At 34.8% G+C, this 142,974-nt stretch overlaps 14 protein-coding genes, 1 long non-coding RNA gene, 1 other non-coding gene and 2 pseudogenes across 17 annotated transcripts; 10 read left to right on the top strand and 8 right to left on the bottom strand.

Annotated features, from left to right (window-relative positions):
* The first annotated feature begins 413 nt into the window (after positions 1-413).
* On the top strand, positions 414-1,936 carry LOC147400910 (stemmadenine O-acetyltransferase pseudogene; annotated as a pseudogene).
* Positions 1,937-7,995: 6,059 nt separating this feature from the next.
* On the bottom strand, positions 7,996-9,177 carry LOC147400909 (stemmadenine O-acetyltransferase pseudogene; annotated as a pseudogene).
* Positions 9,178-14,478: 5,301 nt separating this feature from the next.
* On the top strand, positions 14,479-16,279 carry LOC147400908 (cysteine proteinase COT44-like). The gene is made up of 4 exons (XM_086441970.1): positions 14,479-15,007; positions 15,131-15,366; positions 15,662-15,802; positions 15,895-16,279. Exons 1-4 carry the CDS (start codon positions 14,512-14,514, stop codon positions 16,186-16,188), a joined length of 1,167 nt encoding a protein of 388 aa, XP_086298096.1. The 5' UTR covers positions 14,479-14,511; the 3' UTR covers positions 16,189-16,279.
* On the bottom strand, positions 16,221-27,779 carry LOC147400907 (serine/threonine protein phosphatase 2A 59 kDa regulatory subunit B' eta isoform-like). The gene is made up of 2 exons (XM_086441969.1): positions 25,527-27,779; positions 16,221-17,120 (listed from the first exon to the last, which is right to left on the bottom strand). The coding sequence occupies exons 1-2, from the start codon at positions 26,742-26,744 to the stop codon at positions 16,761-16,763; spliced, it is 1,578 nt and encodes a 525-aa protein (XP_086298095.1). The 5' UTR covers positions 26,745-27,779; the 3' UTR covers positions 16,221-16,760.
* Positions 27,780-32,317: 4,538 nt separating this feature from the next.
* LOC147400906 (uncharacterized) lies at positions 32,318-37,861 on the top strand. Its single transcript, XM_086441968.1, has 6 exons — positions 32,318-32,584; positions 32,698-32,834; positions 34,474-34,826; positions 35,819-35,915; positions 36,001-36,288; positions 36,596-37,861. The coding sequence occupies exons 1-6, from the start codon at positions 32,440-32,442 to the stop codon at positions 37,583-37,585; spliced, it is 2,010 nt and encodes a 669-aa protein (XP_086298094.1). The 5' UTR covers positions 32,318-32,439; the 3' UTR covers positions 37,586-37,861.
* A 1,106-nt stretch (positions 37,862-38,967) lies between these two features.
* Positions 38,968-43,800, top strand: PUX1 (plant UBX domain-containing protein 1). Of its 2 annotated transcripts, XM_086441966.1 has the most exons (8): positions 38,968-39,127; positions 40,380-40,476; positions 40,670-40,738; positions 41,120-41,187; positions 41,612-41,741; positions 41,876-41,980; positions 42,932-43,127; positions 43,568-43,800. In XM_086441966.1, the coding sequence occupies exons 1-8, from the start codon at positions 39,038-39,040 to the stop codon at positions 43,569-43,571; spliced, it is 759 nt and encodes a 252-aa protein (XP_086298092.1). In that variant the 5' UTR covers positions 38,968-39,037; the 3' UTR covers positions 43,572-43,800. The 2 variants fall into 2 exon arrangements, with proteins under 2 accessions (XP_086298092.1, XP_086298093.1); XM_086441967.1 differs by lacking the exon at positions 43,568-43,800 and having other exon boundaries at positions 42,932-43,131.
* Positions 43,801-44,922: 1,122 nt separating this feature from the next.
* LOC147400904 (uncharacterized) lies at positions 44,923-48,536 on the bottom strand. The gene is made up of 2 exons (XM_086441964.1): positions 48,278-48,536; positions 44,923-46,041 (listed from the first exon to the last, which is right to left on the bottom strand). The coding sequence occupies exons 1-2, from the start codon at positions 48,405-48,407 to the stop codon at positions 45,074-45,076; spliced, it is 1,098 nt and encodes a 365-aa protein (XP_086298090.1). The 5' UTR covers positions 48,408-48,536; the 3' UTR covers positions 44,923-45,073.
* Positions 48,537-56,481: 7,945 nt separating this feature from the next.
* Positions 56,482-63,964, top strand: LOC147400903 (putative ABC transporter C family member 15). The gene is given in 12 exon segments (XM_086441962.1): positions 56,482-57,603; positions 57,691-59,120; positions 59,253-59,339; positions 59,922-60,258; positions 60,261-60,431; positions 60,434-60,522; positions 60,656-60,820; positions 61,296-61,590; positions 61,685-62,205; positions 62,290-62,353; positions 62,426-62,665; positions 63,554-63,964. Coding segments are annotated over 12 exon segments (4,362 nt in total). The 5' UTR covers positions 56,482-56,768; the 3' UTR covers positions 63,682-63,964.
* A 122-nt stretch (positions 63,965-64,086) lies between these two features.
* LOC147400902 (uncharacterized) lies at positions 64,087-68,138 on the bottom strand. Its single transcript, XM_086441963.1, has 3 exons — positions 67,982-68,138; positions 65,238-65,326; positions 64,087-64,397 (listed from the first exon to the last, which is right to left on the bottom strand). The coding sequence occupies exons 1-3, from the start codon at positions 68,015-68,017 to the stop codon at positions 64,250-64,252; spliced, it is 273 nt and encodes a 90-aa protein (XP_086298089.1). The 5' UTR covers positions 68,018-68,138; the 3' UTR covers positions 64,087-64,249.
* Positions 68,139-68,431: 293 nt separating this feature from the next.
* Positions 68,432-68,505, top strand: TRNAV-AAC (transfer RNA valine (anticodon AAC)). The gene has a single exon. It is a non-coding gene; the product is annotated as a tRNA-Val (tRNA).
* Positions 68,506-74,545: 6,040 nt separating this feature from the next.
* LOC147400900 (glyceraldehyde-3-phosphate dehydrogenase, cytosolic-like) lies at positions 74,546-82,673 on the top strand. Its single transcript, XM_086441961.1, has 12 exons — positions 74,546-74,692; positions 74,816-74,848; positions 74,947-75,047; positions 75,179-75,294; positions 75,412-75,511; positions 79,259-79,405; positions 79,521-79,581; positions 79,666-79,763; positions 81,097-81,239; positions 81,442-81,525; positions 81,986-82,075; positions 82,361-82,673. The coding sequence occupies exons 1-12, from the start codon at positions 74,689-74,691 to the stop codon at positions 82,404-82,406; spliced, it is 1,023 nt and encodes a 340-aa protein (XP_086298087.1). The 5' UTR covers positions 74,546-74,688; the 3' UTR covers positions 82,407-82,673.
* Positions 82,674-89,615: 6,942 nt separating this feature from the next.
* Positions 89,616-95,326, top strand: LOC147400899 (lysine histidine transporter 1-like). The gene is made up of 8 exons (XM_086441959.1): positions 89,616-89,912; positions 92,579-92,736; positions 93,387-93,773; positions 93,876-94,269; positions 94,379-94,484; positions 94,572-94,663; positions 94,761-94,829; positions 94,930-95,326. The coding sequence occupies exons 1-8, from the start codon at positions 89,865-89,867 to the stop codon at positions 95,026-95,028; spliced, it is 1,353 nt and encodes a 450-aa protein (XP_086298085.1). The 5' UTR covers positions 89,616-89,864; the 3' UTR covers positions 95,029-95,326.
* A 2,274-nt stretch (positions 95,327-97,600) lies between these two features.
* Positions 97,601-99,015, bottom strand: LOC147400898 (TLC domain-containing protein At5g14285-like). Its single transcript, XM_086441960.1, has one exon. It carries the CDS (start codon positions 98,599-98,601, stop codon positions 97,858-97,860), a length of 744 nt encoding a protein of 247 aa, XP_086298086.1. The 5' UTR covers positions 98,602-99,015; the 3' UTR covers positions 97,601-97,857.
* A 3,743-nt stretch (positions 99,016-102,758) lies between these two features.
* On the top strand, positions 102,759-112,675 carry PDE312 (Nucleic acid-binding, OB-fold-like protein). The gene is made up of 12 exons (XM_086441958.1): positions 102,759-103,562; positions 104,147-104,206; positions 104,306-104,335; positions 105,578-105,651; positions 106,937-107,018; positions 108,499-108,572; positions 109,305-109,371; positions 110,387-110,479; positions 110,728-110,871; positions 110,910-111,008; positions 111,497-111,636; positions 112,067-112,675. The coding sequence occupies exons 1-12, from the start codon at positions 102,801-102,803 to the stop codon at positions 112,515-112,517; spliced, it is 2,076 nt and encodes a 691-aa protein (XP_086298084.1). The 5' UTR covers positions 102,759-102,800; the 3' UTR covers positions 112,518-112,675.
* A 943-nt stretch (positions 112,676-113,618) lies between these two features.
* LOC147400895 (transcription factor GTE9-like) lies at positions 113,619-120,289 on the bottom strand. Its single transcript, XM_086441957.1, has 11 exons — positions 120,165-120,289; positions 118,271-119,810; positions 118,114-118,162; positions 117,506-117,640; positions 115,483-115,550; positions 115,233-115,302; positions 114,984-115,067; positions 114,773-114,888; positions 114,612-114,678; positions 114,382-114,512; positions 113,619-114,273 (listed from the first exon to the last, which is right to left on the bottom strand). The coding sequence occupies exons 2-11, from the start codon at positions 119,555-119,557 to the stop codon at positions 113,986-113,988; spliced, it is 2,295 nt and encodes a 764-aa protein (XP_086298083.1). The 5' UTR covers positions 119,558-119,810; positions 120,165-120,289; the 3' UTR covers positions 113,619-113,985.
* LOC147400896 (uncharacterized) lies at positions 115,810-116,749 on the top strand. Its single transcript, XR_015178288.1, has 2 exons — positions 115,810-115,927; positions 115,988-116,749. It is a non-coding gene; the product is annotated as an uncharacterized LOC147400896 (long non-coding RNA).
* Positions 120,290-126,879: 6,590 nt separating the features above from the next.
* Positions 126,880-128,028, bottom strand: LOC147400894 (uncharacterized). The gene is made up of 2 exons (XM_086441660.1): positions 127,815-128,028; positions 126,880-127,704 (listed from the first exon to the last, which is right to left on the bottom strand). Exons 1-2 carry the CDS (start codon positions 127,944-127,946, stop codon positions 126,922-126,924), a joined length of 915 nt encoding a protein of 304 aa, XP_086297786.1. The 5' UTR covers positions 127,947-128,028; the 3' UTR covers positions 126,880-126,921.
* A 4,830-nt stretch (positions 128,029-132,858) lies between these two features.
* Positions 132,859-138,565, bottom strand: LOC147400893 (Lojap-related protein). The gene is made up of 4 exons (XM_086441956.1): positions 138,194-138,565; positions 137,731-137,818; positions 137,519-137,616; positions 132,859-133,070 (listed from the first exon to the last, which is right to left on the bottom strand). Exons 1-4 carry the CDS (start codon positions 138,488-138,490, stop codon positions 132,999-133,001), a joined length of 555 nt encoding a protein of 184 aa, XP_086298082.1. The 5' UTR covers positions 138,491-138,565; the 3' UTR covers positions 132,859-132,998.
* Positions 138,566-142,974: the final 4,409 nt, after the last annotated feature.

Genomic DNA, 142,974 nt, shown 5'->3' with positions numbered 1-142,974 from the left:
CGCTAGATTTTTAATATAAACATCATCATCATGAGTGGCATGGCCTCAAAAGATAGGGGTGATACATGAAATGTGACCTTCCAATCTATGAGTGAATTTGTAATTTCTTAACTTTATTTTAGGGTTTTAACTGTTGAGATTTCACATTCCAAACAGTAAAATTGGAGTTAAGAGTCACACGAATTACTATTCCAAACAAGCCCTAAAAGATGTTGAAAAAATTAGCACATTGGCTTTTTAAAAAATCATGGACTGAAAAAATAAAAATAAAAAATTAGCCCACATTGAATTTTAAAATAAAAAAATAATAATAATAAATTATTGTTGACGTGTATTAATTAGTGACAAAAAAGACCAATAGGGATGAAGTGAGGATGCCTCATTGGACATTAGTTATTATATAAGCTAAGGAACAGGCCTGGCAAATCCATTATATAGGAGCTAGAAACCATAAAAGATCAAACTCCTTTCCCCTTGAACACAAGATGATCATGATTGAGGTTAAAGTTGTCTCAAAAGAGATCATCGAACCATCTTCTCCAACTCCCCATCACCTTAAAACTTTCAACCTCTCCTTTCTTGATCAGATTGCTCCCCCAATCTATGTACCCATCATTCTCTTCTACGCTAACGATGGTCACGATGGCAAGATCGAAAGCCTCGAAAGATGTCTTCGTCTAAAAAAATCTCTTGCAGAGACCTTAACTAGGTTCTACCAGTTAGCAGGAAGAATCAAAGGAGATAAATTCATCGATTGTAACGATAAGGGTGTCGACTTTTTTGAAGCTAGAGTAAATGGTCTAGTACTATCGGATGTTATCAAACAACCAAATGCTGATCTTCTGAAACAATTTTTGCCTTTTGATCCATATCGTTCTGGACCCGGATTTGATTCAGAATCCGAGTCGAAGGTGCTATTATCAATCCAAGTTAACGTTTTCGACTGCGGTGGAATGGTTATTGGTGTATGCATTTCTCATAAGACTGCTGATGCTTCTTCCTTGTGCACATTTGTTAAGGCGTGGGCAGCTACAACACATGGATCTAGTAAACCGATCCATCCCCATTTCGAACTAGCCTCGCTCTTCCCGTATAGAGACTTATTGGGATTCAAGGCAAGCGGATCGGTCAGAAAAGAGAAGATTGTAACAAAGAGATTTGTGTTTGATGCATCCAGCATAGCCACCCTTAGAGCCAAAGCTACTAATGGCTCATGTGTGCACCCCACACGCGTCGAAGCCTTGTCGGCCTTCATATGGAAGCGTTTCATGGTTTTAACTCAAGAAAAACAGAAACCTGGTAAGTCATATGCAGTGATACATGCACTAAATTTGAGAGGGAGAATGGTTCCACCATTGCCAGATAACACTTTTGGAAATATGTACACTATTTCGATTGCACCCTTAGCGGTAGAGATGGAAAAAAATGAACATAACTTGGTGGGGGAAATTAGAAATGCTATAAGCGAAATCGATGGTGATTATGTGAGTATTCTACAGAAGTCTAGTGATAGGTACCAAAATGCAGTTAAAGAGAATGAAAAGAGAATTTGCAAAGGTGAATTTATGTTGTTGAATTTCAGTAGTTGGTGTAGGTTTCCTCTCTATGAAGCAGATTTTGGTTGGGGGAAGCCTACATGGGTGACCACCACTTCTATACCTTTCAAGAATGTTGTTGTCTTAATGGATACAAAATTAGGAGATGGAATTGAAGCATGGGTGAACATGGTGGAAGAAGACATGGCTGAATTCGAGCAAGATAAGGAGATCCTTAAATTTGTTTCCTCTACTCAGGATGCTTATTAAACCTCGGTGGTAGTTCCGAGAAAAAAAAAATTGTTGTTTCCAGATATTTAAAAATAAAATGGCATGACAATAATATGCCTTCCATGTATATCATAGCGACGTGTGAATCACTATAGATCATTCTTTACATATTCATTGTAGTAATGCGTATGAGATGCCCTTCATATATTATTGCTAGAGTTGTGATGAATGCATGTGGTTTTGGTACATGGCTGATGTGGCAAGGGCATAGAATCATAGATCTTTTTCATTGGGATACACAGGAAAAAGATGTGTGATTTTGTGTCTCTACCATGTCAATCGTATACTAAAATCACGTGCATTCATCATTATTCTTATTGGTATGGTGCATCTCATTACATGTATTAAAGAAGAATAATGATGAATTCACATGGTTGTGGTACACGGTTAGGTATGTGGCCGACGTGGCAAGGGCACAAAATCACACATCTTTTTCCTCTCTGTCCCAATGAAAAAGATCTAAGGAAAAAGATGTGCGATTTTGTGCCCTTGCCACACCAACGACGTACCTAACCGTGTGCATCACGACTCATTAAAGAATGGAATCCAATTACATCAGATTAGTTAGTGCTCTTTTAGTTGTACTCTTAATTTTCATCAGTCATCAACATCACGTCTCTTTTCGCTGTAATAATCACATTAGTTTTTGGTCAAGGTGCAATAATGAGTGTGATGCTACTTGCTATTACTATTGCTGCTCATTAGCCAAAATTGTTTGTCTTGGTGGCACTCAGATTTTTCAAAATTGTGGGTCGAGAGGTTGAAGATTACCTCTTTGGAATTAAAAGTCACACATTGGACCCATTCAAAGTCTAAGTTCAATGACAAATAAAATATATGAAAGCCAACAACCACCCTAACCATGTGAAACAATTTCCATTGTTAAAAGGGTTTGAATCTTTGACCTAATTTGTTCAAATTTTATAGGTTGATCCCATTTCAAAAAGAATATATAATCCTGAAGTGACATCAAAGACCTCAAACATTGAAAAGAATCTAAGGTCTATGCACACCTCCATCGGGAAAATGCGAAATGAGGTCAATCTTGAGTTGCTCTTTCGAAAAATAAATGAAAATGAGTCATTCTAAACCGAATTTGTTCAACACTACACTGCTGTGGATGTCGCAGTAGTGGATAGAGAATCATAGACTTTTCCTCAAGAAACAATGCAAAAATTATGGCTCTTTACCCACTACCACATCAGCACAGTGTGTAAACCCAAATTAATAGAGCTGTCAACGAGCCGGGTTTATCAAGTTTGGATAGTGCTGTAGTAGTACTAGGACCTTTCCGTTATCAAATCAGGCTTTGGACCTATTAGGGCATAAAGTGGGTTGGATTGTATCCGACTCTGTGTGTTCCAAAATCTGAATTTAGGTGGTTTGGGTCCTTGAAGTAGACCCGAACCCAAAAATGGGTTGAATATGGTTTGTTGTCCCATGATCTAAGTCGGATACAAATTCATCCATATATCCACCTAGATCCGGATTATATCTTGTTTTGAAAATTATATTTTTAGGTTTTTCAACATATCATTTTCTATTACTTTCATATAACATAAGTTCTTATAAAATAAATGATTATAATGGTAAACTAGAATAGTATAGCAATTATCGAACAAGTGTAGAAGAAAAATGTTGAACCATCTAGAATTATTCGACCTAGATCAAGCAATTTGATCAGGTTGTATACGGATCCAAATTAAGTGAAATAAAAATGATACATACATGATTTATCTAGTAGGATCCGAGTCTGGTTTAGATCCAAATAAAGAAATTCATATCTGAATATGGATATACTCAAATCCAAGCCGAATTCAATCCATTTTAAGCCCTAGGAGCCAGTCCCCCGAGGTAGCCTAGTCCGATAATTTATATTATAGTTTTATTTATAATATTATAGGTATATTTATAAATAAATAAATAATTGTGGGCCACACAGCCAATAAATTGGCCCACATATTTGTGGACCAGGGTATGAATGCTCGATTAGCATTAGGCCATTTACAGACTGGACAAAACCCAATCCATCCGACAAAATCAGAGGCCATCTTATCAAAAGAGTGTTGATATTCGAACTGGATAGTCTTAACTGGGTCAATACTCGACTGACGTGTTAAGGAAATGGAACCATAGATCTATTTTCTCGAGATACACAAATGCCCAAAAATTCAAGAGCAAATCCTTTGTATTAGTTATTTCCTGCAGTACCTTAACCACCACATCACTAAAACAGCAAAATCCAATCGTATAAATTTGGAACTTTAACAATCATCCATTTTCAAAGGCTTCAATCCAATTCCAAACATTTTTCTTTTCAAATCTGATATAAACCATGAATCTTAGATGCCTGATGTGTTTATTTTTCAATGTGGTGCTCTCTCAACCGCCTGAAAACATATACCATAGGGTATTACAAAGGATTCGTGCCCCACAGATTTGCCGACCAGCAATGGCTGTGCACATTAATATAGAAGTGTGTTCAGATATTCGGCTATTGGCACCTAAAATTAAAGAATTCTCAAACAAGGATTTATCCTTATTGTGTATATGAACACTCTTGTGAAGCTCACTTAGTAATTTGATCAAACACCTATTGGGTATTTAACCAAACTCTTTATATGCTACACCTTCTGAAACCTTATTTGATAATGGCAATGAAGGGTAACCCAACTAATAATAACAAATGTAAAGAAAATAAACAACCATACAAAGAAAAGAGTAAGAACATAATAACCACAACATGAAATTTTACGTGGTTCACCCAAAGGCTACGTCCATGGAGGTATGAGCGTTGGAACTTAATTTCACTATGAAAAAAATGGGTCAAATTGATACAAAGACTCCTTTTATCACTTAGATTCACTTTCTTCTAGATCTCAATTTTTCCAAATCTCTCAACTCTCCTCTCTTGGGTTTTTTTCTTTTTCTACTCTCTTCTTAGAAAAGACTTAGACTTCTTACAACATAAAAATAAATTTCTTTTTAAAAACACCACATAAGTGGACCACTTACATAAATTACAAACCCAACCCAAATTACCTTAAACCGACCCAATAATACACACACTTAAACCGGGCCTAATTGATTTTTAAACCATATTTCAATAATCCCACCTTGCCTGGTATGTGTGGTTGGTGGGGTATTACATGTAGTAGGGGATTTGGGCAAGATATTATGTTCTAAGAGACCAGTTGCCCTACCTCTGCTAGTCAAGCCTAAGTGTTCGAACCCTTCATCATAAAAATAAAATAAAAAATTCTTAAGACATTTCCTTTCCTCACTTATTATCATGTATGAGGAAATATACTCAACAAGTCACCTTAAAACACGGTCAATCGGCTTTACTCAATGAAATTTTGATGTGATTTTGTCGAGTGTATATTTTCCTATACTCTCGGGTATGTCATACCCCAATTAAACCATGTAATCCTCTTATATTCATAGTTCTCCCGGGCTCTTTCCAATTGATTGGCATTTTAATGTAGTTGGTTGGTTAACATGGTATCAGAGCATTAGATTCGTATAGGTCATAGGTTCAATTCTTTCTCCCTTTTGTTAAAATAAATGTTAATTAATATTTATTTATAATTGATTCAAATAAAATTAATTTAGTTTGTTTAAAATGATATTTGAAAGTTATTTTATGATTGGTGTCCTTTTTTATTAAAGTAAAAGTAAATGTTTTGTATTTAGAACATTTCTATTGGTTTATATCTTTTCACATGGATTGAAGATTGTAAAAATATTTTTTGACTTTTTTTTCAAATAATTTATAAATCCCACATTGTTTTCTAAATTTTTTGAAGGGATTTTTAAACCTATAAATAAGAACTTATTCTCAACTATTTCTTAATTCCAAATACTCTCTCCTTGAGAGTTCTTAATGGTTTTTACCTATGTGAAAATTTTGATAATTCTTTTTTATTTTATATATATAAGGAGTGGTTCAGCGGCTCTAAAAAGAACCTAGTTTCTTACCAAGTTTTCTTGGCCGTTAGATTTGACCAGATCCGACGAAGCGTAAGACATCTTCACTTTTAAAATAAAAATGTAGATATTACATAACGCCCCCTCTTCAATTTTTCTATTTAAAAAAAAAAACGCTCTCTTCTTATTACCTCTTCTTCTCTCTCTATAAACAGAGTTACAGAATCCAAATCCAAACGAAAACGCAAACGAAACCCTCTCCCTCCCATCTCTCTCTCTCTCTCTCTCTCTCTCTCTCTCTCTCTCTCTCTCTCTCTCTCTCTCTCTCAAGTTACAGCTCGAACGACTTAACGCAAGAATAACATTTGTTTTTATTTTATTTTTTTTATTCGATTTTGTTTTTAACTTTATGAGGATTATAGATTTGTTAAAGAATGGGTCTCCCCTGATCTTATTGTTTCTATGATGCAAAGTCAGAAACCAAGAGGATTGAAAGTTATGGGAAATATGGAAAGTTATTCTGTATGAGTAGAGAATAGAGACACAAAGGGGGCATTTATTTTAATGTTTTTTATTTTTTTATTTCAAAAGAGAGAAATTGTTAGATTACTGAAGAGGAGGAGAAGAAGAAGATAAAAAATGGAAAGAAGGGCTAGAAAAATTTAGTTTGCTTATGGACTTATCTTTCCTTGGATTTAAAGGAAATAAAATTCTCTTGTTTATGTCTTAAATTCAATTTTCTTTTGCCTCTCTTTGAAGTTGTCTTTATCATTCTAACGTGTACCAGATCACAAACTGGGGTTTGGAACTTTAGATCAATTTTGGGTTTATTATTATTTTTTTTTTAAACAATTTAGAAAATTTTAAAGATTTATGATCGATGTAAGGTGAGATTTTGTGATTATTAAGGCTATTAATCTAAGTTCATATGGAATTTGTTTCAACAGGAAAAGATCTATGGCTTGGTTGGTTAATTGTAATTCAAATTAGTCCAGTAATTCGATGTCTCATTCAATTTTAAGTTTTAACAATCAAACCAATGTTATTCTTTTCATATTAGTATTCATAACTTGAGAGAGAGAGAGAAGGTTTCGTTTGCGTTTTCGATTGGATTTGGATTCTAAAACTCTGTTTATAGATAGAGAATAAGAGGTAATAAGAAGAGGGAGTTTTTTAAAAAAATAAAAAAATTGAAGAGGGGGTGCTATGTAATATCCACGTTTTTACTTTAAAAGTGAAGACGTCTTGCGCTTCGTTGGATCTAGTCAAATCTAACGGCCAAGAAAACTTGGTAAGAAACTGCGTTTTTTTTAGGGCCGCACTGCTCCCATAAATATATATATATAAGAAAGAAAGAAAAGAGAGAGAGAGATTAAAAAGGGAGCCGTCCAAATTTGGATAGGCTCCAAAATCGACTTAGAAAGTGTCGAAGGGGCCCGCAGGGCGCCTAACGGACTCTCTGATTCGAATAGGTGCCTAGTGGTTCCAATGGGTTTCATACCTATTGAGTTTCTTAATCCATTTACGAATTGATGTGACTTTTGAAATTGTTTTCTATTTATAGAAATCAATTCTGTTAAAAAAATACAATAATAAAAATAATTTTAATTCTAACTTTCTACAAAAACGACATTCATGTATTCAAGATACTATGTGACAGATTTTCTTAAAATAGTGCAAATTTTGAAAAAATATACAATTGTGATAAAATTGGGCTCTGTTGTATCCTGAAGACAAATTCACCAGCAACCCATCTACATCTTTGCGTTCAATCGGAGTTGGGGCGTCTGTTGTCTATAAGACAACATAGATTACTACGTGCCTCAAGCAAGTAATTTTCTTCTTTATTTTCAAGTTATTTTTCTTGACACCTTTATGGGTGAAGTGGAGTGTTAAGTGTATATTTTTCTCAACTTTCGGGTGTATCATACCCCAATTAAGCCTCATGACCCTCTTATATTCATAATTCTCCCCCTCTCCAAAAGATAATTCTTATGGAGTAGTTTTTGGTTAACAAATTTGGTATACAAACTCCAAAGGCTTTAAACTTCAATTTGGGTTAACCCAAATTCATATTGTAAGCAATTCTTTTAGTAATTATAGCACAAATATCAATTAAAACCAGACTTGCCATGATTTCAAGTCGATTTCAAACGCCCAACACGCTCACAACACAGTGTACTGTGTCTTAAGATACAAAGCAAATTCGACTAGAAGAAGATCAAGCTACAACCGATGTTTAATTAATCACTTTGGTCTTCGGAGTCGTTGAAACAAATTCAACAAACTCAAGGCCACGTTCAAACTCAGCCATGTCTTCTTCCAACATGTTCACCCATGCTTCTATTCCATCTCCTGATTTTGTATCCATGAAGATAACCACATTCTTGAATGGCAGAGTAGTTGTAGCTACCCATGCAGGCTTCCCCCAACCAAAATCTGCCTCATACAAAGGAAACCTACACCAACTACTAAAGTTCAACACCAACATCTCACCTTTAGAAATTCTTACAAATTCCATTTTGAGGGAATTCAAGTACCCATCATCATCACATTGCAGTTTTTTCAGGTAATCATCGTCGATCTTCCTTATGGCATCTCTAAGTTGGCCCACCAAGTCATCTTCACTTCCTCGATGATTTTCAACCGTTGATCGTGGTGCGATTGCGGCTGTCGTACCATACATATTACCAAATGAGTGCTCTGGTAATGGTGGAACCATTCTCCCTCTCAAGTTTACTGCATGTCGTGCATATACCCTTATGGGTTTCTCTTTTGCTTGAGATACATCCATGAAACGTTTCCATATGAAGGCAGACACCACTTCCACACTTGTGGGGTTCTCCACACGTGAGACTTTAGCTGTTTTGGCTCTAAGAGAGGCAATGGTAGAGGCATCAAACATGAACCTCTTTGTTACAACCTTCTCTCTATAGAACTTAGCAGGTGACCCGAACCCGGATAGATTCTTCCTTGGGAAGAATGATGTAAATTGGAAATGGGGCCCCGTTTTTCCATTATACCCACGGGCCGTTTCGGCCCACCCGTTTACAAATGTGGCCAAAGAAGAAGCATCAGCCATCTTGTGTGAAATGCACACACCAATAGCCAGTCCTCCACAGTCAAACATGTTGACTTGGATAGCTAACAATGCTGACCCGGATCCGATTCCTGCACAATAAGGGTCACACTCACAAGGCAAGAACTGTTTCAGTACATCGACATTTGGTTGTGTAAGAACAACTGAGAGTTGACCATTGACTTGGGCTTCAATATAGTCAACACCCTTATCCTTACAGTCAACCAAAACATCATCTTTCATCCTTCCAACTAATGGGTAGAAGTTGATTAAGGTCTTAGATAGAGATTCCTTTAGTCGAATCACGTATTTCAATGCTTTCGATCTTACGATCATGACCATCGATCAAGTAGAAGAGAATGATGGGTACATAGACTTGTGGGGCAAGTTGATCAAGAAAGGAGAGGTTGAAGGTTCTAAGGTGGTGGGGAGTAGGAGAAGATGGTTTGATGGTCTCTCTTGAGATAACTTCAACCTTCATCATAATCATCTCATGATCTTAATTTGATCAAGATGAGAAACTCTACATGAAAAGCTTTTGATCCTATAATTCTTATGTTGAACTATCTTTTCCATGTTATATAGATTTAGTATCATAAAATGCATTATTTTTTTATATAATATAAATAAGATAAGAAGTCTGTATGGTTGAAAATCGTCTTAATGGGTCTGATAGGCTCAAAATCAAGAAGAACGGTGTCGTTCGGTGTCTACTTGGCACAATTTTATTGGAGTTCAAACAGATCGGGCTACGTGCACAGTTGATTTAAGAGTCTAGATGTTTTGAACTCCAATAAAAACGTGCCATGTGGACATCTTACCTTTATTCTAGAAACGGGACACCATTCTAGATCATAACTCGAAAAAAAAATTATCCAAAACGAGCCATGACCCATACCTACAATTAATACTGTCGTTTGCCAACTACAAATTAAATACAAATACAGGTATACAATTCATCTATACACGTATAGTTCATTTTGTGAGTTAAATTTTGCTATGTGATGTACTTTTCTAACCATTAAAAATAGTGGCTGATAGTTGACTCCTAGCCGTTGGATTTAGTTTTTTTATTATTATTGATAAGCAGTTGAGATTAAGGCCTATAACCTATCCATAATACCCTCTGAACCGACTTGTCCCATACTGAAAATGATTAGTTGCAACTTGTTAATTGCCAATTCTACGCTTAGAATGATTAATTATCCATAGTTACTGTTGATGATGAGCCTCGAGATTTGTCGATAACAGCATATATTCCTAACTTTTATTGGATAGAATCTCAATTCATTTAAAACATGAAGAGGACAGTTGAACCCCATTTCATAATATCAAGAATGACTTGTTAGGTTATCCCCCAACACCATAGACATCTATTTAATTCAATTATGGAATCATAAAGAGAGAGCTCTGCAGCTTACTTGGTGATTCCAATATTCCTATTTCATTAAATAAGCTGTCAATTGATCAGATGGGACCCAAAATGATAAATTCGAATCTTGATGAAGGATTTGGAATGAATTTATATCGACCATGTCTTAAGTTCTTAGATTTGAGATTAAGATCATTGTGAAATTTAGGAAGCATATTAATATAAACAATTGAGATTAAGGCATATAACCTATCCATCGATGACCTTTATATATATGACCTATAAAAAAAACCTTTGATTTGTCTTCTCAAAAGCAATCATCTACTTCAAGTTCTAAAACTTTTATATTATATTGTTTTAAGTCTACCCAACCCCTTTAATCTATTCTAGAAAACCATTTATTTATTATATCCAAAATTTCTTCAAAAATCATATCTTGTCAAAAATAGGTTTTTCTTCGTGGTAACACCAAAATTTTAACTAGAGTGGTGATAATCTGATGCCCCACTCTAACATAAGCCCCCATCACAGAACCATAGATCATTTGCCTTGGGATACACAAGAAAAAGATTTATGTTCTATGTATCCCAAGGTAAATGATCTATGATCTCTGTGATGGGGGACGTATGTTAGAGTGGGCATCAAAAAATCATTATTCTTTTAAATAAAACTACTAACAAGTTAGTTTAGCTGGTAAAGTCTATGGGTGAAGATACCATTGTCATGAGATCATTTCCTTCCGTCGTCGAGTCACTAGTTTCATTAAATCAGGCTTATTTATTTTTAATTTTTTTAAAACCACGATCCTACCATCAATAACGAAAATACAAATAAATATCGAAGAAATAAGTTGATTGCAACAGTTGCATTAAGTTCGTTCTATATAAACACGATTGTGAAATTTAGTGAGCATATAAATATAAACAATCGAGATTAAGATCATTCATTCAATTAGTGCATGATGATTTTTTAAGTAATTTCTCTCTTGGTATCCAATCATCATTGCCCTATGGCGCACAATTTTTTGGCTGACAGACCCATGAACATCTGGCCACCAAAAACCATCTAATTGCTAATTGCTAATTTCTAACCATTGGATTCAAGCATTTTCTTATCAAAAAAAAAAAGTATGGATTCAACTCTTAGTAATTAAAGCGCAGAGCGGGTGTGAGAGCATGTCTGCGAAAATGCCAAGTTCAAAAATATCTTAAGGTGTAGAAACACCTCCAAAACGTTATATATTGAGTTATATATAATGAGTCAGGATACCTCGACTCCCAAGAATGACTCATGAAAAAAACACATGAACCCAACCCTTTAAATGCAAAACCCAATGATTGAGATTTATCCTCGGATTAAGTATCTCTGAGATTTGTGTTATCAAGATATTCATAAATTTCCACCATTGGAATTTGTGTTAAAGGAGTGGGATCATGTGTTTTTTTCCACTGAGTCATTCTTAGGAGTCAACGGATCCCAGCTCATATATAATACATTCAAATATTAATTTTACTATTGTGTGCTTCATTAGCTTTAGTTAATCTATTAGTACATACTTTCTCTTGTAAAAAATATCTCTTTTACAGATTAAAATTAATAATTTTCAATAAAATAAACAAACTTTACTAATAAATTATATTCATGACTCCACCATGTCCCATACTTGTTATATTTTCACTCGCCCTACATCTATTGCTTAGTTGCAATTTTTAGTATATAACTTGACTATATCATTGTTGTTGCCATTATTACTCACCACCTCCAATTAATTACGATAAAACAATTCTTGATCAATATAATCATTAATAATTCAATAATCAATATATGTTTTAATGGCTGAAGGTTCTTCTATTTTCAAGGATTCAAATTAATTATATAATTACAGTAGCATTTCAAAAAAAAAAAATGAATCATTACAATGTTATTTTCTCTAATTATAATATCCGGGAAATAATCCATTATAATATTTATTTTTGAAGACATACATTACTAATAGATATTTAAGAAGAAAAAAATACTTAATAGGATATATGAAATGAGATTCTTTATTTGAACGGGTTCCCATATTTTGAAAACGGGGATTAGAGAAGAATTTGTCGCAAAAGCGCTAGAGCGAGAGAAACACTCCCTAACAGAAGGATAGGGTCACTAAGATTCGACTACAAGAATTCATCAATCAAACTGGTTTTTGGTGTAGAGCCCACCAAAGGATAGAAGAAACTTTCACGGGTCGGTGGGTCCAAAACTGTGGGCACAAGGAGATACTAAACTTGTAAATAAAGCTTAGTATCTTCTAAAATCTGAACCAAAACAAATGAAAATAAAATTTCTAAAATCTGAATTTAAAGATGGACCACCTTCATTCAGACTTCAGAAGTGTTACCAAACACACACTTAATCTATTAGTACATATTTGTTCTTGTAAAAAACATCTCTTTTACAATTTAAAATTAATAATTTTCAATAAAATAAACAAACTTTACTAATAAATTATATTCATGACTCCACCACGTCCCATAGTTGTTATATTTTCACTCACCCTACATCCATTGCTTAGTTGCAATTTTTTGTATATAACTTGACTATATCATTGTTGTTGTTATTGCTACTCACCACCTCCAATTAATTACGACAAAATAATTCTTGATCAATACAATTATTAATAATTCAACAATATATGCTTTAATGGCTGAAGTTTCTTCTATTTTCAAGGATTCAAATTAATTATATAATTACAGTAGCATTTCAAAAAAAAAAAAATGAATCATTACAATGTTATTATCATTAATTATAATATCCGGATAATAATCCATTATAATATTTATTTTTGAAGACATACATGACTAATAGATATTTAAGAAGAAAAAAATACTTAATAGGATATATGAAATGAGATTCTTTATTTGAACGGGTTCCCATATTTTGAAAACGGGGATTAGAGAAGAATTTGTCGCGAAAGCGCCAGAACGAGAGAGACACCCCCTAACAGAAGGATTAGGTCAATAAGATTCGACTACAAGAATTCATTGATCAGACTGGTTTTTAGTGTGGAACCCACCAAAGGATCGAAGAAACTTTCACGGGTCGGTGGGCCCAAAACTGTGGGGCTTAAGGAGATACTAAACTTGTCAATAAAGCTTAGTATCTCCTAAAATCTAAATCAAAACAAATGGAAATAAAGTTTCTAAAATCTGAATTTTAAAGATAGACCACCTCCATTCAGACTTCAAAGTGTTACCAAACACACACTTAATTTATTAGTACATATTTGTTCTTGTAAAAAACATCTCTTTTACAATTTAAAATTAATAATTTTCAATAAAATAAACAAACTTTACTAATAAATTATATTCATGACTCCACCATGTCCCATAGTTGTTATATTTTCACATCTGTTGCTTAGTTGCAATTTTTAGTATATAACTTGACTATATCATTGTTGTTGCCATTATTACTCACCACCTCCAATTAATTACGACAAAACAATTCTTGATCAATATAATCATTAATAATTCAATAATCAATATATGTTTTAATGGCTGAAGGTTCTTCTATTTTCAAGGATTCAAATTAATTATATAATTACAGTAGCATTTCAAAAAAAAAAAAATGAATCATTACAATGTTATTTTCTCTAATTATAATATCCGGGCAATAAACCATTATAATATTTATTTTTGAAGACATACATGACTAATAGATATTTAAGAAGAAAAAAATACTTAATAGGATATATGAAATGAGATTCTTTATTTGAACGGGTACCCATATTTTGGAAACGGGGATTAGAGAAGAATTTATTACGAAAACGCCAGAACGAGAGAGACACCCCCTAACAGAAGGATAGGGTCACTAAGATTCGACTATAAGAATTCATCAATCAGACTCATTTTTGGTGTGGAGCCCACCAAAGGATGGAAGAAACTTTCACGGGTCGGTGGGCCCAAAACTGTGGGGCACAAGGAGATATTAAGCTTGCGTGGCAACCCAATTCCCTGGAGTACACCCAAAAACAGTGCCAGATTGTGGCCCATCCTTTTCATACTTAGATCATAGTATGGCACACCATCAGATAAGAATCCTTTTAAAATGATGATATAAGCAAAACTGGGGGCATCTCAGATATTCACCAAAATCCAGAGGGGTATGTCTCAATTACCCACTACCCCCACCCAATCCCTTTCACGTGAACCATCCGCCAAGTGATTCTTTTTGCTTTCCCCTCACAAAACCTCCTAACTTAAGCAAAGTTGCCCCTATATCAATAAACATAATCAATCCCCACACACACACATACACATAACATGGCTTTGGTTCTGTTCATTTTCTTTGCTATCTCATGCCTCCTTCCACCTACATACACTGCACCCCACCCTGACATGGTCCTTGGGGTCACAGACGACGACATCAGGTCCGAGAAGGATCTCATCGCTCTATATTGGAGATGGCTCTCCATCCATCGACCCCATGAAACAGATTTTGGAAACAATGGTCATGGTAACGAACATGAGGATACATTGTCAAAGAGATACAATATATTTAAGAACAATGTTAGGTTCATCCACGAGAATAACAAAAGACCCAATGTGACTTACATTCTTGGACTCAACAAGTTTGCAGATATGAGTAACGATGAGTTTCGGGCAATTTACACAAGATCACCACGCAAGGTTCTTCAACGAAAAAGCAATCCAGAGATACAAAGCTTCTTGTATGAAAATGTTTCAGACCCATTGCCGAGCTCGGTGGATTGGAGAAAGGAAGGAGCTGTAACTGGCGTCAAAGATCAAGGACCATGTGGTATGTAGAAGAAAGGGAACTCTAATTTTCAGTTTGTAAGAAAAACTTGATTCGATAACTGATTCACGATTTGATCCATGTGTGTCAAAAGTGTTTTTGACTTGTTTTAGTTGGAAAATGTAGGAAGCTGTTGGGCTTTCTCAACGATTGCGGCAGTAGAAGGAATCAACCAGATAAGGTCAGGAGAGCTGATTTCCTTGTCTGAGCAAGAACTGGTCGACTGTGACAAGAAAGTAAACGAAGGGTGCAATGGTGGTCTTATGGACTACGCTTTCCAATTTATCACCGAAAATGGTGGAATCAGCAGCGAAGATGACTATCCTTACACTGCCAGTGACAACGAATGCAACCTCACAAAGGTATTTTACATATATATTTTTTATGGAAAAAATGTTAACTGAATAATGTGGAAAAAATGGGAAAATCCCCATTTAAAGAGAATTTCCACACACACACACGCGCGCGCACACACCCATTCACACACGTACGCGCACACAAACACACACAAGGAAAACAGAAACAAAAGAAATCTATCAGAAAAGGGTTTTCATGACAAGAATTTAATTTCCGGTAAAAAATTTCTAAGCAACCAAGCATTCAGAAAATACACAGATTAATTTCAAATGTATTTAAGCAACAAGACTATTTTTGCAGAAGAAATCACCCGTGGTGATTATAGATGGTTACGAAGATGTTCCAGTCAACAGTGATGATGCCTTGATGAAGGCCGTTTCTCATCAGCCTGTTTCAGTTGGAATAGAAGCTGGGAATCTTTACTTTCAGTTCTACTCAAAAGTACGCATTCCTCTACTCTTACAGCACCAACACTTACTGAAATATGCCAAGTTTATACTGACGGGTCAAAGGATTTGTGATTATTGATGCAGGGAGTGTTTGGTGGGACTTGCGGAACAGACCTGGACCATGGGGTTGCGATTGTTGGGTACGGAGAGACGAACGAGAGCGTCAAGTATTGGATAGTGAAGAATTCATGGGGATCAGATTGGGGGGAAGATGGGTACATCAAGATGGAGAGGAGTGATCAAATGGAGGGATTGTGTGGGATAAACAAGATGGCCTCCTATCCTGTTAAATACACACCCAAACCTTCCCCAAATATAAGTAACCAACAAATCCGACTCCCTCTTATAAGGAAGTTCGGACAACCTCTGCCATTATAAGAGCAAAAGAGATGCGGAGAGAGATTCCAATATTTTTCTGCTGTAATATTTGCCTAGCGCAGAAGTTAATATAATTTTCTTTTTTGGTTAACCCAACTTAGATTTATCAAATATATATATATATTACAGAAATTCATGCCAAGCAATTGTTTTGTTCATAAAAAAGTAACAAAAATACAGTGGAGACATACATATAAATAAATGAAAAGTGGGTACTTTAATTAATATCCAGCAAGACGGCAACCAATTGAAACTAAATTCAAGTGTGGTGATAAGGTCAATAGATACCTGTCTCTTGAAGCTCCTTTAGAATATCGACTACAACAACCAACCAAGTCTTCCTATATGAATGTGACGTACACTAGCTTGTAAACCACATTGGCTGTCCTGTCCCCCATATATACAGACTGTATAAAACCAGAAGCTGGGCCAATGTGTTCCCTATACAGTGTTCTTGGCCAATCAGAGTGATTGTGGTCGACCCATGATCATTCCACCTCCCAAAGCTTGCTACCCGTTTCACGTCTATCACACCTATTTGGAAAATTGAGACCATCGGAACTCTTTCTGTCCTAACCCGAAGATCTGTGAGGCGCTGTTATACGATGAACAAGCACTGCTTCATTACTCGTGGCTTTTGATGCAGCAATCTCTTCCAAGCGTTTCCATGTGGCTTCACGCTTCCCTTTAATCTCCTCTTCGTTTGCTTCATCTTCCTGAAACTTGAGCAAACACTCGTCAAATAGCTCGGGATCAAGATCGGAGAAGATTTTGCGGACATTGAGTGTCAGGCCTTGAACTGCCTGGTTCCAGTGATTTCTAGCGTTTCTTTCCAAGGCAGGGAAGATAATGGGTAGTATAACGTTGCAGTTTTGCTTGATCAAACTCTCTATATGATCATTGTTCCACAAGAACAAAGCCCTCTCTGCAACCTAAAAACAAGACAATATGATTTAGGAATCGAAATTTATGTGACGGCCATAACTTCTATAAGGTAAATTAAGAATGGATCATGTCGTTGGTTTGCTTGTCTAAAATTTCAAATGTGAAACTTCCATTCTTATTTTTGACATCATATTCACTGGTGGATGACATGTGGCTCACACATCACGCAAAAACGAGAAAATTTGAAAAGTGGGTAGAAAAATTCCTAAATCCTTGGAGACTAAATATATATTACAACATGAGAAGTCATTCCAATCAATGTACTAGAAGAGACTAAATATATATTACAACATGAGAAGTCATTCCAATCAATGTACTAGAAGAGACTAAATATATATTACAACATGAGAAGTCATTCCAATCAATGTACTAGAAGATGGCATGTGCATCATAGGTCATATAAAACAAATGAATCATCGCTATCATCATCAAAGGGTTATCCTGACTGACTGGGGCTGGCTGAATAAATCATGCACCATTCAATTCTATCTAAAGTAGTATCTTTTGATTCAAGTGTCTTCATGTTGGTTCAAAATTATTTTTTTAATATATTTGGGTTAGAGTTCAATGACTCTTGAAGAATGACTCATGTAAAAAACACATAATCCTGATTCCTGACCATGTAAACAGGAAATTCAATGGTCGGGATTTATTATCCTCGAGATGTGAGTTATCTAGATACTATAATCCTGACCATTGGATTTGTTTACATGGTTGGGGATAATGTGTTTTTTCATGAGTTTCTTCATGAATCACTAGAAACTGACCCTATATATTTATATTTATATTTAAATGTTTATATCTTTTCTTATTATAAAGTAGGTTAGTAAGGGGCTGTTCGTTTCAACTTAAAAAGCCAGCTCTTGCTGCTTTTTTGGCTTAAAAGCCAAATAAGTCATATAAAACACGTTCGTTGCGATTTTTTCGGCTCAAACGAAAATCAAAAAAAGCTCAAAACCAGCTCTTTTCAAGAGTCGTCTAAACGAGGCTTCGCTGTTTTGCTTCTGCGCGAAGTCGATCACCGAAAACGGTTTACATCGAATGACCGAAATACCCTAAACCCCTTTCGTTCTCAACCTTCAACGATGCATCTCGTCTCTGTCTAAACCTTTTCTGTTCTCTTCAACGAACTGTTGCAGCTCATCTGAGTCGAAACCCTCTTTCGTTCTCAACCTTCAACCTATTTCGTTCTCAACCTTCGACCTCTGTCATTTTCAACCTTCGACCTCTGTCATTCTCAACCTTCAACGCTTCCAGTCGAATCCCTTCCTCGCCTCTGTCCTCGCAGCAGATCTGTGATTTTTTTCCTTCCTATTTCTTTTCACCAACGCAAAGATCGATTAAGGAAAAACAAAAAGAAAAAGAGCAGCAGATCTAAGGTTTCTAGATCAATTTTTTCAAAACGATTCTCAGTCGCTACTGTCGCAGAAACCTGTTGAAGGTTGGGAAAGGTAATTGCTTTTGAAACCCTAGTTTATTTCTTCATTTTTTTGCTTGTAATTGCTTCGTTTTTTTTGCTTCTGTAATTGTTTGGATCTTATTATATATTTTTTTTTAAAATTTTGTGTACTAGTATCTTTGATTATTGGATCATGTAAAGTGTTCTTTTGAAATCAGAATTTGATTGTTAGGAAAGGTAGAAATATTTTTTACGTTATTTTTGTTCGAATTTTTTGGCTGAAGTTTTGAGTGAAATACATGTATAGGTAGGATTCTTGTGACATTGGTGTTATGAGATTCTCCAAAATAATTTTTCAATAAGAGAGAACAAGAACATACATGAAAAACACTAACACCAACATGGTTTTGGGTAAATGGGTATCATTGACACCCCTAATGAAGCTCAAAAGAAATTGGTGTTATTGAAATACAATCTTGAATATGAATTTTTCGGTGAAACTAAAGAGGGCTATGGTATTGGATTGCTGCTTAGATAATTCATTTGAGAAAATTGACCCATAGTAAGATAATTTGAGTTGTTTTTTTATTTATTATTTTAACTTGATTTTAATCGGGTTCCCTTGGAATGTTTTCTCCGCCTCTAATAATACCCCTGTACCGTACCGCGGGGGCGTTGCCCCCGCACTCCCAACCTATTAATTGTTCCTAGCAATAAAACCTCTCCAAGTATACATTGGTGGGCATTATCATCATATGAGCTAATGTTCTAGATTTTTTTAAATAAAAATAAGAAAAACACTCCGGCATCCGCTTGCTTTCTCTATATACGTGTTATATTCAATATAAGAACATACTACAACATATATAATTTTATCATCACTTGTAATATATATTTTTTCTTATTTTTATTTAAAAAAATCTAGAACATTAGCTCATATGATGATAATGCCCACCAATGTATACTTGGAGAGGTTTTATTGCCGCATCAACTTTCTTATGTAACAACCCAATCAACAGAAATGCATAGTGTTATGTGCAAATAGCAATTATACATCTCTAATCCCTACATAACCATGTGGTTTGTTGATAAGGATGAACTTTTATAGTAGTTATATGAACGATAATTTGGGTTCTTGGGCAATTAATTTTATAATTTTATAATATAAATTTTATATATATATATATAGTGTAATTATATATTTATTAACAGATTCTGGTCAATTTTTGTTATAATGTTAATAGTAACATTTCTTTTAAAACAATGATGAACTATAATGACTTAAAACATATTGATGTACATATTATGTATTTTTTTTAATGTTAATGTGTATTAGATATTGCGTGGATGATAGATTATGTATTATGCAGTGCATTATGCAGGTATTTTTTTTATCAGGAAAATTTCATATGTCCATTTTTAAGAGGAGATGCTGTCGAAATTTCGATAGAATTATAAACTTTATAAATATATTTAAATTAAAAATAATTATTTTTATAATTTTGTTAATATAAATTTATTATATTTATATATGTATTTAGTATAATTATATATTTATTAATGTATTCTGATAATTTTTTATGTATTCTGGGTGTATTATCAACATTAAGGGTATTTTTGTCATTTTATCAGAATCCAGTAATAAAAAGCTGTCAAACGAACATGATTTTCTGGCTTCTGTACTTATGTAACGAACAAGCTTCTGCCAGATATGGCTTTTCAGGCTCCAGGCTTCTGCTTCTTCTAGAAGCCAGCTTCTGGAGCTGAAGCTGGCTTCTGTAAAGAACAGACCCTAAATGTCCAATCACAAAATCTTATTTTTACATAGGAAAAAATATTTAAATAATTAAAAAATTATTCATTTTATTTATTTTTTTAAAAAAAACACAAAACCCAATTGTCTTGACTGAGTATTCATAATTTGGCCAATATTTTCAAAATATTGGACGACTCAATGTGAAGGACCATTCACTATAATGAGTATGAACGAGTGATTGGAATCATGGTTTTAAAAACTAGTACCATGTCTCATCTTGCCTACATCCAATCGATATTATAAGGTAGATTAATATGTGCTCAGTCACAAAATATTATTTTTCATAGATAAAACATCAAAACACTAAAAAAAAATTATTGCTGTACATCAAAAACACAAATCTGGTTTACTCAGCTGAGTCAATGTAATGGACAATTCACATTGACTATCTCACCTTGTTACCTCGGATATCAAGATGACTCACCCAAATCATCTTGGTCTTCCTCTATAGATTAATAAAAAGATGAACTCAATGCCCTCGTCTTCAAACCATAATTTAAAATATAAAAAAATAAAAAATAAAAAAACATCGATTTTTTCCAACCTATCATCTTCAAGCTCTTCAACCTTCATTGTAAATTATTTTTAATCTATTGAAGCTCATCTTCAATCCATCATTTTCAAGCTCATCTTAGTCCCTTATAGAAAACTATTGATTTTCTTACCCAAAATTCCATCAATAAATTTTTGCTTATAAAAAGGAAAAAACCTATCTCATTCTTGAGGTTTGGACGTTGAAGTGGATAGAATCCTGAGGTTGAAGAGTGGGGTAAATATTTTACCCAAGAGATTGAAGATGATTGGCATTGGGAAGAAAAATAAGTGTTTTTTATTACAAGCATAGTATTAAATTTTAACATATCTCCACGAAATATTTCCATTTCCACAAGTTCCGACACAAAATTTAACCGACAATTTCTTTTTTATATATTTCAGTAGAAATCACCATTCATTTCGCGAAATATTTCGACCAAAATTATCAAATTTTAATTATAAAAATGCAATATTTTGGTGAAAATATTTCGATGAATAGTAAACTTCAACCGAAACATTCTTTTTTAAAAGAAATTATAATTACTTTTAGAAATAACTTGTAAATTACACATAGCATTTACTAATAAAAAATTGTACATAGCATTCATCCATTAGTATAAATGAATTAAGATTAGTTAGCTAAGCAGATTAGTACGTTAATATAAGCATGCACACAATCGGCCATTTTTTAATTAGTTGGATACATTAACAGTTTCTTCATACTAATTCAAAAATAAAAGAAATATAATAACACATCAATGCAACATTTAATAGTTTCTTTATTTCAGTGATGTACATATTAAGTTGTGTGTAGTTAACGCAACATTATTATTCTTATTTCCACTGTTGGACTCTCAATACTTGCGTGTACGTGTAGCATATGTTGTAGATCTTCAAATTCACACTCCATAGGTAGTTTATTGTATTTTGATGACTTAATGAGTGTTTTTTAAAGCCTATTTTATCATTTCCTACAGGGTCAATGAAAATTTCTTCAATATTTGTCATTTCCAAAAATTATGTTAATTTCCACACTGATTGAAATATTTCTATTTCCAGACTGAGCGAAATAGACATGGAAATTTAATACTTTGATTACAGGTTGAAGATGAGGGCAGTTGGATCATTTTTTACTTGTCTATAAGAGAAGACAAAGGTCAAGGAGGAGGGCATATAATTGTATGAAAATACAAGTGTAATTCAAACATTCACCAAGTATACCTTTAAATTTAAAAAATGTGGATAAAGAAATGTTGTGTTGAAACAAATATTTACAAAGAAGTCAGCTATACTTGAGCCGTTTAAATAGGAGAAAATGAAAGTTGCTAATTGCTACGCCAACATGCATTCACACCGTTGATTTTTATTTTTTTTTAAATAGAAGGTTGGGACAGGTATGTGTAGAAATGGCCCATGGGCCTAACTCATCCTCACAAAACCAGCTTGTAACGTGAGGATTGCCTCAGGTTTATATACAACCCAAGGTCATGATACCCAGGCAATGTGGGAGTATCTCTTACACTCCCTCTCACGTGTAACATGTCTCCTACATCTCTGTGGTTACCTGCTCTAATACCATGTAAAAGCTCATGGGCCTAACTCATCCTCACAAAACCGGCTTGTAAGGTGAGGATTGACCCAAGTTTATATACAGCCCAAGGTCATGATACCCAGGCGATGTGGGACTATCTCTTACAATATGCCTTTAAATTTAAAATATGGAGAGGTATGCCTCTAAATTTAAAAAATATGGATAAAGAGATGTTGTGTTGAAACAAATATTTAAAAAGAATCTGGCTATACTTGAGCCATTTAAATAGGAGAAAATGAAAGTTGTTAATTGCTACGTCAACATGCATTCGAACCGTTGATTTTTTTTTTCAAATAAAAGGTCGGGATAGGTATGCATTCAAATTTAAAATATGGCGAGGTATACCTTTAAATTTAAAAAATATGGATAAAGAGATGTTGTGTTGAAACAATTATTTACAAAGAATTCAGCTGTACTTGAGCCGTTTAAATAGGAGAAAATGAAAGTTGCTAATTGCTCCGTCAACATGCATTCGAAATGTCGATATTTTTTTAAAATAAAAGGCTGGGATAGGGTGTAAAAAGAGGGAGGAGCCTACCTCTCCTATAATATATATACTAAGGTTTGCTTGTGCCTACAACACGGGCATCCCCATGTCCTCTTTGGGGTTAAGGGGTAAAAGGAGGAAAGACAATAAATTAGAGTGTATTATTGGAAAAGAGGAGAAGAGGAAATGCAATACATAAATTTAAAAGAGGTATTCTTGGAAATGGGGTAGAAGAGGAAAGACAATAAAGTTGGGAGTATTCTTGGAAAGAGAAGAGAAAAGACAATTAAAAGTTAGACTCAAAATACATTCTTTAAGGAGGGGGGGGATAAAGGTTGAGACAAAGGGTGGGGGAGAACCGTCTTGTTTTATTCTATATATAGCTCAAGTTTATCAAGGCTCTGAACAGAATTGAATGAAGGAACAGGATTCATTTAGCCAGCCCAAAATATATGGGATAAGGCTTCAACGATGATGATGAGCTTATCTAAATCCATTCTTTTTATGGTCTAGACCTAACATGAAACAAAGTATTCTAAGAACACCTCACAAAATATGAAATAAATTGTGTAAATGTTTAAATGCATTGGGAATATGGGGATCAGCAAGCCTGGCTCTTAGTACCTGTGCTGGAAGCCTACATGTGTCCTTGTCTTTGTTACAATAGCTCCTATGGAACTAGATCCATATTACCTCCAGGAAACACAGCTACTTGACAGATCCCTTATTTAAGTGCGAATTAATCAAAACATAGGTCAACAAAGGAATAGTGTGGTAGTGCTCATGGAAACACAACTGCCAATGCATCGGCTGGCAGCATAAAAAATAGGAGAAGCCTAAGAGCATTTAGGATATCCTTAGGTAATCAAGATGATTAATTTACTTTTTCCCTTTAGTTCAAAATTTTTATTTTTTTATGGATAAGTTGGACTTGAACCCACAACCTCAAAGTTGCTTAACGTGTCAAACCAACTGGGCAGAGAGAAATTGATATCCAAATAAAATGCCCAAAGGACCAACTGCACAATACAAGAATGTGGTAACTCCTCAGAAAGATAGGCCAGATTATACACTATTGATAGGATAAGTTAGGGTTTTCAGATTAATGGGAGTCTTGGACCCATAAAGTAAAAGTACGAAACTTATTCCCACTAGGAAAGAAATTTAAGTAGGTTTTCAGACCCATCATTGAACAAAGGGAGCATGTTTCCATTACATCATTTACTTTGGACATGGTCTCAATTTTAGCTTATAGTATCAAAATTCCTATGTAACTTACTTGTATCATGATGTATTGATGCATCATAATCAAGGTATTAAATTTCAATTTCGGTATCTATTTTCATCAGCTGGGAAATGGAAATATTTCGATCAATGTGGAAATTAATACATTTTTTGGAAATGATGTGGAAGTGATGAAAATATTGAGGAAATTTATATTTCAATAATGAAAAATGATAAAATAAGTATTAAAATACTCTCATTGAGTCATCAAAATATAATAAACAATGATATGGAGTGTGGAAATGAAGATCAACAACATTTTGTCATATCTAATGGGCAAGTATTTGAGAATACGAAGTTGAACAACAATCGTATTTTTTTATTTTTTATTTTGATAGATAAGATCAACAGTATTCTGGAATTGGAGATCAACAACATTTTGTCATATGTAATGGAAAGTATTTGAGAACACAACGTTGAAAAACAATAGTATTTTACATGTAAATGAAAATAATTATGTCACAAAAACTACATATTATGTAAAACACTTGCTTAAATGGAAAAAACTACTAAGTATTGCATTTACGTGTTATTATATTTTCTATTTTTTGGATATGTGTGAGTAAATTCATTGTGTATCTAATGTATTAAAGCATGAATGATAGTGTGGGTGCTTCTATGAACGCAATAAAACACTTAAAATAAATCAAAATTAGATGATATAGACATTTATATTAATAAATGTATATTATGTGCAATTATTTTATTAGCAAACATTTATGTGTAATTTACAAGTCCTTTCTATGAGAAATTTACAATTTTTCTTAAATTTATAAATTTTTATCTATATTTTTTAATATTTCTTTCAAATTAAGAATATTTCGGTCAAAATTTACTACTCATCGAAATATTTCCACCGAGATCATGCATTTTTATACCTAAAATTTAATTATTTCGGTCAGAATTACCATTCACTGAAATATTTTGCGAAATGAGTAGTGGTTTCCATCAAAATATTTACAAAACGAAACTGTCAGTTGAATTTCATGTTGGACCTTGAGGAAATGGAAATATTTTGGCATATTTCACATAAATATTCAATTTTAGTATGTTGTAGGGGGTTATAATTGCTCTAAACATCATATTTTGTTATGTTAACTTGGCATCAAACATGGTTTATTTTGATACATACATGCATATCAAATTATACTAAACATTTCTCCTGTTATTGGCAATGCATCAATAGGGTGCACTTCAAATGACTAATGTATCAAACATAGCTTTTGAGCCTAACGAAAGGCACTATGGTACCAATATGTTAAAATATTGAGAAGCTTAATACCTGAAAGTGTGAACTGCTCAAGCAACGAGCAATCTGGCGAAACAAAGGCACCATACAACGTTGGAACTCCGGGGGCTGAGTTGCCTCTAAAACTTCCTCCAACTCTCCCAAGAACATGACCTCCTTCGAACTATTCGTGATTGGCCAATACTTTAGTAAACCCCTTATAACAGTATCGGCAAGCTTGCAGTCTTTCTCTACAAATTGTGTAATGGAGTACGATAACTGTTGATGGTACATGGGTATGCATTTTGGTTTGTGGAGAGGAATCAAAGCCCGAACAAGAAACAATTTGTGTTCTTCTTTCAGTGGCAAAGCAAACCCATTGATTATACTGCCCAAAATCTCCAAAAGCTCAGCAATCCCATTGTGCTTCTCCATTTCGAAAATAAAACTGTAAAAGATGTTGTTGATAGCTTTCCTGATGAATGGACGGTGTACCATAAATTTTCCATAGACACGGTGAAGAATCGTTTTCAAGTACTCCCTCTCTCTGGGGTCCTCTGATTCAAAGAGATCTAGCAATCTAAGAACGAAAGAGTGATCAATGTATCTCTTAGCCAATTTCGCATCCGTCTCAGGGGACACAACAAACCTTAGAAGGAACTCATACACGATTTGCAAATGAGGCCACGTGGGATCCATGGAAGGCTCCTCTTCTTCCAAATCAAAAGCTTCCAAAACCTTATTTTCACGGGGTGGAGAAATGAGAGTCCTGAACAAATTCACGGATACCATTTTCGTGATTTCTTGCATAGCGGTTTCGGTGAATTTCCCATTCGCGGAAGTAACATAATCCACGAGCTCTAGCAATGTCTGTCGTTTTATATCTTTTTCTTTCAGGTTCTTTGTTGGATCAGTGAAGTCGAATACAACACAACACAAATTCAACTTTCGGATAAACAAGTTTTGCTTCTCGGGGTTGGGGACATCCCTAAAAGCAGGCAACGCTTCATAAGACAAAGTAACCGAACTCCCATTCAAATTCAAATTCGCTAATGGGGTAAGATTATTTCCATTATTTAATCCTGAATTTGACACATAATTAGGTCCGGGAAGCGTTGTGTTGCTTGTGATCCCTGACCTATTACTCGCTAGATCATTGTTACGTGAGCTGGCTGAAGCAATTGAAGAAGGGGCAGAGGTTCCCCCTGATTCTCGGTTTTCGTTAGACCTAGACGGCTTGCGAGGAAGCCTACCCAGTATTTGTCTGAACATAATTGCAAATATATATAAATAAATAAATAAAAGGATACCCCGAAAACCCAAACAGAGTTCCAAAGCCTCTTCAAAGCAAGAAACAACTCCTTCAACGGACACAAGATCCTTCAAACAAACAAAAAACCCAATTTCACAAACCCATTTCCAAGAATTAGCTTACAAAGCACTGAGGTTTTAATCCACCCCTGAAGGTTCTTCTCTGCTGTTACATCTGAAAACCATTTTCACTAATTCTTCATTTTTTTTCCAAAAAAAGGGGAAATTTTCTCCCCATATTAAGAGAAAAACTGAACCTGTTTCTACAAAAAGAAACTCCAGCCATGGAAACCCATTCCAAACCCCAGATCAGACAAACCCATAGGTTCCAATTAACCCCCCAAAACAAAAAATAGTTCCTTGCTTTCCCCCCTTTTCTCTATGAACCCCATGTGAAAAAAATCTCACCTTTTATCTGAAAAACAGAGAATCCAGAAACAAAGAACCTCTAAAAATCAAAGATCAACGATAACTTTCCACTTTTCAGATTTTGCTTCCACGCCTCACAAGACTCTATCTTCTCTGTTCTTCAACTACAACAAGAGCCCCAGATTAACAACTTTTCAGCTAGATCAAAAGTTCATAAGATCTGGGTATTTGATTCAGAAACAACCCAAAATTTAGGAGAAAAAAAAAAAAGCAAAAATACATAAATAGGAAGAGATGGGGAGAGAGATGAGACAAAATAGAGGATCCCAAATGAAAACAAGAGGAGATGACAGTGTTCTTGATACTTACAGACAGAGAGAAATGAACTAGTCCTGATTAATGAGAAATTAAGAATCTAAGAAAGAAAAAAAGAAAAAAAGGGGATTTTGGGGTTTTTGAGATAGTTATCTGTAACAAGGAAAACTCATCAAATTGAAAGGAGTTGGTACAGACAGCAACCCCTATGTTCTTGTTCAGTTTTGCTAGAACTATCCATCCTCTTTTGTTTCTTTGGTCTTCTCAAAGCTCACAGAGAGATTCCTTTTTTTTCTTTCTTTCTTTCTTTCTTTCTTTCCTTTTCATTTTTTTTTTTTTTTTAATATTATAATAAAAGTTAAAGGTTAAAAAATCTAATAATTAGTAACCATCATAAAATATGAGAGCTACTATTGACACCCCCAACTTTTACTCGTTACACTCCAATTAAAATTGAAAAAATCAACAATTGAAAACAAGCAAAAGTTGAGGTGTCAATAAAAACTCTCATTTTTCTTGTTGGGAAAATTACCATTTTGTGTGCTGAATATAATGAAATTTCAAGTCCAGTGCACTATTCGCTTTGATTCCCAAAACACGTTTGGAGCGAGTTCGTTGTTAAGTTTTTTTAGTTTAGATGAATTCATTGATACTTACCAATGATCTCGTTGTTAAAAAAAAAATAAGGAAATTTGTCAATAAATTTATTAGTGAGATTGTCATTTTTTATCAACAAAATCACCACTTTAAAACTAGTGAATTCGCTCAAAAATATGTTTTGAGAATTAAAATGAACAATGTACTAAATCGAAAATTTTGTAAAAATTGCACACTTCTTGAGAAAAATCTCTTTTTTGTTTAGGATTTTATATGAGCCTAATCCTAATTGTAAAGAAATTGTTGGAATGTATTATAATGCTTTATAATGTTGAGGTAATAAATTGAACCAAAGTTTTGTAATGTTTGACTTGTGTGTTTTAATCTTCAATCAGGGTCTAATAAATAATTTAACAAATTGGAGTGTCATAAGTAAAAGTTAGGCTGCCAATAGCAGCTCTCTAAATAAGTTCATCAGAAAGACAACTGTTTTAGGAGAATTTCTATTGCCACATCAATACTTCCAATAACATATTAATTATAGAAAAACCTAACTAACTTAATTGTATTGCCACCATAATCTTATAATTAGTAAACATAATCAAATATTAATGATTATCTATCACAGATAATTGTTTGAGAATAATTTTTATTGCCACACAGATACTTTCTTATCACACAACAATTATATTGCATCCCACATTAACCATTCCATTTCTCTCACTCCCTTTTTTTCACCATTCTTAAATCTTCATATCTACCCTGCGTTTCTCACATATCTCACCCAGTCTCTCTCTCTCTCTCTCTCTCACACACACACACAATCATAGATCAAAAGCATGGATGGAACCATAATCTCAGTAAAAAATTTAAAAATAACACCATGTCGCCCTCCGCAACTTTCTCTCTCTAATCATTTTCTCGATCTACACATATTTTCTTTATGAGTCTTGAGTTTTTGACACCTCCTCTGACGCACATCCCCTAACGTGGCATGGGTTAAATCCTAGATTTTTTCCCTCGAGATATCGGATTGTACATCCCCATAAATGTATGCACTTGTGCATCCCAAGGAAAAAGAAGCTATGATTCTAACACATGCCACATCAAGGGACGTATGGGGCGTGTGGCAGAGGGAAGTTTTAGAAAATCATTATTCTTTCTTTATTGCTTCTAGTTGTATACAATAGAGTGAGATGATGGGAAAAAAAAAAGTAATATCCACCATTTTGAAAATCATTTAATTTTGAAAGTGGTGTGTCAATCAAAGTTCTCTTGCTTAAGAAGTGGTCTTTGAGTAATTTGCCCCAAAGCCAAATTTTTGTTATCAAATTCATTCCTACAAGACCGAATTAGGAACTATTACAAAGCAAACCAATTCATAACACGGCTCTTAATAGGTTCGTGGAATATGGTGAGTTAGGTGCTAACTAATTTGCAAACCTAAAGGTTGGGAGTTTTGCTGAATTTTGTTGTTGAATTTGATAAGCAAACTAATGAAAATAGGATTTTTTTTTTTTTTTGAAAGATTCATATTACATGTATACTAATGTTTGTCTATGACTATCGGTACATATATCATTTTTGGGATTAAAGTAGAAGAGAAAATGCAATAAAGTTAGAGGAGTATTGTATAAAAGGTAATAGGTGAAAGACACTAAAGTTAAGAGGTATTCTCATAAATGGAGGTGAAAATGGAAAGACAATAAAGTTGGTAAGGTATTCTCAAAGGGTAATAGTAGAGAAAAGAAAATAAAGTCAAAAATTATCCTCAAGATTTGTGACGATATTAAACCCCAACTCCTCCTTTTTGTAAGGGATAGAGGGAGTGGAATCTAGGATTGGCAAAGGATTGGTTCAATACCGATTCAATAGCACTGCAATACCAATCCGAAATTTTTTCAACATGTACCTAATCCGATCCGAACACATGCCTTGTTTTCAAATGATTAATGTTCAAAAAAATTAAAAAAAATAAAATTATTTAAAAATTTTAAAAATCTTCTTTCCAACTACAAATATAGAGGGAAATCAAAAAAATTAAAACGTTTTTATCTATATGTATTTATATGAAATCGAGAATAATAAAATAATTATTAAAATATGTTCAAATCGGACTGGAGTAGTTCTAAATCCGATCCGAAATTATTTCGGATCTAAGATTCCAATCCCAATCCCAATCCAATCCAAAAATTTGATTTTTTCATGTTTTTTCAGATTGGATCAGTTCGAACATCTAGTATATTTCGGATCATTGCCAGTCCACCGTTATTTTTTTATCCTATATATATGCACAAATGAACCAAACTAAGAACAAAGAAGTGAATTATCCTTGCCAACCCTTATGGATAAGGTTCGCTCTAAAGTGTCATACAAACCTGAGTTCAGATTGAGCGAATTGACAAATTAGGTAAAAGAGCACCAAACTTGGTTTTCCGTTTGATTCAAATTTTCTATGGGTGATTTAGACATACCCCTACACGTTTTGATGAATATTTGATGTATCCCGATCATTTTGAATCGACGACATATATCTTGACTTGATTTTCTCTAATAGACTAATGAAAAATGACTTAAATACCTCATATTTAACGTCTAACCCCAAAACTTCATTTTTCTTCTAAAATCTCATGTTATTTAGGGTCTTCAAACTTTTGTGATAAATTATTTTTAACCCATCAGAGCTCATATTCAACTTTTGTCTTAAACACTTGCAAAAAACATTTGATTTTTATGATCAAATTTCACCATCTTTTACTTGTCCCAAAAATTAGATCTCATTCTCAAGGTTTGTACTTTAAAGTAAGTAGAATCTTAAGGTTGAAAATGAGGGTAAGAGATTTTTTCCTAGAGGTTAGAGATTAAATTTGAAGGCATTTAAGTTATTTTTCATTGGTTGATAAGGGAAGACCGAGGCCAAGGTTGAGTGTCATAAGTTAGAAGAAGTAAGGTATCTCTATCATTCATCACAACTTGGACTAACATGTCTTCTAGATTCCCCTCTTCTTCTTATTATTAATAATCAATTGTTTTCTTTTGGATGATGTGCAAGTTTATGTGCAATTGCCCACCAAAATTTCATTTCTAAATAATAATAAAAAGTTTTATTGTTGGAATAATATGATTTTTCAAGCAATTTGAAGTAATTTCACATTTATTTTTTGAGTAATGATTTTCTGACTCCCCCACGCGACATACTCAAAATACTCTCCTGACATCGCATGTGCTAGAACCATATATTTTATGCATCGGGATATACATTTGCACATCCCCATAAAATATATGTAGATATGTATCCCGAGGCATATAATCTATGATCCTAACCCATGCCACGTCAAGAGAGTATTTTGAGTATACCACATGGGGGAGTCATATTATCACGATTTTATTTTTCAGCGATGTGAAGAAGCATGACAAGTGATTTTTTATTGTAAAATCACACCATATAGTAAAATCACTTATACTATTTATTTATAACATAGTGAGGGGGATGCATCAATATTATTGATTTTTTATTTTTTTTAATCTGTCTTCGTTTATCATGTCAAGATATATTTCTTTATTTATTATTGTATTATTATATTCAAGTGAATCTCAAAAAAGTCAAACAAGGTGTACGTATCTCTGGGCTTTTTTGGGGACACAGGCTCAGGCCCAGTCCATCAAAAGCCCTGGAACGCACCCACCAATGCTTGGTGGACTGGGGGAATCATGATCGTCCATTTGACCCTCTAAGTCAACTATCAACACAAGTGCAATTATCGATGGATCATAATTGATAATAATGCTGACTAAGAATTTTTAACCAAGGAATACATTTGGGAAGCTTAAAATGGATGTACTTAATATTAGGAAAAAAAAAAAAAGTCCATAGATCGAATGGATAATATTGACCGATCGAAAGATTTTTGCAAGTCAGTGCATGGGCCTACCAATCAAAAGGTCTAAATCAAGCCATTGATCGGTCAAATGTTTCAAGCTAGATTCCCAAGATCACCAACACCATCTATGAATCAGGAGAAAATAATAAGAGTTGAATTCATAGATGGCAAAAATTCGAAATTTTCGCCAAAAAACTGTTGATAAAGATATTTTGATTCTTTAGTCTTTCATGAATGACCAAGGTCAAGGGATAAGACATCAAGTTCAAAATGTGGGGTATCTCTTATATTCACAAAAATCCGGAGGGGCAAATTAAATTAGGAAAGAGACTATCGTACGCAGCTGTACGAAGCTGCGCAAAACTCTGCATTCCGCGCACGTTAGAAACCACCCTAATTTTGTGCGAGAAAAACCGCTGCAACCTAAAAACCCTCTTCCTTGCAAGGAGTTCTCGCAGTCGCAGAGAGCACAATAATTCAAGCCTCACAAATCCATGGCGCCCAAAACCAAAGAGAGGCCAAAACCCTCACATTCAACTCCATCTCAGCCGAAAATCTCTCTTGAAGATCTGTTCGCCTCTCTCAATCGACATGTTCAGAGATCCGAGTACGAACAAGCTGTTAAAGTTGCAGATCAAGGTTATTTTCTTTTGATTCTTCTTTTCTTCCTCCTTTTTTTTTTTTTTTTTTTTTTTTAAACTTTAAAATTCTGTTTTTTAATTTTTATTTTCATTTCTGAAACGTATTTGTAGTTCTTGCAATCGCCCCTGGCGATGAGGATGCCTTGCGTTGCAAGATTGTAGCTTTGATCAAGGCAGACAACATCGATCGTGCTCTTTCAACGATTCTTGCTTCCGAAAAGCACCAGATCGATCTCAGTTTCCATAAGGTACACTTGAGTGTTAATCGATTTGGAATTTTATGTGTTTGCGATGCATTAGGTTGTAGATCTTGTAATTTGGAGCAAAAGAGATCCTTTTTCTTAGTTTCTAAACGATTGAAACTCGATTTCATCTTTTTGTGACACGAAAAATTGTGATATTTTACATGGCATCTGTTACTGGAATTCATGTTATTATAACTCGGCAGGATTAATTATGATCGCAAAATTATACTCATTTGTCCAATTGGTGATTTGGCGAAGACATTGCCTCTCTGGTTGATTTTTATGAATTCTTCAATTGCTCAAACAATCCCAAAATTCATAAGTTCTCACACACATTGGAAAGCAAAAGCCTTGCAAAATTTTGGTTAGACGAATGCTAGCCTTACTCGTGTGATTAAGATAAAGTATACAACTTGGCCTTTTTTGGACACTGTCCGCGACTTCATCATCATATCCTTATCCCGAGGATTTGGTGTCAGCTAAATGAGTCACATTCCACTTCACCTAGAACCAAATCTTCTATTATTGACTTCATGTTCATACCATTTTTTCCTAGGACCATACCTGTTTTCATCTTTTTTAGAGTTATTTTTCCTTTTGAAACACTAATTCTATTAGAGTAGGTGTGTTCTCTTGGCTATCCTATGTATCTCTTGTTTAGTCCCAAGTCTCTTTGGAGGTTCTCATTTAATAACTTTCTAGAAATAATCCTTCCACCTTTACCCAATATCTTCATCTCTTACTAGGACTCTCATCTTCGCTTTTAATGCACCTAACCTTATCTAAGTGTTTAGTTTTATTTCCCTAATTCGCGCTGGCTTGTATGCATCTCTCTTACCTTCTTTAGTACTCAACCTATTATATAGCTTATCATTTGCCCTATGCTTAGCTTTACTTACCACTTTCTTTGCCTTTTCTAATATATAATTTTATAAGTTTTCTTTGGTTCTAGTTATTTTTCCATGACTTGTAATGGGTCTTTTTTTTCTCTTATCACCTCTTTAATATCATAATTCCACCACCAAGGGGTATTGGAGGAACAAAGGAAAGACATAATGGTTTAAACTTTAGAGCTAATTTTGGGTTGGCATTCATGGCTACAATATACCCGAAGGAGGTATATTAGCTCTTAGATATTTTTCTGCATCTTCTCTTCTTGATCAATATTATATAAAAAATAAAATTACATGTCAATATATATATATATCTTTCCTTTTATCCCCCTTTTTAGTTTGAGTATTACAAGCTGATCTAAATTTTCCACTTGATGTTTTCAAATTTCTTACTTTCCATGGTTTATTTTCATTGATTAGAATAAAATCTTCCTTCATAGAGGATGTAGCTCTCTAATCAAAGTTGAATGGGAAAAGGATTCACATTGCCAAACCCAATATTTTGGACAAGGACTAGATGACGACGACGATGACAATAAGAAAAATCTATTAATGGACTAAGCAACTCTTGTATACACTTTAATTTTTGTTTGACTCTTGCATGAACTTCATTTTAGTTTTATTTGTATTTCTCAGATTTTTCACAAATCTGCCCATGGGTTCCTCTAGTTTGTTTTGTAGGTTGTGTGAGTTTATGTCCTTACATTGAATATCTATCTTACCCTAGCTCCATTCTTTTTTATAAGTAGGCATATTGCTTTTATCGGCAAAACAAGTTAGATGAAGCTTTGGAATCCTTGAAAAGTCAGGAGAGAACCTCTGCTACTATGCAATTAGAATCACAGATTCTCTATCGTTTAGGAAGAATGGAGGCTTGTATGGATGTCTATCAAAAGCTTCAAAAGTTCAAGATTGAGTCCTTGGAAATAAATATTGTTGCTGGTTTGATCTCTGCTGGAAGAGCTTCTGAAGTTCAAGGAATGATGGAAACACTCAAAGTTAAAGCAAATAGTAGCTTTGAGCTGGCGTATAACACTGCTTGTTCTTTGATCGAGAAGAGAAAGTACACGGATGCAGAACAACACCTGCTTTCAGCTCGAAGGTAATGTACAACGTGAAAATTGATGGAACTGCAATTGCTTTTAGGCATTTGCATAAAACTTCCAAAATGATGTATTTGGATTGACTTTGTTGTCATTATAATTTATGTGTGGTATGATAGACTGCTTGTGAAAATTGACTGAACTACCAAGGGCTTCTTGGCATTGCATAAAATTACCAAAACAGTGTATGTGGATTGATTTAGTTGTCATTATAACTTATGCATGGCATAGGAGATTCATACTTCCTTGAAGTTGGGAATTAGATTTTGATGTGTAGAGAAATTCATGTTAAACATTATCTAGCATATCAAGTACGTTTTTTTTTTTTTGGGGGAAAAATGTGTAATGGGAAACCTCTTCTATAACTATGTTGCTAGTGCATGCATGTATATAATTTGTGTTCTTTTGTGGCCATGGTGTGCATTTTTTTCCAGGGTTAGAAGTTATAAAATCTTTGTGGATTCTTGAACCTTCTCTCTGTATGGAACATCTTTTAGGTGTTACATTTTTTTTTTCCATTCCTCGTAAATAAATAAAAATCTGTTGAGGGAAAGAATAACACAATCCATCAACCTACTAGAATCCTTTCTGTTTTCAGAATTCTACTGCTTATTGATCCCTTGTGTTCTCTCTTGTTTCTTGTGAATAATTAGGGTTGTTTGATTAGTTTCTTTGGTAGACCCACTGCTTTTCCTTCTGGATTAGAGTAATATGATTTCCATCATGGTAGCCCTCAGCTTATGTGTTTTGTCAACATCAATGTTATATACAGGAGATCATGTAAGTACATACTAGGTTTAAAGATGTACAAAAGTTTCCCTGTTTCCTTGTACCCCACAAAAGTGTGAGCGACATGACAAATAGAACTAGAGAATCACTGTCAAATTCTAACTTGTCAAGTCTTCTGAAAACACGACCTTTCTAATTACTTTCTCACTGTCAATTAAACAAAGAAAACTCCCTGGATAAAAATCTACTCTTCTTTTGTCAGAATTGGTCAGGAAACTCTAATGGAGGACAACTGGGCTGATGATGAGATAGATATCGAACTTGCTCCTATAGCAGTCCAGCTGGCATTTGTTCAACAGGTGGCATTATAATTATAACTTTAAAATATTATTTTCCATAAATAGCATTGAATGCCCAATGATGCAAATTGATTAATTTCTTCAGTTACTCGGACATCGCCAAGAAGCAATGAAAGCTTACATAGACATTATAAACCGAAACCTGGCTGATGACTCATCACTTGCGGTGGCAATAAACAACCTTATTGCATTGAGGGGTCCAAAGGATGTCTCTGATGGCCTTAGGAAACTTGATACGCTAATAGAGAAAGGTAATGGTTCACCAAGCTTTCAACTTGCTCGTGGGCTTGACTTGAAGCTTTCCCCAAAACAAAGGGAGACTATATACTGTAACCGTGTGCTTCTACTTCTCCATGCAAATAGGATGGATCAGGTGTGTCACTCGTGAACTTGCACTTCTTTCTGTGATACTTCTTTATTTAATAATAGATCATGAAAAGTTGTGCCCTCCCCTCTATTTTTCTAGGTGAAGTCCTTAAATATTCAGAAATTGTCGTGTTTCATAAGAAACTAAGAACAATCAATCAGTCACCATATTAACCCAGATTTTCTATGGGGGGATAAAATTTTAGCAGCTTATGCTTATTATTTGTCAAAATTGCAATTTTTTTCTGTATTCATTTTAAACTTTTTTTTTTATTCTGTGCATCAACTGACTGTTGGTTATGAGAATGTTACAGGCCCGAGAACTTGTAGCTGCTCTGCCGAACATGTTTCCAGGTAGTGTGATGCCAGCACTGCTTCAAGCTGCAGTTTTAGTGAGAGAGAATAAGGCGGCAAGAGCAGAAGAGATCCTCGTACAGTTTGCCGACAAGTTCCCCGAGTCATCTAAGGTGGTACTCCTTGCACGGGCACAGGTTGCTGCTACAGCCGGACACCCTCAAATCGCTGCAGAATCCTTAGCCAGGATATCTGACATACAACACATGCCAGCCACTGTTGCTACACTTGTCTCCTTGAAAGAGCGTGTTGGGGACATCGATGGTGCAGCCGCTGTGTTTGATTCTGCGATTGGTTGGTGGTCGAATGCCATGGCTGAAGACAACAAGCTTGATGTGATCATGCATGAAGCCGCATCATTTAAGCTCAAGAATGGGAGGGAGGAAGATGCGGCACGCTTATACGAGGGTCTAGTTAAGAGCCACGGCAGTGTTGAGGCTTTGGTTGGTCTGGTAACCACAGCCGCACGTGTGGACGTTGAGAAGGCGGAAGCTTATGAGAAGCAGCTGAAGCCACTCTCAGGCCTCAAAGGAGTCAATGTTGAGAGCTTGGAGAAGACATCTGGTGCAAAACATGTGGAGGATGTAGGTCTTGTGCGGAACATAGAAGTGTACGAGGAAGGAAAGGCAAAAGCGAAAGCAAAGAAGAAGAGAAAGAGAAAGCCAAAGTACCCAAAACGGTTTGACCCTGCAAACCCTGGCCCACCACCGGATCCAGAGCGATGGTTGCCCAAGAAGGAGAGGTCTAGTTATAGGCCCAAGAGGAAGGATAAAAGAGCGGCTCAGGTGAGAGGTTCTCAGGGTGCAGTAGTTAGAGAGAAACACGAAGCCAGTTCTGCAACTACTAATAACATCGCTTCAAATGCCAAATCAAATCAAGCACATGGTACTTCCAAATCAGAATCATCAAAGGCTTCTTCAAGGTCGTCAAAAAAGAAATCGAGAAACTAAGTTGTATTTGACCGAAATTTTGGTGGAAGAGCTTTGAGTTGAACTCAAATTTGAATTGTTATTGGCTAGTCTCAGAATTTTGTGAATCTTATTGGTTTCAAGTATCATACATTAAAGGTTGATGGAAGTCTCTTTGAAACCATGAAAAAGTAAGAACTGGGCTTTTGATCTATTGGTGGGTCCACGAGAATCGGACCTTTGTTGGATTACTAGAACATTCCTATTATATCTTTTGATTGTTTGTTCTCAATTGAATTCTAGCCATGGTTTTGAGTATTTGCTCGTGGAAGCCAATATTTTTCATCCATGGATCTGTTCATGTTGCCCATTACCATCTTTGATGGGTAGTTCCTCTAAGTGGAGGCTTAACATTTGTGGGGTCACTGTGGATTATTGGAACATGAATCCTATTTCTCCATTCAACTCTATTAAGAATCATTTCTGTGTTTTCTAGGATTGCTCAACAAATCCTAAGGCATTCATGTAAAACAACAATTTTTTTTTCTTGAAAAATTTCCAAGTCTTTTATCACCATGAGGCACACTATTCTAAGGAGGAAAAAGGTAATCAAATATATCGGTTCTGGCAGATATGGACAACACCAGGCCCGAAGGATAATCCTATTGTAAGGGTGTGAATGGGCGGGGCTGATAAAAAAACAGGTCTGAAAATCTAGTCCTATTCTGACCTGGCTAATGGTCAAGTGGCCAAACGAAAATTTAACTAATGCCCAATTCAAATTCAATATAACCTACACCTTAAATTTCTTTATATGTGTATAATAATTTCATGATGGGGGAATGCTAACGTTTAAGACCTCATGGGGATGTTAGTATTGTCTAACATTTTTTTTTTCAATAATACCCTCTGATCGTTTTGTCTTTTAGTGAAAAAGACAATGATATATTAATCTTTTATACAATAATTATATTTATTATATTAGTATTGATTGTCAAAACATTTACTATAACAAAGACTTTTAATTCAAAATACTTGAATGCTCATATCATTAATCATATAAACAATCATTTATTGTATAAAAGACTAATATACTCTTATCTTTTTTATTAAAAATAAAATAAAATAAGAAAAGTATTATTGAAAAAATATATATTGGATAATATTAACGTCCCCGTGAAGTATTGGACGTTAGCATTCCCCTTCTATGATATATCATGAATAAAACTCAATCAGGTCACATGACGGGCCTAGCTCTCAAGTCTGAGCCCGTTCCCTAAAAAAGAATCGGGTCTAAGCCCATCCTTAAATTCTTAATTACTAAACGGGATGGCTCGCCCTTCGTAAAGAGTGATTTAAGTGGAGGTGGTTTTGGTAATTTCATCTGACGTCCAATATAAACACGTCACGCACTTCTTCTGATTCCTTTTTTATGCTTTAAAAAAGGAAACGAAAGTAGAGAAGAGAGCTGTGTCCGTGTTTTATGTTTCGCTGATGAGATTTGAAGTTTCTTTGACGACGCCTTTACTTGTAAAGAGGAGAAGATTGATGAGCTTTGATCCAATGGAGGCTGACATCGCTAAGGTATTCTACATCTGTTTTTGCTCTCCGTTTCGTTTTGATTCGATTCGTGTCCCCAGGTTTTGATTGATCGATTTGGGTCTGTATTTTTGTGATTTTTTTTTTTTGAATTTTCGAAAATTCTAATGTGGGTTCTATTTTTCTTTTGGAAATTCTGTTAATTTATTCCCAGAATGTTATCTGCTGTGATTGGAGACCATTGTTTTCCAATTTTATCGACAAATTCAAGTATTTAAATCGATTAATATTTGCTTCTCTGATATAATTGTAGGTCTGTTTCGAATTGTAATTTAACTAAGATTGTCATTGAAGTTCAAGTCATTTTCGTTTGAATCGATGACCCTAAGCCCTAACCCCTAACCCCTCTCCGTGGGTCTTCTCTTTGAATCCCTTTAACACAAGGGCTGAACTTATTTGAACAGTACAAGTGATTTGTGACTCTCCTGACTGATTTTCATGCTAAGTTCATTGAGATTTAATTGGTGATCGAAAACCCAGAACTTATCTTTGGTTGTAGATATTAGAAATGACCTGTGGTCTTCATGTTGGTTCATGGGTTTCCAAAACCCGGATAGGTTTCTAATCCATAAGGTCTCTTTCTTTGTTGAATTTAACTGAGAGGGAGGTGTTCAGAAGCTCATTGTAATGATTTGTTGTGGGAACTAAGGGATTTGGTCAAGTGGAATCTTAATGTTTTCGGGCAATTGCATTAATGGTGAGTAAGAGCTTAAAACATTGGTTGTGGTGTCAAAGGCTACATATTTGAACCTTTTTAGAGAGCTGGCTTCATCAGTGATAATAAAGGCAGAATCTTTTTCGTTAATTTTGCTAATAAAGAAAAAATCAGGAATTTTGCTTTTATATCCTTAAAGGGATTACGTGTTTACATAATGCGGTTTTACTACTTTTTAACTCTCGACGTTCTAAGTGGTTAAGAGTGACAACCTGTATAAATTTCTATACCTACTAAGTTCATTTATGTTATTTTATAAGAATAATGATTTTCTGACGCCCCCCGTCTGAGACAGGCCCCCTGACGTGGCATGTGCTAGAACCATAGATTTTTTTCCTCTGGATACACAACTGCACATATTTATGGGGGTGTACAATTGTGTATCCCGAGTGGAAAATCTATGGTTCTAGCCCATGCCACGTCAGGGGGCGTGTGTCAGAAAATCATGACTCATTTTATAAGTTCCATAAAAACCCTTGTTTTTTTTAACTCTACTGTCCATTTAATTTGTAATAATTTCAGGCCAAGCTCGCTGATATGGCGGAAAAACTTGGAAGAGAGATACGCGTGTTCGAGACATCAACACCTTCTCTAACATCAGAAAAAGTGTCCAACGAAGGTGCATATTCATTCAACCTTTATTCTGTTTTGATCATTTATGTACCAATATTCATTATTTTTTACATGAGTTGCCCCCAAGTCTACACATGTTCTTTACTTGGTGACTTTGTTTCAGCTATCAAATCATATCGGAATTTGGAACACTTGAAGTTTTTAATCATATTTAAAGTGTTTGCAACATTTTTGTACAGAGGAGCCCGAAGATTTCTTCGAGTTCACTGCAGAGGATTATTACCGGATTTTGTCAACCAAAAAGCAAGGTAATGTGCATATTAATTTGTGATTAATAGTGAAGTTGAAATTGGATTCTGCCTTGGCACTTTTATAGGAAAAATGACTTGTTTGAGTAGATAATTTATAAAATACTCTTTTCTTGGTGATTTGGGGTGATTGAAATTTTATGGGACCAATTTAAAGTGGTAGGTCCCTTAGCTCCACTGGTAATATATCACTGATATTAGCCACTATACCACAGATGAATGGAGGATAGTCATTTCCTTTCCTCTAGCCTATAGTTGATTGTATACAGTTTTGGATCTAGAATCATAGATTTGATCAATTTGGTAACTGTCATCGTGGATATAATTTTCTCTTAAGATGCATGACACCTTTTGTAAGTGATTACTTTAAAATATGAGCAGATAAATACTTAAAGACCCGTAAAATCCGAGAAGCGGAGGAGTCTGCTCGCAGATCAAGAATAACTAAGGTGAGGATAGGCCATTTTATGCTCCAATTATAATATTTGGAATGCTTTATGACCGTATTTAAACTTTCATCCTTCATGAAAGTTCTCTTGGTTATTTTCAGTTTGTTGAGGTTATTGTATGAGTTCCAAACTTTTTTTTTTCATTCCCAATTATGTGATATATATTTTTTCTTGCTTCTTTTGGCATCAAATGGCCCATCAATAGCTAAAACAATGTATGAAAGTTTAGCAGTATAGGATTGAAATCTTACCTTGGTCTTGGATAAATTATAAAATAGACAAGCCTAGCAAAACAAAATTGGTTTTGTTAATGAAACATAATTTTTCTATGTCAAACTTTATTACTTATCCTGGATTTATTTAATTTGTTTAGTTTTTAATCTGTCACACTGGGTTTATTGTTTGCTAATGTCTGTTTATGCAGGCAATAATTAGGATTCGATTCCCTGATAATTACACACTAGAAGCGAAGTTTCACCCATCAGAGACAGTTCAAAGTTTAATTGATCTTCTCATGAAAGTGGTTTCTCGACCTGACCTGCCCTTTTATATATGTAAGTAATATCCAACCCATATATTTAAATGTTTCAGTACAGTCAGATTCTTATGTTTCATCTTGGCAGTCATTATATCTGTTTTGCATTTCCACCATTGAAGCTAGAAACTTTAAACTTTGTTCATGTTTCAGATACCACTCCACCAAAGAAGCAAATTAAAGACATGTCTCAGGACTTTTTCTCTGCTGGCTTCATTCCCGGTGCGATTGTGTATTTCTCATATGATCTTCCAAAAGGTAAAAATCTCTCTTTGATACTGCAATATATTTTGAATATTTAGTTCAGTTTTTATATTCTGGATGTAATTTTCCTTTAATATTAGTTTAGTTTTGATGATTGACCCAAGTGTATCTAGAGTTTTGTCCTCATTTTTCCCCTAAAAGTGTTCAACAACGTATGTTTTAGTAATGGATCATACGTGTCTTTCTGTCAGCTTGAATATTTTTGCTACATGTTATAATCTCTAATTAGTTCATCTTTATTTATGTTCTCTTTTGGTTTACGTTAAGACATTTCTGTAATTGTTGGGTTTGCTTACTATAAAAGAAATCAAGAGGGATGCACATTTTGGTTTGTCCCTCCTTCATCTTGTTCTTTCATACTTATGATTTCCTTCTTCTTGGATGCTTTATTCTAAACCTTAATTTCTTCTCTAACTTTACACAACTGAAGTAATAGACTGCTCTTCAATAAATCCTTATTTCTTGGTTATCCATTGGTTGTTAGACCTATGTCACCTTGTTCAGTCTGTTCGAATTTGCTTTTTGCCACTACAGAACAAACGAACGGAATGGTAGGCAGAGATAATAAAACATAGTATCATATTATATAGTAATTATCAAATAATAATAATAATAATAATATATAATATAATATTTTATTAATGTGGGGTTGGTTCATGGTTTAAAGTTTTGGAATGTTTTGGCCTAGACTAGAGCCAAACATTTCCCCAAAACATTCAGTATCTTGGGAATGTTTTGGATTGCCTTGGAGTGTCTCATTCGAGACAGTAGTTTTTTCTACTGACGGAGGCATTGCCTCACCTGTGATTTTAAACCTTGGTTGGATGTACCTCTTTGTGAAGGACTTTTCTTATATTCAGATGATGTAAGAGTCTCTTGCTTTTGGTAACCATTAGTGTTCGATGCCTCCTATTAAATTTAACACCTCACTTATGCCATGTGCAGGACACGACAATGCAGGTGCCGAATCAGGGCTCTTCCTTCAGGATGAAATACTGTCTTTGAATGGTCTGGATCTCATTTCAGAGAAGGCCAAGTTTGAACAACCGTCTCAAGAACCTGTAGTAGTGGCACCCTCTACAGATGCCCCAGATGTTAAGTCTGCTGAGAAGAAACCCGTTAAGCCAAAATGGTTTAAAAGGTGATACAACTTGCTGTATGATTAAATTCCTACTTTTAGAGTCGAGATCCCATGTGGTGTCCCATTTCTATAGATAAGAATGGTGTCTATGTGGCACAATTTGATTAGGAAATAAACACATTGGGCTGCTTGAGCAGCTTGATTAAAGCATGCCACGTGGACACATATTCTATTTTATAGGAATGGGACACCTTATTGGATCCTGAGTCCAATTTTTATCTCACAAGGTTGATTGATTCTTCAATTTGACTCAAAACATGTTGGGTCCCTGTGGTCTTGACCCAAACCAAACATGAGTTGTTCGATAACTTGATTGGCTCAGCCGATCAATTTTACGTATTTTATTTGATCGTTTTAACTCGGCTTATGTAACTTGCTCAGGCCCCTTTCACTACTTCCTACTTGAATCTAGAAGGTTTTGAATATATTGTGTGTCACAGGTAGGTAAGCAGGGATTGAACCTATGACCTTTCAAGCTGGAAAAGGGCTTGGGAGAATGGAGGAGACTACAAGAGACTGAAAAATAAGCTCTAAGATGTGTATCAAGGATTAAAATCTCATATCTATGGTATCCCTTCATGTTACATTATTTGTTACTTTTAACAACCTTATGTATGTACTCTGGATGGATCACAAAGATATTGTCCTCAAATCAAAGATGTTATTCATTAAATCGAGCGATTGTGAATGGGAATTTTTTTATTTCATTGAGGATGGAAACAATTTGTTACACAAAGAACTCATTCTAAAAAGGATTATTTTCATAGGTACATATATTTATTACTTTTGAGATGGATGATATTGGATGATCCAACTCTACAATTCCTCTCTAATCATCTTGAGCATTACCACCAAAAATCATTTTAATCCAATTTTAGTAATTGTGTAACATAAAATTACACCACGATCGGGTCACTTCCCAAAATTTCAAAATTATTGACTCGTCGAAAAATGTATTATTGATCTAGGGTTTGGAAAATATTGGGATCCAATTAGCTGTGAATGGGATCCCTCAACAAAATTATTAGAAACTAGAAGATAAAAAGGAGGCTAAGATAGCTCACATACAACGACAAAAAAAAAAAAACAAGCAATCCAAGAAGAATAAAACATGCTCAAAAGAGTCATAAATGATATCCCAATTGAAAACAAAATTCTGAAAGTATACTCCAGCAAAGTCTTTACTCATTACTCATCTTCAATATAACTATGAGTAGTAATCATATATGATATAGTTAATGTGATACGACCAAGGTTTTTGAAAAATTATATAAGAAAGGCAAAACCATGTGCTTTTTTGTTTTTATATCAAAATTTGTAATAACTTAATCGATAAGATTTTCTACACAAACTAATTATACAAAAATTTGACTGAATCAACAATTCAATGGGGTATGGGTTTTCCAAGCTAAGTCATTTTTCAGGAGACTAGTGCTGTTAGGAAGGAATAATTCTTTTAGATGGGCCTTTATAGTATAAACACATAAGCTTTGCTTATTCTAGAGGTCACCTTCTTTCTTTCAAAAAAAAAAAAAAAAAACCTTTGATTTACTCTAATACAAGCAATGACCACGTAAGACTCAAAAAAAGGATCAAATATTTAGACTCACGAAATGGATGCAATACTCATGCTAATTTCCTATCGAACATGTACCAATCCATTTGATGGCGGCATGTAAGGTTGAATCGGTTGGTAAATTATACAATCAATGTTTGTTGTCTTTGGAAATCTAGTGGGACCAATGAACACAATATATTTGAATCCATTTCCTGATATTGCGAAACTGGGAGACAATGAACAAATGAAATTTATAATTCTTTAATATCAGAATTTCAAAGTACAAATAATACAAGACAAGATACACAGTTGAAGCAATGATTACGGAAACCCAAAAAAGAAGGAATCCAAGAATATGTCAGTTAACCACCCTTTCTTTCAATCATAATCACCTGTAAAACTCTACATGACCTGCAATTTCCTTGCACAATACCTTGGCCTCAGCTGCCAACTTAATGCTCTTTACGATCACCAATCCTGTCTGCCTATGAGTAGATGCCGGCTTGTATGCTCTCGCATCCTCCTCTCTCCCGAGTAACAAAAGTTCTCGAGCAGGAACCACATTTTCCCACCAAAACTCTTTGAGAATCCCATTTATAAGATCCCAATATCCACGCTCCCTACACACACGAAAGATCGTGCTCCCATTTGGAGTCCAACAATACAAATCAACCCAATCTCTATCCAAGATCTCCATCTGACCTTGCACCTGAGGCATGTAATAAAAAGGTACGGTTGACCAGGGCAAACCAAGTTCAGGTTTCCCCTTGTTATATGGGCACTTTACCTCCAATATCCCACCACCCGGGCAGCACCCAAGAAGTCCATCTGGAGAGGCACCGAGCCATTGTAATTGCTCCTCCGCATGAGTGGCAAACCCTAAGAAGCTCACATCCCGACCAGTTATGCCTTTGTACCGCTCTACTGCCACTGTTTCATTGAGCACACCCCACTCCATGGCAGCCCTTGCAGCAGCAGCAAAGGAATCTGTTTCAGGTGCAAATACTTTCTCATGCCAGAGCTCGGGACGACGAGTTCCCTTCCAAAAGCCCAGAGCAGTGCTGAAGGTGCTTGTAGTTAGCTTGTCTCTGCGTAGTGCAAACCACTCCTCTGACTTTTGTGGGGCATTGGAGTGGGTGAGGTGGCTTGTCACCACTAATGGTGCAGGGGCACGATGGACGAGTGAGCCTAGCAAGGAAGATGTAATCACTGAGGTGGCAGTGGAGCACATACGAACACTTCCACTACGACACCTTTTCCTGAGGGGCAGTTGTGCTACGGCTTTGTGGTGGAGGATTTGAAATCTGGTGCTGCAAGAAGAGGTCATCGTTGAAAGAATCGGACCACAGTCATGCACTGCTTGATAATTAATTAAAGTGTCAGGTTAGAGGAATTATATGCAAGGAAACAGACACCAAATGAAGACAAATGAGAAAATTTCAGAAATATTTCCTTTTGATGCATATGTATCATCAGTATTTATCGTACTCCACGTTATGGGTCTTAGAAAACAGGTATATTCTGGCCATTTGCCTATGTATAACCACAGTCCAATTGTAGGAAAAACCAAAAGCAGCAAAGATGACAGATTCTATTCTTGATAATGCAATGTCCTTGTGTGGACATCTGGATGAAGACAAGGAATTGAATTCCAAACTTAACCCGTTGATCTACATGTGCTCACTCTTCCCAAAGCATCAAGCATTTCTTTGTGTTGAAACCATCCAAAATAATGAAAGAGATGAGACTTTTCTATGATTATACTCATATGGATATATATACACATCTTTTTACTAGGAGCATGCAAACACATACATGCATGATCATCTAGTGCTCCAAGTGATGAGCTCTCCCCTAACCATAGCAAAGATTGTTAATTTAAATACCACCACCTGATTTCAAGGGCTGTAATTAGTGTGGGAGCAAATGGAGAGGAGACAAATAGGTTCTCAGTTACAATTGGTTTACATTAGGGATCAACTTTGGATCAGTATTTGTTTGCGCTAGTTATAGATGAAGTAATTGCTCATATCTAAGAAAAAGTATCCTTTTTTATTTATTTATTTTTGCTAGGCATGCAAGGGTTAGTGGTCAGCAAAGGTAAAGGCAAGTTCAATGGGTTTTGAATCTAAGTTGTGGTATCAACATTCTATGAGCTTTACCAACTTAGCTAAGGTAGCACTTTTTTCAAGAACAAGTACCTTGGTGTATGTTGTTTGAGGATGATGTGGTACTAGTTGATAAGACTAGAGAAGGTGTTAACAAAACACTAAAATTATAGAGACAGACGTACAATTTAATGCTATAGAAATACCCTGGCCTGAAGCAACCACTTTAGCTATCTTGGGTCTATTACACATAAAGAATTGAAAGGTTGATGAAGATGTTGCCTATAGAATCAGAGCTGGATTATCAAATTTGAGGCGTACTTTTAAAAAATGTGACAAATGCATGCCAATCAAACTAAAAGGAAAATTTATATGACAATAATAAGACCATGTATGTTATAAGAAGATGAAAGTTGAATGTCCAAGCAACATCATTCTAATAAATTGAACTTAACATAGGCAAGGATGTTGAGATCGATGAGTAGCAAGGCTATAAAAGATAAAATTAGAAATGAAAATGTATTCGGGAAAATGTAGGAGTAGCTCCAATAGGCTATAAATTGAAAGTGACTCAGGTGGTTTGCACATGTTCAATAAAGGTAGATTACAGTTAGAAGAAGAAATTCCTATACCACCAATCACCCCAAATTTCTCACAAACTCAGGAGCACACAAATACAACTGATGGAGGGAATAAAAAAGGATAATTCCCTATCTTTACCAAGGAATCATGTACCCTTAAGTAGAATGTCCACAGAACTCTATATTAAGGATCGTAATGATAATTAATGAAAAATTTCATGGGCTAATTAGAAAGTAAAGTTGTTTTGCAGGGGTATAATAAGTCAGAGAGTTTCCAAGATTAAGTTCTACAACCTCATACCATGGCTTTAAAACTTTTCCGAGACCGAGACGTATCGCCCTAGTTAACTCGGTATCGGAGCTGAACGAGACCAACTCACAAAGACACCTTTTTGACCGAGATTTAGGACTCACGTTCAATTTTTTGATTTTTTAAAGGAGACATCTCAAACATATCGGAAAACTCGTCTGAGACGACTCGGTATCGGGCCTGGACCAGACGAGACGCGAAACCGAGTTTTAAAACCATGCCTCATACCATCTTCCTATCTAAATCAAATATATTCATACAACATCTTACATTTTCTCCAAAATTTCTCACAAACTCATCATCAAAGAGACTACAACTAACAGGGGAAAAGAAAGAAAGAAAGGGTAATTACCCATTTTGAGTCTTGATTCAGGATTATGGACCGGACCCAAGTGTCTGATGATAATTAATCAAAATTTCATGGACTAATTACCAATTGAAGTTCTTTTATAGGGAGGTTATAAAGTAAATGTAAACCAAGTTCAGGAAGTATTAAATTAAGTAAAACCTGGCAAAAATGAAACATTTTGAAACCCTAAATTATCAGAAACATGAAGAAATTAGAGAAATAAGAGTGTTACTGTTGTCTGAACCTGATAGTGAGAGAGGGATTGAAGTGCTTCTGCTGCTGATTACAGAAGGTGTTGTTGGATGAAGGATGATAAGAAGTGAGACGGCTTGATTGATTTTTGGAAGAGAGAGGTCCAACGATGAAGTACACATGAGAAGTTGTTCTCAGCTGAGTTCAAGATGAAGAAAACGAAATGAAGAATCTCATCTTTGGCTCTCATTTCGTCTTATTCATGACTGTAAAAAACTTGAACCAGAGAGAGACAGGAAGGAGGCTGAGACTTAAAAGAGGGAAATATCTAAGAACAAAAAACCTTTTATTGTTTTTGTTTTGGGACTGACAAGTTGCACACCACTAACTCTTGGTTGCACACCAACCTTAAAAAATCCTTTATTTCTTTGTATTTTTAATTTTTTAGAATCTCTATTTTATCTTACTGCTTGCACTCCAATAGCAAATCTTTTAGGGTTCAAGCTTTATTTTAACTTGTAGTTTTGTATTTTTTACTCGTGCACATAGTTGAGGAAGGAAAAAAAAAAGGAGTGCAACATTTTTTAATTATTTTTGGAGTGTAATTATTCAAATGGAGTGCAAAGGTGAATTTTTATTTTATAGTTTTTTAAGAGAGCAACTGTTGCCACACCAATTCCTTTATAAATCACCAAAGAATTGCACACAACTCTCTTTTTTTTAATTCAAAATTATATTCTATCCTTACTGGTTGCACCCTCTATAGAATTTTACACAAATTTGAAGATAAATAACCCATGATTGACAGGGCTGTCAATGGGCCGGATTTGGATTTAATACTTGAATCCATTTAGTTATCGGGTCGAACTGTCCTACGGGCTACATTCAAAACCCAAATCCAGTCCTAAAATAAAACAGGTCTTGCCCGGCCCACTATACTATATTAAAACACAATCCATAATGATTTTCTTATAAATTAATAATGATGGCCTTGAAATATTATTGTTGTAAATTTCAATTCATTTTATTAAATCTAAATCTAAATCTATAAATAATTGTAAAAAAATATGATTTATTGTAGGTGGACCAGGCTTTGACTAAGATTTTATTTCTTAAGCCCAGCCCCAGATTTGGATGGGTTGTGCTTGGGCCCCGTTTTTTATCATTAAAAGACCCGGTCCACATGATGCTTTGAAGGCTGAATCTAGAGTTTATGAAATTCTGGTCTGGGTTTGGTGAACTTGGTAAGCCTTAACTCATTAACTAAATGAGTCGAGATTCCATAGGACGTACCATTTGTATAGGTATGAATGGTGTCTACGTGGCACAATTTGATTAGAAAATAAACACATTAGGCTGCGTGAATGGCTTGATTAGGCGCCCAAGGTGTATTAGACACCAACTAAAACATGCCACATAGACACCTAACCTAGTTTATAGGAACTGGACACCATATTGGATCTTGAATTTAACTAAATTAGTCCTAAACCCATCAAGTTTAAGGTCAACCCTATTAGGCTCAAGATGGGTTCAGGTTGATTTTGAGGTTGTATAAAAATATTAAATTCATGATCTATAAAAAAAAAAAAAAAAATCATTCAATGTTACTTTTCATCAAAATAAGGTACCTCGTCTTAATTATAAAAATGTTTAGAAAAGAGAGTAAATTTATTATTTTATGACATATTTTAGTTTTTTTCTTTATTACAAAATAATAAATTTAGTTATATATAACATTCATACAACACTTACATACATATATGATTAGGCCCTAGTCCGACCTAGATTTATTAGGTTTGAAAATTTTGAGCCCAAGCTTACATTTGCAGGCTCAAGTCATCCATGGGAAGAACTATACAATTAATTCGAAAAGTCATATAATAGAAAAAAAAATCAAATAATTAACTGAAACTTGATCATTTCTAATAATCTTTGTTTTTAGACCTTTTTTTTTTTTTCTTTTTTTTGGCAGGCCGCATGTACCATCCACTTGCACGTGACAACAGTTAAATATACCACTTTATGTGAAGGGACGTATAGAGACTCAAAGATGTGACCTGAGGAGCAAACCCAGTCGCCCTTACCATCTCATTTAACTTTTGATGTTATCATGGTCGATGAGCTAATCATCGATTCAAGAAGAGGACATGTCAAATATAGAGCAGGAGGCATGATCTAAATTATCCTTGCAAAACATCTATCCATGAGTGCGATTTTGGAGACCGCACTGAGACCCCACCTCCTCATTGATCCACGTGTATTGAAGGGCATCCTAATGTACATAATGTGGGTATTTTCGTAATTTTAGAATGCCCTTAAATTTCAATATATGTGAATCAATGGGAATGTGTGGTATTGGTGGATCACCAAAATGTTGCCTTTGCACTCTCTTTCCATTCAATTGTTTGAATTGGAACATAAAATGGCTTGAACCCAAGTAGGATCTATTATTTTCATGTTCAGATTTAGTTTTCCTTTTAAAAAAAGATTCAGACCCAACATGGATATTACTAACTAATCCAATATCCAATCCAACTCAGTTTGGGTTGGATAATTCTAAAAATTGTTTTTTTTTTTTTAAATCTATTTTACTTCTTTACAAGCTTATAATATTCAATTGTACCATTGTACACTTTCATGTTACTAGAAAACTATATTGTAGATAAAGATATAGGTAAATTTGTATTACCCCTTGTGAAAGAGACAAAATTAGAGTTACCCCCTGCGAAAAGCAAGAGGAGGTCTGCTCCCTAGAATTTTCGTTGACCCAGTCAAGTTATTATTAAAATGTTTCTCTTTTAGCTGAGCCTGTTAAAAGTCCAAAATACTCTAAAATATTTCAAATGTTAGAAATACCCTAATTAACTTTAGGGTTCGATCGATTGACTATCTTCTTCACTGTTGAAATGAAACGACGACAAAACCCTAACTCTTTTAAAATTTTTCTTTTTAATATTAACCATACATGGGTAGGTTTTAAACTTGAGAGTAACGCAATACTTCAAGTCTCCACATGCAAAACACTTGAGCTACATTATTTTAAACAAAAAAAAAATCTTATTAAATTAAGAAGAAGTATAAATCAGTAAAACCCCCTTATATGTATTTCCCACGTAGATTATTACATCGAACGCCCCGTTATCAAAAAAAAAAAAAAAAGACTGTTTCTCCTAAGTAACAAAATTGGGAGTAAGGCCCACACTCATGTCTTTTAAAAGGATTAAATACATGCACCCTCAGTGTTTTCAATTAAATAACTATTGCATCATCTTCATATTTTAAGAGATAATGGATTTAATTAAAGGTATTATAAGTATTTAAATTTTTTAAAAGATGTGATCTTACTTCAAGGTTTGTTGAGTAACAAACTTGATTCTTTCTAAGAAAAATGTTAGAGATAGGTCTATGTGATAAATCTCTCATTAAAATATGAGTTAAGGTGGGTTGGAAATAAGCATTTGAGGGTATTTCTAAGAAAAAAAATTAAGGGCACTTTTGATATGAAATACATATCTCAAAGGGTAGTTAACGCATCCAAATGTGTGCTTGACATACAATTAACACACTTTAAATATTAGAAAGATTTACTGAAAAGACCTATCTGTTCTAATTTTAATACAAAAACTCCCTTATTTTATGAGGTTTGTTATTGAATCAAACTTTACTTTATGAATTAGGCTAACATGATTAGTTTGTACAATCTTAAATCTTACCAATGGTTGATGGGTTCACATCGGCAATCCAATGTCATAATCTTTTAGATTTCATGAAAAAATTTATATTCAATTAAAAAAGAAAAAAAAATTAAACAAACAAACAAATTTTACTTTTTTTGTTATTTTTTTTCATCTTGGTCGAATGTATTGAAAATGGTTGGTTACTGAATTTCTAAATTTAAAATAAAAATAAAAATAATTAAAAATAACTTATTATTTTGAATATTTATTTTCAAAATTCTTAGATTTTTATCCTTTATACTCTTGTGTCATCAAATTATATTTTTGAATACCATAAATCGATGTGTTTTGGATTTCATTCGAAGGTATGTTAAGTAACAAATTGATCATGTTTTAATTTCATGGCGTGTCCAGAGTTAAAGGTTTTCTGAATAATAAATTTGATAAAGTAAGGTTTTTATGGAATTGTCAGAACTCTGAGGGAGTTTTTTTTAATAAATATGAAACAATTAGGTCTGCCAGCCGGCAAATCTCTCCAAAATATTTGGTGGTCCCACTGGCCATCACGCACACGGACGCCAGTCCCATTTTGGTGATGACTGCATATGACCAGACACCGAGCCACGTGGGTTCTACTTTTGAGGGACGGAAAAAACGTGACTTAAAAGCAACTCACAATTCATGAACATCCGTACCTGTAAAACGTGGCACTCCCAAAACCTCTTCATTTTAGCAGAAATTCCAAAACAATACTGCTAAAGTGACAGCTGGAACCTCACATCGCATTTCTTTTTTCATCGAGATACGAGTAAAACGTTTATGATTGTTACTCACTTTCACGTCAAGAAGCGCTAGATTACAACTTGAGGTCACTTAAACACAAATCATTTCAAGGAGAATATTTTTTATAGTACTATTCCAGCAAGTCTCATGGGTGGCATGTGCAAAGGCAAATGTATACTAAAGGTTTTATCTATAATTTAAAATAGAATAATGCTGAAGTGATCTTAGGTTAGAATCTCACATCGCACTTCTTTACATGAAAATGAAGAAAAAATCATAGATACTTTTAATCAAAAAATAAGTGAAAAAGTATATATGATTTCTATCCACTTTTACGTCAAGAAGTGTGGTGTGAGGTTCTTGTTTGAGGTCACTCTAGCATGACTCTTCAAAGTATTAATTAAAAGAATTTTGAATAAAATAATGATGAAGTAATATTGTCGAGGACATCGTGTAGAAGATCTCGATGAAAAGCATATATGGTTATAATACACATCCACAACAAAAATGTCCCCTACAATAATATTATAGAATAATTATTTTGAAGATTATATAATAAATAAAAATGATAATTTTATAATTTTAGTAATTAACTTAGGGGCTTGAATTGCAATTTTCTTGATAGAAAAGATGAACGCTAGTCATCAAAGATTTGTAACTCAAATCATTGACTTTTGACTATTTGAATCGTTGATTATCAAAATTCGATCACAACCAATGTTAAAAAAAAAAAGAAGGTTGATATTAATGATTTGAATTATCAATCTTTACAATTTAAATGTCAATTTCACCAATTGAAGGTGGGATTGAGAGGCCATCAAGAAAGAAAAAGTCTACAAAGTAATAAAATGGATTGTCAAATTATTCCAGAAGAATTAAGAGAGTGCTTAGAAAAAAATCCATTGGTCAGGGTTCATTAAGTAATTTTCCCTTTTGATAAACATAAACTACAACCTTTTTTAAATGATAGGAGGGCTACTTCTAAATCAAAATGTCTCCTCATAAATCATTAAAGTAAGAAAGACTTGGAGTTTAGAGTTAGGGGAGTTTTCTTTCAAAGTAGATTTTCATGGTGAGAAGAACAACCTGCACCACCATTTGGTAGACGTGGATCTAATCCACACATTTCTACTTTTAGGGTGGTGCAAGTAGTCTTAAAAATTATTAGTTTTAGATTCATCGTAGATTCGACATTATGATGACCATTTAATAAATAAAAAGTGCCTAACACGTGTTCATTATTAGGGATATTTACGAAAAAGTGATCAACTATTGAGATGAATTTACAATTTTGGTAAACTATTCATTTTAATTACTAAAACATCACCTTATCTTTCTTCCCTCCTCTTCGATTTTAGTGTCTTTTCTCTTTAATCTCTTTTCCAATAATATTTGAACAACTGTATTATTTTTTCAGTTTTACCCTTTTAACCCGAAAAAAGATAACGGCATGAGCAAACTCTAGTTTGAGATAAAAACATAAATGATGACGATGATGATCCGTGATTCCAAAACTATGACCTTGGTGAGCAAAATATAATTATTGGATTATGGAAAAGAATCTATGGACGTGAGGTCTAATCTTGAGGCAACTTATAAGCATTATTCGTTGGAAAATGTTCAAATCTATCAATCAGACTTTGTTTTTCTTGGATAAAATTAGTTTTATCTGGTACTTTATTTTGATAAGAAAGTAAGGGTTATCAAGAACCCCACCCTATTTTATTAAGCGAATAACTTTCTTTACTAACATAGTAACATTTTAAGTCTTGCTAAGGGTCGATTTTGCTCAACTCAATGAATTATCACATTAACAATCCAACACCACAACCTATATGGATGATAAGTACTAATGAAAATGAAAAAAAAGGAGGGACTGTTAGATTCACTGTAACCAATTAAAATATTAATCTCTTTGATTATTTTACTTTTTAATCCAGGTAAAACTTAAAAAATTTTATTTTAAGAGATATACATCTTTGTCCTTCTGTCTCGAGAGTTTGTTGTTCAAGAATGTTCTATCGTCAATGAGAGGGAGAGAGAGAGAGAGAGATCTTAACTCTTGGCATCTATACTTATTTGAGAGAGAAGAGATACAAAGAGAAAGAGAATAAAAGAAGGAAGAAGTCATGAACGAAGAAAATAGAAAAAGAGAGAGAGAGAGAAGCAAGAGAAGAGATAGGAGAGAAAAAGGTGAGAGAGAGGAAAAGAGGTGATGTCCGCAAAGTTTTGTGGAGGGATTTGATTCACAATAATTTACGTTAATTTCGATTTCTTTTCTTTTGTTTGCAGGTGGTCCACCAAGGGATGTGATTAATGTTGATGGTCAGTGATCTAGAAGAGTATTCCAGAACCCACTTTTGATGCCAAGGTTGATATAAATTCAGTGGATTATGGTCGTTGAAACATTTTGATCTGACTGGTTTTGATCACTTTGGTTCTTGAATGGAGACGGGCCCACCAATCAACGGTTCAGGTAATTTCATAATATTCACATTTATTAAGGTGGCCCACCTCATCTATACCAACCAATCAATCCATTACTCTTGGTTTGACTTCCATTAAGTCAAACATAAAACTAATCCCATAGGCAAGATGAGTTCATACAAACACATTTATTGTATAATTCTACGCAGTGTATAACTTTTCATTGTAAATTTAAAACTCTTCAAATCGAATATTAATTTTTTTTTCTTTTTTCTCTTTTCTTTTCCAGGTTAGAAACTTTGCAGAAGTTGGCCCTCTTTTTGGAAACCTGACAGCCAAAAAAATTCACTAAAACATTCCTAAAAACACACTCACATATGGGCTTGAGGTCCCCACAGAGCCACATAGAGGCCCAACCAATATCTCATCTTCCCACGAAAAGATTCGAAGACAAGGTTGACAGCTTTAAAGAAACAAGAGACAAATAAAGAGAGATTCTATTGCCACACTAACTTTTGCAAAGGCCACCTCAATTCATACGTAAATCAGTAAAGAATTAGCACAAACTTGGGGTGGCTTTAGTAAAAGATGATGTGGTAATATAAGCTTTTTATTTGGTCCTGTTCCCATGTGTCCTAAGGGCACATGTTAAAGGGTAATAAATACACATTGAAAATAAGCATTTAGGGGTATTTTGGTAAAAAAAATTAGAGGGTTTTTTTCATAAATTTTTTAATTTTCCCTGGTGTATTTATTGCACTCTAACGTGTGTTTATTTAGGATTTTTGAAGGTATTTCAGATAAGAGTAATGCTGGGGTGGCATTAGGATTAGGATTCTCACATTTCTGATGTGGAGATGTACATATAACCATAGATGATTTTCACTCGTATCTCGAGAAAACACATATTTGATTATCATATTAATTGATGTCATAATCACAGTGAAAAACAAAATCCCCTTACGATTTTCCTTTAGATAATAACAAATTTTGAGAGTATTTTTATTGGAAAATAAATTGTATTTAATGCACCTTAACGCACGTGTTAAGAGAACTCATTATAATATAGTATCAAAGAGAGGTTACAACTTACGACCATGGTTTTAAAACTCGATCGAGACCGAGATGTATTACCTGAGTTAACTCGGTATCTCAGTTAAACAAGACCAGTTCACAAGTCACTTTTTTGACCGAGATTTAATATCTCACGTTCAATTTTTTGATTTTTTGAACGAGAGATCTCAAAGGTATCGAAAAACTCGTCTAAGATGACTCGGTATCAGGCTTGGACAAGATGAGATGCGAAACCGAGTTTTAAAACCATGGTTACAACTAGCTGTCAATTTAAATGGACTCATATTATAACCTCATTGTGCATGCAATGTTTTTGGAGATTCTGTTTGTCATTTTGTTGATGATTTTTTAATATTCTTTTGTTCTATAGAATCTTCATTTCTTTTGTCTTTCAATCCGTCTCTCTTATTAAAGTAGATTTTCTTATTTTATTGCCTTATCTTTGATGGAAAGATTCTTACCAATCGTACGTGTTGAAGATCTTACATTGTTCTTGACACATGGGATTTTAATTTTTCTTTTATTCTACATTCTTAGTTGAACTGGTTTTTATTTTTCTACTACATTCCATCATAAGTTTTAATGGAGATTTCTCTAAAGGTTGTTAATATAGCTCTCTCCTCAATGTTACTGACATGGGTTCTTGTAGAATTTTTAAAACAATGGAGAAATGTAGAAAATGAAGAATTAAAACAAATATCTAGAAACAAAAAATCTAAAGTTTTTACAAAGATCACTATAATTTCGAACATTTTAATCTCTGTTTCCTACTTGGGTTTTTGTTTTTATGAAGTTTTGATGCTCAAAACTATCTCCATTGAATCTGTTTTCAAGGCAATAACTTGGATTTCAATAACAATTCTTGCATTCTATTTCAAGAACAAAACCAATAGAGCAAACAAGAGTTGGCCATTAGTCCTTATTTCGTGTTGGATTTCTTTAAGCATTCTCAATATCTTCTCTGTCTCCATCTACATCTTCTCCCATTTAAAATCGAACTTTTTTCCATATTTTCTCTTGGAGGCTAATTATGCTGATTTTGCTTCACTTCCCTTCTCCATACTTCTATGTTTTAATGGCCTTCATTTCAATTATGATGAAAAAGCCGAAGAACTTGAACAGCCACTACTTCATAAAGAAGCTGAAGGTATCTCTAGAGACGTCGTCGATACCTTCTCCAATGCCGGAATTTTTAGCCGGGTTACGTTCCGATGGCTAAATTCTCTTTTTGAGAAGGGTCGGAATCAAAAACTTGAACTACCTCATGTTCCTTCGGTTCCCGAATCCGAGAAGGCAACTAAATGTTTCTCTTTGCTGCAAGAATCACTTCTGAGGCAGAAAACTGAAACGTTTTCTCTGTCAAAAGCTATAATCCATTCTATATGGAGACCTCTGGCCACAAATGCAGTTTTTGCAGGTACAACTTCTTATTCTGCTCAATCTGTTTGGATGATTTTATTTCTCAAGTTTTTATGGACTAATGTAGATTTTTATTCTTTTGAAGGCATGAGCACAATTGCTTCCTACATGGGTCCCTTCTTAATCACATATTTCGTCAATTTCTTATCGGGAAAATGTGATGATTCAACCCATGGCTATGGACTTATTCTTGCATTCTTTTTATTCTTCGCGAAGACAGTAGAATCGTTGTCACAGCGACAATGGTACTTCGGTGCTCATAGGATTGGGATTCGAGTCCGATCAGCTCTTATGGTCTCTATATACGGAAAGGCCGTTTCCATTAAGTACTCTGGTCCGAGTAACGGAAAAATTGTGAATTTCATCAATGTGGATGTTGAGAGAATTGGGGAATTCTGTTGGTACATTCATGGAGTATGGTTGCTCCCTGTCCAAGTGTTTCTGGCATTAGTCATCCTTTATAGGAACCTTGGAGGGGTCCCTACGATTGCCGCACTTTTGGCTACAATATTGATGATGGTGAGCAACACCCCATTAGCCAATTTGCAAGAAAGGCTCCACTCTAAGATCATGGAAGCTAAGGACTCAAGAATCAAAGCTACTTCAGAGACTCTGAAAAGCATGAGAGTCTTGAAGTTGCATTCTTGGGAAACCACATACTTGAAGAATATTCTAAACCTTAGAGAGACTGAGAGAAGTTGGTTAAAGAGATATCTTTATATATGTGCCGCCGTTGCCTTTCTCTTCTGGACTTCACCAACTTTAGTCTCGGTCGTCACTTTTGGTGTTTGTATTGTAGTAAAAACACCATTAACATCCGGAACAGTTTTGTCAGCTCTAGCCACTTTTCGAGTACTCCAAGAACCCATTTATAATCTTCCCGAACTCATTTCCATGATTGCCCAAACTAAGGTCTCGCTCGATCGGTTACAAGACTTCATTCAAGAAGAAGATCGAAAGAAGCTGATACATAATTTTACTTCCAAAGCATCCAATGTCGCGATTGACATTGAGATGGGGGAATACACATGGGAAACAAGTGGTTTGAATTTGAAGAAGCCCATGATCAAAATTACTGAGAAGTTGAAAATCATGAAAGGTGATAAAGTTGCGGTATGTGGGTCTGTTGGGTCAGGGAAATCAAGCTTACTCTGTAGTATACTTGGTGAGATTCCAAGGATTTCGGGGTCAGGAATTAAAGTTTACGGTTCGAAAGCATATGTCCCACAGAATGCTTGGATTCAAACGGGTACGGTTAGAGAGAATGTGTTGTTTGGTAAGGAGATGGAAAGAGAATTCTATGAAGATGTTTTGAAGGGATGTGCATTAGAAAGAGATATTGAAATGTGGGCTGACGGAGATTTGAGCATGGTGGGAGAGAGAGGTATGAATCTGAGTGGTGGGCAGAAGCAGAGAATTCAGCTGGCACGTGCCATCTATAGTGATTCGGATGTTTATTTGCTAGATGACCCTTTCAGCGCTGTGGATGCACACACAGGAGCACATCTTTTCAACGTGAACACACATTGATCTTTCTCGGCTTATTTGTTTGTGTGTCATCTTTAGTGGCATGGGACTATGTGTTTGTAGAATTTGAAAAGTATACCTTTGTATCAAAGTCCCTATTAATTTATAAACCTTTTGCAGGAATGTCTAATGCGATTATTGTCTCGGAAGACTGTCGTTTACGCTACTCAACAGTTAGAGTTCTTGGATGCTTCAGACCTTGTTCTGGTAAGTTATTAGCATTTGACATCTAATAATTTTTTTTCTATGTTGCACATCACACCTAGTTTAGAACAACATGCACGGGCACAATAGACTATTACCATATACATATAATAGGTCTAGATGTAAACGAACCCCGGAGGTAATCATAATGGCGCCCTAGTACATTGGATCCTCTCAAGACCTAGTGTTTTAAGGGTGCTTGGGTGACAATTCAACTCGAGTTGCCATATTATAGAAAAGGAATACTCAGTTCAAAACATTCGGACGATCAGATCAAATGTAAAAGTTGTAGACATATAGTAATTGTCCATTATTCTAGTATGGATGATGTAGATTAGCTTAGGTTGATGGGTTGATCAAAGTTCTAAGTTTCACTTTTAGACGCCATGAGTTAGTAGAGAGACTTATTCAAGTAGTTTCGATTGATGAAACCAGCAAGAATATTAAACTACGGAAATTAATACTAAATGGCACCAACGGTCGGTCCTAAGCCATTTTGAATTCTTTAAAAAGATGATAAAGACACATCGAGTGAATTTTTCCCATAAGACTCATATGTCTTGTGTTAATTCTTTTTGTTTTCAGGTAGTGAAAGATGGGAAGATTGTTCAATCTGGAAAATATGAAGATCTGATGGCAGACCCATATGGTGAGCTTGTCAAACAAATGGCTGCCCACAACCAATCTCTAAGCCAAGTTACCCCACCTCAAGATGACAAAATTTTAACTTGTGGACCCCTTAAGATGAATCAAACAGAGGTCACCGAAGAAAAACCCGACAACCCCAACAATGATGAGAGGCTCTCAGAGAGAATTCATGAAGAAGAAACAGAATCCGGTAGAGTGAAATGGAGAGTTTACTCAACCTTTGTGACTACAGGGTATAAAGGAGCACTTGTTCCGGTGATCCTTCTTTGTCAAGTTTTTTCCAAGGATTACAAATGAGTAGCAATTACTGGCTCGCTTGGGCAACAGAGAAGGAAGGGAGGGTAAGCAAAGAGAAGCTTATAGGAGTGTTTGCTTTGTTGTCTGGTGGGAGTTCAATCTTCATCTTGGGAAGAGCTGTTTTTCTTGCAACTATCGCCATCGAGACTTCTCAAAGCTTTTCCTTAACATGATAAACTCCGTTTTCCGAGCGCCCATTTCTTTCTTTGACTCCACACCCTCAAGTCGAATACTCAACAGGGTCCGTTCCTATGTTACTTGGGATTTTTTGCTTTTGTAATTGTGGGGAGTCATTCTATAACTATCTGTTTTTTTTTTTTTTTTCTTCTAAAAAATTTAACTTTATGTTGTTCTTTTTATTGTATTTTACTCAGTCTTCGACAGACCAAAGCACAGTGGACACAGATATTCCCTACAGATTAGCAGGATTGGCATTTGCTCTTGTTCAGCTCCTGAGCATCATTATCCTTATGTCTCATGTTGCTTGGCAGGTCTTCCTTCTCTTCCTTGTCATCCTCGGGATCTCGATATGGTATCAGGCAAGCAAACTAACTATTCTTTGAAGTTATAACAGATTTGCTACAACTATGCCCAAATCTATCGCTCTTAAGAGTAGACCAAATACTTCGTTAACCGACCAACTACTCCAAAGGACCGATCTACTGGAGAAGGGGAGAACTATGAATATAAGAGAGTCACAGGGCTTAACTGGAGTATAACACACCCGAGAGTGGAGAAAATTATACACTCCCCCCTCACCCATAAGGGTGGAAAGAATCAAACCCGTGACCTATAAGAACGTAGCGCTTTGATACCATGTTAACCAACTAACTACTCCAAAAGACCGATCTGTTGGGGAGGGGGAGAACTATGACTATAAGAGGGTGTCGGTGCTTAACTTGGGTACGACACACTCGAGAGTGGAGGAAAATATACACTCAACATTGTGACATTCATTCTGAAAAACTAGGCTTCAAAGTATCTGATTTTTTTTTTTTTTTTGGTTTTTTGCAGGCTTACTACATCACCACAGCCAGAGAACTAGCAAGGATGGTGGGAACTAGAAAATCTCCAATCCTACACCACTTCTCAGAATCCATTGCTGGGGCAGCAACAATCCGCTGCTTCAATCAAGAGGATCGCTTTCTCGCAAAGATTCAAAACTTGATTGATGATTACTCTCGCCTCACTTTCCACAATTCTGCTACAATGGAATGGCTTTGTGTTCGAATCAACTTCCTCTTTAACCTTGTTTTCTTCCTTGTTCTAATTATCTTGGTTAGCCTGCCAAGGGCAGCCATTGACCCTTGTAAGTTAGATTCCTTGCTGTTCATGTAATTAAAAAATTCGACCGATCTAAGTTGTACCCATAGAACTAATGGACTCATTGAATGGAATTCCAGGCATGGCAGGACTTGCAGCGACGTATGGTTTGAGCCTAAATATTCTACAAGCTTGGGTGGTATGGAACTTCTGCAATGTTGAGAACAAGATGATCTCAGTAGAGAGAATTCTTCAATTCTCAAACATTCCAAGTGAAGCTCCATTGGAGATTGAAGGGTTTAGACCAGATCATGATTGGCCAACGATTGGAACCATCAATATCGACAATCTTCATATACAATACAACCCTTCACTCCCCATGATTCTCAAAGGAGTCACTTGTACATTCCCAGGAAAGAAGAAAATTGGAGTCGTGGGCAGGACGGGCAGTGGCAAATCCACTCTAATACAAGCTCTATTCAGGGTAGTTGAGCCCTCGGAAGGACGGATCCTGATCGATGGAATAGATATTTGTAAGATGGGTTTACGGGATTTGAGGTCTAGATTGAGTATAATTCCACAAGACCCAACCCTTTTTCAAGGAACTATGAGAACTAATCTCGACCCTCTAAAGCAACATTTGGATTCAGAGATTTGGGAGGTAAAAAATAAGCGACAACTATGTTGTTTTCTTGGAAGTTCCCGATCAAATTCATTGTTTCACTGAAATAATCTGATATTTCAGGTTCTTAACAAGTGTCATCTTTGGAATATAGTAAGACAAGATCAAAGGCTTCTTGATGCACCAGGTACAATTTACGTCATCTACATTAACTGTTTCATAGGTTTTTTGTTCTGAAATGTTGGGAATGATGGTGCAGTTTCAGAAGATGGAGAGAATTTGAGTGTGGGACAAAGGCAATTGGTGTGCCTGGCTAGAGTGTTGTTGAAAAAGAGGAGGATTCTAGTGTTGGACGAGGCTACGGCTTCGGTAGATACTGCAACCGATAATGTAATTCAGAAAACAATAAGAGAAGAAACCAACAACTGCACTGTCATCACTGTGGCCCATCGGATACCAACGGTGATTGATAATGACCTTGTTTTGGTGCTCGATGAAGGTATGGTCAAGGAATCTATAATTTTTTGAGTGTATATTTTCCTCCACTCTCAGGTGTGTCGTAACTTAGTTAATCCCCGTGACCCTCTCATATTCATAGTTCTCCCCCTCTCCAATAGATCAATCTTTTGGAGTAGTTGGTTGGTTAACATGGTATCAAAGCGCTAGGTTTGTATAGGTCACAGGTTCAATTCTTACATCTCTTATGAGTGAGGGTGAGTGTTGAATGTATATTTTCCTCTGCTCTTGGTATGTCATACCCCAGTTAAGCCCCGTGACCCTCTTATGTTCATAGTTCTCCCCCTCTCCAATAGATCAGTCTTTTGGAGTAGTTGGTTGGTTATCAAAGCGCTAGGTTCGCATAGGTCACAGATTTGATTCTTTCCACCTCATGGGTAAGGGGAAGTGTTAAAATATTTTCCACTGCTCTCGGGCATGTCATACCTCAGTTAAGCCCCATGACCCTCTTATATTCACAGTTCTCCCCCTCTCCAATAGATCGGTCCTTGGTATAGTTGGATAAGTTAACATGATAACGCTAGGTTCGTATAGGTCACGGGTTCAATTCTTTGCACGGTTATGGGTGAGGGGGAGCATTGAGTTTATATTTTCCTATGCTCTCGGGTATGTCATACCTCAGTTAAGCCTTGTGACCCTCTTATATTCATGGTTCTCCCCCTCTCCAATAGATCGGTCTTTTGGTATAGTTGGTTGGTTAACAATAAGAATATTGCATCTACATATATGTATACATGTTGACATGTACATGTGTGTATGAGTAAGCCATACAAGGCAAATAATTTTGAAGTTAATTGCACTTAGGTTCTGAATAATTCTAAGGATTTGAATTACAAATCTAATAAGACCCATGTCATTTGGATCGATGCAGGCAAAGTTGTCGAGTACGACTCTCCAGCCCAGTTACTTAAAGATACGTCATCTGCGTTCTCAAAGTTGGTGATGGAGTTCTTAAGGAGATCAACCAAGAGTAATCATCATCACAGGAACCCAATGTGATGAAAGAATAATCGTCGAGAACATACACGAACTAATCCTAGTCTGCCATAAATAACATGGGCAAGTTTTCTGTTTTTTTTTTTTTTTCCTTTTGTGCAGAGCATTCTAATCAAAGCAGGATCAACATCAGCAAACATAACAACGAGGATAACGACATTAACACTAATGACATCATTTGCAATAATCAGGACAATATCGTAAAAGAAGATACTAGTTAAATTTCATGTTTAAGCTGAAATTTCTATTGATATATTCTTTTAATTTTCAATTTCGATAGATCAAACCTAGATTACATTACAATAATTCAATGTTAGAGTTCATCTCCCATTGTAGTGCATTGAAGCACAAACTTATGCTGCTGAAAATATGAATGAAAAATCGATATCTGCTCAACAAATAAAACTATTTTGGGAAAAATTTACTTTATTCAACAAGGTTGAGAAATACAACAATTTCCAATGTGCAGCTATATTTGTTGTGATACAAATAACTCAGTATTCAAATGAAACTCCAATAGTTGGGAAAAAAAAAAACGATCAAGAAATGCGATCAAATCTCAGCCATATGCTCATTTTGTCTCTGAGAAGTACTTGTTGATGGATGGCATGATCTCGGCAGATTGATTTCGCATAAATTTTCTTACAAAATGTTCTTTATATCTCTCACCCTCTGCGAAGTTTTCAAGCACCCCCGCAGCTCTATTTTCTTTGTTAACCCTGTAAACAAAATTCAAATTTGAATCATCTACTACGATAGTTAGCGAGTAAATACACATATAGTACAATAAGATTTCGTCTACGTTGTGGGTTAAGCGGGGCATCAAAGATCAACCATTATCATCTAACAAGTGCCTTCTAAACCATATGAGTTGGAATGAAGAAAATTTGTCGATTAATCACTATAGAAAGTATTATTAATTCATTTTAATGTCTAGATCGATATAAACATCATGAGCTTTCACGTAATAAAACCCATTATTGTTGATAGTGATACCTCCTCAATTCCTTCTTCCATAACCTGAGTGCGGAGAAGGAAGATATAAGATGTCGATATGGAGAATGTGGTCAGAAATCCATAAGAGTCCAACCACGACAAACGAACTTATAACGGGGTCATCACTTCCACCAATATTTCCAATAGAATCAAGAGTATATATCCATTCATTTACTTAGATCAGACCTTTGTTCTAATTCATTTATTAACCTTATGTACTACCTACAAGTGCCTTTAATGTTAAAATTATAGTATATGTTCAATTTGAGGCATGGTTTTAAAATGATAGTATAGTATACGTCTATGTATCATTCACCAACGAGACGGATAGACAAATTGAACGTATTGGACGAGATTTAAGACCACAGTTCATTTTTCTCATTGTTGAATGAGACGACTCAAACATATCGGAAAACTCATCCAGAACGACTCGGTCTCATTCATGGATGAGACGACACGAGACGACAAAACGAGTTTTAAAACCATGATTTGAGGTAAAACAACCATAAAATTATGATTCTAGTGTGTTGGGGAAAGATGATGAGTAGAGAGACAAAACATACCTCACTTCAGGGTTGGTGCAGATGTTTCGCACCAACTGCATACCACACAGGCCAACTACCCCAGCAAGTGGCACTAAAAGTGGGTACACCTGTAACAACAACAACAACAACAACAACAACAACAAAGCAATGAACATAACAGCAAAAACAACTTTCCACCTTTCAAAATTTGCAAAATTCTGAAGAATAATGATTTTCTGACAGGCGCCCCCATACACCCCCTGACATGGCATGTGCAGGAACCATAGATTCTTTTCGTCAGGATACACAACTGCACATATTTATGACGATGTACACTTGTGTATCTTGAGGGAAAAACCTATGGTTCTAAACCATACCAAGTCAGGGGGCATGTGTTAGAATGATAAATTTGGGGGTCCAACTCAAAACTAATTGGAAATGAGTGGAGAGGCCTAGGATTTTATAAGGAGAGAGACAAGGCAATTTGTGTCCGATGTGGGACTAAACTTAACACGCCCCTGAATGTGTGAGCTGGATTGGGCAAGTACGTGGAAATATGAATTAGTTGACGTGGAGAAGAGAAATGCCCACTCTGATACCATGATAAATCTGGGGTCCAACTCAAAACCAATTGACAATAAGTGGAGAGACCCAGGAGCTTATAAGGAGAAAGACGAGGCAATTTCTGTCCGATGTAGGACTGAACTCAACAGAGATCATAGATTACTTTCTTTCCTTTTTCATTTTATTTTTATTTTTTTCTTTGGAGGCAAGTAGGGCCGGCAATGATCTGAAATATACTTGATGTGCGAATTGATCGAATCCGAAAAATCATGAAAAATCAAATTCGGATTAAAATCTTAGATCCGATACAATTTTGGATTAGATGTACCCCAATCCGATTTGAACATATTTTAATATTTTTATTATTATTCTTAATTTCATATAAATACATATAGATAAAACGTTATAGTCTTTTTTATTTCCCTCTATATTTGTAGTTGAAAAGTGGATTTTTTAAAATTTTAAATTTTTTAATTTTTTTAACATTGATAATTTGAAAATAAGACATGTGCTCGGATTGGTTTAGAATTAAAGATGAAATGAAACATGTTGGATTTGATTCACATATTCATTAATCCTATCGAATTAGATACATGTTTTAAAAAAAATTGGATCAGTATTGAAGTGATATTGATCTGATATCAAACTGATCTGTTGCCAGTCCTAGGGGCATGAGGCGGGTTCCAAGATTTGAACCCGAACACCATTTGATATGAACCTAACCAATACACCAAAAACACCTAAATAATAGTGGTACAAAAAGTTAAGCCTCAATCACTTTGGGTTGTAAAGCCAGCATATGCATGTTATTCGAGATTATGAATCTTCATTGGTATTTCTTCCTAAAGAATAACAAATTAATTTTTTTACAAACATCCAAGAAGGTGGTGTCGAGAACATCTTCCCTAGGATGACCCCAATTGTCCTTGAGATTCACAACAATATAAATCTCGAAGATCACCAAACATTGTAACCATGGGTACACTTGGGATGAATTATCCTTTTTGTTTGTCGAGGTAAAAATATTGGATGATTATCCATGGTTCTATAAATTCAACCATACGATCTTGATTTAGTGGCAGAAATGAACTAAACAGTAATCAAATGGAGGGAGGGACTATGGTTCTAAAACGTGGTATCTCATCTTGCCCCCACCAATACTGAGTTGACTAGGCTAAATCATCTTGGACAAGTCAAGCTCTTTATATCAATTTAAATTTATTTAGAGTCTTGATGAATGCACATAGTTTTTGGTATGTGGCTGACGTGGCAGGAGCACATAACCATAGATCTTTTTTTTTTCTTTTTTTTTTTTCGAGGTACACAAGAAAAATATCTGCAGTTCTGTGTACCAAAAATCGCGTGCATTCATCATTATTCATTTAATTATGATTATTTCATGTAGGGTATCAATGGGTACCCATTTACCCGAAATCGAAAACCCTGGTTCTGATTCCTTTTTATTAGAACCGGTTAGAATCAGGTCTAATATGGAACCAAACGATTAGAACCAGAACCATTTGGTTCCATCTGATGGGTACTCACGGGTACTCAAAACCGATTTATTTTGTCAATTATTTTACATTATACATGATTGAAGGTTTCTTATATTTTAAACTTAACATATATTTTATGAAGTTCTTTAAATTTCATATAAACTAAATATTGGAGCTTAATATGAGTCATTTCTTTTTAAATTTTTTACCTTTAAAGGAGATGAATTTTAATTTTTGAAAATAAAACTCATTAAATCATTTTTAGTGGAATAAATTACTATTAAGTAGATACTTTGCAAATAATATATTATTTTTTAGAAGGATTTTTTTATAATGATTTTGAAATACTATTTTTTTCCATTTGATCTTTAAGACTCAAAATCGACGGTACTCATGATTTTTAGCAGTTCTGGTTCTGATTCCGATTCCACTAATTTTAAAATCGAAATCAAAATTGAAAAATATAGTGATAATAATTCTAATTTTCATAGGAACCGAACCGAAACTAACCCATTGACACCCCCAATTTCATGTATAATAAATATTTAAATAATGTAACTAATATGTAAAGAATCTAAAACTATAATTATAATACGTATATATTCTAGTGAATTAGTTCCGAGAGCTCAGGATTAAATCTTACACAAGGACGATTGCCCAAATTTTTTTTCCTCCACAATAATAATAATAAATAAATAAATAGAAAAAAATAGGTAAAATTACCTCAGGCCTCACCCATCTGAAAGAGGATGAAGCCATTTTTGTAGAGCTACAAGAGATGAGAGAACACAATATTTGTTTATTAAATGGCTTTAAAGTACAAATTTCAAAGTCACTTACATTTTTCTTCTCTCTTCCCTTCTATTTATATGTTTCTTCAATGCCTCTACATCACTAATTTTAACCCAATAGAAAAGCCTTATGAATTGGACACCAATTACTAGAATAATATAACCCATAAAATTAGGGTCTATTTGATTGCTAATTAATCCATAGATAAAAATAAAAATAAAAACTCAAACAAAGCAATTAAGAAGATTTCTCCTTTATTTTTGGTGCGAAAATTATGCTCCAATCGGGTTCTTTTAATTTGACTTAAAATAATCCCACAATTTGAGCGAGATTTATTAGATAAATGTTCTTTTTATAATTCTGTCTTAACGAAACAAAAATGGTGTCGTGGTGTAGTTGGTTATCACGTCAGTCTAACACACTGAAGGTCTCCGGTTCGAACCCGGGCGACGCCAATGTAATCTTGCAATTTAGTTTTTTTTTTTTTTTTTAATATTTTCGTGGGGTCCACCAATATTGAGTGGTGGTTGGTTGCAGGTGCGGACTACCTCTGGTCCAGTTGAGTCATGAGTATATTTGTAAACCAATTCTATGAAATTGAGATGTGAGATTCCGGAATGAATATAATCCCTATTCATTCTAAAACAGAGTTACTCAACTAAAAGTTCACAATTCAATCCCTCTAATTTCATTTTTATGATCAAATTTCAATGCCTTTGATAAAGAAAATGAAAGCCGATGAGAAGAACCCCAAAGGATTGGCGACATGGCCAAGACCACATCTCGGGAGTGGAGGTCTTGAGTTTGAATCCCTCCCAAGGAGCCATTCTCGAGGATTTATGCCTCTAGGCTTAAGAAAAAGGGAAAAAAAATGGGAACTCACTGCTTTGGATATAATACAATGGATAACACTTTATTATTCTTGTTATTGTAATGAGAGAATTGCGGGTATTATAAATCAAAATCTATGTTATATATTTTTTATAAGACTAATGATAAACTGACTCGAAATCCACTTGCTTGACGTGACGTGTGCATAAGAAAAACAATCTATGGTCATCGCAACTCTTTTTATAAATTATAAAAAATTATTTTCATCTTTTAAAATTCTTTTGACAAATAACAAAATGTACAATAACCCACAATTTTGCAGAATTTTTGCCTAATATATTGTGCTTCTTTCCCTCATCTCTATGGAATGACCTTTTTCTAACCTACAAATACACATAAGAAAAAGTTCTATATCTTCTTCCTTGTTGCCATGATTTCACAGATATTTTATTATTTTCAGAATAATTAAGGGGGTCACATTTTGTGCTCGACGCTGTGTTTGGATTGAGCGAAATGGAGAGAAGAGAAGAGAAAATAAATGAGCTTCTCTCCATTTCTGTTGTTTGAATTGTTAAGTGGGGAGAGAAGAGAAAATAATTGGAGGGAAAAAAATGTGAGTTTTCTTTCTCTCCAAAAGTGGAGAGAAGAGGAGAGAAATGGAGAGAAATCCTTTTAAAATATTTTATAATTTCAACTTTGTCCCTAGATCTCTTTTAAGATATTTTAAAACTTCAAAGTTATCCCAAGTTCTCTCTTGTCAATCCAAACATGGTGGAGAGAAATTGATTTTCTCTTCTCTCCACTTCTCTCAATCCAAACATAACCTTAGAGTCGTGAGGATTTGGAGTAATTGGGGTAGAAGTCCAGATATCAATCAAAGTGTGATGGCATATCTACTTTAAAATTGTGCTATAAACCCGAAAATTACATATAAAATATTGAAAAAAATCCTCACATTTGCAATAAATCCCAATGGCGTCCATGGTACGAATGAATGTCTTATAGCCTAAATTTGAGTTCGCATGGATAAAACCTAGCCTACAATGCCAATTGGACATAGCAGAAATTTGTTGACAAGTGCATTGGAATACCTCTTCATCCAATGTGAAAATTAAGTTCATTTCTCCCTACTTTATATTTCAAATATATATTTTTTATATTCCCTTGTTTAAACTTATATTTCACTATTTTAGCATGTTGTGTTAATTATCACATTGCTTGTGTAATTTTTTCTTTTGCACTACATATTGGGAAGCGGATCCTTTGTACCACATGATTCCTGTATACATCCTATAGCACAATTTCAACGGATGAGAGAGAAGTATTCTAGAAAAAAAAAATTACATCTCAACCTCTTGTGATCATGACTTAGATCTAACTTTAAAAAAATTAAAAAATCAAAAAAATCATTTTTTGGGTGTAGATCCATATATATCTTTAAAAATGAACATTTACTAAACTCCCAATAGTTTAAGTGTTGGATCTAGTTGTATCACTTATCTAACTTTTGTTTTGTTTTTTTTCTTAGAATGATGCCAAGTTTCATGCTTAGTAGTTGTTGATGCTTCTTGGCTAGTGGTTGTAGAGATGGGATCAACTCAATAGTATAAGTTAGTTGGGAAACCAATAACTTTTAAGACCCATATATTACATAATAAAATTTAAATAAATTATTAGTTATCAATTTTAAAATAAATTTTGTGTGGATGTTGAGTGACAAAATAAGATCAAGTCTTTAGAACACTGTTTTATGCTTAATACTGATGGGTCTCTGAGAGGAAAGAATGGAGGTGAGAGGGCTACTATTAGAGATAGTAGGGGACAAGACTGTGAAAGCTCTAATAGAACAAAACCAAGGAAGAACAATCTTATACCATGAGTTACAAGCAATTCTGAAGGGAATGATAATAACGGAAAAGGAAAACATCCAAGTGTTAGAGATCATATAGCTGACTCTAAAGTGGTCATCGATTGCATTAAATGGGAGGGATCAGTCCCTTGGAGAAAGGAAAGGTTGGTTAAAGTCAAAAGACGAAAGCAAGCTACTTCTGTAGTATTGAGTTCACATTCTGCCATAGAGAATGCAACCAAGCTGCTGACTACCTTGCTTCATTCTTTTCCTCCTTAGGCAGAGTAATGTTTGATAATACGGGCCTCCCTCATCGTCTTGTGAATATTATTTGTAAGGATGCTTCCGGGCATGCTTATGATAGGTTGTAATTCTGATTTTTTTGGTTGGGAGTATGTCTAACCCCATTTTAATAGTAAAAAAAAAAAAAAAAGGATCAACATGTAACTTACTATTTTACCTATGCCAAATTTTTATAAAATTTGTAAAGCAAGTGGAGACTCTAACAACTATATTTTGATTCATTGCCCATTTGTTTCTAAAATTTGGAGTTACTTCTCCTTTCTCTTCCAAATTGAACGGGTCTTCCCAAATTCAATTTTGCCTAGTTTCAATAGTGGAGTTAGAATGTGTCTTCCAATAGAAACATGAACTTTTGGTCCATCCTCTCTTTTGTAATTTACTTTGGATTTGGAAAGAAATGAATAGAAAAGCTTTTTAAGGAAATGAGAAATCGCATTCGAAAAAGAATAAATGTTTTCTCATCCAATGGACAAATCATATTCTCAGGGATTAAGAAAGTGATATATATAGGGGAATGCTAACGTCCAATATTTCGTGGGGACGTTAACATTGTCCAACACATTTTTTTCAATAATACTCCTCTCGTTTTATCTTTTACTTAAAAAGACAAGGGTATATATATATATAAGGGAATGCTAACATCCAAGACCTCATAGGGACGTTAACATTGTCCAATAATTTTTTTCCAATATATCCCTCTTATTTTTATCTTTTAGTGAAAAAAATAAGGATGTATTGGTCTTTTACACAATCAATGCTTGTATACATAATAAATGATATGAGCATTTAACTATTTTGAATTAAATATCCTTTTAGTAGTAAATGCTTTTGTAATTAATGCCAACATAATAAATGTATTCATCAATGGTATAATAAATGTGTTTATTATGAAAAGACTAACATGCCCTTTTCTTTTTCACTAAAAGACAACACGAGGTGGGGTATTATTAAAAAAAAAAAAGTGTTAGACAATGATAACGTCCCCATGAGAGCTTGGACATTAGCATTATTGGAAATATATATATATATATATATATATATATATATATATATATATAGGGTCCCGTTCAACAACAAACATTTTGACAAACATTTTAGCAAAACATTTTTCAAAACATGGGTTAGAGGTTTTGGAATGGGCTGATTTTTGGTGAGGATGATCTCTACGGTGAGGAGATCATCCTCACCAAAAATCAGCCCATTCCAAAACTTCTAGCCCCAGTTTACAAGTTGAAAAATTGTGGACCGTCCATTTTTTGTAAATCATTTTTGATGGGGTTAGAAGTTTTGGAATGAGCTGATTTTTGGTGATGATGATCTCCTCACCGTAGAAATCATCCTCACTAAAAATCCGCCCATTCCAAAACCTCTAACTCATGTTTTGAAAAATGTTTTGCCAAAATGTTTGTTGCTCAACATTTCCCATATATATATATATATAATGATAACCGGGTATCCCTATAGACAGCGGATCGAGCATGTCTCTGAGCGTTGCCCAATCTATATACCATTGTCTTGTCCAAGGACTAGTCCCCGAGGCACGTGCAATGCCCGTACATCACACGCACCAGGTAAGTGAGGGTGTGCCCTTGAGGGTAGCCACTGAGGAATTAATGCTCATACTAGACATCAAACTTACAATCTATAAGAATTAACTGCTTATCGATTCGAAATTTCCATTGAATCAACCCCTCGGGGTTAAGAAAGTGATAATCTTACAAGTATGGGTATATCATATACTTTAAGAAATCAATTTTTCTATGAACCATGGATCAAAAATTAATCATCCCAACATTATAAACACACGCATTGCAAAGGCATGTACCACCTACTCCTTTGATGATAAAAAAATGTACGAAAATAAACCATTTATCAAACACAGTAAGCACATATGAAACAGGTGTTAGAGCATAAATTAAGTTTGATTAGTATATTCTTTGAGCAGCAAATGGCAATCATTATTTTATGACTCGCCAGATGACATATTCAATGACTTCATGATGTGACAAGTTCAGGTATCATAGATCTGAATGCCTTGGGATACACGATTGCACTTCCCCATAAAAAAAAGTATCCTGAGGCATTCAGATCTACAATACCCGAACTTGTCCACATCATGGAGTCACTTGAGTATGCCACCTGACAAGTTATATAATCATGACTCTTATTAAATAGGTCTCATAATTTATTATTCGATTATAAGATTAATATAACACATCTTCATAATGGTCATTTATGTGAGACTATCCAAACAACAAAAATACCCTCATTCTAATTTCTGGTCAGAACCCCTTTACTTTCTTGAAAACCCTATTTTGAAGTTTGAATTTTGGTGACATGACCCCCACTTGTTCTTGCACAATTAAGTAATGAATCCAATTTTGAAACCGACAGGTCACTTTAAAAGTTTGGAAGAACCCTCCTTGTAACATGATATTTTATTTTGCGTCCTTATTTTTTGATTAGTATTTGAGACACCTCGGGGAAGGGTTCTACCGAAAGTTTGAAGTGGGATGGGCACTTCAAAGTTTTTTCCTTGTGTAATTACTTCTCTTTTTAATTATGGAGAGTTTTATAGTCACACCAACTTTTATTAAGAGTATCCCAATTCATTTGGACAAGGAATTAGCACACATCTTGGAGTGTTCTTAGTAAAAGTTGACGTGGCAATAGAAGCTCATTTTACTTTATGTTAAAAATTGAAGATAATGGATTTTAAGTGGGGGAAATGAGGATTCTTATCTAAATTAAATTTTTTTTAATATGACTTAGGATAATAAAGATAAGATATTTTGTTGGAGTTTGAATTCGAACAAAAATGTATCATGCAGACACATAACATTGTTATAGGAACGGGATAGTATTTTGGATAACGACTCTTTTTAATAATTTTATTCAAACGCCTATTAAACCGTGAATCTAAAAGCCTATCATGCTAATATTTCTATGAATAATAATGATTGCAAGCAATAAATCATACATGATTGATGTGATAAGGGCATAGAATGGTAGATCTTTTTCTTTCTTGTGTATCCCGAAGAAAAAGATCTATGATTTTGTATCATTGCCACGTCAACATCATATAAATCACTTATGATTTACCTCGTGCATTCGTGGTTAGTATTAGTAATTAATTACCTCAGTTAGTAATTATATCAAAAATTGAGGGCGTTTTTGTAATACAACAAGACTTTACAAACAGGGGTTTACTTTTGGGTAACCCAGAACCGTTTAGCCCACAGAGACGTGCCATAATTCTATTACAATCATATGGGTATTTAGGTAAATTTAATACCATTCCTGAGACTTTTCCAAGTCTAAACTCTAGAGTCGTGTCTCGTGATCAATCAGGAGAAAGCCACGTCACGATAAAACAATGACTCACTCTAACCTAACGAGCGCGATACAGCCACGTAAGAAAAACCAGTCGTTTCGATAAAACCGCTAATGTTACCAAAACCCGTGGTTTCATCAAATTCACTTTGACCCGTATTTCGCTACACCCTCCTTTTCACGGTTTCATCTCTTTAAAATCACTCTGTAAACCTTTTCGCCTTCTCCACTCCTTATTCAGTCATCTCTTTCTCTACTATTTGGATACTCTGTTTTATTACCTTCGAGCCCCTCGCACTCTGACTCACTCATTTGGAGAATTATGGGTAAAATCGTCTTTCTTTTGGCTTATTTTCTTCTTCTTCTTCTTCGTGTCTAAGATCACAGTTCACTCTCTATCTATCTCAGACTTATTTTTCTGTATTTTATTTTGATTTTAATTTACACAGGTTCTGGAAAGAAGGTTAAGATTGGAATCAATGGTACTTGATCCAGCTTCGATTGATTTTTTATTTTTTTTTAAATGTTTCATGTTCTTGATCTGATCAGTGTTTTTGGTTCATTTGTTGTGAAAAATTAGGGTTCGGAAGGATTGGTCGAATGGTGGCTAAAGTTGCTCTTCTGAGAAACGATGTTGAACTTGTCGCTATTAATGATCCCTTCATCAGCACTGATTACATGGTAATTCAATCCATCATCCATGGCCTCTTGGATGGACTGTACTGTAGCGAGAATCATTTCAACCGTCTGATCTGTACTAAATATAAAAATAAAAAACTAATTTTTTGTTTGTTTGTTTGTTTGTTGTTCAGACATACATGTTTAAGTACGACACTGTAAATGGTCAATGGAAACACCATGAAATCAAGGTGAAGGACTCGAAGACACTTCTCTTTGGTGAGAAACCAGTCACTGTGTTCGGTTTCAGGTATGAACTATGAACTCATTTACATCTCTATTATTAATTGGGTATTAAATGAGTTGGCAAGATAAGACTCAAGAGGGATGTGTGATGTAATCTATTCGTTTTATATGAAAAATTAAGGAACCCTGAGGAGATTCCCTGGGCAGAGACTGGAGCCGACTTTGTGGTTGAGTCGACAGGAGTCTTCACAGACAAGGACAAGGCTGCTGCCCACTTGAAGGTTCTTATACGTTCTCTCTTTTAGTTTTCATGCACGATCTTTCATCATGTAGGGCCCGATTGATTCAGTTGCCAAAATCTGTTGTCAGCTTATGCTCTCAGAATCTGTTGTCAGAATCTGAAAAGCTTGTTTGATAGAGCTTTTTAAAACTGTTGTGCTTTTTACTAGAATCTAGTAATTACTGTTTGATATACTTTCTAAAATCTGCTGTAGTAGGGTAAAATGACTAGAATGCCCTTAAGGTCGATAATACAACTAGAATGCATAAAAATTACCAGAATACCCTTATAAATATATAATTACACTAAATATAATAAAATTATATAAAAATAATAATTTTAATTTTAAAATATTTATAATTCTAAAAAAAATTATAGAAAAATTTATAATTTTATAGAAATTTCGACAGCATCTCCTTTTAAAAATTGACATACGAAATTTTCCTGATTAACAAAATACCTGCATAATACGCAATCCAACATAATACACCCAGAATACATAAAAAATTACCAGAATACCCCTATAAATATATAATTATACTAAATATATATAAATATAATAAAATTATATAAAAAATTAATAAAATAATTGTTTTCATTTTAAAATGTTTATAATTCCAAAAAAAAAATTTATAATTCTATAGAAATTTCGGCAGATCTCCTCTTAAAAATGGACATATGAAATTTTCCTGATAAACAAAATACCTGCACAATACACAATCTAACATTCACATTACATCGTATATACATAACACATCCACATAATATCTAATTTATATTCTGACGTCATTTAAACATAACAATCATAGTTGAGATTGTAAGTTCGATACCCAATATGAGAAGTATTTCTTCAAGGTCACCCTTACTTACCCAGCACGTATGATGTGTGGGCCTTGCACGTGCCCGGATGAGGGACCCATATGCCTTGGCTCTTCCGACCCCTCCTAGTCAGACGTAAATTTGGACACCCCCATCATAAAAATTAAAAAAATTTCCAACTAAGTAATGAAATATATTCCTTGAAAAAAATTAATCCCTCCCCATATCATGTAAACTACTATTAAAATTATTTTATAATTTAAGAGTTTCCTTTTACTAAGCACTATCGAACATTATCAAACGTCTCTACAAGAATCTAAGACATACAAATTTCCAAAAGTAGAAACGATACAAGTCCCACACTCTAGTGTCCACATAAAGCCCATATTGTTCAATTAAGAAGAACAATGATGCATTGAATTAATAGTAGAAACCTACGTTTTTACATCATAATTTAATGTAACAAGGGCTCCGAAAGCAAATCTATGATAACTTACAATATAAATACAAGATTTCTGGTAAAAAACTCCATTAAAAATAATAATAATAATAATAAGTCTCTAACCCATCCATGCTAAACTGTAGAAAACTTCAAAATATATATAGAAATTCCGGTAGCATAATTTTAGTTAAATAAAAATCTATCAAGAAATTATAAAAACAAATCCAAGGTTGGATCAGATTACCAAAACACAACAATGATATTAGAATCTCATATTCATCTTGACAATAATTTCTAACACAAAATTTTCTATTAATCCAATATGCCGATTTTTGTTAATCCAACCTTCAATATGCAATTTCGTCAAGAATCATTCACAAAAATTGAAATCGATATAAATGCCCTTTTGTTCAAGTTCTATAGAAATTATTTCTATTATTTTATTTTTTAATAAAAATCTACCAAGAAATTAGAACACTAACAGAAATTTTTTTGTTAATCCAACCTTCAATACGCAATTTCATCAAGAATCATTCACAAAAATTTAAATCGATATACATGCCCTTTTACTCAAGTTCTATAGAAATTATTTCTATTATTTTATTTTAATAAAAATCTACCAACAAATTAAAACCCTAACAGAAAATTTTCTGTTAATCTAACCATCACTATGCAATTTCGACAAGAATTATTCAGAAAAATTGAAATCGATGAGAGAGAGAGAGCTCACAGAGATTGGAAAAAGGGGTTCCGATCGGAAAAAGGGGTAAACGGAGGGATTGATTTCGATGTGACTTCGAATCGTCGTTGTCAATGCCGTCAATAGCAAACGGGATCGTCAATGGCGTCGATTTTCGTCGCTGTCTTGATCAGGGTTGGGCTCAACAATGAATGTTAGGTCCGTCGTCAATGGGTTTCAAATCAAATGGGTTTACCGTCGTCGTCGTCAATAAGTTAATCAGTGCTGTGATGGTGGTCGTCGTCGATGAGATCAGTTGCCGCTGCTGTGAAATCGAATGGTGAAGACATATTCGATGAACGAAGTGATTATAATCGCGAACAGACGATGGAATTTCTAAAAATGTGAAAGGGTATAAAAGTCATTTCACATAACTGCGTTTAAACGCTGTTGCGCGAAGCGTCTCTCATCCGCTTTTCAAAACAGCGGTAAAAATTGATAAATTGCGTTAAAACGCACCAAACGCAGATTTTAAAAGCTTTATCAAACACACACAAAATTGCAAACCGCCGCTTTTTGACGCAAACGCAGGTAAATCTGCGTTTAGAAGCACAATGAATCGGGCGCTTAATTTCTCTGACCAAGTTAGAAGGGAAATGGTTTTTTTTTTCTTCTTTTAATTTATTATCTGTACGGACCGTACGTAGATGTGTCTTTTTAGTTAATCATATGGGTTTTTGAGATCTCAGTCACTTATATATATTTTTTTGTTTGTTTATAAATTAACTAGTCTAAAAGTTTAGGGAATTATTGGGTTAGTCTCTAAATTTAAGGAATAGTTGGGTTTTTTATTTTTATTTTTATAGAGAGTTTCTATTGTCACACCAACTTTTACTAAGAGCACTCCAAGAGGTGTGCTAATTCCTTGGTATTTCATATGAATTAGCAGAAGTTGATGGGGGCAATAGTAGCTCTCTTTTTTAGAACTGCTATTGACACCCCAATTTTTATTTATTTCACACTAATTAAAAATAAAGAAAATAAGTAAATGATTGTGAATAAGTAAAAGTTGGGGTGCCAACATAAGCTCTATCTTGTTTCTTGCTCTTTTTTTTTTTTCCTTCTAGATTTCTATCTTTTGGGTTTGAGATTTGTTTATGACTCGAAGCATATTTACAAACCACTAGCCAAATTATAGTTTTTGAAGGAGTGTTATAAAGTTTTGTGATTTTGAGATAATAATTTGAGACAGACCTTTGTAATGTTTGATTGGTGTGTTTTAACCTTTAATTGGAGAGAAATAATTTAAAAAATTAGGGTGTGATTGTGAGAGAATGTGATGCATCATATTATGATACATGAGATACATTGTATCATCATCTAAAAAAGAAGGTAGTATTGGAGAATAATATATGTAGCAATATCAATTTGGATATTTTATATTAGAAAGTTTTAATAAATTAGAATATTTATGCTAGGCTAGTTTTCTTATCTTAGTTGATGTAATCCCTATAAATATCCTATTAAAGTTCATGTAATATTCATTTAAAAATACTCAATAAATTAGGTTTTCACAGTGATAATTTAAAGTAGTTGGGGTGCCAATAGCAGCTCTTTCTTTTGTTAATTAAGAAAATTAGAGAAATTCTATCACGACACCAATTTTTACTAAGAGCACCCCCAAAAGATGTGTGCTAAATTCTTCTTTGGTATTGCATGATAAATTGGATTGCACTTTGTAAAAGTTGGTGTCTCATTAGCTTCAGTTTTTATACTTGAAAATTAATTGGGTTGAATTGGGTGATCAGGGTGGTGCTAAGAAGGTGGTCATTACGGCAGTAAGCAAGGATGCTCCCATATTTGTTATGGGTGTCAATGAGAAGGAATACAAACCCAACATGGACATTGTCTCGAATGCTAGTTGCACCACCAACTGTATTGCTACCCTTGCCAAGGTTGTTTTCGTGCTCTCTTCTGTTTTAATTCTCTATATGTATTTCTAAATGATTTTTCTTAATAAATAAAATTGGTTAGCGTATCTTACGGATGTTTTCTATTAAAATTCAATAGGTCATCAATGATAGATTTGGCATTGTTGAAGGCCTCATGACCACTGTCCACGCCATCACTGGTTGGTTTCATTGTATACGTGTTCATTAGTTTGCTACTTCTAGAAATTTGGGTTGTTTACATTAATTCGCCTCTTTGATATCAGCCTCACAGAAAACTGTTGATGGACCATCCAACAAGGACTGGAGAGGTGGAAGAGCTGCTTCATTTAACATTATTCCCAGCAGTACGGGGGCTGCTAAGGTATGGACTTCTTCCACATAAATCATATTATTTAGTGTATCTTAGAAACATCCCTTGTTAAATTGGCAATATTTGGTTTTCCCGTTCGACCGTAAGTCAATCATGCTTTTTCTTGATGATTTAACAATGAAATTTTGATTTTCTAATGCAAGTTATTGAAGAGCATTTTGAAAACAAAATTTCACCATTAAGTCAAATTTTGACTTACAGTCAAGGGGGGTAAATCTAATCTTTCCTAATATCACCAATTTCATGGGGTATTTCTAAAATACCCTATTATTTATTTATCATTTCCTATGAGATATCAACAAGCATTGAGTGTGTGTTTGGTAACACTTCTGAAGTCTGAATGGAGGTGGTCCACATTTAAAATTCAGATTTTAGAAGTTTTATTTCCATTTGTTTTGGTTCAGATTTCAAACTTCAGAACCAAAATTCAGAAGTTTTGAACCAGTGATGGAGGGATGTTGGACGAAACTTCTGAAATCTGAATTTTTTTTTTATTCTTAAAATACCCTCCTCAAAACTCTGATTTCTATCACTTATCCCTTCTTTACATGAACTTTAAAACCCTTATTTTTAACTTTTCTACCTCTCATTTCTTTTCTACCTCTCATTCCTGTACAACTGTGTTGTCAAAGTCTTTCTCCTTTCTCTTGTTTCATGGAAAATCCTATATTTTTATACAAACCCTAAAATCCTATATTTTTCAACTAGAAAATGAATGATTATTTATTATTTTAGTATTACCTTATTGGAATATAATTTCTCAAGTATGAATTGAAATTGAAAACAATACTTTTGGGGATGTTTGATGTGTTAGAAATCGAAATTAAATATGTGAATGGTTTCATTATGCATACCATGTTATGTTTTTCGGTTAACAATTTATTAGAATTACAAAAGGATATTATTGTCAAAATGGCCATTATGTTTTAAAATTCTATTTGTAATAAGAAGCTTTTAAAAATGATAAACAAACAACTTTTCTAGAATAAGATTCCAGATTTTAGAAAATAGATTCCAAACTTCAGAAGTGTTACCAAACATACCCTGAAACTTTTGATTTTAGTTTATATTCTTTCTAGAGATCTCATTGGTTTATGAGTGGTAAAAAAAATTCTAGATCTGGATTAATCCTCATTTGGGATTCATACAAATGATAGAATGCCTTCTAACTAGGATCAAAATACAAGGGAGTTTCAGTTCTTAAGTTTTTTTTTTTTTGTTCTCTTGGTATGTTGTTAATTGCTTATGAGATGTAATTAATTGTAGTGGTGCACAATGGCTGTATTTTGTTGAAAGACGTGACTTATGTTGTTGTATTGTGTAGGCTGTTGGGAAAGTGCTCCCTTCACTGAATGGGAAGTTGACCGGGATGTCTTTCCGTGTCCCTACAGTGGTTGTCTCAGTGGTGGATCTCACTGTGAGGCTGGAGAAGGCAGCTACTTATGAGCAGATCAAGGCTGCTATCAAGTAGGGATTTAAAATTATTTACTTTCCAAAATCCTCGATGAAATAGTTAAAGAGGGATTTTCATTAAGTAGGCGCTAAGATCCTATAAATGAAGGATAGATTTTTGTTTTTCGTATGCACTTGCATTTCACCAATTGTTTGTTTAGGGGATATTTTTTTGTTCTGATTTTTAATTGTATATTATCATATTTTGGGTTCTCAGGGAAGAGTCTGAAGGTAATCTGAAGGGAATCTTGGGATACACCGAAGATGACGTGGTTTCCAGTGATTTTGTTGGTGACAGCAGGTAAGGACACTTGGTTTACAAAAAATCTATTTTGGTATCCACTTAGTTTATATTGTACTTGCGTGTGTGTGGACACATGGATGCTAATCTGAGCCCAATATTCGTTGGTTGTGGTCCAATTGAACAACCCTTTTTCCAAGAATTACTAATTCATGACTTTACCATCCAAAAACAATTAGTTGTGATAAAATCCTTCAAATGTTTGGATTTTGGCTACCCAAGAGGTCCATTTTTTGTCTTCTCCATGCCATTTGGGTAGAAGAGAATTTATAAAATATGTAATCTCCTCTGGGAAGCTCACTGTCCAAAACTCCCAACAGTCCTCATGATGATTATATACTCATTTTTCGTAGTATCCTCCATTGGGATGCTGTGGAATGTAAATAGGGTCAGGAAAGCCCACACACACACGCGCACACACATTTGGATACTGTTATGTTTATTTGTTTCACTCTGGCAGGTCAGGCATCTTTGATGTAAAGGCTGGAATTGCTCTGAATGAACACTTCGTGAAGCTCGTGTCTTGGTACGACAATGAATGGGGATATAGGTAATTTACCTTTTTTTGTTTGTTCCTTTTTCTGAATTAGAAACCCCTAAACATTGGTATTTTAATATTACAAGTTTTGTAGCATTTCCATTGGTGCCTCATTGTTAGGTTAGGCTATAAATGTTTCAATAGAGGTGACCTGCATCACTTCATCTCATCATAGGTTTATGTTATAATTAAATTATAATTGTGTCAAATGGTTTGTTACTTTTTTTTTCCCCCTACTCAGCTCATACGTGAGATTATAGATTAGAAATTAACACAGTTTCTTTAACCCGAATGCAGCGCACGAGTGGTCGACTTGATCCTTCACATGGCCTCGGTTCAGTAAAGTAAGTTGGTGGCTGGCTACCCTACATGTTCTATGACATTTCTTCCTTCTCTTCTGAACTGAGGTTTAGTTTCGTGTTCTATATAGTAAGAAAGTATGAATCGGAATAAAAGTGAATCAAGAATGATATATATATAATGTCTTGAGGCTGGTCTCCTTTTTTGGGAGCTTTTGGTTGCATCTCTGTAAGAAAAATGTTACTACTTATCTCTATTATACCATCTACATTGTGGAGATGTGTACATGTAAGAAGTGTTTTGAGTTTCACCTTTCTATGGGTACAATGGCAGATCTCTTTAAGATCCCTTAATAGGATCCCCTAATCTTGGGAGTTTTTAATCGTGTATTGTAAGATCCCCTAATAGGATTCCCTAATCTTGGAGTTTCTAATCATGTACACTAATGCTCATGGGGCATAGATTAGTTATTCTTGAATCTGGAAGTTAGGTTAAAGATGCTCTCTTTTAAGATTCTTTAATAATTCATCTCGAGTCGAAACTCCAAAGTTTCAAATCTAGTGTAAATACCTTACAATTGGCCAATACTTTTATAGCACCTACTCTTGCTACTCAACCCAAACCCAAGAGACAATCATCCAACCTTCGGATTACGATACCCAATCCAAGAAGTTTGATTCTAATAACTTTGGATCCAGATCAAGAACTAGGATTCAATAAGTATTCGATAAGGTAATGATCTGATTTGATAAGTGTATCAAAGCTTTTCAGTTCCAATAGGGAAACGATCTGATAAATTATGTTGCATATTTTATACTTTGTCAATCAAATTGGATTTGATCCGGGACTGAGCCAACAAGTACCCAATCCAACAAATCCGATTCTAAATATTATGGTTCCAGATCAAACCCATATCCTACCCAAATATGATCCATGACAGCCCTAAATACTTGACATGTCTAGCAAACTAGGAGGATGTTACTTTGTGTAATAAATCTTTTTTAAATAATTAGCAAGTAATTGTTCAACTCGTAGCTAAAAAAACTCATTGAGTTGTCTTGAAACTCGGCCAGGTAGACATCAAATTCTGTATGCCTGCCAACCATCAAATTCTGTAAGGACTTGTTTGTTTGAGGAGAAAACATTTTAATAATTCGTGAGGGGGGAGGGGAGGTGCTAGAGAGTTCACACCAAATTTCTAATCCGGCAGAAAAACTAATTATTCTGCAAAATGCTGAAACAAACACACCTTTTGGGGGGAAATTAAATTTTGCATAAATAACCCCCAAGTCTCAAAGTAGCCCCCACATAAATTATTGCCAATGTCATTATCTAAGAAAAGGAAGGAGATTTGATTTGGGTATCATTGTTGTTTTCCTTTTGTCTTCTCCAATATTAAATTCTTGCTTACAAAGTTGTCATTATGAATATATATATATATGGGAATGGAAAAAATTCTTGGATGTTCAAGGTAAAAGACCTTATACCCAATTTTGTAATTTGTTTTACAAAATGGTCATCTAATGTATGACCAAATCTACTATATATTGAAGCGATCGTTGTCGGTATTGCAAGTTTATTATTTTTTGTTTGCTTATCCTGGGCATCCTCACAATGTGAAAAAAACCCAAATTTGATGGCCTTGGGCCGTCAAATTTCATAAAATTCGACGAATCAAGAGGTTGAATTGGCACCGAATTTTTCATTGTCAAATTTTTTTTTTGATGGGCCGAAATTATCAAATTAATAAAAGATGAGAGAAATTCGATAGCTCTAAGCCGTCAAATCTGAGAACATCAAGAATTTCAACGGTCCTAGACCGTCAAAATTCTGTTTCTAAAATTTGTAAGCCTTGACCCGTCAAATTTTTCAGTTTTCACATAGTGCCTCACCCTTCAGGTGAGATTAATCTCACGATCACACACCCCATCCCCTTAGAAAGTCCTACCTGCAACTGGTTGAGTCAAGGGTCAACTGGACCTTGGAGGGTGGCCCCAAGGAATTCATTACTTCATGGGGTTTCGAAACTCCTGACCTACCCTTCCTCAAGAGTTTATCGAGGCTCAGCTTGCCACTAGACCAATCCCTTGGGATTCTTATTACACGTCTATCATATTTAGGGATGGAAAGATTAATGAGAATGTTACCCATAGAATCAAAGCTAGATAATTAAATTGGAAGCTTCTTCCTGCACAAGAATAGCCTGAAAGACGTATATTAATTGAAATAAAAGAAAATTTCTAGAAGATGGAAAAAAAAAATAAAGGCCAACTATGCTTTATAAAACCAAATGTTGGACATGAAAAGGCATCAAGGTCATAGGTTCAAGACCTGCTTGGGCCAACAATTAATATGTTTATACTCATTAGGGATTTGCTGCGATGGCAAAGAAGCGGGTTGACTTATACCTAGGTCACGACTTTGAATCTTTTCACGCCCCTCAAATAAAAAAGTTGTGTGTACTATGTGGGTCGGTGCACATAACCTTGAATTAGTCCTGTCGGATATGTTAGTGTGTCGGATGAAAGGATCGGGCAAAGCCTAGTCATGGTCCGACCTGCTATTTAGGAGGATACCAAGATATAAATAAATAAACATCATTTTTAGTAAATTTAAAGTAGCAGAGATGGAGATGTTGAAATGGATGAATGAAAAGACTAGGAAAGAAATTGATGCATTCACGAAATCATATCTTGTTAGTCTCTCCTCAAAGACTGTGGTCAAGGCTTTTTGGTCGGTTATTTTAGTTATATTATTTTTTAGAAACCATGTTCAAGATTTTTATCAAATCCAACGGTACGGATTAGATGAGAAGATACTCCTATAGATAATACATCTCTGGAAAATTTTTACATATCCCTAAGAAATCAGAATTCTCTAGGAATCTGTACTTGTCCTCAGATCTCAGCCATACGTCAGAATTAGATAGAGAACCTTAAACGATGTTAGAGGTATGAAAAGTCCTAATTTTTAAGTTACTTTGTTTGAAGAAGGAGACTAAATTATCTAAAATTACCAAAATACCCATATATGGACAAAGAAATTAGGTAGACTAGACAATGACATTTTTATTCTTCTAAGTAATAGGTTAGAGGGTATATCAATAATTGCGTGTGGAATATATTTTTTTAGGATAATAGTGTGCATATATGTTTGAATGAGACTTGGTCACATTATCTTGAAGTTTAAATAATACTTGACCAATATTGAGCCAATTCAGATGATCCATACCAATTTCAATGTGATTGAGTCAAAATATGAGAGGAAGAATGACTCAAGACCGAATAAGATCCAAATAGATTGAAGAAATTAGAATTCAAGGCAAATCCAAATCAAACCGATCTTGAGTAACACAAAGATCATGACCTAATTACTAACGACACCAAGTTATCTTGGGCAAGTCGATTCAAATTAGAGAGTTACAAATACCTAACCACTTAGGGGGTGGGGTGGCCATTTTCTTCCATTATGTTTTGAATTCAAATCATTTTCAAGAAAATTAAGGTCCTAATAATTTGGAATGTTACCAAACTCACAATATGCATGTCATATCATGGGATTGTGATCATGTTAAAAAATTGATGGGCCAAGGTGCCTTGGGAGGAAGTGCTTGAGCCACTTTTGGTGGAGATATTTTTGTGTGATTGACCAATTAATGAGAGTGGTTAGCACGTTTTTTTCATGTGCTTATAGTGGGTATCCCAACCCTTCGGGTGAGACTAATCTCGCAGTCACACACATTGTCCCATCGGAAAGTCTTATGTGCAATTGGTTGAATCAAGGGTCAACCGGACCTGGAGGGTAGTACCAAAGAATTCATTGTTTTGTAGGGTTTCAAACACTTGACCTACTCTTGCTGTAAATTTATCTAAAAAAATAAGGATTTATATTTTAAGTTCTATCAGATTTCCATAAATGCTTGAAGCAAACTGTTTAGTATAGGTAGTTTTTGGGTTTTACCCACTTTTACATTTTTGGTTAGAAGCCTCTCTGTAAACCTTATAAGTATGAATGAATGATTTGAAATGTCTTTTGTCTAGTCTTTGATTACATAGCCCTTGATCAGTTCATGATCTAAAATATTATATTGATCAAACAATCATGATCACTTGATGTATTGATTTTGTTCTTTAATTGGGGATCCTTCTTATTCTTATTTTTCATAGATTTTTATTATGTAAGTTGCATAAAAGACATGACTTTAGAAAAATAAAAATAAAAATAATAATAATTGAATGAAGAAACAAGATTTCTATGCGTCTTAAATATTTGGGATTCATCATTGAATTGGATTTGTTGGCTAAATAGCTTCAAATATCGGTTCATGGCTTGATGATTTTTCGATGATGACCATTTATAATCTGAAACTCCATAACCAAACTCCATCTTATTGTTAAGAACAAGGGATCTAATTGCAGCTTGTAACGGAACCACCGTGCAAATTATGGGTATTATGCACATAGTCATACCAGGTGCGGAATCAGTGAGAAACAATTGAGGGTTGTTTCCATAACTAGACATGTAAAACAACTTAATTCGATGACTCATACACTGGTTCTCTGAACTTTGAGGGCCAGTACCCTTTTCAAGTAGCTCTTTTATATCATCAAGGAAAACATCAGAACCAAAATGAAGTCTAAAAGTAGAATCCCATAATGCAATTAGCAAAAGGGCCATAAAAGACAAGATAATCACATGTTCTACAATGAACGCGATGATCACCCTAGTGGCCATTTGTATACTAATATTGACAATAATGGCTATTACAAAGATGGTCAGAGAGGCCATATTGGAAATACGTTCATAAGGACTCTAACCTCCAAGTGAAGGAAAGAAAAAACCTATGGAGATACATATTAAGACTATTCCAGTAAGTTTAGATATTTGATCATGAGCAGAAGGCATTGATGTGGTGAGATCTACTGGGAGTTTGGTAGCTATTGCAAGAAGGGTGAGCGTAAGGGAATTAAGTGAGAAAAATCGACAAGGTATCCATGGCTTCCTAGAACGTAGTCCATGCAACAGATCAAAAATCATAAATAGAAAACATAACCGAGGTGGCAGCAGCTGTATACAAGCCAATCAAAGGAATTGGAGAAGAATAGTTGTGATCAATGGATGTTACATTCAAAGATGAATGATTCTCCATTTGCCTTTCTTTTGGTCAAACAAGCAAGTCGTCTTCTTCTTTTTACACATATAACAAGGACTATCCTATGAACCTTCCTACTCACTCAACGAGCCTAACATTTCATTTTATATTTGATTTAGAATCAATATTAAAGATTAATCACTAAGTTTTCAAACAGATGTCATTTCCCTTGACCTAGGTCTTGTATCACGGACAAAATGAAGATGACATAAATGGTCTTGTTTTCAACCTCAAGCCAAAATCTTCTTATTTTTTAGGTTGAAAATATGCCATTTTCAAACTTAACACCAAGAAGCTACATCGTGAAGGCATCTCTGTTGAACAATAGGAGCTTACACCATCATTGTACCTTGAGAACTAGACAAGTATAGTTCTACTATGGTTCATAACTTGGCTATGTTTTCACTCTTGCGAATACAATGAGAATATATTCTCTCCCTAAAAAGTAAGGAAAAGAAGGAAGATGGACTCATATTCTTCATCAAGGATCATCACAAATATGGCCATCGTTATACTGACTCTCCATAATCAAATGGAGTTGTTCCTTCCACATCAAGTAATTGTTTGATGTAAGTTTGATCAACACAAAACTTGAAAGTTGATGTAAGGTTTGAGTCATGATCTTAAAAGGTGCAATTGATTAAGAACGCCAGGATCTATTGATGCTTTGATTGTTGAAATAAATATTAGTAAATGTTGATTAATATTTATTTAAAATTGATTCAAATAAAATTAATTTAGTTTATTTTAAATTGATATTTGAAAGTTACTTTATGGTTAGTGTACTTTTTTGTTAAAGAAAAGTAAGTATTTTTTTTAAAGAATATTTCTATTGGTTAATATCTTTTTACATGGATTGAAGTTTGTAAAAGTTCTTTTTGGTTCATTTTTCAAATATTTTGTAAATCCCACATTGCTTTCTAAATATTTTTATTTTTAAACTTTTAAAAATAAAACCTATTCTCAACTTTTTCTTCATTCCAAAGACTCTCCTTGAAAGTTCCTAATGGCTTCTAGTTATATCGAAACATAATAATTCTTTTTTATTATATATATATATAAAATATAAAATAAGAAAGAAAAGAAAGAGAGAGAGAGAGAGAGAACCTTGAAAATTGAAGAGTTTGAGTTCATCTTCCCATCTTCCTTGTTTGCATCATGATCTCTTTACTTTTCAAGAGGGATTACATTCTCATTCTCCTTATCACATATACCCATCCCATGCCCATAGTTTGGCAACATTTTCTCTTATAATTGTGTAATTGTAACACCATATGATCAATAGAGTGAGATCTTCGTGGAGAACGGATTCTCAAAATTTTGGGAGTAGATTCCATTATTTTTGTAGAGAGAATTGAAGAAGGATTAACTCCCAAAACACGAGAGCAAGGTTGGGAGTAAGACATGAGCAGGAGCGGCACTCCTAAAAATGGATTCAGTCTCTATGCTATGTACTATGTACTAGTAGGTTCCATTGACTTACTCGTAAATCACAACTAGGGGTGGCGATGGAATCATGTCATATTGTGTCATGTTGAGGTAAGGGTATTCTAAAAATTTACTCAACCGATCCTAATTCATTTGTTTGATAATCATGTCAAAAGCTTGAAACACGTTTATTAAATAGGTAACATGACATGACCTAGGTAACTCCTTTAATAATTTGGTTAAATTGTATCATCTATAGGTTGGACATGCATAACCCATGTATATGAAATGATTAAAGTGAAAAATCTTTTAACAGGGATATTTTTTTTAGAAAAAATAAAAAACCTTTTCAAAAACCCTACTAGTATAACATATTAATATCGCCAAGAATTCGATTGTGACACCAAAACTCTTTTCAAAGAACAAAAACAAAAAACAAAAAAAATCAAGTTAATGCCAACACTCCTACCCCATTTTGGACCACTCACACAAAACCCACAACCAAACAGGCCCTAATCTAACTTGAGGACCATTTACGCCTTAAGGTTTAATATTATTATAATGTTCCCTCAATTTTATAAATAAATTGCCGGCAGCACCTTTGGTATCCAGAAAAGCAAAATGTCATTGTTTCTGTGCTTGGACACAAACTAGCAAAGAGTGACAAGTGGAAAAACAAGAATCCCTTAAAGAACTCCGACTCTTACAGTTCCAAACACAAGTTTTTTTTTTTTTTTTTGCCTTTAAATTTTTTTAATACAGCTTAACTTCGATACTTTCTACACAAAAGTCATCTCTCCCTATCTATTATCGTCAACATCTCTTAGACTTCTTTAAATACAAATCTATTTGATTTTTTTTTTCTAAACCATCGCTCTGTTCTTTTCTCTGTGAGTAGTTTCTGCAAATTTCTACAGCCATATGGGAACCCAAGTTCCTGAGGATGATGACAGTATTGTCTCCAGAAAGGTGAGATAAGTCTCTCTCTCTCTCTCTCTCTCTCTCTCTCTCTCTCATTTGTTTTGATTTTGGTTGTTAGATAATTAGATATAACTAAAGGGATTTTGTGGAACTCTTTGAATTTGTTTGAGTTAGACCCATTTCTTGATTTGTATCTTAGTCTGATCTTCTCTCACTTTCTTCTACCACTTTAATCCTTCTTTCTCACTCACTCATTTCTTCTTCAATTTGAAATCTATTTCGTTTTCCAATGATTTTTGGGCACACAGACGGTTGATATTGAAGGATCCTGGAAACTTGTACTGATTTCTAGGAAGATAGTATATATCTCAACCAACCGTTTGATGGGAAGTCTCAAATGACATACGTGTTCAGAAAATCCATAAAAATGTAGAATAATGATATAATGACTTTAAAAAACAAAGAGTCATGCTGGGGTGACACATAATTTACTGTGATTCTCACAAGTCTGATGTGGACATGCATACATAATCATAGATGGATTTTACTCGTATCACGAGGAAACACATCTATGATTATGTACACATCCCACGTCAGATTTGTGAGAATCGCAGTAAATTTTTTTTGTCATTTCAGCATTTTCCAAAAACAAAAAACTCAAAAATTTAATCAACTGACGTGGTATACGTATTGAACCAGAGGTTTTTTCCTCCGGATACACGTGGAAAATTATCTATGTTTCTGTACAGTTGAGTAAATTTTGAGTGCTTTTTTGATCCGTTCATTATAAATAACACTAATGATACACTGACTCGCTAAACTTGACGTTCTTGACGTTTGATGTGGCATGTGAACAGAACCATAGATCTTTTTCTTGTGTATCCCAAAGTAAAGATCTATGACTTTGTCTACTGCCACGTCAGGAACATCTGTTTATCACGACTACTAAATAAAGTTGGTGGGATACGGGATTACGATATTTGAGCTCACTTTGTTTTTCACGTTGAACCTTAACGTTCAAACTTCTAAGTCTAGATGGGCAGTCCAAACTTCTTCTCTGGACGATCAGCTCAGAAACTCTTACACTTGAAAGGATGACCAAATCTGGAGTGTATTTCTCATCAAAACAATCTCAAGTATGGAGAAAGATCAATTATGAACCCTCTTTCAATAATAACAAAAGACTTGAATTTAGATAATGATGAAAATAGAGGAGCAAGATTCTTTTATAAAATCTCAAAATCTTTAAGATAAAGTTTTGATGATGATGATGATGATGATCATGACGAAATTTTTTATTAATATTACATTCAATCTATATTGAGCTATCAAACAATAAGGCATAAGATATAAAACAAATAAAAGAAGTAAAATATATATTATTTTTATTTATTATTTGCTTTTGTAAATTATCCTAAAAGGACAAGAACAAAATTGAAATGACATCATCACATTTGGGGTAGATGTTATTAGTCTCACAAACATTTATATTTATGATAAATATAATCAAAATAAAATTATAATTTCATCCAATTGGCTTAATTCGCTTTCCTGGGGCCAGCTAGGCCCTACCCGTACATGAATCAGCCTACCTAACCTCATATTAAACAGGTCTAGTAACACTATACAAATTTGATCCACAATGGGCCAGGCTATAATGATCGTAATAAGAGACTAACAAATTAAATCTACTCAATTAATGATAGAATACAATAACATTTTTACCTTCAAAATTTTACTTTCTTTAAAATTTTAGGGATGAATTTTGATAAGAAACCTAAAAATATCATTTATATATGAGTCGTGATTTTCTAACTCAAAAATTTTCATTCAATATCTATTTGGTTGACATTACAAGATCATAAAATCATAGATATTTTTCTTTGAGATAAGCAAGAAAAAGATCAACGATTCTTTGCCCTTGCCACATCAACAGAGTACAAATCGAGTGAAAATTTTTTAATCAAAAAATCATTAGTGTTTATATATTTCTTAAAGTTTTTTAACAAAATTAATTAATCAAATTAAAATTTGACCAACTAATTACCGAATTCAAACTTTGTTACAGTGATCCGACCACCCATGGACAGAAGTCGACATTGTTTGTTTCTGGAAAAAAAATTAAAAATTGAAAACAGAGTAAGAATATGCACGTGAGCAAATGATTAATGTGCCTCACAATGCAAAGTTATTAATTGGCTGATTCATCTCAGCGATAAGTCCCACAGCAGAATGACAACTACATTTCCAAAAAAGTGTGAATATTCAGATTCATAGAATTTAGTCAATTTACATCTGTCAGATTGCTGAATTATCAAAATACCCCTAAAATACTACCCTTTCCTGACAAAATAATTGCAATAGACCACTACTACTTAAGGGTATTTTGATAATTTCATCCTCAAAAGAACACAAACTGATAAGATATAATCACTACCGTCCGAAATACTGGATTCTAGGACTCTAAAAGATTCTGTTTCAATTATAATAGGAAACATTCAAATTTTCTCCAGTTGGTGTCATTTAACCGTATTTATAAAGTTGCTAATTCTATATTCTCCAATTCACAAGAAGATCTATTTAAATCTACTACTTTTATTTGCATCAAGAGCATAACAAATTAGTTCTGAAAATTTTATTTTTTGAGGAGTTTGGGTGTTGGGTTTGATTTTTCTTTAAAAATGAGTGCAAAAATGTCGGATAATGTTACACAGATTGATGAAAGAACAGAGAAGGAGAAGGCGATCGACGATTGGCTTCCGATCACTTCTTCCCGAAATGCTAAATGGTGGTACTCAGCTTTCCACAATGTCACTGCCATGGTTGGAGCTGGAGTTCTCAGTCTTCCTTTTGCCATGGCTCACCTTGGTTGGTATGTTTGATTATTATTTTTTATAATAATGAAAATATGGTAAAACTATAGAATTTATTTGATTATGCCATTCTGATTATTGCATACATTTCTCTTAGAAATGAAGATTTTATGGTCTTAATTCTGTGATGAACAACGAAGACTTTATATGTCAATATTTTCCCAAATCGGATTCTTAGACTAAATTATCACATATAAATTGATCTTTGACTATAAAAGACTTATTGCTAAGTAGAACAATTAAAAATACTCATTTAACCTGCCCCAAATCTTTGGAATAAGATGGTGGTGTTGTAACTTTACGACCTTTCTTTCAGAAACAAAGACCATCTATATAATAAAAATACAACGGTAGGTTCCACTTTGCTATAATTTTGTATACTTGCAATAATTTTGTGTATCTTACCCAAACTACATTAGAGTGGAGTCTACACTTTATTGCATTTTCACTTCACCCCTTCAACATTGTTATCTTTCCTTTTTACAATCTTTCCTTTTTTATCCCTCATTTTTCAATTACACCTCTCTAGCTTTACCATGTTTCCTCTTTTATCCATTTATCCACAAAGAGCATGCCCGTGCCATAAGCACAAGCAAACTCTAGTGATTTTATGTCTCGAATTTTCATCAATTTTTCCTGATAATTTTAGGGGACCTGGTGTGACAATACTTATAATATCATGGGTCATCACTCTCTACACTTTATGGCAAATGGTTGAGATGCATGAGATGGTGCCTGGGAAGCGGTTCGACAGATATCACGAACTGGGTCAGCATGCCTTCGGTGAAAAACTCGGTCTATGGATTGTTGTACCTCAACAATTGATCTGTGAAGTTGGCGTGGATATAGTCTATATGGTGACAGGAGGAAAATCATTGCAGAAGGTTCATTACTTGGTTTGCAAAGAACCCTGCAAAGATATCAAACTCACTTACTTCATCATGATCTTCGCCTCCTGTCATTTTATTCTCTCCCAGCTCCCCAACTTCAACTCCATATCTGTCGTGTCTTTGGCTGCTGCAGTCATGTCCCTGAGGTATCATTTTCCCTTCTTTTCTTTTCTTTTTGGCTCCTATTAGGCCTTATCACTCTTATTTCTATCGATTTTATTAATTTTTTGCAACTTGTTTTTCAACAGTTACTCCACAATTGCTTGGACAGCTTCAGTTCATAAAGGGGTTCAACCAAATGTGCAATATGGCTACAAAGCATCGACCTCAACGGGAACCGTCTTTGGCTTCTTTAGTGCCTTGGGTGATGTAGCTTTCGCCTATGCAGGGCATAATGTAGTATTGGAGATCCAAGCAACTATCCCCTCTACACCTGAGAAGCCATCGAAGAAACCCATGTGGAAGGGTGTCGTTGTTGCCTATATCATCGTTGCTATATGCTACTTCCCTGTCGCTCTGATCGGGTATTATATGTTTGGGAACGAAGTCGAGGACAACATCCTAATTTCACTGAAGAAACCCACTTGGCTAATTGTGACGGCTAATATGTTTGTTGTTGTTCATGTTATTGGAAGTTACCAGGTGCAATGTTTTACCTTCTCCCCAAATTTGGAACGCCCCATTCTTCTTCTCTTTCTTTTGGTATTAAAGGCTTTTTAACCTGACATTGCCTTCACTTTCATGGATGTAGATTTATGCGATGCCAGTGTTCGACATGATGGAAACTGTATTGGTAAAGAAAATGAATTTCCCACCTGGTCTTGTTCTCCGCTTGATTGCACGAAGTCTCTACGTTGGTGAGTAATGGCATCTTCTTCATCCAAGTGATTGTGAAATCTCATATTTCTGAAGTTTATTCCTAGTTAAATATCTGTGTTGAGTAGCATTTACAATGTTCGTCGCCATAACCTTCCCTTTCTTCGGTGGACTTCTTGGATTCTTTGGAGGATTTGCTTTCGCCCCAACTACCTACTTTGTAAGTACTGATTTTTCTCCCTTTCTTACAAGAACAAACATAATCAGTTAATTTTCATTTCAGCACTAATGCATTTTCCTTTTCTACACTTCTGCAGCTCCCTTGTGTTATGTGGCTAGCGATCTACAAGCCAAAAAGATTCAGTTTATCTTGGATTACAAACTGGGTAAGTTAAAATCAAATTTGGGCTTATTCTTTTATGTGTGTATATTGTTTTTCTACAAGATTGAGCTGATGATTTCATTTGGGTTCATGTATTTTTTCAGATTTGCATCATTCTCGGTTTTCTGTTGATGACTATATCACCAATTGGTGGGCTAAGGCAGATCATCATTCAAGCCAAGACTTACCAGTTCTACTCTTGATCTTCTCACACGAGAAGAAAAAGTGATTGGGAGATCATTGGAATATGATGACATCGACTGTGTCCATGTGTATGTAGTGAGTTGATCAGGATTCATCTTTTGATCAAACTAGACCTACTTGGTTTCTCTGTGGAGTCTGGTATTATAGCTTTTTTTAGGAAGGCCATGGAACCATTGAAGGTCTTTGACAGGGTTTTACAATTTACTGTTTCTTTGTGTTTATTATATGTAAGTACTATGAACAAGAAGTCTCTTCATGTTAATTTCAGCTCTGGTGGTATGGGTTTGTGGATTTCAATTCTCCCCTTTATGACAATGGGTGTAGATGATGTTTTAGCTTTGTTTTTGGTTTTTGGTTTTTTTTAATAGCAATCTCTCTCTTTTTCAGGTAAAACTTTATTTTTATCTTGGAAGATAAGCTAGGTTAATTAAGAAATAAGCTTATTGGTTCAATTACCTCTTGAAAATGCTTTCTCATAGAAAGGCCAAGATATGAGAATTAATGCTCAATAGTAAGCTGTTCTTCCTCATTTGGTCTAATTTTAACTTAAATAAATCAAATTTTCAAATCTCCTCCTCTCGAGGCAATATATTAATCCAAGTAAATGGAAATCCAAAATGCAATTTTATCATAAAATAAAAGAATAAGAAAAATAACTAAAGCACATTGTGGCTAAGGAGAAACAAAATTTCAGTAAAAGCCAACATCAAATGAGCAAAAGAGTTGAGAGAATACAATACTCCCAAGGATTCTCGAGAAAAATGCACCCTAGAAAATCTGTATTGATACACCTAGAAAGCTTATTATACTGATCAATTGGAAACCAATGACAAAAGCTTCAATTTATCACCTTACATCTAGATACCACATAAGGCAACTTGTGTCACATATTAAGTATTAATCTAGGAGAGAAGTTAGTGCACTTAACTGATGATTAATATTTGCAAAAGTTAAAACAAATTTGGTTCTTTGTTCAAACACCTTCCATCCTCTATATCCACCCTAAGACGGTGTTCCTTTAGATCTCTTGCTTGCTTCAGAAGCTCTGCAGATTCCCAGATATTCTCATCCATGGAAACATTTTTATTGTGGCATGTTCTTAGAACGAATCTTAACATATTTGTAGTGAACATTAGCATAAATTTTTTTATCATGGCTACTGTCCCCAAGGGAAAGAGCAGAAGCAGAAGAGCAAGTTAAATACAATTGTGTGCTTGTGGGTTGAACATATCTCCCCTGTTCTTCTGTTAACTTAATACTGATTTCATTTATTTAATCTATTAGTTGTTCGTGAAATTTTCTTGCTTCAGAGCCTCTCACTCCATGTTCTTTTGGGTCTAGACTCAATCAAATGGCCTAGTTCAGAGCCTTATGCCCTTATCTCAATCCATGTTCTTTTGGGTCTACCTCTCACTCTTTTGAAACCTTCACTTGAATATTTCTTCTACCTAGGGCTGTAATCAACCTTGAACATATCCTAACTATCTCAAAGGACTCTTAGTTTGTCTTCTATTGGGATTACTCCTACGTTTCTCAAATGCGTTCATTTCTAATTCTATCTTTTATAGTATTTCTACTCACTCCTCTCAACATCATCATCTCTACTATGCGCAATTTCGTTAGTAGCACATTGCTTTGTGACCACTCAAACTCCTTAATGTTATATTTCTTCTTTTGACTTAAGTAAATAATTTAAAATGTACTATAAGTTTAGTGACCAGAACATGGAGTGGGTGTGAGAGCAGGAATGCGAACGCAAAAACGCCTAGTTGAAAATATCTTAAGGTGTAGAGCCTCTCCAAAACGATATATATTGAGTTATATATAATATATTCAAATATCAATTTTACTATTGTATACTTCATTTGCTTTAATTAATCCATCACTACTTACTTTCTCTTGCATAAAACGCATCTTCTACAATTTAGAATTGATAATTTCAATAAAATAAACACACTTTTCTAATAGATTCTTTACATGACTCCAGCATGGTCCATAGTTATATTTTCACTTGTCCTACATCCATCCATTGCTTGTTTGTATTTTTTTGTACTATTTATATAGCTCGACTATATTACTGATTTTACTATGCTACTCACCACCTCCAATTAGTTACGACAAAACAATTCTTGATCAATATAATTATTACCAATTAAATATTCAATATATGATTTAACGATCGAAGCTCCTATTTTGAAGGATTCAAATTAATTTTATTATTACAATAATATTTTAATTTTTTAGTCATTAAAATATTATTGTTACTAATTGTAATTTTTTAGGAAATACATGACTAATAGTTATTTAAGAAATAAAAAAAATACTTAATATGATAGATGAAATGTGAGCGGGTTCTCATATTTTGAGAGCAGGGATTGGAGAAGGATTCATTCCAAAAGCGCCAAAGCAAGGTTTGTGAGCGTGAGCAACACCCCTGACAGAAGGATTGGGTCACTAAGATTTGATCCTCTATTTTGATTTTCACTGGAATTAGGGTGCCTAAGGGCTGGAGTTTTCAATTAGTAAGGGTCATTTCTTGATGCAAGTAATGAAGTCATGGATCTGAATCTATTAGCTTGGAATCAAATTATAATATAAAATATATAGAAATTATGGAACAAACAATGTATGAATTATAGAAAATCTACATTCAGATTACCAAGTAAGCTTTAGAACATCTTCGTCACAGAGAATTGTGCTGAGGACACGGATACATGCATGTTGATCTATCGGTCCACTGCACCATTACAAAAATCACCCATAATTACATCGTACGAGAACCAAACCCCATTGATACTATAGTAGCCCAGCCAGAAACCTATCAAGTTTTATCTCACTTTCTTCTCCAATTTCCCAATCCTCTCTTTATACAATTCCAGCCATAAATTCGAAACCCACAGAATACTCACTGAAATTGCCATTATAACCACAACCATCCAAGAAACCGAAAGCCACCTTGGGATCACATTGTCTGCCTCTCCACTCAGATAAAAAACCCCCATTTCATACACAAAGAACGGCCCTGCGAGCCCACGAACAACCGAATAGAACGCATAAAATGGAGGAGACAATAATTCATACAGTTTGGCTGCAGTGGGCACGTCGGCTTTCCTAGCATTAGCGAGAGTCCAAGCGTTCTGGCAGGCACTTGTGACCTCGGCTAGGGCAAGAAGAACGAGGATTGCAAATGCACCATGGAAGACCAAGTACCGACAGGTCACGAACACGAAAAGGGTCGCTAAATGGTGCCCAATGAAGAGAACATCACTCGGAAAGAAGATCATGTAATGGAGAAGATCCATCAAGAAGTAGGCGATACTGAAATCAAGAACCATGTTCTGGAAATCGGTGTTTCGAGCGGCGAACCCACGTTGAGATTGGGTTGCAATTGAAAAAGCGGCCAAGAAAACAGCAGGAGTTCCATGGGCTAAAGAAATGAGGCAACTTGAAGCTTCGGGGCGAAGTTTTGGATTCCAATGGCGAAAAACCCCAAAGAAGGCGAGAAGATAGATGACCATAAACATTGAGAGGAACACAGGGAGGAATGGAAGAGAGGGGATTAAGGTTTCCATGAAGATTCAGTACTGAAAATCACAGGAAACAATAGAGTTCTTCAACAAAATAAAAAATTACCCAATAATATTGAAATCTTGAAACTTGAAAACCTCGAGATCAATAGAAATCTCAAATTATAGGATTTATAACGAGAAAAAACTAGTAAGAATTTATAAACCCCAAAACTAGGGTTAGAGCTTCTACTGAGAGACGAACGGAAACAGAGTTACAGAAATCTTTATCTCCCTATGTGAACAGAGAGATTCTTCGTTGATCAAATCAAAATATGTTCGAATCGCGAAAGTTAGGGTTTTAATCGGCAAATCTCTTGAGAGAAATTGCAGTTTTCGAGATGGTGAGAGCTTCGAAACTCTTGAACGCTACTCGTGTTGTCATCGGTCGTCGTGATCGCGGATCATATATGGGTCTCATTGATGACAGTTTTGATACACCCCTGTTATATATTAAATGATGTCATTTGATCATGAACCGTTATTAAAATCTACCAACCATGTCGTAAAATATTGATGGTAACATAAGCAAAAAAAAATGTCGTCATCTAATGATTAAATTCGATTGATTTCTGACTTATCGTTGATTAGAATAGAAATACTAGTTGATGCTGTGGTTGGTGAGCAACCACAAGTTTGCGCTCTCGCGTGAGTGGAGGACGTGATTGGTCCACGTGTACGGATCAATCACGAATATTCTGATACATCCTCCACCCATATTTCATGATAATTATCAAGATAGTCACCAAATTATTATGAGTAGTGCTGGGGTGACGTTAGGATTTACTTGCGATTCTCACGCTCGTGACGTGGAGGTTCGCACATAACCGTGGATGGTTTTTGCTCGTATCTCGAAGATTCACATCTACGCAGTGAAAAACAAAGTCCCTCCCCCACTATTTTCCAATTATTATATGTTGGGTAATTTAGTCTTACACTCCATGTTTTGGGTCAATAGTGAGATACTTCGCATATTCAAACTGAATGAAGATAAGCACACTTGACCTTCTCGAATATATTAATGGGAAATTATATAAAAGCCTTATCTTTATCTTGTAATGTAGCTACAAATCTCATCCCAATCATTTTGGTGTGGCTTAAGAATAAGTGATATTATTTACAATTGTAATGATTTTCTAATGCCCCTCTAACACATGCCCCCTACGTCCCCATCATAAAATCATAGATCATTCCTCGAGTTTGTATCTGAGCTTTGTCGTGGTCTTATCTAAGGATTAGTCTCGAAACACGTGCAACACTCACACATTACATGTACCAAGTAAGTGAAGGTACACCCTGGGAAGAGGGGGTGGTTGAGGAATTAATGCGCATACTATATATCGAACTCATGACCTATAGGATTAATATATCATCGGTTTGAAATTACCATAAAGTCAATCCCTCGAGATTAATGAGAATCATTTTATACATACTCAATTGTCAAAAAATATTGGCAAGAAGAATTTGTCCTATGATTTTATATTTTTTTTAATAAAATAATTAGGTGATATTAGCAAAAGTTGGTGTGGAAATAGAGGCTCTCTAAATTTTTATAATTTAAATATTTTTTTCTAAATAAAAAAAAATGATCTGAAAATTAAAATATATAAATCCAACTCATTCTATATAATAAATATAAAAAAAGCATTAAAATTATTTTTATGTAAATACATATTAATAAATAATTTTGAATCAAGTTATAAAGTATTTTTGTATTTGTCTTGTTTGAGACAAGATGACTTGGATAAGTCAACTCGATATTGACGAGGAATGAGATGAGATGAAATACTCATGGTCTATACTAATCTGTATTATAAATTATTTTGAATCTTTTAAATTTAATCTTCCATATATCGTTTTCAAAATCGTAATGATCCCTCATGAAAAATTCTTGATTTTTCTATCTAAAATTTGATCAATTTCTACTTCAAAGTCAATTTCAAACTTGGTATTCAAAATATTTCAGTAAATTAATATCATACGAATACTAGTTCGAATTGCCAATTGGATTTGAATAATCGAATATCTAACTGACCTTATTATATTAAGGTCTTTCGATTGCTCATATATAGACGACAACTACACTCCACACCACCTTCAAATTTTTTGTGAGAAATTTAGTGAAATATAAGGGTTAGGGTTTTTTCATCACGAGGTTTGGTTCCCTTTGAATCAAAAGATGATAATCCATGCATGAGCTAATCGATCACGACCCTTTAAATCAGTGGGCCACATCTAGTTGGGCCATTGATTAAAAAATACCACAATCTTAGCCAATTTGCAATTTAATTTAAATAGTTAAGAGTGCATGGTGATGGTACTGCAATTACTTGCACGCTTTTCCCAGCTATGGGGAATGATCCGGTGCATCTGTTTATTAACCACCTTTGTCATATCTGTAGATCATCAATCGAATTATTAATCAAATAATTGAGACCAGATACTTGACAATCCATCTGTGAGGGGATCAATCAAATTTTGTGCTTAATTAACTCATCCAACAAGGTAGGGTTGATTGAAAGTGAACATCATTTGACCAACTAAAAACACAGAATCATTCCTTTGTTTGGCTATGGTTGTAGATAAAGTTGGAAGGTTAGGCACGATCGATCATCGATGAAGTTAACGTGAAGATTTCATTCTCTACTAATACACGTTATTACTCGCTATAATTTAAGAGGCACACGTGCGATTTGTGGGTCCCAACGAAATGTTAAAAATTTATAAATCAACGTAGCCAACGTCTTAACCACAAAGAAAATTATGGGGCGCTACTGTTGCTATTTTGGGTAAGGCTTTCAAACCCGATGCCGGGTTGGTTAAGCCCAAGCCCAATCTATCAGGCCGAACCAGCCCTAACAAGTTTGGGCCGAGCTGGGATTAATTTCGGGACTAAAAAAAAGGATTAGATATGATAGTAGACTAATTATTTTATAATATATTTTAGTTGTTTAGAGAATTATATTTACTATTGTTCCACACTGAAATCAGGAATCCCACAAATGGCTTCACCTTTACATTTAGAGCCGATTCTGAATCTGACTTTAAAATAAGTGGAATTAGAATCAAAACTACTAACAAACACGGGTACCCATCGTTTTCAATTCTCAAGAATTAAATGGGGAAAAAATTAAATTGTTATAAAAAAATTAATATATTATGTATAAAGTAGCAATTTAACTACAATTTGTCCACTTAAGCTATGAGTTAGTGATATATTTTCAAAAAATCAAAATTCATTTTCTTTACAAGTGATAGAGTTTTAAAAGATAGGTCCATTTTAAACTCCAATGCATGGTTTATATGAAGAATTGACGAACTTTATAAAATATTATTTATTTTAAAATGTAGGAAAACCTTAAATCATGTATATTATAAAAAGAAATGATAAAATAAATCGATTTCGTGTACCTGTGGATACTTATCGAACAAAATCCAATAGTTCTGATTCCTTCAATTTGTTTTCGTTTGAGATTAGATGAACCAAGGTTTTCGATTTCGGTTTGGTTCTGATTAAAGGGGTACCCATTGACACTCTTATTTATTTTAAAAAAATCTCTTAGTATTTTAAATTACAAAAAACCAAGCTTTGGTAGGCCATAGATCATTCTTGGTTTTATGGACAAAAAATTGTTTGGTCTAACCCTACATTTACATGCTCAACATCAAGGCCTATTCCTTGTTTATTCAGATGACCATATTGAATTAGTGGGTCCATTAATTTTCAGATCATTTGATAATTATTGAATGATTCTTTTTTTCCCTATAATGTGGGTATCTGAACTTACGTCCGACTAGCAGGATGGGAGTAAGGCATGTGGGCCATACTCATTCCCTAGGCATGTGCAATGCCCGCCCATCAAATGCATTGGGTAAGTGAGGGTGCACCCTTGCGAGTAGGCCCAATTCTGTAATTTTAAAAATTATTTGAGTTGATTTTATAGATAATAAGATAATAAAAACAATACTCTTTGTAATGTTAGAAGATAGAAAGAAAGCTAAATATTGAGAATGATTTTTCCAAAGATTTTACTAGAATAAAATGTACCCTTAAAAAACCTAAAAATAAAAAATAGTTTTATTCCCCACTAAGAATTGTTGTATTCCCGCAGCCAAACAACCATTATATCCACATAACTCCTTTCATATCTACTGAATCACTAGTTGAGCAAAAACATTTCCCTCCTTTTGGCCACTGAAGTGAGATGCTAACCCTCAAAACCCCTAACTTTCTTCTCTTCAACTCTCACCAATCTCACAAACTTCTAATTAAACCCTCCAAACTCCAAAACCCTAGTTTCAGACCAGAAATCTCATGGCGCTTCCAATTTCTCACCGGAATCCGACCACATTTGAACAACTTCACCGTCAAAGCATTCAGTTCCGACGAATTCCCGGTCGACGAAACCTTTTTAGAGAACTTCGGACCCAAAGAGAAAGAATCCGAAGACGAAGCTCGTCGACGCAATTGGATCGAACGTGGTTGGGCTCCATGGGAAGAAATTCTCACTCCAGAAGCTGATTTTGCTCGAAAGAGCTTAAACGAAGGCGAAGAGGTCCCTCTTCAATCGCCCGAAGCTATCGAAGCTTTCAAGATGTTGAAACCTAGTTACAGGAAGAAGAAAATAGAGGAGAGTGGATTGACCGAAGATGAGTACTTAGCCAAGCAATTCGAGATCAAAGGAGAGATTCTAGAGCCGTTGAAGACGACTTGGGACGGCCCATTGGTTGTTCGTCTCATTCCACCACGAGATTGGCCACCGAAGGATTGGAAGGTTGATGAAAAGGAGCTAGCTTTTATTCGAGAAGCGCACAAGTTGCAAGCTTTGAGGGTTGATTTGGAGGACGTAGAGTCGGCAAGTAAAGAAACAGATGATTTGTGTTTGGAGAGGTATAAGGTGTTTCTGAAGCAATATAAAGAGTGGGTTGCGGAGAACAAGGATCAATTGGAGGAGGAGTCTTATAAGGTTTGATTCTCAACCAACACTTTTTTTTTTTTCGATTTGAACACAAACATTTGGAGCTGTACATAGATGAATAATTTGAAATTTGGTAGCGTTGGTAGGTCTTAGTGGTAACTGGAATGAGACATTGGAGAAATTTCATAAATTCTTGGTCGCAAAGTATCCCGATTTTTCTCAGGATACATAGCCCCGAGGCAAGATTTTAAATAATATATAGAATTGCATTCATTTAGAATAGTCTTGTCATCTAACACTAATGGCATCTTAATAATTTGGTTTTGGTAATTCGTAGAAAATTGAGAACTATTGAAGGATGTGGTGGGAACTTAAACTTTTGGAAATTTGGATAATTGGGAGCCAAAACAAAATCTGTTTTGTTTGACAAGTATACGATGGTCTAGAATGATGGCTGTTAGTGCCAGGGACTAATGTTTCATTTCAAATTGTTTGAGTAACTAAATTTCATGTTTCAAGAGTGCTGCATGTCTACAGCGAGAATTGTATTTATCTAGAAGCCATTGCTCATGTACAAGTTGAGTTTACATTGTCTGTCAGATTAATATGCAAATTTTTATATTTTTATACAGGAAGACCAAGATTACCATCCTGGTAGGAGGAAGAGAGGCGAGGATTACAAAGAGGATATGGTATGATAAATTCATATTTTCTTTCTTCCTGTTTGAATCTTCGCGAGGTTGACATTTATATCAAAAAAAGAGTTTTCTGACTTTGCAACCTTTGTGCAGCTCGAACTTCCATTTTTCTATCCAGGACAGGTAAGTCATTCAAGCTATCACTTTACTTTGTGTCATAGGTTATTGGGTTGGTTGGTGAAGACGGGTTTCAACTCAGGTTGTGGAATCAATAGATACTAACTTTACCAAAAGTTGGTATCCTCAATTTGTCATTAGAATGGTTCATCTTTGCTGTTTTCAAATTATAAAATGATGCCATAATAGCTAGTATGAATGAAATATAGCCATATAGGGAAAGTATGGTCTATGCAAAGGACACCAAAAGTTTCTGGACCTTATAAAGAGCCCAACTATGGTTTGCTTGGATTGTTCGATTTGTGGGGCTTTTATTTAACGTTCATCAACCCAAAAAAATGGTTTCTATTGGATAATTACAAGTTCTAACTATCCGTTTTATTGGATTATTGCCCAACCATTACATGTAAATTCTTTGTCTTTCAAACATTCATGTATTGAACCATTTTTTTGTAGAGTGCTACTTATAGAATCATTGTCAAGACTCAATATTATTAGTTGAGATGGCTTTGGGTTATGTCTAGTCGAAAAGGTGGCCTGGTATAGGGACGGTTCATGGGACAATAATTGTGACAGTATTTATGACAATGGTTTTTGTCTTTGATGGGTTAAAAGTTTTGGAATGAGCTGATTTTTGGTGAGGATAATCTCCTCATTATAGAGATCATCCTCACAAAAAATCAGCCAATTCCAAAACTTCTAACCCCATCAAAAGTGGTTTGTAAAAAACCATTGTCATAAATTTTGTCACAATTATTGTCCCATGAACCTCCCCCTATATATATATATATGTGTGTGTGTGTGTGTGTGTGAAGACTGAGTTGGATGGAGAGGAAGGACCATCCATTTATGTGGACTGCGTGTCCATGTGGCACCAAAAAACATGATCAGGTGCGATGTGGACGTAGAGCACAAAATTTTAAGAACTCTAAAAAAATAAAAATAAAGAAAGACATTTTTCACTGTTGGCCAACACATTTTCAATTTGAAAGTTCAGTGCCATCAATTTTCGAAGCCTTTGACCTCCCATTTTTTTAAACCTTATCTAAACCATGAACCCTTGGCAGCTGAGTTATCATTTGGGCTAACGTAGCAGTCCACATAGCCCAAATGAGGAGCTCAGCCTGGGCTCTATATGGTCTTTTGGTCCATATATCATTTTTTCCTATGTCTTCACTTCGCTATTGCATATTTTAGAATGATATTATTTTCTCTAAATTACTTTTTATCTGAAAAATCCCTATGCAGATCTGTACAGGAAAAGTGACCACTCTGCACCTTTATCAAGGAGCATTTGTTGACATTGGAGGCGTATATGATGGGTAACTCTTTGCCACTTTGTTAATGTAATGGTAAATTTATACTAGAAGTAACGCAGATGGATTAAGACCTACTATATGATGCTTCCCTTAAAAATCGTAATGATGCAACCTGATTTTTGAAAGGCATTTTTGTTTTTTCGAAAACTATTTTTACTTAGATTTTTGTATTACTAAAAATATCTATTAGATCTAATGGTTATGGTCATTTGCTTTATGGTTGCAACTTGGATAGGTCTTGTCTGGATTGTAATTGATTTAGTTCAACTTCAGGTTGGGCTTGGCTGGGACTTACCCTTGGGTGGAAATTTACAGTTCTCCCAAGGTTGGTAGGGCTTGGGTTGGCAACCCAACCCAGTGTATCGTCTTGAGTTCATCCATTCCTTTAAGGATCAAACAATAGATGTATAGCAAGGGAGCCAATGTTCCTTTCTTTCTTTCTTTGAAAATTAAGGGAGGGATTAGTGTTTAATATCTCTTTTCATCCCTCTCCCTTTCCTTTCCTTTTCCCTCTAACAATACTTGGATTTTATATGGAAGGGTGGATCCTTTTGTGAGACAACCAAAACATGGTTTGGTTTTGTGAGCAAATTTTGAGTGTTTGCTCTTGCTCAACTCTTTTATTATATTTTGGGCCAGATTACTTAAATTTTGCCCCGTTTCACAAATGATAGGTAGGTCAAGAAAAAAAGAAAGTCTAGTCCCTCCCTCCCTCATCTCAATATGGTGATGAGCTAAGGGAGTTTTAAAGCCTTGAATAAAGAAAGAATAGAGATAACCGAGTTTTCTAAGTATGGTGGGCTTGATTTAAGGGATCAAACTTCTCTTTGATTGTTTGATGCCTATTCTAAACCAGCTCATTTGAGTTGGACGTTCCCAGGCTGATCCTGAGTAATCCCAACAGCCAAATCAAGATTGAGTTTAGGCTGAGTTAGCACCGAGTCGATCTCAACTTTAGCTGAGTTGGGCCAACTGTAGATTGTTCCAATTCACCTTGGGTTTTGAATCGTTTGAGCACGCGGGTGACTGGGTATTTCTTTCTTCGATTTATGAATGAGAGTCTGTAACATTTTAAACCACTAAAGGATAATTACCTGTCTAAAATTCCAAAGTAAAGAAAATATCTGAGTCCTTTTGATGTACTTCTCTAATTTTTGCTCTGATTTGTTCAGATCCTTCCTGAGCTGAGCAATGATTTCTATCCTGAATGAAAAAAAAAATTAATCAACAAAACTACACTTTTGCCAATATTCCATGTTGAGTTCATGTATTCTTTGATGCTTTATAGGTGGGTCCCTATAAAAGGCAATGATTGGTATTGGATCCGCCAGCACATAAAAGTTGGTATGCATGTCATGGTTGAAATTCTGGTAAGTGAGAACTGTTGGTTGTGTTGATCTGAATTTCTCATTTATGCCTAGCATCAGTAGTATAATATTCATTACTTGCTTTTTTACTCTTGCATTGAGATTCCATGCCTGAAGGTAGGAAGTGTACGATGTTCTTTACTTTAATCTTATAGATGTTGTCAATGTCTACTTCACGTTTTAATTTTTTTTGCTTTTGAGAGAAAATAGATGTATTGAGAAGTGAAACATCATCCACAAAGAAGATATAGATGGCTGTATATGAATGAGGAAAAATGCCTTTTTCATGTAATGGAACTAGAAGGAAATTTCTAATACCCTATGGCCTGAGCTCATCGAACCAGTTCCAGAGTTACTAAAAAACGGAAAAAAAAAAAAAAAAGAGAAAAGAGAAAAAAGCGAGTTCCAGATTTTATTTACAACTTAAAAGTATCTCTTCATTGACGTGGTGTACAGTGATAAATTATTAAGTCCCGTGTCGTTTATCAAGCCCAGAATTATCAGTTTCTCTTCAATGTTCAATATCTGAGGGAAGCATCTTTTGCTGATTAAGTTCATGCCTTTGTCTTCACTACAATTTGCATCCTACTTGTGGATATCAAGTGATTCAAACCTAAACCAATTTCTTTCAGCCTTTTGGGAAGTATTTTCTTCCTAAAGTTCAGCACTTTTTTTTCCCTTAAAACTGTAAATAATGTTTCATTTGTTTCTTTATAGTTCTAAAACTCATCTCTTTCTCTATCGAGTTCTTTGTATTCCAACCAAAAAACTTAAATTGGAGCAATAACAAGCCACATATCCTTTTGCAGTGCTTTCCAGAGTTTCAATGGCACTTCTTTCTGCTCTTTTGATTGTGGGGTGTGCTACTTATACTCTGTATCTTGTAAATTTCCTTGGGAATATGATTTTAGTGGAAAATAACAAACGTAGGGGTGATGCGCTTTTTCCTGTTGTAGGAGAATGCTATTACGAGGCAAAGAACATATATATATATATATATATATATGGTTTGTGCGTGTGTGTAGTGAGTAGGGGGGGAGACAGGACAAACGATAACACCACTTGCAAAGGAAGTAAAATTGTAGTATATAATCTTGGAGGTTTTGAGTCGGCGTAATGGATTGGGTAGAAAGGTCAGGTGGTGGGTTTTCATACTTGTTAGATGATCCATTGTTGCAGTTGCTTGTAAATGTACAAGAAGATAGAACATGGTAATCTATAGTTCTTCTCGGAAAGAAAGTAGAATACTAGCGCATGTTTTTTTGGAGGTACTAGGTGTCCAGGTTTGGGGGTTTACCCAATTGCTATATGATCAATGTTGCTTCTTGGCAAACAATGAAATATTTATTTTTATTTTTTATGCATTAGCTCATAGATTAACCTTCGCAAGGCTATTTTTGACGTCCATGTCCCAGAATTGTATCAAAGAGCTTTTCTGTTCTTTCTTTGTGGGCTAATTTTTGAATTGTTGTTCTTTTTGCAGGCGAAGCGAGATCCATACCGGTTCCGTTTTCCTATCGAAATGCGTTTTGTCAATCCTAATATTGATCATCTTATGTATGTAATATAGTTCTCAGTAAGTCAGTATTTTATTCCAAATCCCAGGGGTTGCATCAATTTTTTATTTCACTGGTCAAAATTTGTCACTGAGGTCCTTGCTTGGTACACTGGCCAAAATCGTAAATTTGCAAATTGCAATGATTTTGTTATGGCAGCAAAGTTTCAAGTCATTTCTTAAGGGAAATCTTGGCGACATGCAAAACATTGCAATAATATGCACAACAGCCACTTTTTTTTTTTTTATGGATATAAATGTATTAGAAGAAAGGGGTGTGGAGTTCGGGAGATCTACCTACAAGAGAGCAACGCCAGAAAAACAAGAAACTAAAAAACCAAAAAAATCTATCCAAAAAAACTCAGCAAGACCATTTTACTCAAAGTCTGTACAAACACGTCCCCCTGAACAAGAAATCCATAATGAGAAGGACCTTAAAACTCCTTGAAGATCTTAAAGAAAGCATCGAGATAAAATAAAGATAGGAAATGAAACCAGATGGATCGAGTGAAGTTGCAATGGTGAGCAAATGGAAATCATGGATGCAACCAATGAATACCACAAGCAGAAACACAACCAAGCACTTGAATACCACAATTTTTTTTGCTTACGTTGTTGATTTGCAGTCATACTAAGCAGGGCCTAGTTTGTTGATGCTATCTATATATGCTGCTGTTTCAAATTATTTATACTTGCTCATTTCTTGATTTAATCATTTGCCACCGTATATACAGCTTCAACCGGTTTGAGTTTCCACCCATATTTCATCGTGATGAAGATACCAATCCCGATGAATTACGTGTATGTTTCTTTCTTTCAAGTTTACTCTCTTTTTTTTTCTGATTTTCTCCTCGATTCTCTTGTTGCACGCAAGTACTTCACTTGCAAGGATGCTGAACCAAGCTCTAAGTCTCCACTTAAATGACTCATAGGTCCAACACAAACCTGATCTTATATGACCCTGGGAATGACCTAATACCTGTATGGACAGCTTTCACTGGCTTAGACCTATAGCTCAATTGGTTGACATTATGATGAAATTCTGAGGTCATCTGTTAAAGTCCAGCTTACCTACCGAACTATATACATACCCACACTTTACATGTGGTAGAAATCCATCATCCAATACTTGTTTAGGAAATCTGTGTCACTTAACCTGATTATATGGTGGAATTTTAGCCTGTTGGTGCGGTCCATTTCATGATGGATCAAGATTCTTCTCCCATCCCATCCCTCCCCCCCCCCCCCCCCCCCCCCGGACCATGTGTTGACTGAGGAAGGGCTCAATTATGTTGTGTTTTTTTGTTTTTATGGGTAAGTTGGACTTGAACCCATGACCTCAAAGTTGTCTATTAACCAGAACACTTAGTTTATGTGCAGTTTCCACTAGGAAATTTTAGAGAAGTAGCTTATGAAATTCTATTAATCATGTGAAATGTCAATATTCAAACTAGCAGAAGGGAAACTTACAGGTAGCATTATGCATTGCTTTTATGGTATATTCCTTTATTCCATCGCTTTCATGGATTGTGTCAGCCATGATGCCTGACAAATGATGTATCCTTTATAAGACTAGAGAGCTCCTTGTACCTTGCTACTCTTAAAGAATATGATGAGAATTTCTTTTAGTGTTTGGCCACCTTTGTTTATATTTCATAAAGCTCATTTAAGCTTTCCAGGATATTACCTTCTTTGATGCCTTGTATAGTTAAAATCAGTACTAATATGAGCTTCAATTTCTGTAGTCCAAGTCACAATGCATGTCTGTTCACATGAATTATTAGCAATTTTGATGGTTTCATGCTTTCCATTGCAGCGGGATTGTGGAAGACCTCCTATTCCTAGAAAAAAAACAGGAATAAAAATAGAAGAGGAGCCTTTGTTGTCAAATCATCCTTATGTAGATAAGGTATTTCCTACCCTACAAGGGTATTCCATGTTTAACAAAATTGGTGGCCGAGCACACATGTAACTGGTTTTGAATAAGCACACATTTTACACACACACACTTGCCCACACACATAAAGACTCTCACCCCATGAATGAACTATTCTCAGTTATGAGTAACATTTTCATTTGGCAGTTTGATGTTGAGCCAGCGATTGACTTTGTGGAGCTGAAGCTGATTATTATGTGAAATTTTTGCTTGCTATGCAGTTGTGGCAGCTTCATGTTGCTGAGCAAATGTATCTGGATGATGAGGAGGCTAATCCGGACAAATATAAGGACAAAAAAATTACGGAGTTAACTGAGGATGATGAATTTGACGAAGAAAATAGTGTCGAATATACACTTTCTATGATTACTGGAAGACTTTATTTTTTTTTTTTTTTGGGGTCCATGATTTCACTCTGATTAAAAGTTTTTGGCAGAAAACAAACATTAAAGAACTCAACTTGGATTCTGCTCGCGCTGAGCGTCAGGTGAACTATGAAACTGTTTATATATTTCATTGATCCCATAATAGATCTCTGCAACTCTGAAGGGATATATTCATATCCTTTTCAAATGAATATTTCATGTCAGGACAGGATCATATCTTTTCCTTATTTGTTCTAGTTTTGGCTCACAAGGGGGTCAGCCCCTCTCAAGTTCTCTAGACCTAAATAAATCTGAGCCATTGATGTCAAGTATCTCGATCTATCATTCTGGGTGTCCAGAGAGATTGGATGGCTAGGATAATTGATAAAGTTCATTTTTATCCTAGGATACCTTCTTTTTGGGATTCACTGATTGGTGCAAATCCCCCTTGTGAGCTACATGTGCTTCATACAAAAAGGGGATGCTCTGCCTGACTTGCTGTTGTGAGTATTCCTTGGAGTGCTGTAGTTTTATTATATCTTGTAGTTTTTAATCCTCTGCTATGCCATACACAATTGTACGAATGAAGTTTATGTAAATGGACCATTTAACATCTGTTTTGTAGTTGAGAAAGGAAGCAAAAGAGAGAGGAGAAGACTATAAAGTAACCAAGTTGAGAAGAAATATTGAGATGGATGAGTATGACTTAATTCATTGGCGCCGATCATTGGAGGAAAGAGAAGCTCTCATCAGAGATATTAGCTGGTATTTCATTATTTTTATTTTCTTACCTAATTTATCCATCCGTATTTTGATTGTCAATGAAGGAAATGTTTATTCTTTATTCCATCTTTCATTTCAATCAAGTAGTGGCTTTTATCTTTGTTATGCACATTCTCACACATTGTGTCGATATTCTATAAATCGATAATCATTTAGTGGTTATCTATTGATTTATAACTAAAATGACAACCTCTGCTAAGTTTAATAGAAGATTTTATCTGACATATCTTAACACGATTATTCCTATTGGGTTATTGGCGTTGGATTTATTCTCTATTGGATATTTTATCACTCACAAATAGGGTTCTGTAAACCCTATTAAGAGCTGGGAATTTTTTGTTGAATATGAAACCCCGGATTCTTCTCTTCATATAATAGTATTTCTATTACTAAATGTTTGGTTTCTTTTCAGCCGTCGGGCTCTTGGTCTTCCATTGGAAGAGCCAGGGAGATATGTTGACGATAGTTATTTTGGGAAGGATCAATACGACCCTTCAAACCCTTTATACCGTTATGACTATTGGGGGGAGCCCAAGAACTCAGAAAAGAGCAAGCAAGACCGGATGACTGATGCTCATAACAAATCTATTGTGGGCAAGGGCAATGTATGGTATGAGATGTCTTATGAGGATGCCATCAAGCAGCGGATGCAAAGGGAAGCCCGTTCTAAAGGAACAATGCAGGAAGAGGTCAAAGAGGTAGAAGTTGCAGAGAGAGATCGAGATGAAGATGAAGACAACGACGATGATGACGACTTCGATTACAGCATTTTTGGTAATCCTATTGTTGATCCATCAAACCGGCCTGTAGTTAATGGAACTGAGTCTTCTAGACTGTCGGACGAAGGTATGTTTGACAATTAGATTAGGAATGCCTCAAGTGTATAATATAGAAAGTTTTGTTGCAATAATTGCTGATGAGGATCACATATGTAACAATGCACCTTTTGCACCACCTGAGATAGATTATGTCAAATGCCGGATCTTACGATTCTTTTCTATGCTTAAAGCATTCTTTTACAGACTTCATGGACAATCAAATTATATTGATTTTTATTGTAGCTCTACTTCGTGGGATCGGCAGAATCCATCTTGAAACCTTATCCCAAAATTATTCTTCTCGTTTTTTTTTTTTTTCCTTTTTGAAGAGATGGTTTTGCACGTCTTCAGGTCACTAGAGTCGAAGTTTTCTAGAAAAAATGAGTGTCCGAAATTGTTAAATTAAAGGAAAATCACCTAATGCACTGGGGGGCTTCTTTTTATATCACCCCTTAATTTTGGGGTGACTTGATAGTCCATTTTGTGAACCTTTTCTTTCTTAATTTTTTCTACCTTAGCCAAAATTTTGGAGTATCAAAAATACTCATTTCACTTCTCACCTTTTAACTTACATTTGAGTTATATTTGACAATTTGTTCCGGTAATTGATTATTAAAGAATGTAATAAAAATAATTTCAAGGATCTAGAAGAAAAAAAAAAAAAATTTAACTTGTAATCTATTTTTCTCATATTACTTCAATTTTTTGATAATTTATTACTCATGTTGAGAGTTGCTATTCCCACACCAATTTTTACTAACGCCGCACCAATTGTGAGCAATCCTTTACGTGAATTCATATAGGAATTATTGTGGCATTAATAAAAGTTTGGTGTAGCATTTTAGGCATTTCAGAAAGATCCATCCAAAGCCTAACTCGAAAAATCAAAACCACCACAAACAAAGAACTAAAATAAGCAAGATCCACACTTGGAAACCCTAGGTGATGATGTCACACGAGCAGAATAGATCTTCTGAGACAATTTTTTTAGCGAGTACACGTTAAGGAATTAGAATCTACACAAACATTTTCTTCCACAAAATCCCTATTTTACTGTTTAATTTTTTTTTTATTTTATACGAAGATTTCGTGGTCATTTATTACATTTTTGTAAATAACTATTTTGGGATAATGGTGGGTCTGTGATTGAGAAGTTATAAGTAAAACGTGGAGTGGAATAGTGGTTCTCTTTCAAAACCATGCCAGTTATAGGAGAACGTCCCCCCCACTCCCCAGGAACATCTCTTACCATGACAATTTAAAGTACTTTAGAGTCTTCTTTAATTTTACAAACAATACCCCTCGGCCATTTCACCACTCCAAAGCAAACAAAAAAAAAAAAACAAAAAAAAATTGTGCCATGACCAACCCAGACAGACCGATAACCATCAACTTCAGTTCTGCCCCAATGCCGGGATGGGAAAAAAAAACCCCCACAGGAGCACCTGACCAGCTTCATTCACATTCTAATGATTTGTGATACACAATACATAGGCTGCGAGAAGTGCCTAATTTAATCAATTTCACCTTCCTCCACATCATTCATCAATGGATCCTCAAAACATTTTGGCTCGCCTTTTTCTTCTTCCTCGTCTTCCTCCTCGTCCACTTTTATGTATAAGCCAAGTTGCTCCAATGGGTTACTACTTCCAAGGAGCTTGAACCCACCCATACCATCTTCTGAGTGATTCGGGCTTGTCTCATCTACAGAGCTCGGTAAATTCTCGACAGAGGCAACCCTAAGCATTTCCAAGTCTTCCAGAAATTGGGAATTCTCATTGATTTCAACAGTCTTCTCCATCTGCATGCATGTATATACACCCCCGGAAGATGTCCATGTTTAAAAACTGAAGTATTACTGGCTTCTCCAACATCAACAAAACAAACAAACAAAAAATCTGATATTTACCTTCAGCAATGCCAAGCGCGCTGCTTCTCTCTCAAGCTCCCTCTTTCGTTTGATTTCAGCTGCAGCTTTTGCTTCATCCTGCCTACGAGCATCTTCCAAAGCTTTGGCTTCTGCTTGTAGCCGAGCTTTCTCTGGAAACAAAGTAGAAAAAAAAAACATATAAACTTAAAACAAAATGCAGTTAGCATAGATCGTAAAATATTAAAGTTTGATAGGTTAAAAATCAGAACCTTTCCTTTGCTGCCTTTCAAGCTCCTCCCTCTCACGACGCAGTTTTTCAGGATCTCCCTTTTCACCCTAGACTCAGCATATAAAATTGTACCCAATGACACTCAGACAATGAAAATGAGAAGGTACAACTAGGATAATGTTTAACTTTCGTGTAACCCACCTTGTCAAGTGCCTTTTCTCGAGCTTTGAGGATGGTGTCGGCAAAACGTCTCTTTAATAAAGCTGCACGATAGAGCTTTTGTGGGGAGACCTGCCTCTCAGATGGAGCACTCTCCCCTAAAAATATCATAGCAGAGAGGGTGAGACAACTTGCTCTCAAAAGATTTAAACCCACCAGCAGAGAAATTTTCTTCAGCGATAATCATGCTTACCCTCCTCTTGACAACTATCTGCCTCAACGGAAACAGGCCCAGGGTGGGAAGTCTGCTCAAGTTGATCCAACCCACTAACAGATTCTGTATGTGTCCAGGGATAAATTACATTAATAACATATTGAGTACTTTAATATGAAGAAGGGCACGTTAATCATTCTACTTCACTATACAGGCATGGGAATGGGATAATATATATATATATATATATAATATATATATAGGGGAGGGGGGGGTGGGGGCACTCACGATTTCCATCGTGGGGATCAACATCGTCACTTCTTTCTCGATCTAAATTCTCTCCAGAACCTAAGGTTTCCTGTAGAGGAGAACAAGAAAATCAATACTCATACCAGCAAAAAAGAATAGGTAGCTGCTGAGCGAAGTGAGAGAAAAGTGATCATACAATATTAATCTCCCAGAAAACTACTACTTGTCAACCAAGGGAACAAGATCAATTATGTGAATTTATGCAGAACTCCTAAATAATGGGAAATACCTTCATCCTGGTCACTGGAGATGTAGATTTACTACCATCTGATTCGCTGTCAGAAGAACTACCAGAGTCTGGATCACCAAAACAGTCTAAAATTAACATCAAAATAACCAAACAAATCCACGAAAATCAAATAGTTGGCAAGCAGCAAGATCATGCAGCTTCTGCAATGTTACAGTAACCCAACTATAGGCATGCTAACCTTTGCCTCAGCAGGATAGATAAATAAGTTTAAATTTACACCAAACTAAATTAAAAGTGGAAGCAGAAGCAAACCAAAAAAAAGTAAAAAGAATGCCTCTTGAACAACAGAGACCAAAAGGAAAAAATAATAATAATAATAACTTGACTCAATGACCGGGAGTAACACAAAGGCCACATCACACGCACCAAATATGTGAAAAAGCATCATCCTTGTTTTCTTGATAAATAATAATAAATAAAAAAGGCATCATCCTTGATGAAGTTTTAATCCTTGTTTTCTTGATAAATAATAATAAATAAAAAGGCATCATCCTTGATGAAGTTTTAAAGCAATATAAATCATAAGCTGCCAAAAAACAAAACTTTGAGAGCTCTCATTTTTATCTTCTTTTTAGAAAAAAAAAAAAATCTCTATGTTACTAAAAGCTGCCAAAATAATGAACCTTAACAGATCATCCCAACAAGAAGATCGAGCATATTACATTTTGAGCTGCTATACAGGTGATGATATGGCTAAAGTAATCTATTGATCATCAAGTACACTGTGAAGTTCATCTCAATACAGGTAAGAAAAGCAACATATGAGATAATAATTAGGCCGGTACTGTAGATAGATTGCACTTCTCCCAATGCACAAGGAGCTTGAAATTGATTAAATATAAGTTTAGATATGCAGATACTCCAATATAATCAAAGATACCTACACAAACATGATATTCCATACCAATACCAGATGCTAAATTAATAATAAAGTTACTATTTGCTCACTTCCTGTTGTACTTCAAATTGTTTTGTCGAATCCTAACAATTTCCTTGGTTTGTCAACACAAAATACGAACAGTTTCGTAAAAAATGATACTATTAGAAAAATAGAAAAATCTTCTACATATACCATTTGGAAAAACTATCTACTGTTCTAGAATTTTCAACTAAAAATAGGTTTTTTCGACTAGAGTTATTGTTGATTGAGCAAAACTGAGTAGAGATGTTTTTTTTCTGGTATAAGTATAAATTTTATTGGATGAGATGTCCCTCCAAACAGTACAAGGAAGAAACCATAACAAAACCAAGCAAAAGCTAAAGAAACACGACTACCCCCCCTCTCACAGATCAAAGCTCCACCCATCCAAACACAAAATCCTCGAAAAAAAGCCTTCAAAATATTTTCTCAGTTTACACCAAAATAAGAGTAAGCCCAGAATCTCTAAAACCACCTCTCTAGTCGGCTTCTCCTGTCCCAAGAAGACCCTTCAGTAATTTAACCCTAGCTCTACCGGCCATCGGATCGTTTGGGGGAATTCCATTGATGTGGAACTTGCCTGCTACTTTGGCTTTGGAAAAACAAGGAGCGGTCTTCTCTGATTAGGTCAACCCTTAAAAAAACAACTATGGTTATCATCCTACTGCATCTAAATCAACAAGTAAATTAGTAAATTAGTACTTACAAGTTACCACTACTAGTGTAAAAGAGACCAAGTTTCACCAAGGCATCCACAGGTTGACCACGACTAAACTTGCTAAGTAGGGAAATACTGTGATTAGTGATACCACAGACCAGGGATCGGAATCCAATCCCACCACTCTTATAACTATCACGAAAAGGAATTAGGCAAACATGAATCACTTCCCAGATTCAGATACGGGAACAACCATAAATTTTTCCAGTAAAACCAAATTTCTCTCTTCAAATAGCTTTAAAAACTAAATAGTTCTTTTCTTACTAAAAATATTGAAATTTCAGTGTCACAAGCTTCTATAATGGAAAGAAAATATAGAAGATAAAGAAATACCAAAACAAACAAAAAACAACTAGAAGAAGAACCTGAATTTCTACTGGAGCTACTTGAACTACTACTGTTTCTGTTGGCTGTATCTTTTTCTATCTCCACGGGAGGGTAGCTTGAGATAGGAGGATCATTCCCACCGATATCTACATCTTCATCAACTGGGTCATTGCCTGTAGACATATAAAAGACGAGAAATTTTTTTTGATAAGTACAAAGATTTTATATATAAAAGGAAAGAAATAGTTACACAGGAGGTATAAAAGATGAGAAAATGACTGGCCAGGAGAATCCACTTGGGCCCAGTTTGGATAGAAAGTAACTAGGAAGAAATTTACTTTGGGAAAAAATAGCTTTTAAAAAGTAAAAAAAAGGTCTTCCCTTCAGCTTTTTAAAAAGTTTGTATTTTTACTTTTAAAAGTAGTTTTCTAAAATGAATCCAAACTTACTTTTTTAACTTTGAAAGATAAAAAAGTTATGTTTTTAAGCGTATCCAAATGGGCTCATTGCATGATACAAGTATTCTGTATTCATAAATGACACTATAAAGAACAAAGAAAAATAAATAAAAGAGATACAAGTATTCTGTATTCATAAATGACACTATAAAGAACAAAGAAAAATAAATAAAAGAAAAGAAAATAACCTTTGCAAGGTTGCATTGATGAGTTGCTAAGCCCCGAGTCATTCAAAATCTGTGTTCAAATAATAGTACTGGTCCTAAGCACAATGAGGCATACAAACCAAAACAAATATAATAAAACAGTAAAAAGGATTTGGAAACTCAAATAAAACAAAGATACCTCCATTTCACAACGCTCATATCCTGTTAGCTTTTCTTGTTTCCCCTGTAAATGCTCATCCACAAGCTTCCGTAACGTCAACAATGCATCATCGCTAAGATCATCAATATCAACCTCAATTTCATCCTCACCGGTTCGATTTGCATTGAAACTATGCTCTCTCAAGAAATCAATAATATGTACTGGTAGTTCTGTGATCAAAGACTCCAAATCTCTGCTCAAATTATGTTTATCCTCATCTGTCATGACCTGCTTCACAGGGTCTAGCTTAACCTTACTGTCCACTAAAGAGATATTCCTCTTTTTCGCCATTGGCATCGGTTTAGCTGCCTTTGCTTCTTTAGAAACACCTGACTTCTCAGGGACTGACTCGGAATCAGTTACTGGAAGTTTCTTCGCAATAGATTTCCATCTCACTTCGAAATGTTTGCTAAGTGTAGAAGCCATCAAATGGACATCATGTCCGGGTTGATTATAGGTCATTGCATTGGAGAAAGTAAGTCTCACGTCAGCAAGAAAACCAAGGGGGTTTGAGTACAAGCCAGAAGCTAACTTGTTCTTCACCGTCCCCAAATCCATTGGATTCTTAATAACCGTGAAATAATCGGGAATGTTCAACTTCTCTACATCCACTGGAGTGTTGAAAACCCAACCAAACTTATGTGACATCAATTGCTTCAGCAGTGTTTCACATTGTTTCATCAACATCACATGGGATGTGCTTGACAAAGCACCTTGCTTTACGGATTCAAACCTTCCAGAAAGACCACGTTTCATGTGGGGACCACCACTGCTTTGGCCCGAAGGACCCTGTTTCTTTACAGACTCAGATTTCTCAAGTGAAGGCTTCTTCCGGCCATTATCACTAGAAGAAGAAAAGCCAACACCATTTGCAAACCAAATGGAAATTTTCTTTTGTACAATCCGAACATGTTCAAGCTCTGCTCTAAGGTTCCATTTTAACTCCTCTCTCTCCAAACGAGGCATCTTAGACACCGAAATAACTTGTAGAGGGACACCAAAACCGTCACAGTTATCAGCGTTCAAACTAAAATGTTTCCTTTTTGGTGCACGCGAATTATCCAAAGAAGCCATCTCAGTGTCAGCGCGAATTGAGCCACCAAAACCTTCAGAATCACCCATGGTCTCAACTACATGACGATAATCCGGAACAAAACTCGAAGAATGACCTCTAGAGAATTTATGTGTCTTACCCATCTTTGGGACCAAAACCTTCTGCGAGTATTTCTTTGATTCCTTCCGTTTAACTGTAGCACTAAGATTCATCCTTCAATATTGCTATTATGAACAACAGTTTTGGTGTTCCTCAAGAATATCAAAAACATAGATTTAATACAAAATTTGGTCTACCTCCCTTCACAGTTAGATCAAATTCAAGTTGTCTGTGGGGGCAATTTTCTTCAATTTCATCGTAGTTTGTATATGAGATTAGAATCAAAGTGTTCACTAAAAGGAATCAGTAAGGCCGAGTCTGACGCTCAAATTGAGGATTTTAGGTTAAAACCCAATTACATTCCACCTAAGAAAAAAAAGAACAAATTAATGATCCGATCTAGCGATTTCGAATCTAAAAGTCAAAATAAAACCCTAACTTTGATAAATTCACCGATTCTTAGAACCAATTGAGGAAAACTAAAATTAACACCCCCAAACCCCAAATTTGGATTACCTTCAAAACCCTAAATACCAATTTCAGCTCAAATAGCAAAATATAGACCAAAACGAGCGTTAAAAAAAAAAACCTAAATCAGACCCAATCCCAATACGGATAAAATCGTAGATCAAAACGAAGCTCGAGAGAAGCTTTAAAAAGAAAAAAAGATTAAAAAAATGGCGGAAACCCTAAATTGCTACATTACATCCGATACGATACCTGGATCTCGAGCAGAGCCGTTACAAGCGAAAGAAAACAGTGTTCGTTCTTCCCCCCCGCTTTGAGAAGAGAGAGAATCCACACCCCTGAAAAGAAAAAATCACACTAAAGGCTGTCACTTGGGCGGCTTATATATATATATTATATATATAATAAATAATACTCAAATATCGTCCCATCTACTAATAAAATTCTACCACGTGTATATTTGACCTTAGAACCGATCTAACCCGTTGCCCTTCTTTTTTTTTTCCCTTTATATTTTAAGAATGGTAACTGATTTCCTAGGTAACCCTAATGTCTCGCATGTGTTTGGAGTTTGCACAAAAACGCGTCCGCAACGCGTGAAAAATATCTTACGAGATATGGAGCATAGGAAAAGAGAAAATACAACATGCCTGACTCTCTTGACGTGACATGACAAAAATAGTAGATTTATATTCATCGGGATACACAATTGTGCATCCCCATAAAATTGTAATTTTGTATTTCGAGAAGTACAGATCTATGATCTTACTAGAGTCAGAAGTACTTGAAAAAGTCAATCCAAACAGTCCTATGATTCTGGCACATGCCATGTCAGAGGAAGTCGATTGAATATGCCATGTGGGAGAGTCGTTTTATCACGATTCATAAATTTATTAATTCAAACATAAAGGAGAATATGCGAATATGGTCAAGATGATTAACACAAAGAATCTCAACACTGACTAGTCTTTGCATAAACTACCTCATCTAAACACAAAGTCCTCAAAAAAATACACCAATGAATTACGGATGAAATTTACACCAAAGGAAGATTACCCCCAACATTAGGACTTGAAGTCATACATTTTCAAAAACCTTTTATTCTTTCCCAATGACAACCCCCAACAAGTAGCAAACAGAAAGAACCTCCACAAGATTTTCTTCCTCTCAGAGAATAAGGAAAGATCCCAATTTTGAAAAAGAGTCAACACTGAAGAGGGGGTCACACAAGCAATCTTGAATAGGGAGAGAAAGTTAGATCAAAAGGAAATCACAAACTTACAATAATTGTGGTCTGTTGACTCCGCACTAGAATTGCAATGAAAATAACAATTAGGACTTATAAAACCTCGAGATATCAAATGATCCAAAGTAGGAAGTCTGCCAAGGGTGACTAGCCAACAAAAGAAGCGAACTTTCGAAAGAATCTTTCCCTCCCTCACCGTGCAATGTCTTATAGCTCTATCTTTCTCTCTCACATGTTTCTTCTCCAACAATCTCCCATCCAAAAATCATGCATTCTCCATCTTGGAAATCCATGACAATGGTTGCAACACTACTTCAACATACAAAGTTTTCAATTGATATCTTATTTTACATACAGAAATAGAATTTTCAATTGGAATCCCATGGATTGATATCAATTCTACATGCAAAAGTTTCACCTCTGGTTGCAATTATTCTCGATTCTTAAGTGTGTACTACAAGGACTCCATTACCCCCATTTGTTCGAGGGTTATGAGCTAAGTGAGCAAAGAAACACATAGATTTGTAGACAAATGCGATGTGACCCTCAATGCATGTATATCATCAGTGGTCTCACAATCCAAGATTATAAGTCCTCAGGTAGGTTAAAACCATGGCGTTTCTTATATTCCCTTAATTAATTAATGACCTTCATCTATTGAAATTTCCCCTTCCTCCAATGTCAAAATTTTAAGGTATATCCAAAATTTTAAGAAAATTAAATTATTTGTTGTAAAAATCAATATTTAAAAAAAAAAAAAAAAAAAAACGTGAACAAATATGACAATATTTAAAAAAAAGTTCATAAATAAACTTTTTTGAGGGTTTTAGATGTTAGATTAACGAATAGTTTTAAAATACATCCTAAATTTCTTTTACAATTTTTTGCGTTCAACGTACAACTAACCAATTGCAAAGTTTTATGATGACAGAAAAACAAGTCTACCAAGCATTGCAATTGCAAACAAATGCAAAAGACAAAAAATACAAAATTCTACGTTTTCATATTTTTTCGCGGGATATCAATCAAGTCCTGAATAAATCTTTATACAGTACTCAAAATTCATATACAATAATAATCAAATGAACACTCGAATTGAAAATTACGTTCTACTTAATATTAGATTTTATCAATATATCAACAAATCCGTCAATCTAGAGAAAAAAAAAAACTTTGAATTCTCTATTTTATTCAATGACAATTGACAAGCAACGAATTTATTTTTCTTTTTTACTTAAAGATAAGAAAACCAAACTCCAATCTTAATTAGAAAATAACTATGGAGGGAAGGGTTCTAAATTTTGAAGTGAAATGGACACATCAAAGCCTTTGTTTATTTTTTTCACAAAAATGTTTTTGTAATTGTAGGTGATCTGCCATTTGAATTCCACTTGTCACCATGCGATTGGGATGGAACTGTATGTGGATAAAAAATCACTTTGACTTTCAAAATTTCTGAGCAGTGGTTCCATACTTCTTTGACTAATGGGGAATTTACATTTTTTTTATCTTTCGGCCCATGCAGGGTAACATTTACATCCAGCGACCATCCAATAAAATGCCACGTGGCATGAGAACTTGAATATTGGATTAAAGCCATTTTCTTTATGATATTGGAACCCACACACAGAGCCTCATAATGAAACTTGAATCCAACCGGCAAGTACAAAACTCTTTCCCTCCCTCACTGTGCAATGTCTCGTAGCTCTATCTTTCTCTCTCATACGTCTCCTTCTCCAACAATTTCCCATCTGAAAATCATGCATTCTCCATCTTCGAAATCCATGACAATGGTTGCAACACTACTTCAACATACAAAATACAGAAATAGAATTTTCAATTGAGAACCCATGGATTGATATCAAATTCTATACACTAAAGTTTCATTTCTGGTTGCAACTATTCTTAATTCTTGAGTGTGTACTACAGGGAATCCATTACCCCATTTTGTTCGAGGGTTATGAGTTAAGTGAGTAAAGAAACATAGAGATTTGTAGACAAATACGATGTGACCCTCAATGCATGTATACCATCACTGCTCTCACAATCCAAGATTATAAGTCCTCGGGTAAGTTAAAATCATGGCATTTCTTATTTTCCCTAAATTAATTAATGACCTTTATCTATTGAAATTTTTCCTTCCTCCCGTGGACATGTGATTTATTCATTTTTGAATATATCAATCACTTTGAGGGGTTTTGGAGTCGTCACCATTCATATTTGTAAAAAGTTATAAATGACCACCCGATGTCGTATTTTTTGAAAACTATGTCATTTTGGCATTTGATAACTCTCGTACAAATAAGGTACATGAGTCTAACTTTTTATTATAGGTAAAAGGGTCAATTTTATGGAGTACAGAAGGGATTAGGCACCCTACTCCATCCACCGTTAGTGGTAACCTTGGATTCAGTCATTTTTAAAAATAAAATAAAAATAATCGAAAAATCCGATGTGTGCCCTCAAGTATAAGGGATTTTCGATGTTGGTTTAAACCATTAAAAGCACCCTTATTTAAAAATGGACTCTTCGATGACTCAAATCGTTTATGGTGTATGCATAGGTGTAGAAAATGGGATAAGTAGAAGAATGGAAGTTGGAAGGGTGAGAGGGGGTGTTTTATCCAAACCCACCTTGTTCTTTTTTACCTTATCTAGCTTTCTTCAAAGGATGAGTCTTCTTTGACTTTCCTTAACTTATTTGAAAGAGTTGAGAGTGAAAACAATTATGATTTTTAGAGGGCACTTTTTTATATTTTCATTAGGTGGTGAGAGTTGAGAATGAAGGGGTTTTATAGAGTTTATGAGTTATTTTTAGAGGTAAAATTGGGTTAAATGATAGAATGGTGTGGGTTTTTAGAAAAGAGTGTGTGTAAATTGATGGAGATGGAAAAATATTTAGGGAATAGGGGTTAAATGGATTCTTTGTAACCCAAATGGGTCGGATCTTTGAACTCATTTTGGTTGAGGGTTAGGTGGAATGAAATGAATGAGAGTGATTGAAAGGATGTGATTGTGTAAGATGATAATTAATTGGTGATGTGAAAGGGGAGTGGTGTTTGATTTAAGAAAATGAATTGTGTAAGAGGGTAATTAATTAAGTTTTTGGGAGGGTGAGGGAGATGGTGACATGTGTCAAAATGTATAGAGATTAGATGTTTGGATGAGTTGATGGGAGGAGATGAGTGTTTGATTTGAGAGAATATGGGTTTATAGGGAATGATGAGGATAGGTTAGGAGGAGGTGTTTGATTTGAGAGAATGAAGATTTGTAGGGAATGATGACTGTAAGTTAATGAGAGGTATGGGTTGGAGGTATTTGATTTGAGAGAATAGGGGTTTGTATGAAATGATGAGGGTAGGTTAGGGGAGGGTAATGGATTGATGTGATTTTTTAGAGAAAATGTGATAAGGGTAGATTATTGGATAAGGAAGGTGAGTTGAAGTGGTGACATGTATCACACCTTGATGATCATGGTGATTGGTTGTGATGTTAGGTTGGGTTGAGAGTTAGGCTTGGTAATGGATTGGGTAGGTATAGTGTTAGATTTGGGCTTAGGTTGTGGGTTGACTAGGAATGAATTTGGGTCGAGTTGAATAGGCTTGGGTAATAGGTAGAATAAGAATGGATTTGAGGGTTGAATTTAGTGGACTTAGATTTGATTTAATATAGATTGAGGAGTGGAGAGGTGGGTTTTTGGTCTGTTGGTCACGTGAGAGGTCTTGAGCCCTTTATTGAAAAAAATGACGAAATACATTGGATTTTTGAAGGTTTGAGCCTTGGGGGCCATTTCAATTTTGATAGATTTTAGGACATTTTGCGTTGAGGGCCAATCAAATTTGAGTGTCTACACTTCTAATGTCAAAATTTTAAGGTATATCCAATATTTTTTAGAAAAAAAAACATGAACAAATATGACAATATTTAAAAGAAAAGTTCATAAATGAACTTTTTTGGGGGTTTTAGATGTTAGATTAATGAATAGATTTAAAATACATCTTAAATTTCTTTTACAATTTTTTGCATTCAATGTACAACCAACCAATTGCAAAGTTTTATGATGATAGAAAAACAAGTCTACCAAGCATTGCAATTGCAAACAAATGCAAAAGATGAGAAATACAAAATTTTACGTTTTCATATTTTTTACAGGATATCGATCAGGTCTTGAATAAACCTTTATACAATACCTAAAATTCATATATAATAATAATTAAATGAAGACCTGGATTGAAAGTTACGTTCTACTTAATATTAGATTTTATCAATATATCAACCAATCCGTCAACCTAGAAAAAACTTTGAATTCTCTACTTTATTCAATGTTTTTAAAATAACTTTAGAAGGGAGGGTTCCCCTACATTTTGAAGTGAAATGGACGTATGAAAGTTTTTTTTTTTTTTTTTTCACAAAAATGTTTTTGTAATTGCAGGTGATCTGCCATTTGAATTCCACTTGTCACCATGCAATTGGGATGGAACTATATGTGGATAAAAAATCAATTTGACTTTTAAAATATCTGAGCAGTGGGGCCATGCTTCTTAGGCTAATGGGAATTTACATTTTTTATCTTTTGGCCCATGCAGGGTAAACATTTACATCCAGCGACCATACAGTAGAATGCCACGTGGCAAGGGACACTTGAATATTGGATTAAAGCCATTATCATAACATGACACATGTGACTGTTACATAGAGCCTCATAATGAAACTTGAATCCAACTGGCTAGTACAAAACTCTTTTGAACTTAACTTATTAAATTGACTCAGAAACTTTGAGTTGCCGCTCAACTTGATCGAGTTACAATACAGTGTCCCCCATCCAATCATAGGTCGACCGATTTATTGAGAATAAGGGCCCAATATTACTTAATATGAATCACCTTCAAAACCTTGAATCAAGTTTTTTTAATTGAATTTTTTTTACCATGAAATCTAGATGCTTGTGTTGTTGATTGGTGCATGTAGGCCCAACGATTCTTTGTATGATTTGAAATCTAAACATCTATATCTAGTGTCATTTATACGCAAACAATCAATCAGATTTGAGCATTTTAGTTGCAAAAGGCTTGTCCCCACCAAAACAAGATGTTTAAAGGATGCTAGGTTCAAGAACTATCTCTCGATAGCTACAGAAAACTTTAAAGCGTCCAAAATATCGTCCACTCTTTCCTTCATTATCACTCTTTCCTGTCTTACGAGGCACGTGTCAACTCCTCCACTTCTCTTCTTGATCTTCTCTCACAAAGCACAACGACAATATACCAGTAAGGGCACAACAGAGATGTACAAAGTCCAAACTCCAAAGTATGGAAAGAAAAAAAAAAAAAAAAAAATCCTGGAAACCAACCCTGCATCAAGAAATATTACCCTACACACCCATCCTTCTTTCTCCACCTGTCCCTTTGCATGCCATCCATGATCCACCCCTCCTCCCCCACAAACCCACACATCTCTCCTCTCTCTCTCTCTCCATTAAATAAAATAAAAATAAATAAACACAAATCAAAACACAGAGAAGACGAAAAGTTGGCCAACATTTACTTGCAAATCTCTTTCAAACAAATGCTATATCATGAACACATAAACACAAATCAAAGAGAGAAACAGAAAAAAAAAAAAAAAAAGACAAAAAGCAAAAAATAAGAGAATCCTATTGAGACTAAAATTTAGCTCAAAGTCATAAAAGCAGAGAAAATATTTACAATTTTTTCCTCAAGGGTTTTTTTTTTTATTATTTATTTTTATTAGGTGTAGGGTAGATTCATCGACCCAAACTGAGTGCCACGTTGACATCCAACCTCCATGCAAATCCTCCACCGTCCATTCTCCACACATCACAAGGCACCGTCAACGAGTTCTTCTCCTTCCGACACGTATACTGCACCCTAACACGACACGCAAATGCCGGATACGTTACAGGCAAAATCTCTTTCACCACCAACCACACCATCTCTGGCCTTGCCTCCCCTTCTCCATCTTGGTTCACCATCTTGCTGTACGCATCGTTGGTCCACTTCACCCTATTCAAACCGTCGGATATAAAACCCGGACACGTGTCCACCTCCAGATTCTTCATCTTCTCCTTATCCGTAAACCCTAACTCTTTCCCATCCGTACACGCGTCCATCACGTGCTCCACTATAACACACGATCCCACTGGTCTCACTGGCTGCGGCATTACAACCGTCCGATCTGATGCACCTGAACCAGATCCAACCGGATTGTTTGAGTTCAGCCAGATTGGGAGATACACCAACGGCTTATTCCCCACCGTACGATCAAGATCCGACGGTGATCCTAACGCTGGTGTGTCTTTCGGGTCGGGTTTCTCAGGTAAAAGAGGCAGAGTTACAACCGAGTCGTCTGACACACCTTTTCTTTCTTCCGAAACTACCCTTCTTTTTCTATTACAACTCTTCTTACTATTATTATCTTTAACGTACCTCCGCTTCGCTCTCCCACTACTTCTGGACAAGACCTCGTTCGTCTTCACCGGAGATCCTTCGGATACTGACCCACCAAGTCCATCTCTCTCTCTCTCTCTCTATTCCTTTCTCTTTCTTAACTGATACTCGGAGATCTCACGCACTAAATGCAAAACCGGTTTGACAGATACTTATAGTGATAATACGTGCGACACGTTTACAGATTAACACGTGTGCAAGAGAGGATGAAACAACGCAGAGACCTAATTGGTTGAAAGAGAGACGTGGCTTTATCGATCTTCGACAGATCGTACACCCCTCCGGCGTATCTCGCTATGCAGCAACCTCCCTTGCTGTCCATCTCTCTCTCTCTCTCTCTATTCCTTTCTCTTTCTTAACTGATACTCGGAGATCTCACGCACTAAATGCAAAACCGGTTTGACAGATACTTATAGTGATAATACGTGCGACACGTTTACAGATTAACACGTGTGCAAGAGAGGATGAAACAACGCAGAGACCTAATTGGTTGAAAGAGAGACGTGGCTTTACTCAAAAGCGGGGCCCATGTGACTGCTGAAGATACGACGAAAGTTTGGGTTATGATTTGGTGCCAAATGTTAGACCAATGAGAACGCGAGAAGTGTCACCTTCTTTAAGCCTAAGGAAGGCACGTAGATTGACCTCGGGCGGCGTGTAAGGTATTATGACAAAACTTTGTTTTTGGGGGAGGAAGAATTAGGAAGTAGGTTCGAGATTGAGGACACGTGTACGAAGCTGATTTTGATAGAAAGGAAACCTAACGTTTGCGGGATTGCTATTGTTAGTAACGGGAGGATGGAGACACGTGTAGGCTAAGATAGAGACAAGAATCTCGAGTGAGATCGATGACTTCAGCTAGTGACGGTTTTTTGCCATACTGTACTCCGACATTGGGGAGGAAGAGAGACGACGTATTCTCCTTTTTTTGGAATTACGAAAATACCCCCTTGTTAGATACCCGTCCGTATTTTAGCCAAATAATTCAGAGACCCCTCAGTTCTTTCAAATTTATGTTACATCCCTTATTTTATATTAGTTTCCCAGATAAGACTGTTAAAAGGAGTATCTCAAATATTCACCAAAATTCGCAAGAGGAATGTGTAAATTCCTATATATTGGAAGGTCGTTTTTAAATGATGACGTAAATGACATCATCGAATGTATATTGTGTTTTAGAAAACGTAAGGGTATAATAGTCAATAAAAATCTTAATTATCTATTTTAGGTTGTCGAAGGGCTCTCGAATCCACGAGACGAATGCATTGGTTAGTGGTCAGATGAGTACAGGACAAACGTCAATAATACAGTGACACGTGGATAGATAATGGATAGAAGTTGGCGAATCATTTTGGTCTTGTTAACGTGCGCCCTATGGGGACACGTTAAGCTCCATTAGATACACCTTCGAAATAAGTATCTGAGGGTATTTTTGGTAAACAAACAAATTTTTAGGGCAGTTTTGGAAGGAAATCCAAAACCCATTATTTTTTTTCCTTTTACATTACATTTTACAAAAGCAAAAGAGAAGAAACAGAGGACAGCAAAGGCACATAGTTCCAGGTTGGAGTTGGATGTTTGTCGTGAACACCCCCATGGGACGTTATAATTACAGTGGGGTACCTATTGGTAAGAGAGTGATTAAATGTAACTGATTGAAGGGTAATATTGTCTTTCAAATATAAGATCTAATCAATCAAGAATAAATAGGAACTTTGTAATGACTCATAAGTCTCTGTATGATTCCGATTTTAAAAAAAATCTAACAATATATTTTTTAATGAAAATGTGTAGGCATATACATGATTGTATGTTTCATGAATTTATTTTTCTAAGAAAGTTTTTTCATTAAAAAAAAGGAAAAAATATTATCCAACTTAACTCTTTAGGAAATGATTTTCCCATTAGTGCGAAAAAAAATTTCTATGACACAAGTGAAAATTGAAGGTTCATGCAAGAGTCCGCAACTCGCACTAGTTGCTCAAAATTCCGTGTTTGAAAAATTAAACTCACGTGAGTTCAAAATTCTCTAACATGTGTTTTTAAGGTATTTTTTCTTGTGAAGTTATTCCAACTTTTGATTGACACCCTAGACTCTTGCCTTTGAGAAATGAATCAAAACTTTCTGTTAGAGCCTATGTACTCTTCCTCTGTTGTCTTTTTTTATTTTGAAAATCCAGAACATGACTGCTCCCCTCATATCTCTTCTTGTTCAAAATAGGGGGTTATCTGATTTTTGAAACCCTAAATTTGATCTTTTGCTCAGTCTAGCAAATAAACAAAAATACAAATCTTATAATTTCCAACCCTAAGTTTTAGAGGCTTAAACTGAATTTCTAACCATAAGTAATTGGTCTAGAACCCTAACCCTATATCTTTTCTTTGTTCTATTAATGATGAATTAATGCTCTTTGCAACTCCAATTTCATCCCAAAAAAAGACCTCCAGTTTGAATCATCCGCTACCAAACACTCACGTTAAAATTAACATTCACCTTCAACTTTAGAAAATTGAATAGTTGAACATCCAACTCTCACACTCAACTAGATGTTCCAAACACACCACTAATATTATTCTCTAATGGTTATCATAACCTCTAAACTAATAGATTAATTCTCTTTTTTATATTTTCCTCGATGCAGTAAAATTCTAGAAAACATCTTGGGTTTGTTTGATTGCGCATGGAAAATAATTTTTCTTCAAAATATAATTTCTGTGTTTGATTTCTTATTTCCCTAATATTCAAATTCCAACCCAATGTGATTTTCCAACAATGATTATTTCATGAAGCATTGCAATTTCTTAAATATTTTAATCCCTAACTATACTATATTCAATTTGAATGTTAGGAAAAGGTCACATTAAATCAGGAAGATAAGGACATATAAATAGGTTACCCCACATTCAGACAAGGAAACAAACCTAATTAAAAATGACCCTTCTTGATTTTTGAAATTTTGTGGACTTTGCTTTCCATTTTAGCTTAAAAGATTAAGCTTTCTCTTCCCCTCCATAATTTGGGCCTCAACATCCAATAAGACCAGAGCAGGTCAAAGCTATGTCTTAAAACTCATAAGATAAAAATTTATTTTAATCTCTTTGTTTCAATGTATGTAAATAATTTGATCTAGCTTAAATTTGTAAGTCGTATTGTTATAGGACATGTGTCGATGAGGGTGGCAATAATAATAATATAAGGACTAGGGCAATTAAGATATAGAGTTTCTTTCTCAGAGAAAATGATAGAAAACCATTTCAGACTGTCGGTGGATCAGGTTCGACAAGAAATTTATTAGACCCAACCCAATTGGATCTACAAATTTTAGATCCAAATCAATCCAAAAAATCAACATTTTTAGATTCATTTCTAAAAATGAACCAGAAAAGTATACATCATATATCTAAATAAAATACAAAATATAAATACACATCATTTATGTATTTCAAGCATATTATGATAATTGATCCAAAACCATATGATAAGTTATCAAATCAGATTCTTATTGGATCGAGTACTTCTTGAAGCCCAAATCCTAGATCCGAACATGTCTTATAGATTAGATGAGATTAAACTCTTAGAACTACAAGTATAGATAGAGAATTTTGGTAGGTAACCTTATAACCTAAAAGAAGCAACTTTATATGGCTTGAACCTTAATGAAAAAGAGAGAATGGGAATTTTTTGCCTTTACTTTATATAACAGTGAAAAGCATATGGACGTACAATGCATGTGGATTCATTTAATAGGATGCATAGCTAAGACTGAGGTTAAGAATATGATCAGTGGGGGACAATGATCATGGCATCATCGTATGTGCCATATCACCAACTTTTTAATCTAACTCTGCCTTTTCTTTAGTAGTATAGACAACCTTTAACTTTATGAGATATTTGCGTTTTCAACTCTAGAAGTGAATCCAACTAAAGGGACCAATCAAACTAAAAGAAAAAATAAATAATGATTCAAAGTTTGGCGTAAATGTTTTTTTCTTTCTTATTGTAGGAATCCCCACCCTTCGAATGAGATTAATCCCACGGTCACACATACCACCACCTCGGAAAGTCCTACGTGCAACTGGTTGAGTCGAGGATCAACTGAACCCTAGAGGGTGGCCCCAAGGAATTCATTGCTTCGTGGGATTTCAAACACAGCTTGCCACGAGGCCAATCCCTTAGGGGTTTTTTCAGATCCTCACCTACTCTAATTGTTCTAAATATTTTCAATTTTCCTCCATTCTTTTTCAGATCCTCCTCCATCTGCTCTAATTGTTCTGACTGCAATCTTTTTCAGATCCTCACCTACTCTAATTGTTCTAACTATTTTCAAACTTTCACCACACCAAACATTATTTCAAAAGGAGATTTTAAACATCCAGAGTAATGTAAGTCATACTCTATGAAATTGAATGTGAAAAATCAAGACACAAGCTCATAAAATGAATTAGTAAAATTGACAATGCCAAGATAAATAGAAGATAAGACTAAAATAGAGAAAATCAGAAATGAATAAAATTGGGATGATTTAGAAATAACTTTCATAATAGACAAAATGAAAGAAAAAACAATTGAGATGGTGTTTGGGTATTTGTAGCAAAGACCAATAAATATACAAATGGGTATAATGCCCTGAAAGATGGGGATAATACCTTAAAACCCACACCTTGATTAATATGTAATATTGGCTTTCACTCGAACACCCTTTCAAGGCACAGAGGTAGTCATTTTTCCTTTGTGGTGGCTTTCACCCTGGTTCCCTTCTTTCTGGACCCATGTAGTCCTTTTTCCTAGATTGTCCCTTTTGAGGTTTGAACCCCAAGATGTGGAGCTGACTCTGGTACTATTTAATGCAAATCTAACCACACCTAGGTTTTACTGCAGCAAAAAGTCAAGTCATAATTTGAGTCTTAATAGTGGGACGGCCATCTTCCCCATGAATTCTCCCACAAACTCATGTCAATATATATTAATGTCATGTCAGCAACCTAACAAAGTGTCATCTCTTCTCCGACCATGATTAGACAAAGATGTTTGTCCATCCCCAACTCCAGGATAATTAGATTGTAATGAAAGGAATATAACTCTTTTTACTCGACAGCAAAGAATGGTGCTTGCTTCTGATATTCTATTATTATCAAAAGAAATAAAACAACTGTACTCACCGGTCTGTTTGAATTATCCTGTTTTGTTTTTTAATTCAATAAGCACCATTACTGGTTCCAATTAGAATGTTAGATGAGCAGAAAAGAAACAATTTTGATTTCCTTAGAAAACCCTCTACAGAACATTCAGTCAGTTTAAATAGAGATATGAAGAAAATATTACTGAGATGCCATTACAGAGGAGCCCCGGTCTTGCAAACGGACAGGTCCAATATCAAGGACTTCTTTGCACGGGTTTCTTGGAGTTATTCTTGCGACGAATCTTCACTAGGGACTTCTCCAGATCCTGAATGAATGAAAGAATGCTTGCAGTTGAGAAAAATGCTCTTTAGAGGAAAATATAAAATCACAACCAACTTGCACCCATTCAGATAGTGAATGATGTGGAATGCTACGTACAACTTAAAGACTTTAAGGCTTAGTTGTTGAAATAATCCAGCTTTAGATCTTATCTACAGATACATATTATCATAGCCTACATTCTCTTCATCAATCATCTCTCCCCTTCCTCAATCACCTCTCTTACTGTTTCTATTTTTTGTAAATATTTCCTTTATTTTGCTTTCTATAATTGCGAAGATTGCCCATGATTCCCTCTTGTAAGAATTCTATTTATACAAGACAATACAGCCAACATTGGCACAAGATTCAAATCCAAAACCTTCTTTGTTAATCTGTGACATTTTAGTTTCAAATACTGTGCACCTATGTAATGACCTTTTGTTTCCTCAGTCCAATAAATTTGATCTAATGCATTGTTAGCCTGAAAATCCAAGTTGCAAATGAAATATCTTTGTTAGTTCTCGTTAATCTCAAAGAAAAAATAAATATTAGGGTTACACTTATAATGAAAGTAACGTTGAGGAAGATGGCTTGATAGAGCAAACATAGGGCAGTGAGGGAAATATTCACATAAAAATTGAACAAAAAGAAAAATAAATCAGTTCTAGCATAAACGAGGGAACCTTCTCAATACCTAGTTTGAAGCAGAATTAAACCTAAGCATGATTTCTTATAATCAAAAGATATCAGTTGCCTAACTTGCTCCAAAAAAAACTTATTAAAATAAATAAAAAACATACACCAAAATTCTGTTAAAACCTTTCAAGTGGTAAACAAAAGAATGCCCTTCACCACTCTTATAATACAATCATCACTTTGTCCTCCATCAAGATAGTTTTTATGCCTAATTTCCATTTTCCTAATTTGGTTATAGGTTCAATGCTTTTGATCATCCCAAGTCAAAATTGAATGATGTTGTTTAAAACTTTGAGTGTCTTCATCAAATTGTATCTCCCCATTAAGCTTAGTTTTCTTTGTAGTTTTTTGTGTGCAAAGTTCCATAAATTATGCCTTTTCCTTGCCCGTGCATGAGACCATCAACCTATATGCATGTACAAAACTAACCAAGTATAATCCATTAACCTCGTGAGACCTCCAATTTTTTTCCTGCAAACTTTCAGTGATACCTGGATAATTTGACATAGATTCCTTCAAGACACACTAAATCTCAAATAAACCACTCTTGTTTCATATTTTACGTTAAAGCATTAAGGGGAAATTATGAAAAAAAAAACCTAATTTGTTGAAAATTGTAATTAGGATACTAATTCGGCCGATAAAATTCTCTCCTTCCCTCTTTCTCTCTCCTTCCATTTAAAAAAATGAAAACTTCGGCCATTTAAACGGCCGGTAAAATTTTCTCTCCTCCCTCTCAATTTAAAAAAAAAAAACGAAAAACTTTTGGCCATTAAACGGCCGAAAGTTTCTCTCTCTTCTTTAATTTTTTAAAAACGAAAAAACTTCCGGCCATTAAACGGTCAAAAGTTTCTCTCTTCCATTTTCACACCTTTTTCCCTCTTCCACCAACAGAAAATTATCAAATTTTTTCTTCTCTTCTTCTTCTGCTTCTTCTTCTTCATCAAATTTAAGGTGAAGTAAAATCCAAATTTCTTTCTTTTATAAACATCAAGATCTTGATCTTAATCTTATGATCTTAAAATCTTGATCGTAAGATCTTGATCTTAAGATATTGATGTTGATCATGATCGTGAGATCTTGATCTTGATCAAAGATATCATGATCATTATCGTGATCCGCATCGTAAGACAATCATGATCGTGATCATGTATATATGTTGTGCGGTCCCACTGTTTAATTGTTAAATTCTTTTGGATATAAACAAAACTATATGATTTACATATGAATTAGGGTGGCCTTTGCAAAAATTCTATATATTAATATGTAATTATTTTTAAATTATTTTTTTAGCAATCTCTTCCTGCATATATTTGTAAAACTAGGGAAACAATTTTATTTTAATTGATTTTTCTTCATATTTGAATCTATTTAATGTGATATTTGGTTTAGTAAGGTTTGTCTAAATATTATTTCAATGATATATATAGTGGTTGTATGCGATTTTGTTTATTAGTCGTTTTGTTTTTTATGTTGTATTTTTTTTAGACATAAAATATTGTTTCTGTTCATTATGACATTGATCAAGATCTTGATCTTGATCACGATCTTAATCATGATCAACATCTTATGATTAGGGTCTTAAGATCAAGATCTTACGATTAAGATTTTAAGATCATAATCTTACGATTAAGATGTTTATAAAAGAAAGAAATTCGGATTTTACCTTACCTTAATTTGATGTTGGTGAAAAACATGAAGAAGTAGAAGAAACAACAGAAGAAGCCAAGAAGAAAAAATTTGATAATTTTTTGTCGGTGGAAGAGGGAAAAATATGTGAAAATAGGAGAGAGAGAAACTTTCGGCCATTTAATGGCAAAAGTTTTTTCGTTTTTTTAAATTAAAGGAGAGAAAAAGAGAAGAGAGAGAAACTTTCGACTATTTAATGGCCGAAAGTTTTTCGTTTTTTTTTTTTAATTGAGAGGGAGGAGAGAGAATTTTACCGACCATTTAATGGCCGAAGTTTTCGTTTTTTCGAAAAAACTTTTTTTTTTTTGTTTTTTTTTCATAATTTCCCCAAGCATTAAAAATCCACCATTGAATGGGAAAAAAAGGAAAATAATTTATACTAGTATGAGTACAATTACCACAAAACCTCCAATTTCTCCTCCCTAAATATTTTATAGGGTTAATTTGATCCATTTTATTTTAAATAGAAGGTGGAATGTGCTAATGCACATGTATCTCAAGGGCTTATTTGTAATTTAAAATATTAAATAAAGGATGGTTTTAACTATTACATAGTGAAAAGGATATTTTTTGTAATTTTAAAAACTATGTCAACACAATTTTAGGGATGAGCGATTGCAATTGTCTAGGTTTTTTATCCAAAAGACCCTGATTATATTAAGTTTAAAAGTTAAAGTGGGGACATTTTTGGAATCCAAATTTTAGTGTTGAACCACTTCTACTCTGCCTTCTCTCCTTATAATAGTAAAGATAATGAAACTTGACCCACCTAATCTAAAATATGAATCATGAACGCACTACATAACATCTTGTCTGTTATGAGTCCCTCTTTGGATACACTTGGCTTATTTGTAATTTAAAATATTAAATAAAGGATGGTTTTAAACTATTACATAGTGAAAAGGATATTTTTTGTAATTTTAAAAACTATGTCAACACAATTTTAGGGATGAGCGATTGCAATTGTCTAGGTTTTTTATCCAAAAGACCCTGATTATATTAAGTTTAAAAGTTAAAGTGGGACTTTTTGGAATCCAAATTTTAGTGTTGAACCACTTCTACTCTGCCTTCTCTCCTTATAATAGTAAAGATAATGAAACTTGACCCACCTAATCTAAAATATGAATCATGAACACACTACATAACATCTTGTCTGTTATGAGTCCCTCTTTGGATACACTTTAAATTATTTTTATTCATAAAGGCAATACAATGCACTTGGATAAAAGTAACTCACCACCTTATCAACATTTCTAAACTCACTTGTTTCATGGATTCCTTATTTGATGTGTTATCTTTACTCATTTGGCCTGCTAGTATATAAAATTCAAGATTCTTCTATTCTCTTTCGAGAAACACAAAAATGCAAGAAAACAACAACAAAGAAGCACCTTATTCCTTCCAAGAACTTCAAGGGCATCTAAGCAAGAGAGAGGAACCATGTGGTTCTCTACTTTTTTCTTTTTGGTATTTCCCTCGGGAGTGCAAATCTTAATTCACGTCCACTTTGAAGGCATGGCCGCATGGTAGATGGCACAACTCCAACTCTGTGATAAAGAGCAAAAGAAGAAAAGCTTGCATGTCCTATTTGTCCATTATAGTTCAATTATCCCATTTTTCAAGGAGTTGTAAGTTGCAACTCATCATAAAGCCCAAAACAAGTTCAAGCATCCAAATTTCACATAGCATTTCTTATTTTACATTCTTCGAGAATAATAACTAAACGCCTTCAAAGCATTAAGTAATAACAGCTAATTTAAATGGTGAAGACCACTATGTTTAGATGGTTTTCCACTAATCGCAGTATAGGAGAATTAACTTTCAATATAGGGTTTTCAGGTGGTAAGGCAGTGTTTTCAATTGTAACACTTCATCTGCGTTTCTACATTCTTTCATGATAAGTTCTCTCCCTTTCTGATTTCTTTCTTTTTAAGTGTAGCTCGTTTGTATTTATTAACGAAGTTATTCTACCGATTGAAAAAAAAAAAATACTAATTTAATAAAGGAATGTACATCATTTCCAAATTTGAAAAATCCAATATGACAGATTTGAAGGTTGAAACTAACCTGACTGGGTTCATTTGCAGACATCTCTTTTGTCCAAAGGCTTTCCAAATTGTAGTAAGCTCTTGCTTTCTCATCGAGAGCGTGAACTATCACCTTCCCTAAACATACCACAAGAAAGACCACTTAAACACCAAAAAGCCGACGAACAAAAACATAACAAAATACAATCAACCAATTTGCCACAAATGTAGTTCTGCAAATGCAGTACAAACCAGAGTCGACGACAATCCATTTTCCTCCTTGATGGCCTTGTACACTTGGCAACAACATCCTCGTAGCTTCTTTTTGTTTCTGCTTCACCTATCCATAGAAACATTAACCAAAACAATCAAAGTTCAAACAAAAGCACTTGGAGAACTTGTTTTCTTATTCAAAGATTTCGCTTTTAGACCGTTTGCAAGTTAATTTCAAACTAATAATAATGAACACTATTACTTCATCTAGGGTTTCATCAGTGTTCAAAACTCGGATTGCAAAATTAACCAAAAGTACATTCAAACTTCAAACAATAGCACATGGAGAACTCGTTTTCTAATTCAAAGGTTTCGCTTTTAGATCATTTGCAAGTGAATTTCAAACTAATAAAAATGAACACTATTACTTCTTCTAGGGTTTCATCGGAGTTCAAAATTCAAATTTTTTTTAAAAATTTCTGAGACAATTAGACGAACCTACCTTGTAAATCAGAGCTTCAGCGATATTCCGCACGTGCCAAGTTGATCTACCAGTGGCGATCACCATGAAATCGGTCCAATCACAGTGATGATTTACGGGAATGACCTTCACATCGTCTGCTTTAACATCGTTAAGGATCTTCTCTACCTCTTGAAGTTCCAGAAACCCTAATTTGTCGGAGGATGAACACATGGAACGCTGAAACCCTAAAAACCCTAACCTCCATTGTTGGAGAAGAAATGAAGAAGAAAGAGAAGAGAGAGAAAGATGAGCTCGACATCTTAAAGCCGCCAACATAATAACCCCGCCTTGCCGTTGCAGCGAATTTCAAATGTTCGAGCTGAGAATCGACAGAGAGCCCAAACGGGGGATTTACGACGAATGATATAATACATCCGGTTGTATTTTACCATAAGATGCCCTCAAATTCAGCCACTAATATGAAAATAAGTGTGTTTGGTAACACTTCTCAAGTCTGAACCGACATAGTCCACCTTTAAAATTCAAACTTTATAAGCTTGACACTACGTTTGCATATAGATTCTTGATAACTTCTGCTCCTGCAGGGAGCTAGCAAACGTTTGGATAGACTTTTATTCTTGCGCGGAGAGATTTTTGTTCTTACGCAGAGAGATTTTTTGCTCTTACACGAAAAGGTGTATCCACACAAGACTAATCTATTTTGTTTCATGTCAGATTTCAAAATTTAAAGCTGAAATCCAAAAGCTTTGAACCAATAATAAGGTTCGTTGGATGAATCCAGAAGTTTTAAATCAGAAAAAAAAAAAAAAAAATAGAAAATAGTTTCAGACTTTAGACTTTGGAAGTGTTACTAAACATAACATAAAATCACAAAGCAATTGTATGGGGTGTCCATAGATTGGTTTTGGTTTTGGTTTGGAATCAGAACTATTAAATTTTATCGGTTTGGATTATCAAATCAATAGAATCATAATCGAAACCATTAAAAAATTTCTCCTTAGATGATTTTGATTCTCAATTCATATAAACTTTGATTGTCAATCAGTTCAATTTCAAGATATTTGATTCTAATTGTTTCCAATAAAAAGGGATGTATACTTGAGGTTTCATATTAATTTTGGTTGTTTCAATATATTTGATTCTAAACATTTCCAATAAAAAGGGATACATAATTGAGGTTTTCGACACTAGTTCGATTCCAATTAAATGGGCACCATCTGACACCCCTAAATTTGTATTAACTTAATTTCATTTATCTAATGTTTTATCTTCAACCTCTTAATAAGAAATCTCCCATTTTATTTTATCTAAAATCTCTTCAATGATAGATTATTTTTTTAACTAAAATTCTATTTTGTATCATTTTATATTTATATTTTTACACTTTTAAACGTTAATAATTTGAACATAAGGCAAGTGTTCGGATTAGATAGGATGGATTTCGGATTAAGGATGAAATGAAATGGATCGGTTTCGGTCCATAGATTCATTAATCTGATCGAATCAGCTTGGATCAAGGACAAATTTTAAATTTTTTTGATCAATATTGAAGTGATATTGATTCGGTACCAAACCGATCCATTGCCACCCAAACGAGACATGACATGGGTTGAAAGAGACTTGACATCTAACATTTTCTTTTTCATTGACAAGCATGTTTTTCAAGTAAATCAAGAAAATACCTAATGATGGGAATTGAACTCATGTCTATTCTATTATTACTCGTAGACTTTACCAATTAAGTAACACTTTCAACATCAAACTTATCCATACCCCTATAAAAAGGTCAAGAATATATTTGTTGTGTCAGCTCCAAGAATGTATCACGAAAAGACACCAACATGTGACTCTTTCATGTCAAAAATAAACCCAAGTTGAGTAATAGGTGAAAAAAATGCCATTAATAAGTAATTATAATGTTAAAATCATACCTCAATGAATATTGATGAATAAACATAGAGTTATTTAAATGATTCCATGAAAAATCAAACTCAAGGGCCCTATTTGTTCAACGAGATATAAAGTCCTGTCTTAGGGTCAGATACAATCAAGGGTGGAGCTAGTAAGGAACTGGTGGGGGTAATTGCCGTCATAAAAAACTTTGAGACACCCCTATATTTTCAATTAATTACATTTCCCATTTGTCCCCACTCCCTCACCTCTCTCCCCATTTGCCCTCACACCCTCACCTCCCTCCAATTTTTGTCCCTTCCCCCTTTAATTTTTTGTTGATAACATTGCCTCTTAACCGGATCTTCTCATATACTAATTGAAAATGACCTAAATATCCTTTTCTTCAATTTCTAACAAAAAACCTATGAATTTATCTCTAAAATCATTCATCTTTTAATTCTTCAACTATACAAATAATCATAGTTTGCCCTCATTGCAAAAAAATCTTGACTCCACCCCTGGATACGCTATCTCATTGTTTAGGTGTTTGTCTCAAGGGCGCACGTTAAAATACAATAAATACACTTTAAAAATGGGATTTTGTATTGAAATTGCCCTTAATTTTTTTTTATATACTAAAATACCCTCTCATGCTTATTCTCAAGGTGTATTTATTGTACTTTAACGTCTACCCTTAGGGCACATGTTAACAAAATCCATTTATTAATGGTAACTAAGAATAATGCTCTATAAAAGAGTTTTACGAAGATTGAAAGGGGGAGAAGTGGAATCCCACCAAATACATGGGATTGCACTTTCCCTAATAAACTCTCTCTCTCCATCTATTAAAAACAACTCAACACACATATACTCTCTCTCTCTCTCTCTCTATATATATATGGGAAATGTTCAACACCCTAAGTTTTACCACACACTTTAACAAACGTTTTTTGTCCTACATGGGTTAGAAGTTTTGGAATGAGCTGATTTTTTGTGAGGATGATCTCTATGATTAGAAGATCATCCTCCCCAAAAATCAGCCCATTCCGAAATGTTTAGCCCCATGTTTACATGTTGAAAAATTGTGGATCGTCCATTTTTTGTAAATCATTTTTGATGGGGTTAGAAGTTTTGGAATGAGCTGATTTTTGGTGAGGATGATCTCCTCACCATAGAGATCATCCTCACCAAAAAGCAGCCCATTCCAAAACTTCTAACCCATGTAAGACAAAACACGTTTGTTAAAGTGTGTGGTAAAGCTTAGGGTGCTGAACGGGACCCTATATATATATATACATATACATATATTAAGAAAAAAATATTTTTGGGAATCCAATTTTCTCCTTAAAAAAGTTTATTGGCTGAATAATTTAAACACGGGAGTTGTTTTCTGATCAAACTCAATTTGTGTATATTTTTAATTTCTTGTGCCTGTAGCTATTGGAGAAATTGGAGGGCTTTTGTTAGTCCCCAGAAGTTCCTACTAGTAGTTGGTTCTTAGTGATTAAAAGAATGTGAGAAACATATGGTTGGCTTGATGGGGAATGCGATGGAGGATAGAAATGGGAGACCATTGGAGGATGGTGAAGAGAATGAGATAAAACAACTCGACCACATCAAATTTCTTGACCATAGAATAAAGCCAATTGATGACCAAATCGCATAGGCCCAACATCTAAAGTAGAATGCACGCCAACTAATGCAAATCCAATCCTCTAATTGATCACAACACCACCAATTTGAGAGTTTTGGATGGAATACAATACCCCTTAATCAATCCTTAGAAGAAATCTGTTCAACGATACCTAATAGAGAAATTGAAAGTAGAATGAAAATATGATCATTTTAAGCCGGCCACGTAATATATCATAGGATGGGTTGTTTCAATATTAGGTCTCCAATTATTATCATAAGCCGAAGAAGATGAGTTCGTGGTAGAGAAAGACTCAGACAAATCATTTGCTTGATATTTTTTTTTAGAGAATTTCGATGGCTCTACAATGCATTATGACCATGTTCATCACAAATCAGACAAGTAGAGAATTTGAAGAATCGTGTCGAGGAACATAACCAAATATGCCTTGAGGTGAACATTAGATCTAGGAAATGAGCGACCACAATCCCCACCATGATCTTTATAGTTGTCACGATTGCAACTATTAAGATTGTATGCCACAAGAGCAGAAGACCTGATGGCTTCTTGATCAATGGTAATCAAGAACAATTCATGTATAACCCAGACTTGGTCTTGGAATGCAAATGTTGTTCCAAGAACAACCCAAACTTCTCTTGGAGTAGAGAGACCAACAATAGTGGCAAGAACAATCTTAGAGAGGGTGGCATAGAAAAACATTTTATCATCATTTTCATGAAATTGAGACGGTATGGGGATTGAAGCATCAACATATTTAAACGTGTAATTATATTCTGACTCGAAAAAACTTATTCAGTTTGTACTCGATCTGACAAGTGCATAGAACCATAGATCTTTTTCATATGTATCCCTGAAAAAAAATATTTATGGTTCTGTGCACTTGCCTCGTCGACCAAGCACAGTTCGAGTGAAATTTTTCTAGTAAGAATATCACAGTTCTATTTAAATAGATAATGACTTTTCACACTAGTAATAGTTGAGAACTCCATAACAAATAATTGGTGGGATCAAATGCTAGATAGGTGACATTGTCTAAAGTAGATAAATAGGAAAACATAGTAATGCTAGAAGAGGTACCCATGAGCAATAAAGGGTACGAAAGTAACAATAAAAGACAGTGATGAACGTGAATGGTACACATGGGTCTCCCAACTTGAAAGCAAAAACTACTTGGTTATGATAGTTGACAGTGACAATCCAAATATTAAGCCCTTCAAAAAAAAAATAATAATAATAATTATCATTTGTTTGC

This window comes from Akebia trifoliata, chromosome 5, assembly GCF_017979445.1.
Source record: "Akebia trifoliata isolate Shusen 1 chromosome 5, ASM1797944v1, whole genome shotgun sequence".
Lineage (NCBI taxonomy): Eukaryota > Viridiplantae > Streptophyta > Magnoliopsida > Ranunculales > Lardizabalaceae > Akebia > Akebia trifoliata.
Note: the sequence above shows the minus strand (reverse complement) of the source record. Positions and strands in the feature narration are given on the sequence as shown.

Coding starts and splice junctions, on each gene's coding strand:
- LOC147400906 (XM_086441968.1), top strand. CDS start 32,440: ATGGCGCCCAAAACCAAAGAGAGGCCAAAACCCTCACATTCAACTCCA. Junction 34,827..35,818: donor CACCTGCTTTCAGCTCGAAG/GTAATGTACAAC, acceptor TTCTTTTGTCAG/AATTGGTCAGGAAACTCTAA. Junction 35,916..36,000: donor AGCTGGCATTTGTTCAACAG/GTGGCATTATAA, acceptor TAATTTCTTCAG/TTACTCGGACATCGCCAAGA.
- LOC147400893 (XM_086441956.1), bottom strand. CDS start 138,490: ATGTTGGCGGCTTTAAGATGTCGAGCTCATCTTTCTCTCTCTTCTCTT. Junction 137,617..137,730: donor ATGGATTGTCGTCGACTCTG/GTTTGTACTGCA, acceptor TGGTATGTTTAG/GGAAGGTGATAGTTCACGCT. Junction 133,071..137,518: donor CTGCAAATGAACCCAGTCAG/GTTAGTTTCAAC, acceptor TCATTCATTCAG/GATCTGGAGAAGTCCCTAGT.
- LOC147400895 (XM_086441957.1), bottom strand. CDS start 119,557: ATGAATCTTAGTGCTACAGTTAAACGGAAGGAATCAAAGAAATACTCG. Junction 115,303..115,482: donor CTCCAGTGACCAGGATGAAG/GTATTTCCCATT, acceptor TCTCCTCTACAG/GAAACCTTAGGTTCTGGAGA. Junction 114,679..114,772: donor GAGAAAAGGCACTTGACAAG/GTGGGTTACACG, acceptor TGCTGAGTCTAG/GGTGAAAAGGGAGATCCTGA.
- PDE312 (XM_086441958.1), top strand. CDS start 102,801: ATGCTAACCCTCAAAACCCCTAACTTTCTTCTCTTCAACTCTCACCAA. Junction 104,336..105,577: donor CATTTTTCTATCCAGGACAG/GTAAGTCATTCA, acceptor ATCCCTATGCAG/ATCTGTACAGGAAAAGTGAC. Junction 108,573..109,304: donor CCTAATATTGATCATCTTAT/GTATGTAATATA, acceptor CCGTATATACAG/CTTCAACCGGTTTGAGTTTC.
- LOC147400904 (XM_086441964.1), bottom strand. CDS start 48,407: ATGTGTACTTCATCGTTGGACCTCTCTCTTCCAAAAATCAATCAAGCC. Junction 46,042..48,277: donor AATCCCTCTCTCACTATCAG/GTTCAGACAACA, acceptor ATTATCAAGCAG/TGCATGACTGTGGTCCGATT.
- LOC147400902 (XM_086441963.1), bottom strand. CDS start 68,017: ATGGCTTCATCCTCTTTCAGATGGGTGAGGCCTGAG. Junction 65,327..67,981: donor TCAGATGGGTGAGGCCTGAG/GTAATTTTACCT, acceptor TTGTTGTTACAG/GTGTACCCACTTTTAGTGCC. Junction 64,398..65,237: donor TGCACCAACCCTGAAGTGAG/GTATGTTTTGTC, acceptor TTTTGTTTACAG/GGTTAACAAAGAAAATAGAG.
- LOC147400908 (XM_086441970.1), top strand. CDS start 14,512: ATGGCTTTGGTTCTGTTCATTTTCTTTGCTATCTCATGCCTCCTTCCA. Junction 15,367..15,661: donor ACGAATGCAACCTCACAAAG/GTATTTTACATA, acceptor CTATTTTTGCAG/AAGAAATCACCCGTGGTGAT. Junction 15,803..15,894: donor ACTTTCAGTTCTACTCAAAA/GTACGCATTCCT, acceptor TTATTGATGCAG/GGAGTGTTTGGTGGGACTTG.
- PUX1 (XM_086441966.1), top strand. CDS start 39,038: ATGAGATTTGAAGTTTCTTTGACGACGCCTTTACTTGTAAAGAGGAGA. Junction 41,742..41,875: donor TGACCTGCCCTTTTATATAT/GTAAGTAATATC, acceptor TTCATGTTTCAG/ATACCACTCCACCAAAGAAG. Junction 41,981..42,931: donor CTCATATGATCTTCCAAAAG/GTAAAAATCTCT, acceptor TGCCATGTGCAG/GACACGACAATGCAGGTGCC.
- LOC147400900 (XM_086441961.1), top strand. Junction 74,849..74,946: donor GGTTAAGATTGGAATCAATG/GTACTTGATCCA, acceptor GTGAAAAATTAG/GGTTCGGAAGGATTGGTCGA. Junction 75,512..79,258: donor AGGCTGCTGCCCACTTGAAG/GTTCTTATACGT, acceptor TTGGGTGATCAG/GGTGGTGCTAAGAAGGTGGT.
- LOC147400898 (XM_086441960.1), bottom strand. CDS start 98,601: ATGGAAACCTTAATCCCCTCTCTTCCATTCCTCCCTGTGTTCCTCTCA.
- LOC147400894 (XM_086441660.1), bottom strand. CDS start 127,946: ATGGACAGCAAGGGAGGTTGCTGCATAGCGAGATACGCCGGAGGGGTG. Junction 127,705..127,814: donor TCATCCTCTCTTGCACACGT/GTTAATCTGTAA, acceptor AGAAAGGAATAG/AGAGAGAGAGAGAGAGATGG.
- LOC147400899 (XM_086441959.1), top strand. CDS start 89,865: ATGGGAACCCAAGTTCCTGAGGATGATGACAGTATTGTCTCCAGAAAG. Junction 94,270..94,378: donor ATGTTATTGGAAGTTACCAG/GTGCAATGTTTT, acceptor TCATGGATGTAG/ATTTATGCGATGCCAGTGTT. Junction 94,664..94,760: donor TCGCCCCAACTACCTACTTT/GTAAGTACTGAT, acceptor ACACTTCTGCAG/CTCCCTTGTGTTATGTGGCT.
- LOC147400907 (XM_086441969.1), bottom strand. CDS start 26,744: ATGTTCAGACAAATACTGGGTAGGCTTCCTCGCAAGCCGTCTAGGTCT. Junction 17,121..25,526: donor TGAGCAGTTCACACTTTCAG/GTATTAAGCTTC, acceptor TCTTGTTTTTAG/GTTGCAGAGAGGGCTTTGTT.